General features: G+C 36.9%; 1 protein-coding gene and 1 long non-coding RNA gene across 2 annotated transcripts; one reads left to right on the forward strand and one right to left on the reverse strand.

Annotated features, from left to right (window-relative positions):
* Positions 1–4,302: 4,302 nt before the first annotated feature.
* On the reverse strand, positions 4,303–106,520 carry SLC30A9 (solute carrier family 30 member 9). The gene is made up of 18 exons (XM_070615038.1): positions 106,222–106,520; positions 87,483–87,650; positions 69,426–69,488; positions 66,616–66,715; positions 64,700–64,792; positions 64,245–64,327; positions 47,976–48,034; positions 40,287–40,354; positions 37,678–37,780; positions 28,461–28,516; positions 25,921–26,056; positions 23,209–23,248; positions 22,308–22,379; positions 21,749–21,856; positions 19,652–19,817; positions 14,526–14,655; positions 12,565–12,678; positions 4,303–5,788 (listed from the first exon to the last, which is right to left on the reverse strand). Exons 1-18 carry the CDS (start codon positions 106,331–106,333, stop codon positions 5,744–5,746), a joined length of 1,716 nt encoding a protein of 571 aa, XP_070471139.1. The 5' UTR covers positions 106,334–106,520; the 3' UTR covers positions 4,303–5,743.
* A 73-nt stretch (positions 106,521–106,593) lies between these two features.
* Positions 106,594–111,261, forward strand: LOC139082596 (uncharacterized). The gene is made up of 2 exons (XR_011538778.1): positions 106,594–109,805; positions 110,064–111,261. It is a non-coding gene; the product is annotated as an uncharacterized lncRNA (long non-coding RNA).
* Positions 111,262–123,206: the final 11,945 nt, after the last annotated feature.

Below are 123,206 nucleotides of genomic sequence, written 5' to 3' on the forward strand. Positions count from 1 at the left end.
TTGATTGTGTTCTTTGGAGAGATGAAGTCAAGTTCAAACTATTTTGAAGATGAGAAATTTTACTTGTCCAAAGCAATACTAACTAGTAGGTAGCCTAAAGTTATAGCCCAAGAGCTAACTATATAGCAATACATTTCTAAGAGCTAAGCTAGAATTTCTTGGCCCTGCTTCCAACAACAGAAACTACCATTTTGCTTTACACTTATAAGGATGCTCTCAACTATTAAACAAAGATTAGGATTAATTTAATCCACCATATTAGTGCTGTCCAAAAGTAGTTTCTGCGATAATGGAACTATTCTATATCTGCACTGTCCAACAGGGTAGCCACTAGCCACATATTTAGCACCTGAAAAAGTGGCTAATCCAACTGGGGAAATGAATTTTTAATTTTATTTATTTAAACGTAAACAGCCCAAGTCACAAGTGGCTATCATATGGTAAAGCACAGCCCTATATTGTGTTACACGTTCTTGATGTAATAATTTTCAGTGAACACAAATATATATTAGAGGAAATATACATTATACATGTATATACGTTACGTATGTATGTGTACATATATATATCAAGTATCTATAAGGATACATCACAAGCTTGTAATATCAGTTGCCTCTGGGAGAAGAAAATGAGTAGCTAGGGGTCAGACTTGGGAGAATGTTCCCTTTACATCTGTTTGAACATTCTTAATTTTGGATCATATGAATGTTTTTTCTATTCAAATACAATTTTAAAATATTTTTTAAAATTCTGATTAACACTAATTTTCATACCTTTCCCTAAATTTCTTTCCTATGTGGTTCAAATCAATGACTTGACAGTTGAACTAAATATCGTCTTCTGGATATGCCTTTAAGATGGCCTGTAAGTAATGCTTGAAAATCAATCTCAAAAGTGAGAGAAAATTCCTCAGCTTTCATAAAACATCAATGTCCCATCCACAACCCCACCCCACCATCCCCCTGTCCCAAGCAGTGCAAGTAAGATCCAGCTAGTTGTCTGACTACTGAATATTAATTTAGTTGCTTATTTTATAGCAAAATGAATACTTCATTTCCACTTTCTATACAGTGTTATGTTTCTTGGTCTCTTCTGCTCAGCTGTAGAGAGCCAGACTTGAGTTCAAATCCTGACCGCCTCTTACCAGCTGAGTGTCCTCAGGCACATTTTCTTATCTACTGTATCTCAGTTTCCTCATCTGTAAAAAAGTGAATAATAATCCCTACTGCACTGGCTCTTTGTAAGGATTAAATGGGTTAATACTTGTAAAACGGGCCTGGCATAAAGAGCTCAAATTATCCTGTTGATAGCTATCATAAAGCAAACAGGTATGTTTTTACTTTTAAGCCTATTTTTTTAATTGAGGTAAAATTGGTATACATTATATTGGCCCACCCCCCCTTGAAACCCCTTCCCTTCTGGTAACCACCAATCTATTCTCTGTAACTATGAATTTATGTCTATTTTAAGATTTTATTTTTTTTCCTTTTTCTCCCAACACCCCCCAGTACATAGTTGCATATTCTTCGTTGTGGGTCCTTCCAGTTGTGGCATGTGGGACACCGCCTCAGCGTGGTTTGATGAGCAGTGCCATGTCCGTGCCCAGGATTCGAACCAACGAAACACTGGGCCGCCTGCAGCAGAGCGTGCGAACTTAACCGCTCGGCCACGGGGCCAGCCCCCAATTTATGTCTATTTTAAAGCACAAGCCCTTAAAGACATAGATACAATTCTATATTTTGCTATGCAAATTCTAAACTATAGTGCTTCTATTTTCAATAAGTTTTGATTTTGGAGAGGGAACTATGCCCTCCAAAATATCAAATTTCTTTGAATAATTACTTTGCTTTAGTTTCTTGTGAAAAAGAAAATAAACTTGGCATTTCTACAGGATTAGTAAAGAATTCAACTTGGATACCAGTGCTGGCTGGCTCCAGGTTGTAGCATTGGTGTTTTTATGTTTTGCATTTTTTTCTCTAAATACACTATATAGATACATCTCAAAAGAAATAACCTAATTAACATGTTTAAATAACTCATTTTCTCAAAACATAATGTTAATATGTATCACTAAGGGATATAACTTTTTGGATTTGCACTTTACTAAACACATGATTTCCTAATGGTGTATTAATAACAGTTTTCTTTATACTAAAAACTGATTATAAAACGACTAAGTTGTTATATTTTGGTTTTGTAAAACCATGACACTTACAAACTAAGAAGCATACTCAATGAATAATAAATTCTGTTCAAAAACACAGACATGATTTTCAAGGTAAAATGTATCAGATTACAACAGTTTGTCTCAGCACATGAAGTAAACAAGGATTTATGTTTAACAAACATTTATTTATCAGGGGAAAAAAATCCCAAACTAGTAAGTGAACTGCTCTTATTTACATAAGACATTTATTAAGGAAAAAAGCATCCTGAGAGACCAGGACCATCTTAATCTGCCAGCAAAATCAGACAGATGAAATACAGTGTAATAGAAACAAAAGTTTTCTCTCTCCATAAAACCAAGTGTGGGGATGCTAGTAAACTTAATTCAAATATAAAGGCTGCCAGACCAATCTTCTAAATAAATGCCTTCCAAAGTTCCATTTCAGAGGCAGGGATGAGGGATTTAGGGGAGACAATCTTTGAATCAACAGTTTACCTTCAATTCTTTGCTTCACTGACTTCTGACAGTTTGGCAAATTGGGGGTCATCACATTTAAAAGAAATGCCAAAGCTTGACAAATGCAATCTAAGATAGAACAAATTCCAAATGACTGCAATTTTCTGTAGTTCCCAGCATTCTACCTCAAAAAAGATTTAAAATTTAAGGCATCTCCTTTACATGATATAATTTTAGCAAAAAGCATTATTTAAATTATGGGATAATTAAGGTAACACTAAAATCATAACCCAAAATACAAGTCATTTTATTTTGTTATTCTGAGTTATTTGCTATGTGTGTAGGTGTATGTATGCAGAGATTAACATTGTTTTTGAAAAAATTGAAAAATTTTCCAATCTGATCCTATCTCATCGTTTACTCAGTATGTTAAGGAATCTCCCTCTTTGGAAATGGATACTATTGACCACCAACATGGTCCACTTAAAAATAGGTCTCCATTCCTCATCCTTTCACTGCCAAGTCTAAAAAATGTGCCACCTTATGTAGTTTGGGACCTGATACTTACAGTTGATTAGAGATCCATTCTCAGCCAGAGCTGAAAACAAGTATACTTTACCTTTGATAGTTCCCAAATTTCAGCGTTGTACACATAGGCGTTATGGGTCCTTCACTGCCCTCTTCTCCGTGCAACATTAGTTTTGCAATTATTCAACTACAGAAGCTATTTTCCTTGAAAATATTAAAATTTATATGCTTAAATATTCAAATACTATGCATCAGGGCAAGACTTAAAGTAAGAAGTATTAATTTGGAAAAAAACAGAAACAAGAAACCTGGACAACTAGATTATGTATTATGTTAATTTGTAAAGAAAGAGACCCCAATCCTTGGTTTTATATTCAAATTTGTCTCTAGTTTAAAAGGAAAAAACAAAAGTACTAGTGATGTCATACATTGCCTGATTCCACAGAAATACTCAAAATTCCTAGATAGGCTGTAGCTCTTTATGTCAAATTTTGCTTAAACAAACTTTAAAATATCAGTGCAGGACAGAACTGGAAAGAAAAGTCAGAAACATAAGCCTTCAATTATTTAAGAAGAGGTATGACCTCAATCAAAATCAAATTAGAAAACTCAAAGAAATATCAGGAACGGCCCTCTTTCAGGAAGTTCTAAAACAATCTACCATTTGGAATCACTTCTACACATCAACTTTGATATTTTTTTCAATGAGTTAATTATTCTTGTCTAGCTATGTGAAATTTTTCAGAGTAATTTTACGAGGAGGGAATTGGATATAATTTGGTACCCTCCCACATGGCAGTGACATGAAATAACAAATGGTAGGTGGGAAAAGGGAGACAGGAAGACATAGAAAGTATACAGTGAATTATAATGGGTAAAAAATAGTTTTTTAAAAAGTAGGGGTGAAGAATTTGAAACCGTAAGAACAGAGAATCAAACTGTGTGTTTGTGTATATATATGTGTGTGTGTGTGTGTGTGTGTATATATATATTAAAAAAACAATTTTATATCTTAAAAAATAAAACTGGAATGTTATTTTGCTTAAAATGTACAGCACACAAAATGCTCTGTAACGGTAAAAAAAAAAAAAAAGGTACACCAATGTAAACTTTCACAATTTTCCAGTAAATGACATTTCTGGGTCAAAAAATTATCATTACAAACCCTTTAATCAAATGTTTATTTTTTGCTTCCAGCATTACAATTTGCTGAAGTTCATAAAGTTCAATCTAAGTAAGTTTTTAGACACTGACTTCACACTGGTAGTTAGGTCTAATGTCTAGCACTCACTTATCCAGCAAAGAGATCACCCAGCCACCACTCTTGCATGGACAATGCTCACTGAACTGGACAATGCTACCTGAACAACTTAAAGTGCGTATGAGTTGTTCTGATGAATGGAGACACAGCCGTAGTTTTGCACTGAATTTTCAATTACTGAATTACATGTTTTTTCATCTTGAAACTTTATGATCATTAGAAAGTTACTTACTTATATAAGTGTTATAGTCATATATTGTGTTAAATGCCCATTTGTAACTGCAAAAAACATGTTACAGACACACTATCGACTATGACATTATACAAAATCATGGCCACAAGTTTCCACGAGAGATTTGCTTTTCTTTCTCTTAAAGCAAGAAATATCCCACAGTCCAGATTTACATAAGTAGTGCCTCTTTTTAAATAAATTAAAAATAAAATGCTGTCCTGACTGTAAAATTATAAATATTTCTAGTCCATTTTACAGAATGTTAAAATGCTTATAAATGCATTATCTCCTAGTAAATACACATTATGGCACTGAAGCCACTTAAAAAACAAAAAGAAAAAACCAGTCATCACACTGGCCTATGGAAACATCTAGGGTTATTTTCTATCTTCTACCATTAGAAAAATTAAACTAAACAAGGAGAGAAAGCAAAGGAAAGGTAAGAAATTTTACAAAATGGCAACTACTATGACCAAAGAAGTGTACTGAAATGTCTTCCTTCAATTCAGTAACTAAGCCATTTCTGGAATGAACATTTACAGATAACTAGGTTAGAAGAGTGTTCCTCCATAGCACTCAGGGCAAAATTACAAGGTATTATAGAAATAATTTCTACACTCTATAAGGAAAGATAAACTTTGAAATGGAGTGACTGTTTAAAAAGCACAAATCAAGATTTAGCCAGAATGTTCAAGATTGGCAGGATGTGATGGAGTGAAATCTTCAGTGGCAACAAAATTAAAAGTCATAATCCTGTGGATGCCGCTTCTTTTTACCAACGTGAAGAAAGGAAACATGATTACAAGGTATAATACACTCTGACAGACTAAAGTGAGAAATTATGAACAATTTAAGTAACTAAAATGTTTCCTACTGAAACATGAGAACATGATTTCCAAATGGATTCCACTTGTAATACGTCTCTTAGAAGCAAGAAGTAGTTTTAGTTCTGTGGGCTACTGAATTGCCCTTTACATAAAATATTTCCTCCATCTTCAAAAAAATGGCTTCTGAATGGCGTTGACTCCTTCAGCGTGGGAAAGTAGGCTGGACAACCTTGTTTCCAAGGCTCCCTCCGAGGTGATTCATTCCAGCAAATCTATAATATCTCCAAATCTACATGTCGAACTTCAGGATTTCGTTTCTGGAAGGAAAAATCACCACCATATTATTCAGAGCAAAGCAAAATCTTCTGTTTCCATTACTCCTTTTGATCACTAAGGCCACTGAAAACATCTGGTGAAACTATTTCATTCTATCATACCAGCAAGAAAAATATTTGTATAAATAAAAAAATAAGATCAATACATAAATAGACCAATTCCACACTATAAACAGTACAGCAAGTAGTCCTACCTCCCCGAGTGTGTGCGTTCACTAACACAATAATGGATTAGGAATCTAGTACATGCCAAGCATTGCAAAGCACTGGAAATACGCTCTTGTTCGTAGTGAAGAGAAAACCACCGCAAAACAACAGTAATCAGAAAGAGTAAACTGATACTCACTTATTTTATATATTTTAGTAACAATCCATATAGTCTTGGGCCAGGCACTGTGCTAGAAAGTGGAGCTATGATTATTACGTAAGACTGTTCCTGACCCTGAGGGACTGAGTTTAGGCAGGGAGACAAGTGTATCAATAACCATCTAGGAGTTAAGACATTATAGCTGATAATAACAGTTAACATTTAAAGAGCAGTTACTCATGTCAAGTACTGTGATAAGAGGTTCTATATGCATGTGTGGGTTTTAAAATCCCTATAATAATCCAATTATTTCCACTTTACATATGAGAAACATGAAGTTTGAAGAAATTAACTAACCTGTCCTAAGTCATACAGCTAGTAAGTCTTGGAGCCAGGATAGATTCCAGGTCTGACTCCAGACCCCAAGCTCCTAAACTATTACAATGTACTAAATAATAACTCTGGGGACAAAAATGTGAGATTACTTTTGCTTATGAGATCCAGAAAGAGGTCACTGAGGATATAATATCTAAGTAAGGTTTGAACGTGGTGAGTTTTCCAGATAGATGATGAAGAGGATGTAGACAGAAGAAACAGCATGAGCAAAGTCAGAGCCTGGAAAGTATACACTGGCAGTACGGTATAGTCAGCACAGAACTGTGAAAAAGGCAGGCTTAGTAACGAGGCTGGAAAGGCAGGCAGAAGCCAGGTTGTGAAAACTCTTAAATGCTAGCTTAAGGAACTTCAATTCAGTAACAACAAAAAAATCTTCCTTACACGACTACTCTGTACCAGGCACTGAAGTATACACAACAACGCACAGGACACAAACAGCACTTGCCTTCAACGAACTCACTTCTAAGTGAGGAGATGAAGGCAAGTAAGCAGGCAATTATAATAGTCTGCTACTACAGAGCAAAGTAAAGATTTTGGGGGTTTTTCCTTAAGAGTACATAAACTAAGGACGCCTAACTCAATCTAGGAGTAATTAAAAGTGTAATAAAGTGCAATAGTGATATTATGAGAATGGAGAACAGAAAAGAGTGTATAAGTAAATCTACCCCTAACAAAGAGGAAATACACAGTGTTTAAATCAGGAGGAGCGATATAAGACTTTTCTGTAGAAATATGGCAGTAAATATAAAAGAAATAATAAAAGTATTAAAAATAGTTATCTCAGAAGTAGAACTAAGGATTGAGGAGAGTGAGGGAGGTGACACATTTCTGTTATAAGCTTTTCAGTTCTGTTTGGCTCTATAAACTTTATGTATTATTTGATAAAAATTGTAAAAGTAAATCAATAAGGAGAAAAAAGCTCTTTAGGTGCCCAGTCCTGTGGCCAAGTGGTTGAGTTTGCACGCTCCGCTTCGGCAGCCCAGGGTTTTGCTGGTTCAGATCCTGGGTGCAGACATGGCACCGCTCATCAGGCCACGCTGAGGCAGCGTCCCACATGCCACAACTAGAAGGACCTATAACTAGAATATACAACTATGTACCGGGGGGCTTGGGGACAAGAAGAACGAAAAAAAAAAAGCTCTTCTACGTGATTCTAATGATCAGTCAGGATTAATAATTCCAAGCTGAAAAAATAATGTCCCAAAACATTTGAATATTACTCATATTAAAGGAATTCAATTATAAAGACAAAGATCTGGTATAATACTGGAGTTTAGCTCCAGTTAAGGAATTCTATTGAATGTGCACTGGGATTTTTCTTAAAACCAGTGTTATTTGAGTGTACCTAGGGATACTTTCCCCTTGGATCCTGAGTGGTCAAGGACCACCAAACATAGGGAGTACACTTTTGTTCTCAATGTTTTCTTTATCTTAAACTATTCCCTGTGTCTAGAATTCTTTAAATTCAATATGGAATAAAAAAAGATTTCCTCATACAGAAACGAAACAGTTTTATTTTCCCATTCCAATCAACCCTTACCCATCCAACATGAGGTGAAAAATTTTATCTGTTCAAGGAAACTTTGAAATTACTCTATCTAAAAAGCACTATATAACAAATGTGTCCTAATAAAAATCTGATTTCAAGAAAAAGAAACTAAAAAGTTAATTTACTCTGCTTTTTTAAATCAAGTTTTCAGAGAGAATAGTAATCAAATTCCTAAATGTAATGTGCCCAATACAAAGCAGACACACATAATGTTTGCTGAATAAGTGAATAAAAGAAACAGGGTTAATATCCTTAAATTTGAATGCGTAGTGCCTAATAAAATATCACGTGCATAGTAGAAACTGAATATTTGTTAAATAGAATTGAAAATCAACCACTGTTATCCAACTTATAATTTTCATTCATTTATTCAACAAATACCTATAAATCTATTATGTCCCAGGCACTGTTCAACACGAATTGGAACATGCTACACACCACAGACAGATTTTATTCCAACACTCATATTATGGAGAGATGAAAACCAAATTACATAATTTATTTTGGAACGCTGCAGACTCAAGTTGAGAAAATACTATATAGGAGGATGCATTTAGAGAAGCAAAAGACAAAGTAAAGGGCAGAGCATTTAACTGGAACATTACTCATTAGGAATTTGCAAATGCTGTGGCATCTTCCCACTGAATTAATTTCCAACAGAATTATTTCCTCCCAAACACAAAATATTTCACAGAGGGATAGGAGAAGAGTCTATCCTCAGATTGAAATATAGACGCAGAACAAAAAAATTTAAGTTAACAGTTCAAAGAACTTCAAAATAAGAACAAGACAGTGACCGGCCCGGTGGCCGAGTGGTTAAGTTCTTGCACTCCGCTTCGGCGGCCCAGGGTTTCAACAGTTTGGATCCTGGGCGCGGACACGGCACCGCTCGTCAGACCACACTGAGGCGGCGTCACACATGCCACAAATAGAAGGACCTGCAACTAAGATATACAACTATGTACTGGGGGGCTTTGGGGAGATAAAGCAGAAGAAAAAAAAGACTGGCAACAGTTGTGAGCTCAGGTGCCAATCTTAGAAAAAAAAAGAACAAGATATATTTCACACTTACAATATGGGACTTCATAAATTAGCTTCTATTATTTTTAACATCCTTACATAGAACTATGCACATTATAGACTTCAAGCCAAACAAATCACCTATTCTAATATATAGATCAATGACATTACTCAAGAGAGATGTCTATACTGCTGCAGAATTTTATCACTGTCACCTTCCAAAGTAATTCAATAATTATTAAAATTTAAACTTAGAAGGCAACCATAACATGACACTAAAAAGGACGGAACAAGCTAATGTACAAAGTTTTAGTTTTCAAATGAAAATCGGCTTACTTTCTTGACAAGAAAAAAGAATTACATTCATGCATTCTCTTGGTTTGGTAGCACTATAAAGAACTTTTCCTTTGACTTTATATCAATTATGCCTTATTACCTTAGAGGTGTTTGCACCTGAACATGGGGGTTAAACTTGGCTTCCTGATTTGAAAGGCTTACATAATTCAAAAACACTTAAGAGAGAGTTCAATCTATTAAGGATTTAATAGCTTCTAATTAAAGCACAAAGTTAGCTAAACAAAAACAATAAGCTTATCTGATTGTGAAAATATAGTTAAAAATGACCAATTTGTTAATTATTCTTAATCTGGCTTCTGACTTACTGTTTCTATTAAAAAGTAAAGCTAAAATAAAAATTCAGTTTAAAAGTCCATTATTTTCCTTGCCAGGGAAATAAAAAGATAGAATGGAAAAGCAAAATTTATTCATTCTCAGGTCACCTTGCACAAAAATAATCACCTTGCATTTTATTTGTAACAGTGGTTTTCAAAGTGTAGTCCAAGGATCACTGGGGTCCTGAGATCTTTTCAGGGGGACTCCGAGGTCAAAACTATTTTTGCAAAACACTGCTGTTATCTGCCTTTTTTATTATGGTGACATTTCCTCTGATCGCAAAAAGGCAATGATGGATAAAACTCCTGGCACCTTTGCACAATTCAAGGCAAATGGCACCAAACTATACTGGTAGTCATTGTGTTCCTTTACTGCCAGGCACTCAATTAGAAAAAAAAAAAGCCAGTTTCATTTTAAAGTGTCCTGCATGAAGTAGTAAAAAGTACTGATTTATTAAACCTCAACCGTTAAGTACACTTTTAAAAATATTCTGTGACAAAATGGGAAGCATGTAGAAAGTCCTCTGCTTCATACTGAAGTCAAATGTTGTCACAAGGAAATGGCCCTCTGTGACTGCTTGAGTTATGAGCTGAATCACATATTTTTTTATCTGAACACCATTTTTACTTGAAAGAATAATTAACAAACTATGATTATTCAAATTTGGGTGGTATTCTTAAAATATGAACAACATGTGTCTGGTACTTCAAGGAAAACAACTAACAGTATTTGTTAATAATGATAAAATGCAAGCTTTCAAGTGAAAATTAGAGTGTTTGAAAACTATCCATCAGCATGAGCATGACAGTTTCCCAATACTTAGAAATGTATCAACATTTGAAAGATGTGCATAAATTCAGTGAATCAATATTTTCCAAAGGACCAATCCATAATGTTATGGATCATGCATGGGTTAAAAAATCTGTTCAGAGTACAAAAACAGACCAACAGATTTTAATATAATAGTTTTTAGGAGAGAATTAATCATACCCAAAGAGAGGTCTGACCTTTGCTGTTGGCTACTGGGAGGCAATCTCTAGGCCCTTGCAATGTCCTGTCTGAAAATTATGTCTCTGTTCATCTTCTGGCCACAGAGTACCTGCTTTACCTCCAGAAGGGGCTGAGACAAAAAGGCAGCCACTCAAGCAGTCAACTATGAAGTCCCAATAAAATCTCTGGACACCAAGGCTCAGCTGAGCTTCCCTGGCTGGCAATACTCTGTATAAATTGTCATACATTGTTGCCGGGACAGTAACACTGTCCATGACTCCATGGGGAGAGGACAACTGAAGCTCCATGTTTGGAACTCTGCCCCCTGCACCTCTTCCTTTGGCTAGTATCAATCTGTATCCTTTGATTGTAATAAACCACAGCCATGAGTATAACAGCATTCAGTGAGTTCTGTGAGTCCTTATAGTGGATTATCAAACCTAAGGGTGGTCTTGGGAACCCCTCAATCTTTGCACTTTGTGTAAGAAACCAGGGTAGTCTTGTGGACTGTGCCCCTAACTTCACAGTGTATGAAAAGTTCATTGATACGATTTCAGATTCCAAATTGCAACTCAGCTTTAAGAGGCTACCAGTTGTCAGGTGGTGGCATAATATCAAAAGAGAATATCATAATTATCTGAAAAGACTATGAGAATACTTAGGAAGGCTCCTCCCTTTTCTTCACATTCTTCAACCAAAATAATTATACGGCAACAGAACAAATCCAGAAGCAGATATGGGAATCTAGTTGTCAGATGTGAAACAATACCATTCTTCCCACTATTTTTTTGTTTTGGAAAATACAGTTATTTTCTGTTAAAATGTAATTTACATTAACATGTAATAGGTTTATTGTTTTTTCAAATGAATAAATATTTTTAAATTTCTCAGTTTTAATTTATAATTTAGTAAATATTGATAATAAAACTCAAATAAATAAAAGCTTCTTGGGTCCTCAATAATTTTTAAGAAAGTAAACAGTCTTAAAACCAAAATACTTGAGAACTGATAATCCAGAAACTTTGAAAGCCATGCCGGATAAAGCTCATGAACTATACTATTAACATTAAAATCAAAATCATTTTATTTGAAGTCTTTCTTCTAAAAGAAAAGACAGTAGTGCAGAAATATTTCCCTTCAATTTTGGGGGTTTTTCCCTTCAATTTTTAATAAAACTAAAAATGGTCAACATCAACTGAAGAAAGTGCATTGCTTTAAACAAGGTACATATGTTAAAGATCACTTATAAGTTTTATTCATTGCAAACAAATAGAACTCATATATCAATAAATGACAATTTCAGAGCACTGAGACACTTTTAAAGGCAGTCTGATCAGGTATATTTCAGTAAAAAATCAATAGGTTGTAATGATCTCCAACTGAACAGAAACAAACAGAAAACATAATGTCAGATGGACTAAAAGCAAGATGTATGTATATGTTTAAGGTCATACTCTATTTTTTCGACTTTTGAACAGAATCTAAACTTTCCTTTCTACCTTTCTCTAGAAACTTTTGAAGTGCTTCCTATTTAAAAACAAACCAAAAAACCCCTCTATTTTAGAAACTAAGCAAGCAGTATAGCATAGTGGTTAAACATACAGAGTTTGGAATTAAACAACAAAGGTTCAAATCCCAATTCCCCTACTTCCTTGAATAAATTATCCAATTTCTCTAACTCAATCATTTTCTCACCCATAACTACCAATACATCAGGAGGTTACTGAGAAGATAAAAGTATACATATGATGCAATTAGCATAGTGTCTGACATGGAGTCAAAACTAGTTGACATTATTAGATTATTATTATGAATGCATCTTACTTTCAGTTCCTTCTCAAGTCTATCCACTTCAGCTCCTAAAGTATCAATAATATTTTCTCCATGTTTAAGCATAAAGGTCTCCAGTTCTTCAGGAGTTTTCACTTGTTGAATTTCCTATAAAGAAAACGATAGCAGGAAAACAATATAAGTTTTTAAAAAATCATAGTGGTACACTGATATTTCTTTTATAAAAACTGTAACACACACCATTAAGTTTAATGAAAAATGAAAAACTTTCAAGCCATAAGCAATGGACCACCTATTTCTGAAAAGAATTCAATTCAAGAAAAAACTGTGTACAATGATCCAGAGGTAGTAATTACAAAATTACTGGGAAAAGAATAGACTATTCAATATTAGTGCCAGGGCAATTATCTTTCTTTAAGGAAAAAATATTAAATCTCTACCTCAGACCATTAAACAAACAAACATTTCTAACTGGATTAAAAACCTAAAAGTAAAAAACAAACCATAAAACTTTTAGAAGAAAAAAGGGAATATTTTTATGATAATGGGATGAGGAAGGATTTCTCAAGCAAGATAAGAAAAAGAATAAAGTAAAAGATTACAAATTTGACATAAAATTTAAAACCACATTAAATCTTCTGTACGACAAAGTGAAATGGTAAATCATAAATTGGAAAAAGACACTTGCATATATGCAACTGAGGAAGGATTAGTATCCAGTATCTAAAAAATAAAATGTTTAAAAATCTGTCAGAATAACAGAAATTAACTAAACAAATCAAGAAGCAAAGAGGAACTCCTAATGGTCAATAAATGTCAATGCTTATTAACCTCACTACTGCCACGGAAATATAAATTAAATCAGCTAGATAAGATTTCACATCTATCATAAAGACAAAAATTTTCAAAACGCTGTTAATACAATCTAGTGAGAATGCGAAGCAACAGAAACTTTGAAACACTGATGGTGGAAGTTAAACTGACACACTTTGGAGAACAGTTTGCCAATATCTAAGGCAGCTGAAGGTATGTTCATCCAATGGCTCACCTATTTTAAATTTAGCTCTATATTACCCTAAAGAAATTCTTGCACGTGAGAGCAAGGAAACATGTATGAGAATGCCATTGTGGCACTGTTCCTAATAGTTTAACATTGGAAACAATATACATGTCCGTTGACTGGAGACTGGATAAATAAACTGCAACATATTGACATGGAGGAATCTCAAAAACATGCCAGGAAGCAAATTGTAGAGGGGATCATACAGTATGATACCATTTCTATAAATTTTTAAACATCCAAATTGTTATTATATATTATGCTAAGAAAAAATATGTTGAAAAGTATAAAAACCTAAATGGAAATGATAGGTACTAAATCCAAGATAATTGTTAGTTTCAGGGATGGAGGAAGGAGAAAGGGATCTGCAAGAAAACAGGGCTTCAATTGTTTTCATAACAATTTATTTCTTTTTATAAGATCTTAAGCAAATATAGTACAGTGAAATGTTAAGATTTGACAAAAGCAAGTGATAACTTCTGCGCTGCTCATTATATTATCCTCTGTAAAGTCTCCTTTCAACTACTCAACAAAAAAACATGGGTTCTGCAGTCCCAGAGATCTAAATTCATATCTGACTCCATATTATGGCTCTGCAATTTTAGGCAAGTTACTTAATCTTTCTGTGTCTCAATTTGCCTATATATAAAAAGGAACATATTATTTTTTTACCTCACAGGGTTGTTGAGAGTAAATTAGATAACACATATAAAATGCCTGGCACATAACAAGCACTTTAATAAGGTTGCTCTTTTGCTGTCTTCTCTGACCCACTGTGTAGTAAATAAAAGGGTCTCTGTCAAATTTTAGAACCCTAAGCAGTTAACTGAAGTGACTTTAAGACTTGTAAAAGAAAAAGTTTTACTTTACTTACTTAAAAAGTAATTTTTCTAACCCTTGGCTATATAAGAAAACAATAAATACATAAACTTACTTGTAGCATTTGGTCAAAATCTTGTTTTTCCAAATAGGATCTTGTAACAACTCGTCCATCAAAATCTACTTCTGCCTTAAATCTTACTTTCCCTAATCCCAAATCTGTGGCTTTAACATCATGAATTGCCCTGCAATCAATAAGAATGCATACAAATTTATACACACACACACACACACACATTCTAATAGCACAAGGTCTAGAATTCTTTTTTTCCCACCAGTGATGAAAATGGACTAAGATGGCTTTCAGAGTGTTCACCATTAAGTGTCATCTATCATTTTCCAAACAAATGTCCATTTAGCTTCTTCTACATAATGCCAAAGGTACAAACTTAACAAATATTATTTTATGGCAATTCGTATATATATGAATTATATAGTTTGTGGATTAAAAACTCTAAATTGCTTTTCTACAATGTTGTTATTTTATCTCATAATCCTTTTTCCAATAGCTTCTTTAAAAGTCTTCAATACAAGTACTGCATTAGAATGAGGTTAATAATAAACCTAATGAGACTGATGTGGTAAATAATGAGCCAACGCATATACAAAATGTTTACTATGGTACCAAATAAATGGCAGACATTTAACAAATGGGGTTTATAAAGTAGGTAAGATGCCATCTTTACTCTACACATGATAAAATAACCCCAGAGGGGCATAAATGACTTGCCTAAGGTAATTCAGCCAGTCAACAGCAGAGCCAGGATTCATTCCCAGATCTTCAGATACCCAAACCCAGCAGTCTTTCCACTATACCATTATACCATTCTGCCTTCCAGAAAGGGGAAGCAGATGTTCAAGCATAACTGCTTTTCATCCCTCTTGCCCTAACCCTCAGGAATCAATCTTCCCCAGAAAACTGTGGAAAATTCTTTTCTTTCTTTACAGATATATAAAAAAATTAAAAACACTCTGAATCCTGGGGACATAGAAAGCTACTGGGAAAACAAGCCTAAATGAGGCTGCAAGTACTCTCAGAGCATTTGACCCTAATTTCTGAGTGATCTTGAGCCGAGTTACTAAATACCGAGCCTAAAATTCTTTATCCATATAAATAAAAAAGCATAAGTGAAAGTAAGAATTAATGATTTAATATTTAGAAAGTTCTATGTGCCCAAATTAAAACGAAACTTGCCCAGATTGGCAAGAGGCTATATAATTTATCCATTTAAAAAAAGTCTATCTTACCGCAGTCCTAACAAAATATTTTAGAATTTTATGGGGCTGGCCCCGTGGCCGAGTGGTTAAGTTCGCGCGCTCCGCTGCAGGCGGCCCAGTGTTTCGTTGGTTCGAATCCTGGGCGCGGACATGGCACTGCTCATCAGACCACACTGAGGCAGTGTCCCACATGCCACAACTAGAAGGACCCACAACGAAGACTACACAACTATGTACTGGGGGGCTTTGGGGAGAAAAAGGAAAAAAATAAAATCTTTAAAAAAAAAAAAATATTTTAGAATTTTATTATTTGACTAATACTTAAATAGCAACTAATGAAAATATTCTGATATACTTTTTCCTTATGTTCTTACACATAACTAACTGTAGACATAAAACTGTTTTTGATAGGCAGATTCTGTCACGGCTTCCAATGATCCCCGTCTCCTGCATTCAAGGCCTTGCGCAATCCTCTCTCCTTGGTGGGCGAGATCTAGTGACATCTCCTAGCCAACAGAATCTGGTAAAGTGATGAGTTGTCATTCCCAAGATTAGATGACTAATCGGTGACTTTTATCATGTTCACACTCAATATCTTTTGCCTTCTTAGGTTGCACACTTTGATTAAGCAAACTGCCATGTTGGAGAGGCCCACATGGCAAAGAACTAAATCCTGTCAACAATTATGGAGTAAGCTTAGAAGCAGATCCTTCCCCAGGAGCTGACTAGAGCCCCAGCTAACACCTCGACGGCAGTCTGTGAGAAACCCTGAAGCAGAGGACTCAGGTAAACTGTGCCCAGATTCCTGACCCACAGAAACTGTGAGGTAATAAATGTTGTTTTAAGTCACTAATTTGTCACACAGCAATAGATAACTAATATACTGTTTAAAAAGCTACTTACATGTATTTTTTCCAACAATTTAATCTACACTCTTCCAGAAAGTTTCAAATTTGCCACAGTGAGTCCTTCCCTTCACACTTTTTAAAACTTTAATTATAAACAATATATAAAACTTATAAACTCACATGTACCAAACAACAAGGCACCAAAATACATGAAGCAAAAACTGATAGAAATGAAATGAGAAACAGGCAATTCCACAATAATAGCAGGAGACTTCAATATTCTATTTTCAATAACGGATAGAACAAGCAGGCAAGAAGATCAACAGGGAAATAAAAGACTTGAACACAGAGTGACATCAGCATCATGGTGGCGTGAGTTTTTCCAGTAATGTTTCCCCTCCAACATACAATCAATAAACATCCATACTCCAACAGAGGACATCCAAACACAACACAAAAAACGTGGGAGAGACCCATGCAGCCATGCGATGGAGCGCAGAGAGCCTGGAGCCCCCCTCAGAGGAGGTGGGACAGGGTAAGAGACAACTTCGCTCTCTCCCCTAAAGACTGCAATCCAGGACCGTGGGAGGCCTCCAAAAGGGAAGGAATGGCGGGAGGACATGTTCATTTGCCAGAACATCAAGGACTCCCGACGGCCCTTGCAGCCTAGAGGGAAGACCTCTACCAGGGTGAGAGCTTTCACAGGGGTGACCTCATCAAGCCAACACCCCAGGAGAGCAGATAGCCAGAGCAGAGGGAGAAAACCTGAGAGCACGCAGGAGAAAGTGCCCCTCCCCCCACCCACTCAGTGCAGCTTCAGCCCTTGGATTTCAGCTGACGGCAGAGGGCTCAGAATACGTGGCTCTTAACCCCCACCCAGTGGCTATAGGTGGTAACTGCAACCAAATAACGCGAGGATGGGAAAAAACAGAGCCACTACCTCTAGCAAGACTTGAACACTATAAATCAACTAAACCTACTGGACATCTACACAACACTCCACATAACAGCAGAATATACATTCTTCTCAAGTACACACAGAACATTATCCAAGATAGATCATATGTTAAGCCATAAAACAAACCTCGGTAAATTTAAAAGGACAGAAATAATACAAAAAATGTTCTCCAACCATAACAGAATGAAATAAAAAACAATGAAATAAGAAATAACAGAAAGACATTTGGGCAACTCACAAATATGTGGAAACTGAGTAACACATTCCTTAAAAACCAACAGCCAAAGAAGAAATCCAAAGTGAAAGTAGCAAATACTTTGAAATGAACGAAAATGAAGACCCAACATACCAAAATTTATAGGATGCAGCAAAAGTAGTGCCTAAAGGGAAATTTATAACTATAAAAGCCTGTATTAAAAAAAGAATATAGATGTCAAATCAAAAATTTAACCTATCATCTTAAGACACTGGAAAAAGAGCAAGCTAAACCTAAAGCAAGCAGAAGGAAGGAAATACTATAGATTAGAGCAGAAATTCATGAAAAAGAGAAGAGAAAAACAACAGAAAATCAATCAAAACAAAAACTGGTTCCCTGAAAAGATCAATCTAACTGACAAACCTTTAGCTAGACTGACCATGAAAAAAAGGAGAGAAGACTCAAATTACTAGAATCAGAAATGAAAGAGACATTCTACTAACCCTAAAGAAATAAAAAGGATTACAAAGGAATCCTATCAACAGCTGTATGCCAATAAATGAGATAACTCAGAAGTAATGGACAAACTCCTAGAAAGACACAAATTACTGAAACTGACTAAAGAAGAAATAGACAATCTGAACAGGCCTATGGCAAGTAAAGAGATAGAATAATTAACCAAAAAACTACCCACACAGAAAAGCCCATGCCCAGATGGCATCACTGCTGAATTCTACCAAACATTTAAAGAAGAAATAATACCAATTCTTCACAATTCTTCTAAAAAACAGAAGAGGGGGGAACTGCCCAACTCATTCTATAAGGTCAGTATTACCTTAATAACAAAATCAGACAAAAGACATCACAAGGAAAGGATATGAACAGGGTTATCTCACATTAAGTTACTAAGGCTAATACTGATTCTAAGAATGCTCAACTTCTAATCTTGATCCAGCTAGGTAACTTTTTTTTTTCGTTTTGGAGAGGAAGATTGGCCCTGAGCTAACATCTGTGCCAATCTTCCTTTATTTTGTACACGGGACACTGACACAGCATGAGCATGAGCAGTGTGTAAGTCCATGTCCAGGATCTGAACCTGTGAACCCTGGGCCACCAAAGTGGAGCGTACAAACTTAACCACTATGCCACCAGGCCAGCTCCAGGTAACTACTTTTCAAGAGTAAGCATATAGGGCTTAGAACATAAATCTAGTAATCACTTAGTCATTTGTTTTACTCACTCAGATATTCAGGTCATTCTTAAAAGATTTAACTTAAAAGATTATAATTATAACACAAAAGAAAAAATATTTTTAGTTTAATATACATATGTAGGTAGAAAATTGGGATTTTAAAGGTTTGTTTCTTCCACCTTGCTCTGAAACCACACTGCTGCTGAATTTCACTAAAAAGTACCATAAGAACTCTATCTCTTCTGATTATCTCCTAAGTCTTCAGTTCTTTATTCTTATGTCATTTAAAAGATAAAAATTATAAGGAAAAACTTTTAAAACAAGCTAAAACAAGAAGTCTATTTTCAAAAGGAGTATAAATTATACTCAATTTGGTAATCACTTCCCCATAAATAAAAAAGTTCTTAAATTTAATACATTCAATTTGTAACTGTAATACAAATATAAGGCAAATATAAATATGAAGGTTACACATAAGTGGTTCCACATGAAAGAGGCAACTACTTTGCAAACTTCTGTTCCCATTACATCATCTAACGGTTCTTTATTCTAAAAATTAAAGATATAGAGAATTTAAAAGGTAACTTCACACGTTTCCTAAATGCTTTCACTTGCTTTCTTGTAAGGCTACAGTTCTGAAAAGCAATAGATTAAAAAGTTTTGAAGGCTAGGGATCCAAAACCTCTTCTTAAAAGTATTTACAAACCGAGCATTTCTATTTCTTAGTATGTTTTTGTAAACCTTAACAGCATCACTAGAATAAGCTGACCTTACTGATGGGTCGTTCTCCAGGAGTTCAGTAAGCCGCTGTACTTGTTCTGGCTGGATGGATCGCCCTAAGAGTGCTTCTGTGTTAGTGTAGATGAGGAATGCTGAGACCACGCCTAATAAGGTACCCACACCCAAAGAACCTAGGCTGTCGTACAGTGGATTGCCTAAATAAAGCACATAAGAAGTCAATAAATTAACATTTTCTGTTATTTCAATGAGCTTTAGCGAGCAAAGAACCAGAATCAGTAAATCAAGGGACCTGAAATTCATTCCTAATTTCTTTAATAACTTTCTCCGAATACTTTTACTGTACTACAAAATGGGGATGTTACAACTTGCTTTATACTACAAAGGAGCATTATACAGTTTAATTACTTAAGATCTGTTTTTTGCATCTGGTCATTACATGAGTGAGGGTCCAGAGCATTTTCAGATTAGAGACAATGATATACATATTAAGAATCTAATAAAGAATCCATTTATTTTTGATGTATCAATAGCACTTTTCCTATCTCAGGCTGACAAAATAATTGTGAGATAAAGCTGAGCGAAATAATCATTTTTTGTGTCTTATTCTTACCAAGGTTCTGTGAGAGAATTAAACCATACAAAAATGATGTGGGTCACTCTTTTCTCATTCAACCAAGGATGATACATAGCTAGTACCATTCTCCAAAAGAGAGAGATTAATTCATTGCATGCTACAGGTACCTTAGAGCAGTGGTTCTCAAAGTATGGTCCCTTGACTAGGAGCATCAGCATCACGCAAGTACTTGGTAGAAATGCAAATTCCCAGGGCTCACCCAAGTCCTTCGGAACCAGAAATTCTAGAGGTGGGGCCTGGCATTCTGTGTCTTCCCAAGCCCTCCAGCTGACTCTGATTCTATAGTCTGCCTTAGGTGGTTAGAGCTTAATTCTCTCTCGGAACCAACAAGAAAAACTGATTTATTATCTATGAATGTATAGGTTAATATTTATACAACAGACAACAATAAATATTATATTTTAAATCTCTATAATAAATTTTACACATAAGGATTTTATGATTAGAAGTCTTTTTATTCCAAAGATCAAATGTCAATATTAAATTTAACTCTCTTAATACTCGATAAGACATTCATTTTACTAAAAGAATCTCAATTTACATTCTAGTTTTACTAATATTTAGTCAAAATATAACACTAAAAAGTAAACTAACTTATCTATTAAGGTATTAGAAATGATCCAACTGTTTTGTAATTATAGAGTTTAAAATCAAACACTGCTCTTTAGAAAATTCAAATTTAACTAATTATTTTTATTTAAAATATACATGTATAAATAATCCTACAGAAATCAGAGGAATATTAACTAGAAAATATTTTATTTATTTCTTCGCATGTTATTTAATTTAAATGAATTAATTTAATTAAATAAAACAATGTGAAACGCTTAAGACAAAAATTTTGTAAGTTTGATTTGACTGGTTTATATTATTATGTAAAAGAAAAGAATCTATTAAAAGTTGACTTATTCATCAAGTCACACTGTTCTTAATATTTTTGTCTCCTCATTCACTTATACTGTACAGGCCTTCAAAACACTTAACTAACTACCAAAATGAGGATGGAAACAACTAGAGAGTCAAGGAAACAGGAAAGTAACAACAGTCATTACTGGCACTAACAGTGGAAAAAGACAGACAAACAAGAGCCAAAAACATACTTATTTAGAATTTTAGAGTTTATTAAAGGTCTCTGTCATATTATCTTAATAAACCTGTGAGGTCAGTAGGAAAAATATTATCAATACTCTTATAGTAAAGAACTTAAAGCTCAGAGTAGCTACATAATACATTAAGTCACAGCTAGAAAGGTTTACATTACAGAAATGCCCTACTAACAGCCTTCTTTAATTCTAACTAAAAGAAATTTCTAACTCAGAGAAACGTGAAAATTTTACTGTCTTGTCTTATACAAAGAAATGGTTAGTATGGAATTAGCATTTAACTATCTATTGGTTTAAAATTATTCAATGAACATAAAAGAAAATACCCACATATTAAAGAATTATTTAAGTAAAACAAATAAATCACCTGTAACGTAAGTATATTTACCTGTTATAGAAGTCAGGCCCATACAAGTGGCTGCTATTGTCACTCCCAGGACTGCTGCAGTATCCTCCAATAATATAACATTTGTACTAGGATCGCGACTTTCCATGACTTAATCATTGGGGTAAAGGCAAGAAAAGAAAACTTTCTGAAACCTTAACTTGATACTATCAGGTAACATTTTAGTAAGCATACATTTAAAATTAAGACAAAAAATGTATGAGACTGTGATTTCAAAAACCCTGTCCAATGTAAATATAAATTCTTGGTTTAAATGTTAACAATAACTGATATTTAAAGTCAAATTACTTTCTCAAGTTACATAAGCATAGACAGGAATATTGTAGTTCAGTTAAGTTAAATCCAAATATAAACTATTCATGGTCAAATTACACTACATTTCTCTTTTTTGAAAGAGCTGATGTATATGTAACAGCCACACAGGTAGGAAAGATACTGAGATATATTTTATACACATCTATAAGGAACAAAGTAATAGTTGTAGGCAATTTTAAGCAAATGAAGGAGATGAAATAATACACCTCATTTCTAAAATACGTACCATACTTGTAAAATGACATTCCTTTGGCCCGAGCACTCCTACGAAGTTCATTTACAGCAACAAGAAGTGTTGCTGAAAGAAAAGCATTCATATCAGCAAGGAAGAAACTTCATGCCTCCAAACTTTAGATGGCATCTCAAAAGATAAATAAATAGGTACAAGACTTTAATGCCAGGTTGTCAATAAAGACAAGTTCTATATCAACTAGTCATTGTAAAGATCCCAATTAATCATCATAATACAATGAATCCCATATTTCTAAACCATAATAATTTAAATATCGTTACCACAACAGCTGCCTTAACTTATTGGACAGCTACTATTTGGCAGGCATCACACTAAGCACAGTCACTTTGATCCTCCCAACCTTTTGAGGCAAGTGGTATTATCACCATTTTACAGACTGTGAAAGACGAAGGGAAAATTTTGCATAGAAAATAATGTTTGAGGAGAAAACATACTATGAGCAGAACAGTGAATTAGGCAGTTTCATACATGATATTAGCACTTCTCTGTCATAATACTGCTATAGCTGAAACTTCCAGAAACTTTGAGATATCTGAATTGCAAAAAGAAATATCCTTCTCTGATTAACATTACTAAACTTTGACTTTTAAAACTCAGTATATAGTTACGGTTTTAGACTCCATTTAAAATGTTCTGAGCACTATGATATGATGCTCAAGAACAAAAAACTAGTTTTTCCCTTGCCCCCATCCATTACAGGAACAACCATAGTACATCATTCAAAGAATTTCCTCCCTCAAAGTAGGCAAAACTTAAGATTCCAATTCCTTCAGTTTTCTTCAATCAATGGAACTTAGCAAAGCAATCTATAGAAACTGACTGCTGAATATATATTACAAAATTAAGAATAAAGAGATACTGTGACAGTACATACCTCCTTCTGATACCAATGATCCCGCTAAAATACAATATGCCTAGAAAATAAGTATTAAAATAAAGCATAAGCTAATATTTCACTAAAGAATAACAATGGTTCATGCACAAAGTTTGTAATGTTTAAAACAGGAATATAGATTCAAATCCTAGCCAGATAAGCATCTTGATGGGAAAAGCTCAAATGAAGACAATGAGATAGATGGTATCTTCATAAGAGGAAACAAATAAAAGTTAGAGTGATGACCATCTCATTTTTTAATACTTGGAAGAATAATCTATATATATATACTCCACAGAATGATATACCATGACCTAAGTTAAATTCATGATATAAAAGATGAAAGAATTACTTAATGAGAATAGAAATGTTTTTGAAGTTCAAAACGAAAAACATTTGAAATCTGGGGTGTGAATACCAGATACAGTGAGATCCACACCCATACCCAATAACTTCTGCATTTTGTTCAGGTGCCCAGCACCAAGAGAATCCTTTCTGAATCCTGATTCAGAAAGATAAGTAGTTACAAACAGTAATCAATTTTTTGGGGGGGAGGTAACACACTTTCCTTGCAGTTCTAGGACACTCTTGAATTAAATAAAGATACCAAGAAAAGCTTTAATCCAAGCTCTATAGAAAGAGTTAATCTAGCAACACAAATTTTTAAAAATTTTAAATGAAACCAAACCAAACATCTGTAGAATTTTCAACATTACCTTTTGGGAACCCTAGCGCTTCCCTGAAACAGAGGTTTGAAAATTTCTAACCTAGTCTAACACTCTTATAATTCTGTTAAGGCAAATGAGATTTCCCAAGGCTATGGGATTTGCCTGAGTGCACAGAAACGACACAAGAGTAAGAACTAGAATACTAGCTTTACAGTCTCAATTCTAGGCACTTTCCACTGAATCTTACTGCCAATCTGAAATTTAATTAAAATAAAAGGCAAACTTCCCAATAATTCTTTTTAATCTTTCTATCTCCTTCCAGAAACAATTTAAGATACACTTCTCACTCAATAAAGGAGACAGCATATATCAGCCAAGGAATCCAAGATAATATCAATCAAACATAAACTGGTCTATGGTGTGTTAAATCTATTTATTAATCAAGAGTCCATAGTCTGATGGGACCCCATTTAGTTACAAAAAGATAAAGGAACTTCTAGAAGCTTTAAAACTTAGACACAATTAAAAATTTAACTAATTAATCAATCCCTAACTCTAGAGTCTCTGGCCTCTTTGCCTCTGTAAAGTAATATTGTACAAATCAGATGAATGCTAGGAGGATGAGGTATCTATAAAATGGCCAAACTTGTTCAGAATGGAGGAAATATACTTGCTCTTTTTAATTATATGAAATGTATTATGGTAAGAAGTTATTCGATAAAAAATGTAGGAAAAACCTAGTTTAATAGGCTTGATATTGTGTAGGTCTAACAAGATGTTAAAATGAGACTCATTCTGGTTGAGAACAAAACAGGTTACAAGTTCCCCTACATTCCAAAATGAGGTTCTATACCATCGATTCAGGCCTTGCACAGAAAGGGGCCAAAGCCTGGTATTACAACTCCCAGCTCCACAGCCACTAGCCCATATAAGAGGAGCTGAGGTTAAGAAGGTCAAAAGTGAAGATTTCTTTGGAGAAAGCTGTTGAGCTGTTGAGATTGCTCAGAAAGCTTAATGTGTGTCCCTGGAGTTTAAGATCGCAGTGAACTGAATCTAACAAACACCTGAAAAATAAATCTATAGGCAAGTCTACTAATTGATATAGGCTGTGGAAGCAGAGTAGACGTTTGTGTTTGAGAAAAAAACTGCACTCTCACAGAGAGTGTGTTAAAGATGTCTGTTAAAGATGTCCATTCCCACTCAGACATGGAATTCTGAGTAGGAGTGTTCTGAAAAGAGATCAATTGCCCAAAAGGCCTTCATGCCAAATGCAAGAAAACATCAGCAGAAATAGTCTGGAAGTGCTAAGATGCAGAAGCTGACAGGGGGTGTCACGTGACCAATCTGTGCTTGTCAAGGAAGCTATAGTTAGAGAGGTCAAGGAGGGTAATCTCCAAGAAGTTCCCATGAGAGAAAAAGACAGCTTTAAGTACCTACCATGGCCAGGGGAAATCAGCACAAAATGACATAGGTACTAGTTAAGTACTACTTTTCTGTGCCCTATCCCTGCCTTCAATGCTGCCGGAGGCAACCTGGGAAGTAGGAGAGAAGGGTAGGGGCCCTAGGTGGGAAAATACAGAAGATGACCACGATCCCATCCTCTCACTCTCCCAGTGCACGCTTCCTACCAAGAGGAAAGCAGAAGCTTTAACTTTACGTACAATTCCAACATACAACACCTACATTGGACTGGATATTTTAATTACTGATAGGATTATTATTCTTGGGACTAAAAATGAAAAGAGGTCTTCTTGCTCTCCAATAATAACTAGAGAAATTAACAGAACTGCCCAAGATTTTAACCAAAAAGGCCGTGCTTAATGATTGTACCTACAGAGATACTCTTGTTCAACATCATTGAATTACATGGATTTAGAGGTCATGGGCAGTTGTGTTCTAAGAATCACAACTAGAGATACATAACCCTATATTACAATCAAAAGGTATATGTTAATCCCTTTAACATCAATATGGACAATGGCATTTTACTGTACTTAATCACTACTTCATAATACTTCAAAACTGAAGGAAATAAAAGGATTACCCATAGAAGAGATTCCATTGGTTGAGGATTAAGCAATCCCATGATCCCATGGTACCAAGATAATCCTGCACCCATCATGAAAATACCAACACCACTAATTAGCGAAACAATATAGCGCATATTTGAAAATCCATACCTGAAAAATAAAAGATAATACAGTTTACAAGAAATACAAATGGCTTCCTTTCAAAATGTATCTCTAATAGGTCAACGAAAAAGAAAACAAACTTCTTACAATATTAAGATGTTATAGTTTTATACTTAAGTAAAATCTAAGTGACAATCTCAAATCTAATCAAAAAATCAATATATAAAGTGGAAGAAACTGCACGATCTTTGAAAATACATAAAAATAGAGTGAATATGATTTAATTCAGGTATTTTCTAATCCCTTTTCCACACAGTCTGTTTTGATTTACTAGAGTTACTTTACTATTATGGATCAGAAATGCTGGTAAAATTAATCTTTCTTTGAATATATTCAGATGTTTAATAAGAAGAAGACAACACTTAAATTTCCTTGTAATGGAGCTTCTAATTGAATATTTTGGTCTTCTTGTACAGCCTATCAATGATTTATATTACCTATAATTTGAAGCTGGATACTTGTTGCTGGTTCTGAATAGTTTAGCACACAACAGCTAACTACTATTACTAGGACTAAGAGCTTCACTTTTTTGGGTATTTTTACAGCAATGCTTATTTTTAAATCTCAATTATTTTTCAAGAATCTTCAGTAAATATGTGCATTATTTTGTATTGTTATTTGCATCAATAAAGTACTGAGAATTGAGAAGTTCAAAAATATGACATACTGTAAGAGGGAAAGAATCTCTCATTAATAAAAATATTTCCTGAGAAATTTACTCCCAAATCCAAACTCTACGGCACCCTTCTGGCAGATGCAAATTTAAACAAGAGTTCTCAATTAAAATTATTTTTTGAATTCTTTTTCCAAATACATAACCTTGCCATTGTGAATTCTAGGTTTATAGATGTGACAATGTTCTACCAGTTCGATTTAGAAAAATTTACTTTCTTCTGAAGTCCCCCAAAGTAATACATGATACATATATTTATTTAAGTTACAGTAAATTAAGATCTAAATTAAATGGCATTACTTTTATTTTATATGTTTTCAAGGAATTTGTAGGTTCTTATTGAAACTTTTAATCATGTATATCTCCACTGTCCAATATAAGTCACTAGCCTCATAAGGCTATTTAAATTAATTAAAACTAAATAAAATTTTAAATGTAATTCTTCAATGCACCAGCCACATTTCAAGTGCTCAACAGTCACACTTAGTCATACTGGACAGATATGAAATCCTTCTGTCATTGCAGAAAATTCCATTGGGCAGCACCAAAGTAGACTTCAAAATACTTTAAGAAGAAATCTTCACAACCAAAAATTTTAAAATTTTACCCTGTTTTTACATTTTTGGTGTATAAAACTGGCCAGGAAAAAAACCTTTTTTCTTGAGATAGTAAAATATTCTAATATGTAATTAGCAGACTAGAAAGCTAGTTCTTTATACTAGCTGACTGATAGTTCTAGGATATTTAAATATGCTATTATTTATAAGAAAACAGTACTGTCTTCCTTTCAAGTAAAGTATTTATATAAAGCATAGAGGTAGATTCCTTTACAGAGATAAAAGTGCATTTTTTCTGCCTTAAGAATGATCAAGTTCTATTACTGAACTTTGCTAAAAAAACATGATACATGTGGAATTCAAAAACTTTATTTAGGGGCTGGCCCCGTGGCCGAGCGGTTAAGTTAGCGCGCTCCACTGCAGGCGGCCCAGTGTTTCGTTGGTTCGAATCCTGGGCGCGGACATGGCACTGCTCATCAAACCATGCTGAGGCAGCGTCCCACATGCCACAACTAGAAGGACCCACAACAAAGAATATACAACTATGTACTGGGGGGCTTTGGGGAGAAAAAGGAAAAAAATTTTTTAAAAATCTCAAAAAAAAATAAAAAACCTTAAAAAAAAAAACTTTAGCTGGTTATGTTAGTAGAAGCAGCAGAAAAAAATCTCTATCAAATAACTGATACAATTCAAAAATAACATTCTAAAAAGTATACTCATTTTACAAATAAGCAATTTTGAAATATTAACAGAATACAATTTCCAAATTACAACAGGCGGATTAAAATATATTAAGTATGCATTTAACAGAACGCATTACTAAAATGTTAGATTGAGTGGCCTATTAGTCTAAATGTGGAATATATGTTTCCTTTGACCAAATGAAACAGAACTCTAAGATCAAAATATGTGCTGTGTTAAGTTATCAAATATGAAGGGGACAACATCTCTATGCTATGTTACAAAGCATAAAAATGAACTCCATTTTCAAACTCTATCTTGAAGTTACTCTGACACAGCAGTGAGTCTTGCATTTTAGATACATACTACAGTGGAAGAAATGACCAAATTTTTAACACAAAACAGGTTTCTAAAATTCAGCTGCTTTTGTTTCAATCACTTGCTACGCAAACAAACAAAAGCAAAATAAAAATGTCCTTACGGATGAGTAGGATCTGGCGTCTGAACAGACTTACTGATGCCCAATGCTAGTAAACCCTATGGAGAAGGAAAAAGAAAAGGTAAATTATCATCAGCAAGTTGGGGAGTATAACGTGGTAAAGCCAATCTGGAGGGTGCAATCTGACAATGACAAAGAAACACTTAACATGCATATGTCTAACAGCCCGGTAATTCTGGTTTCCAGCACTTACCTTAGAGAAATAAAGACGACCCCAAAGGAGTTCAAAACACTACTGCTTATAAAGATGAAAAATGTGAAAGCAACCTAAAACTCCATCAAAAGGAGTGGTAAAATAAATGATGGTATAGCCAAATCATAAATTACTTCTACAACAGTTAAAAAAAATGGAGTTGGGATAGAGCTATCTATAGTGACATGGTAAAAGCTCCCAGAGATACCATTAAGTGGGAGGGGAAAAACCAAGTTTAGGAATAGTATGTACAGTACAGAAGAACTTATCTTTTTATCGTCTTTGTAAACTACATATAATGTAAAGAACAGGAAAAGGTCTGGAAGAACACACATTTACCTGTGTTTATACCTCTGAAGAAAGAAGTAGGAATAGGGTGGTCTGATTTTTTTTAGAGGAAGCCTAACTTGTTTAGCTGTACAAATAACAAATAGTAAAAATTTTAAACAGTATATATTGTATATGGACACATACATTTCTGGTAAAACTGCAAAACCACGCACAGGAAGTATACACATCAATGTATAGAGAGCAGAGATTATCTAGAGTATAGAAGGAGGAAATAAAGATGTAGGACTTGGGGCCGACCCCGTGGCCAAGTGGTTAAGTTCACACGCTCTGCTTTGGTGGCTCAGGGTTTCGCCGGTTCAGATTCTGGGCATGGACATGGCACCGCTCATTAGCCCATGCTGAGGCGGCATCCCATATAGCACAACTAGGACCCACAAGTGAAACAGACAACTATATACTGGGCGGGATTTAGGGAGAAAAAGAAGGAAAAAAAAAAAGAAGATTGGGAACAGTTGTTAGCTCAGGTGCCAATCTTTAAGGAAAAAAAAAAAAAGACGTAGGACTAGTTATAACTAAGATTTTATTTCCTTAAAAAAAAACTAAAGTAAATATGGCAAAAATGTAACATGTCTTTAATCCTGATTACCACTGTTCTCTCTTCCCTTCCTTCCTCCTGTGCCTTCATCTTTTCTTCCTTTCTTTGTTTCATTTCTATTTATTTGGTTTTTTGATTCTATCTTTTGTTAGAAAGTGTTATCCGCTGGAACCTCTCAATATTAGTACACTTGCCTGTAGTGTCCTTTCCATTCTAACTTGATATGAATTTAGAAATCTGAAAAAGATTACCTTGTTAGAATTATTTATTCAATAAAAATACAAAGGGCTCTGAGTGAGTACCCTATGTGATTTTATTTGACTAAGCTGGGGTTTTTCCATTTTTTCAGCATGGTATCAAATAATCATACAGGTAAAGCTTCAGGATAACCAAATTCTTCATGGATGTGGTTTCCCTGTAGATTACAAGACCTTTAATAGAAACATTCTCTGTAGTAAAATATATGGAGACTACATCACTTTGAAAATGGCTAAAACAAATACATATTGGATTTTAAATTTTGATATTGGAACTCATACCCTAAATACACAGAATATTACAAGATTTTTCTACTGGATTCCAAAGGAAAAGAGGGTTAAAACTAACTAAGACACAGATGATGGCTTTTCAGTGAATTAAACCACGAGAATGAGAGTAAATTAAGAACATATAATTTTTAAACCTGTACATTAAAACTGAAATATTCCTAATACTCTTTATCAATTCGCACTCTGTGTGTATACATATATGTGTGTGTTCATGTGTGTTTATAATGCTTATGAAATAGTCAATGAGTATTCAATCATTTTTTTTCCTCGAGGCATGATTGACATGTTATATTAGTTTCAGGCGTATGACATGATTCAATATTTGCATACATTTTGAAATGATCACCACAATAAGTTTAGTTAACATCCATCACTACACATGGTTACAGACTGTTTTTCTTGTGATGAGAACTTTTAAGATTTACTCTCTTAGCAACTTTCAAATATGTGATATAGTATTATTAACTACCGTCACCATGCTCTATGTAACATTCCCATGAGTTATTTACTTTATAACTCCAAGTTTGTACCTTCCGATTCCCTTCACTCACTTTGCCCACCTCCACCCCACAACTTCTGGCAATTACCAATCTGTTCTTTGATCTATGGGCTTTTTTTTTTTTTTTTAGATTCCACATATAAGTGAGATTAAACAGTATTTTGTTCTCTGTCTGACATTTCACTTAGCATAATGCCATCGAGTTCCATTCATGTTGTAGCAAATGGCAAGATTTCATTCGTTCCCATAGCTGAGTAATATTCCATCGTATGTTTTACACACCATATCTTCTTTATCCATTCATCCATCAATGGACACTTACACTGTATCCATGTCTTGGCTACTGTAAATTATGCTGCAATGAACATGGGAGTGCATATATATTTTTTGAGTTAGTGTTTTAATTTTCTTTGGATAAATACCCAGAAGTGGAATTGCTGGATCATATAGTAGTTCTATTTTTAATTGTTTGAGGAGCCTCCATACTGTTTTTCATAGTGGCTGCACCAATTTATATGCCCACCAACAGTGCACAAGGGTTCCCTTTTCTCCACATCCTTGCCAACACTTATTTCTTATTTTTTTGATAACAGCCATTCTAACAGGTGTGAGGTGAAAGCTCATGATGGTTTTGATTTGCATTTCCCTGATGATTAGTGATGTTGAGCATCTTTTCATGTACCTGTTAGCCATCTGCATGTCTTCTTTAGAAAAATATCTATTTGGATCCTCAGCCCATTTTTTAATCAGATTGCTTGGGTTTTTTTCCTATTAAGTATGAGTTCTTTATATATTTTGGATATTAACCCCTCATCACATATATAACTCGCAAATAATTTTTACCATTCAGTAGGTTGCCTTTTCATTTCGTTGGTTTCCTTTGCTATGCATAAGCCTTTTAGTTTGATGTAGTGCTATTTGCTTATTTTTTCTTTTGCTGTCTTTGCTTTTCTTGTCAAATCCAAAAAATCATTGCCAAAACCAATGTCAAGGAGCTTACAGCCTATATTTTCTTCTAGGAGTTTTATGGTTTCAGGTCTTACATTCAAGTCTTTAATCCATTTTGAGTTAATTTTTGTGTATGGTATAAGACAGTGGTCCAGTTACACTCTTTTGCATGTGGTTGTCCAGTTTCTCCAATACCATTTACTGCTCATTGTATACTCTTGGTTCCTTTGTTGTAAATTAATTGACCATATATGCATGAGTTTACTTCTAGGCTCTATTCTGTTTCATTGATCTATGTGTCTGTTTTTACACCAATACTGTACTATTTTGATTACTATAGCTTTGCAATATAGTTTGAAATCAGGAAGTGTGAAGCCTTCAGCTTTGTTTTCTTTCTCAAGATTACTTTGGCTATTCGGGGTATTTCGTGGTTCCATATAAATTTCAGAATTGTTTGTTCTATTTCTGTGAAAAATGCCAATGGAATTTTGATAGGGATTGCACTGAATTTGCAGATTGCTTTGGGTAGTATGGATATTTCAACAATATTAATCCTTCCAATGCATGAGCATGGAATATCTTTCCATTTATTTGTGTCTTCTTCAGTTTATTTCATCAATGTCTCATAGTTTTCAGTGTATAGGGCTTTCATTTCCTTGGTTAAATTTATTCCTAGGTATTTCACTCTTTTTGATGCAATTGTAAATGGGATTGTTTTCTTAATTTCTCTTTCTCTCTTCTTTTTTTTGTTTTGGAAGATTCGTCCTGAGCTAACATCTGTTGGCAGTCTTCTTTTTTCTTTTTTATACCCAAAGCCGCAGTACATAGTTGTATATCCTAATTGTAAGTCACTCCAGTTCTTCTATGTGGGATGCTTCCACAGCATGGCTTGATGAGCGGTGTGTAGGTCCGCACCCAGAATCTGAACCAGTGAACCCTGGGCCACCAAAGTGAAGTGCACGAACATAACCACTTGGACATGGGGCCAGCCCCTTAATTTCTCTTCCTGATGGTTCATTATTAGTGTATAGAAACACAACAGATTTCTATATATTGATTTTGTATCCTGCAACTTTACTGAATTTATTTATTAGTTCTAACAGATTTTTGGTGGAGTCTTTAAGGTTTTCTATATATAGTATCATGTCATCTACAAATAGTGACCTTTTGTACTTCCTCCTTTCCAATTTGGATGCCTTTTCTTTTTTCCTGCCTAACTACTCTGGTTAAGACTTCCCATACTATGTTAAATAAAAGTGGTGAATGTGGGCATCCTTGCCTTGTTCCTGATCTTAGAGGAAAAGCTTTCAGCTTTTAACTATTGTTTATGATGTTAGCTGTGGAGCTGTCATATATGGCCTTTATTATGTTGAGGTACAACCCCTCTATGCCAACTTTGTTGAGAATTTTTATCCTATCAATTTATTTTTAAAATCCTTAATATTCAGGTCGGCTGTGCCACGAAGTGTTGGATACAATCAAGTATTTTATAAATTGAATGTGGACCATATTTATTAGTTCTAACTATAAAAATAAGACATCACAGACCATCCCTAATGCTGTTACCCTTAGAGGTACAGTAGCATCAGTTATGTTTGATATGTGTCCTTCCAGACCTTTTTCTCCTCACTTACAACATATCTAGATGTGCATATATATATACCAATTATGTATATATAAGTGACATCTGTTTGGTTTACAGCATCATGAATATTAACATCTAATGGCCAAGAAGCATTATTAATGCTCCCCACTCCATGATCATCTTTCCCTTTTTTGGTTTTCTCCTTTGTTAGCTATATTATCACACAACTGCTTAAACGTTGCTTGGACTATCTTTCCAGTTTTTTGTGTGTATGACTTGCTTATAGAAGATAGAGCAAGAATTGTGTCTTCTTCTACACATTTACCACACTGCAACCTCAGGTGCTCAATAAATTCACAATTAATATTAAATGATGTGCTATGTATTATTTAGCAGAAAAGTTTTCTAAAATGAACTGTCAAAGAAACTTTAAAACTGGATATCATTAGAGACACAGGTCTAATTTAAAATTTGGAGGTGTTTTACTCTCTCAAAAGGTAAAGAAAAAAATACTATGGCATATAAATATTACAGCAAATTAAATTTTTTAAAATGTGACTATAGGTTTCAAAAGAAATAGTTTTCAAAAGGACATGAGAAATACAATTTCCATCGTTTCAGTAAGGCCCAGTTGAAATTTTTTTCATCAAAGCCTTTCTGATCACTCTAAACCATACAAACTCTTTACCAAGGAGTTCTTCAAGCACTTGCTATCACATGATCTCAGCTTTTATTTACCTCTATTGTTAATCTGTTACAAAAATTGTTATTGCAGTTACAAACCTAATACATGCTCATTGTAAAGAAATTCAAATAGTATAGGAGAACAGACCACTTAGGTGTGGAGTATATTTCAGACTAGGTTTATATACAAGGTTTATAAACTGTATACAGTTTTTAATGTTGCTTATGTGAATATGTTTGTGCCATATTGGGGGGGAGGGGTGTACACTTAAAAAGATGACCACAATCTACATATTGTCTTTCTGCACTTTACTTTATGGAAACATTCTAAAGTACAGATAGATAGATCGATAATACAATTCAAAAAACCCAACAGAACATTTCAATAAACGCAACTCATCCATTACTCAGCTTCAACAATTACAAATACATGACCCCACCTGTTCTATCTAATCCATATCCACTTCCCCATGAACATTTTAAGCAAATTCCAAGCACCATACCATTTCATCTTTAAATATTTTGGATAAATCTCTAAAAAAAAACCTAAGCCTTTTAGAAAATATAGTCACAAAACCATTGTCATAGTTTTAAAAATTAATACTAATTCCTTAATATTATCAAATATGTACTCAGTAATCACATTTCCACAAATGAAAATTTTAAATTTTGATGTAAAATTCACACACAATGAAATGTACAAATCCAGAATGTACAGTTCTTTGAGTTTTGACAAATTCACACCCTTGTAACACACATTCCTATCAAGACACAGAACCATTCAATCACCTCAAAAAGTTCTCCTGTGCCTCTTTCCAATCAATCCTCTCCCAACATTAGAGAGAACCATTTTTCTGAAATTTTTAAACCAAAGATTAAAGTTCCATTTTACAACTTCATATAAATGCAATCACTCTTTTATATTTGCCTTCTTTTATTCAGCATATTGTTGGAGATGCATATACACTGTTTACTAAGTATTTCATTTCTTTTTATTGCTAGATAATATTCCATTGTATGAGTATACCACAATTTGTTTATCTACTCCACTGTTGATAAGACACCTGGGTGGATTCTAGTCTTATGTCCATTATAAATAAAGGTGTTATAAACATTCTTATCAAGTCTTTGTGGACATTTTTCCCCATTTCTTTTTTTTTTTTTTTTTTTGAGGACGATTAGCCCTGAGCTAACATCTGCTGCCAACCCTCCTCTTTTTGCTGAGGAAGACTGGCCCTCAGCTAACATCTGTGCCCATCTTCCTCTACTTTATATGTAGGATGCCTGCCACAGCATAGCTTGACAAGCGGTGGGTAGGTCTGTGCCTGGGATCTGAACTGGCAAATCCTGGGCTGCCAAAGTGGAGCATGCAAACTTAACCACCATGCCACCAGGCTGGCCCCTCATTTGTTCTCATTTCTACTGGATAAATACTTGGGCGTTGAATTGCTGAGTCAAATAGTAGGCATATGTTTATAAGAAACTGAGAAAGGTTTTCAAGAGCGGTTGTAACATTTTACACTCCACCAGCAACGTCTGAGAAGTCTAGTTGCTCTACATCTTCCCCAACATTTGGTCGTCAGGCTTTTTAATTTTAGCCATTACAGTGGACGTGTAGAGATATCTTGCTGGGGTTTTAATGTACATTTCCTGATGACTAATGGTGTTAAGCATCTTTTCATGTATCCACTGACCACCATTCATGTATATTTATTTGTGAAGTACCTGTTCAGATCTTCAGTTGCTTAAAAAAGTTGAGTTGTCTTTTTAATACTAAGTTGTAGAAGTTCTTCATTTATCCTGGATACCAATCCTTTGTCAGATTATATGCGTTATGAATATTTTCTCCCTATCTGTGGCTTGCCTATTTATTTTCTTGAGAGTGTCCTTTAATACGTAAAAATTTTAATTTTGATGAAGTTTAATTTGTAAATTTTTTTCTTTTATGGTTCTGTTTCTATGCCCTGTTTAAGAAATTTCTGCCTACCCAAAGACCTAGAAGATATTCTCCTAGCTTTTCTTCTAGAATCTTCACAGTTTTAGCTCATACATTTGGGCCTGAAACCCACCTCAAATTTGTATACGGTATAAGGTGGGGGTCAAAGTCCTTTGGTTTTCTTTCCATATGAATATCCAATTTTTCCAGCACCATTTATTGAAAAAAGTTTCTTGGGGCCAGCCCCGTGACCAAGTGGTTAAGTTCACGCACTCTGCTTTGGCGGGCCAGGGTTTCACTCGTTTGGACTCTGGGCGTGGACGTGGCACTGCTCATCAGGCCAGGGTGAGGTAGCATCCCACATAGCACAATGAGGACCTACACCTAGAATATACAACTATATACTGGGGGGCTTTGGAGAGAAGAAGAAGAAGGAAAACAAAGATTGGCAACAGATGTTAGCTCAGGTGCCAATCTCAAAAAAAAAACAACAAAGTTTCTTTTCTTCATTGAATTGCTTTGACGCCTTTTACAAAAATCAACTGACCACATAACTATGGGTCTGTTGCTGGCCTCTCTGTTCTGTTCCATTGGTCTGTCAATCCTTATGCCAATTCCTCACTATCTTAATTATTGCAGCTTTATAATAAGTCTTGAAGTCTTCTAAATTTCTTTCTTTTTTTCCCAAGATTGCTTTGAATATTCCAGGTTCTCTGCACTTTCACATAAATTTTAGAATTCATCCAGTTTGCGAATTTCTACAAAAAAAAGTCTGCTGGGATTCTATTGAATCTATAGGTCAATTTAGGGAGATATGACATATTAAGACCATGTTATTCAATCCATGATCATGGTATATCTCTCCATTTCTTTAGATCATCTTTAATTTCCCTCAGTCACATTTTAAATTTTCAGTGTAAAAGTCTTACACACGTTTTGTTAAATTTACTTATGCATTTAATATTTTGTTATAGCACTGTAAATGGAATTTATTAAAAATTTCAATCTCCATTTGTTTGTTGATAGTAGAAATGCAACTGATTGTTGCAAACCAACCTTCTATAGCTACTGATTTTGAATGTTAAACTAATTTTGTATTCCTGGAATAATGCTCACTTGATTATGACAAATTATCATTTTTATTTATTGCTGGACTTAATTTGATTATATCTTAAGGATTTTTGCATCTAGGGTTAGATTTGTAGTATTCAAAACTTGGATTAAAGGGGGTCTAAGAAGGTATTTTAATTTTATAAAAATCCTTCTTCATTTGCAAATTTAAGCAAAAGAATTCAAAATACTAGTCTAATGGGGCCGGCCCAGTGGCGTAGTGGTTAAGCTCATGTTCTCCACTTCGGTGGCCTGGGGTTCACAGGTTTGGATCCTGGGTGTGGACCTAGCACCACTCATCAAGCCACAGTGTGGCGGCATCCCACATAAAATGGAGGAAGATTGGCACAGATGTTAGTTCAGGGTCAATCTTCCTCACAACAAACAAAAAAAACCCCCCCAAAATACTAGTATAATGTGAAAATCATTTTAATTCATCAATCATATGTAACTATTTTATATCTATATTCAGAACACTTAAATTCACTGGCTCTTACAGTTATAAGAGCTCATATTCAGAGACAAAATTTCAACCTAATAAAAGAATCCCTTCTACAATAGTCTTCGCCCAAACACTTAGTGACTGATAATCTTCTACTTCATATTCCATTGCTGGAAGCTCTTAAAGCATAATAACCTGCTTTAAAATACTATGATCATATTTCCATGTACTTCATCATTTAAAACAATTTTCATTTTCTTCCACAAACTAACTACAGGAATCATTTGGTTTTTAAATAGGTCAACTTTTAGACTAAAGCTTAAAAAAAATTACTTTAAAATTAATAAGACAGAAGCTTTACCACTCACCTGATTACAAGTATCAGATAAAGAGTGTATAGCTTCTGAGAACATACTTGCTGAACCAGTATAAATCCAGGCAAGAAATTTAAAGAAGCAGTTTAATCCATTGCTAGGAGAGAAAAAGACAATTATTTAGCACAGGTTTGGATAAAAATTTCCACCAGAAGCTTATTTAATTGATATTCATACCTCTATACTAGATTCTGTTCAAAGTAAATTAAAAAGAATCCCTAGCCTTCAAGACATATTATGTTTTAGGTAACGGATACAAATTTGAAAAATACAGATTATGGTATCATTAAATACTCAAATGAAGAGGCACAATATGTGTAAGCAAGTTACTTAAGTGCATCTGGAGAACTGATAAGAAAAGAAGGTGTTCTACATTTGGAAAGAAAGAAATTAGAGAAGAAATTATGTGTCTTAGGTAGGTAAAAGAGGATTTGCACTTGACACAGTCCAGTAGGCCAGTGTCAAAGGCAAGACTTCAGTGAAGGTCTGTTTACTTAATTAGACAGATGCCGGAGGTAAAGACAAAGCTAGACCAAGCAATCTCTGTATCACAGCAGACCACAGATGCTAAGAGAAACATGGTTAGCTCTGAGGAAGTTAGCTGTTCAGATTCCAATGATAATGACAGTACAATTTATCCCAGGCACTAGACTATAGTCACTTAACATGTTTTATTCTAACTCTATTATACAAACATTAAAAAATATTAATATCCGGGGCTGGCCCCGTGGCCGAGTGGTTAAGTTCGCGCGCTCTGCTGCAGGCGGCTCAGTGTTTCGTTAGTTCGAATCCTGGGTGCGGACATGGCACTGCTCATCAGACCACGCTGAGGCAGCGTCCCACATGCCGCAACTAGAAGGATCCACAAAGAAGAATATACAACTATGTACTGGGGGACTTTGGGGAGAAAAAGGAAAAAATAAAATCTTTAAAAAAAATAAATAAATACAAAAATAAAAAAAGGAGGAGAAATTTGCCCCTTCTTTAAAAAAAAAAAAAATTAATATCCTCATTTTATAAATGAGGAAACTGTACATCTCCTTACAGCTACCCTTTCCCCCTCTCCTCCACTTCAGGTAATTTCTTGAAAGAATCATATCTGTTCTTGCTGTCTCACTTTGCACTAAGTCTCCAATCCACTAAACAGTGGCTTCTGCCTCAAATACCTCATTAAATTGTTCTTATCAACACACCAACCATTTCTTGCTATTAAATTCCTGGAAACATTTTAATATTTTCCTTACTCTCACAGAAGCATCTGCCACTATTTTCTTAAAATACTGTCTTCCCTGGCTTCCATGATACTCCTGGTTTTCTCCCTACCACTCCCCTTCCTCTTCCTCGGTCTCCTCTACAGGGTTTTTTTCCTCAATTCATTTCTTAAATGTTAGCAATCTTCAAAGTTTTTTCCTGAGGGCTTTTTCTTCCTTATATTATATACACATTCTCCAGGTATTCTTAATTACTCCTATGGCTTTAATTATCATCTATATACTAATAACTCTCAACTCTAAATCACTAATCCAAATGTCCCTCCTGAGCTTCAGACCAATATATATTAACAGTAATAATAATCAAGTACATTTTATGTACCAGGTACTATGCTAAGCAGTTTAAACACATTACATACACTCCTCCAATGAAGAAAGCTTTAATTATTAACCACGTTTTAATGATAAAAAGAATTAATTCTGTTGATCAACTCTAGTGGGGTGCCCTACAGATAACTCAAGCTCAAAAATGAACTCACCATTTCCTTTGCTCTCACTCAGCCTCTCCTTCCAGTGTGCCTTCTCTCAGGGATGGTGTAATAACTATCTAATTATCCAAACCAAAAACCTGGGCCTCATCCTTAACCATACCTTCAAAATACTTTTTGAACCTAAGCATGTCTCTCCATCTCTACCACCACCACCCTCGTTTAGTAAATCATTCTCTCTTTTTTATATTATTGCAAATGAATTCCTCTGGTCTAGCGTCCCTCCAACTCTTGATGATAAGAATTATGTATTATATCTTTATATTTCAAGACCCTATGACAATTCCTGACACATGTAATATGCATATTTTAGAAATAAAAGAACTAATGAATCATGGAATTAATGCTTTTAGACATCCTAAAATAGATTAATCAGCAAAACGTATAAAAGGTAAAGAAAACAACAGAAATCAAGAAGAGGAAAAAAGAAAGGCGAAAACATCAAGTATGTTCTTCCAAGGTAAGTGGCAGAAAAATAAGAGTATAGATATTGTTCAGTAGCTATAACCCAGATTAGTTTAGTTACTGTAAAAACAACCTTGGGCAATTCAACTTTTTAAAAAAGACTTCTATCAATTCCAATGAAATAAGAGAGGATTTTCAGGTAGCAACTATTCTTAGATCTTACTACACCAAACATACACATGGCACAAGCATAGGCATCTATGTGGACTCTTCCTCCATCACTTTATTGACAAGAACAAAGACTTATTCACTTCCTCCTAAAACAATATAAACCTGTAACTCTTTATCTAGATATCAAATAATAAATTTATTTAATCAGAGATATACACATTAAAAACAATACATTTTTATTTTGAAAGGCTTATTTTTTAGTACTTACATGCAAATGGCAACCATCACCACTTTTCCTGGCCCCTTAAAAAAAACTGATGTAGTTCTGGAGCGTGGCTACAAAAAAAAAGGAAAATCTCTAAAATTTCCCAAAGCAGCACTATAATACTTATAAGCGACTCTAACACACCAGAAGGTATCTCCTCTTTCAAAGCCTCTAAACAACTAGGTTAACTTACTGTTTTTGTGCAAAATTTTCTCTTTAAAAAGTGGGAAGGGGCTGGCCGTGTGGTTAAGTTCACGCGCTCCGCTTCAGCAGCCAAGGGTTTCGCTGGTTTGGATCCTGGGCGCTGACCTAGCACTGCTCATCAAGCCATGCTGACCTGGCATCCCACGTGCCACAACTAGAAGGACCCACAACTAAAACATACAACTATGTACTGGGGGGGCTTTGGGGAGAAGAAGGAAAAGTAAAATCTTAAAAAAAAAAAAGTGGGAAGATGATAATTGAAAGTGCATCTGGGTCCTTTGCCAGAACCTTAATTGTTTTGTTTCTTGTCATTCATTTCCTGCCTACTTCCCGAAAGGATCTGAGCTGCTTATATAGCAACTAGTGGTAAAATGATAAAAATCTATTGAACTAAAATCAACATACTCTAAAATTTTTCCATTTCTTTAGCAACTTCTCAACTTTTAAACGAGCAACAGCCAAAGCCAACAAGTTTGCCGCTCTAATTTAACTCCTAAAGACCAAAGACCTCAAGTGATGATAATGTGTTTAACTCCAAAACAGACCAAAACAAAAGGAAATAAAACAAGTAGAAAAATATATTCAGAGAAAATATTTTTCTTGAGCTAAATGTCCTTTTACTGTCCCTTGAATATATATGCTCTGTGTTTTTTCTCCTTTCTGTGTTCTTCCTCTGCCTGGAATGCTATCATCTTCCACTGCAATCTGTTCAAATCTGTCATCCTCTTCCATTGCTAGCCAAGGGTCACCCTTCTACATAAATCCTTCCTTGGTACCCCACAGAGAATAAATGCTCACTGTACTACAAATTTATTATAACACTTTACATTTCCACTAAAGAACTTCATACATTTCTGCCTTATGTCATTTATTCAAGAAACATTTATTGTGCAACTACTACATGCCTGGCACAGTTCTAGATGGTGGGGCATGACAGTAAGCAAAACAGAATCCCTGCCTTCATAAATCTCAGTCTAATACAGAAAGAGAATAAAGCCACAGACAGATATGTAATATCAGATAGTGATGAATCTAATAAAGAAAATAAAACAGAGTACTGAGAGAATAATGTATGTTGGGAGGGTGGTTGTGGTGGGAAGGGTTATTTTAACTTCACTAGACAGGGAAAGAGGCTCGATGATGAAAAGGAGGCAACCATGAAAAAACCTGGAAGAAGAATGTTTCAGGCAGAATATACTGCATATTCAAACACTCTGGATCAGAAATAAGTTTGGTGTGTACAAAGGATAAAAATAAGGCCAGTATGGCTGAAGCACTGGGAAAATGGCAGGAGTTGAGGTGAGAGGAGGAAGCAGGGGCCACATCTCAAAGGACTTTGTAGACTATGGTAAGGAATGTGAATCTTACTACAATGGCAAAAAGAAGCCGTTGATGAGTATTTTAAGCAGATCCTTGATATAGCTTGATTTGTGTTTTAAAAAGATACAGTTTATGATGCAGAAAATGAGTTATGAGGGCAAAGCAAAAGTGGAGAGATCAGTTAGGAGGTTATTCCAGGTAAGAGATGGTGATGCCCTAGACTAAGGAACATGATGAGGAAGCAGTCATAACAGGTGTCTATTTTAGAGAAAATGCCAATGGGACTTGCTAATGGACTTAAATATAAAAGGCTCTATAATGAATCTCTAACGCTTGAAGTCTGGGTAAAAAAAGCAGAGTCTTTAGCACAGGAGACAGAGGAGGAAGAGGAATTAATGAAACTAGAGGAAAACCAAGAGAAAGACTTTTTTTTTTTTTGAGAAAGATTAGCCCTGAGCTAACATCTGCCGCCAATTCTCTTTTTGCTGAGGAAGACTGGCCCTGAGCTAACATCCGTGCCCATCTTCCTCTACTTTACACGTGGGACGCCTACCACAGCATGGCTTCATGAGCAGTGCCATGTCCGCACCCGGGATCCGAAAGGGTGAACCCTGCGCTGCCAAAGCGGAACGTGCGAACTTAACTGCTGCGCCACCGGGCCGGCCCCTTTATTCTTAATTTTTTGAGGAATTTCCCTACTGTTTTCCGTAGTGGCTGTACCAGTTTGCACTCCCACCAATAGTCTATGAGAGTTCCCTTTTCTCCACATCCTCTCCAATACTTATTTCTTGTCTTGTTAATTATACCCATTTTGACGGACTTGAGGTGATATCTCATTCTGGTTTTGATTTGCATGTCCCTAATAATTAGTGATGTTGAATATCTTTTCATGTGCCTGTTGGCCTTCTATATATCTTCTTTGGAAAAATGTCTGTTCAGATCCTTTGCCCATTTTTCACTTGGGTTGTTTTTATTATTGTTGTTGACTTGTATGAGTTCTTCATATATTGTGAATATTAACTGCATATCAGATATACGGCTTGCAAATATCTTCTCCTAATCATTAGCTTGTGTTTTCATTTTGTTAATGGTTTCCTTTGCTGTGCAGATTTTGCTTCTCTTGCTACTAGATTTCCTTGGACCTTGTCACTATTTCTGACTTAGTTATTACCAACACATTTTCACCTTTTCTACAGCCTTCTTTATCAGAACAATTTGAACTCAGTGAATCTCTTTTTCCTTATTATAAGATTCTAGTCTGGTTTTTTTTTTTTTTTAAAGATTGGCACCTGGGCTAATGACTGTTGCCAATCTTGCTTTTTTTTTTTTTTTTTTTAAGGATTGGCACCTGGGCTAACAACTGTTGCCAATCTTTTTTGTTTTTCTGCTTTATCTCCCCAAAGCCTCCCTGTACACAGTTGTGTATCTTAGTTGCAGGTCCTTCTAGTTGTGGGATGTGGGATGTCGCCTCAACGTGGCCTGACGAGCGGTGCCATGTCCGTGCCCAGGATCCGAACCCTGGGCCGCCACAGCGGAGCGCGTGAACTTAACCACTCGGCCACAGAGCTGGCCCCTCTATTCTGGTTTTAAAGATCTCATTTCATTTCCCTATCTGTCTTGTTCATCCCACAAGTTCTCAAACTTTTCTTCTAAAGAAATCTTTTTCCTCTGCCACTTTAAGCAGCATATTTTCATTTATTTGTGTTCATTTTCTACTTACTCTTCCTATAATAATTTCATTGAGTTTTTTCTCTATTCAACCAAAAGATTACAGCATACTCTCATTATAACAACATAATAAAACACACATACTCTGGTCTTTATTTATCAAGAATCAGTAGAACTCAGAAATCTAGAACTGTGGTTAGATTTTATAGTTTACAAATCTAAGTTCAAGTTGAAACCATATGGACAAGATTTGTCCCTGCCCAGTTCCTTGTTTTAGCCCTGAAAGCAGTTCAAAACAGAATTTGGGGCATCTCATTGCTCACTGTTTGTCAAGACCTGACCCTAATGTTTAAAGCTTGAAGCTTCCTCTTTTGCTTCTTGTGCACAGGGAACTTAGGAGGTGATCTTTAAAGTCCTGGCCTGCAGACTTGACTGCAAAATGCTATTAAAGTGCACCCCGCCCCCCCCAAAAAAAGCATTTTTCTCCCCTAATACCTGAAATGGAATCCTTTCTCAGCTTTTCTTGGCAAAATTGGCCCAGATGCATCTGTACAATTCAAGTTTAAGCTACAGTAGCCTGTTCTACAGAACGTGCACTTTCAAATGAGAGCTAATTTCTACTGATTCAAGATCATTGTGGCCTGCCTGCCAGGGGACAATACAGTACTGCCGTAAGCAGTGATGGTCTTACCAAAAACAAATTTTTACATGGCACAGCCCCACTATCAACCTGAAATTTCATTATTTATTTATTTTCCTCAGCTGTTTCTCAAAGTTCCAAGCCAGTGCATTAGATTTTAAAGACTCTTCTATTTAGACGTACCCAGTAAATTATAGCCAGCTTTATCCCTTTTCCCAGATACAGAATCATGGTCGAACAGAAGAGAATGTGTACCAAATCCCAAAGTAAAGGAGGTAGCTAAGTAGGCCCAGCATTCTCTCCCAAGCTTACCAGTTTACTTACCTCACTAAACTTAGTCAACCTGCAGGGGGCCAGTGGGGAGGAGGGGAGGTTAATATGCAAGAGACCAAGAGTATCAGGGGAAAAAAAATCTCTCTTCATGGAAATCAGAGAAGGAAGAAGTGTGTAAGTGCCCACCACCAGTAGCAGGTATTCCTTTTTCCTCTGAACACCTTATTCTCTAGAAACTCAAGACAGTCTAGGGCCGACCCGGTGGCGCAGTGGTTAAGTGTGCATGTTCCGCTTCGGCGGCCCAGGGTTTGCCAGTTCGGATCCCAGGTGCGGACATGGCACCGCTTGGCAAGCCATGCTGTGGTAGGCATCCCAAATATAGAGTAGAGGAAGATGGGCATGGATGTTAGCTCAGGGCCAGTCTTCCTCAGCAAAAAGAGGAGGATTGGCAGTAGTTAGCTCAGGGCTGATCTTCCTCAAAAAGATAAAGAACAGAAATACCATATGATCCAGCTATACCACTCCTGGGTATTTATCCAAAGAACATGAAAACATGAATGTGTAAAGATATATGCACCCCACTGTTCACTGCAGCATTATTCACAATAGCCAAGACTTGGAAACAACCTAGGTGCCCATCAAGGGACAAACAGATAATGAAGATGTGGTATATATACACAACGGAATACTGCTCAGCTATAAAAAGATGAAATCTTGCCATTTGAGACAATGTGGATGGACGTTGAGGGTATTATGCCAAGTGAAATAAGTCAGCCGGAGAAAGTAAACAGTGTATGACCTCACTCAAAAACAGAAGATAAAAACAACACTAACAACAACAAACAAACATATAGATACAGAGATTACACTGGTAGTTACCAGAGGGGAAGAGGGGAGGGAGAAGGGTGAAAGGAGTGACTGGACTCATGTGTGTGGTGATGGACGGTAATTAGTCTTTGGGTGGTGAATATGATGTAGTCTACACAGGGGTCAAAATATAATGATGTCAGCTGAAATTTATATAATGTTATAAGCCAATGTTATCTCAATTTAAAAAGAATGGGGAAAAAAAAAGAGAGAGAGAAGCAAAATCTGGAAAAGCAAGAGATCCACAAGGAGCCAGGATTCACAAGCCTCTTGGGAAGCATCCTGTTAAAGCCACTCATAAGTTCCATAATAAAAGCAATTGGAGAACTGCTCCTTAAAGAAGAGAATGGCCAAACTGTTGATAATTATTGAAACTGGATGAGGAGTAGATAAAACATCTATTTTTTCTATTTTTGTATATATTTGCAATTTTTCATAGTAAGTTTTTTAAAACATTAGAACAAAAATAGAAAATTTGGAAAGATTTCAGAGAAGACTACCCAGAAAATCAGCATAAAATACTCAAAGCACTACTGGTCACTTCAAGGTGATACTATCATTGCAAGTGGAGATGAAGATACTTCTAATGCTCTGAAAGGCTACCTCAAGAAATTCACAAAATTAGGATTCTAAGGGAGGCACAAAAAAGCAGAAACACAAGGCACAAGAAAGTAGAAACGTAATAAAGGGGAAATGTATTAAAGGATAATGAGAAATTATACATCAGAGGGCTAGATATAGATAGATTGCTTTAAAAACAGATGCATGGGTTGGTGGCGAGAGGTTAAGTTTGTGCACTCCACTACGGCAGCCCCAGGTTCGAAGGTCTGGATCCTGGGCACAGACTTAGCACGACTCATCAAGTCATGCTGTGGCAGCATCCCACATAAAATAGAGGAAAATTAGCACAGATGTTAGCTCAACGACAATCTTCCTCAAGAAAAAAAGAGGAAGATCAGCTACAGATATTAGCTCAGGGCCAATCTTTCTCACAAAAAAATTAAAAATAAAACCAGATGCAGAACATAGCAAATTCATATATCTCACTATTGGAATTCCCATAAGACAAAGAAGAATATAATAGAAAAACAAATGTCTGGGTCAGAAAGGAAAAAAGAAGTAAAAGAAGATATTTAACTCCGGCTAAAATTACTGGCGCCACATGTTTTAGAGAAGGAAAGCAACCATCTTCAGGAGGATAGCAAGTGTTCCTAACACGAATATGGGAACAGTAGAGGGAAATTAAATACTCAAGTTTTATACTATTACTACAAAAAAGAGTGTAATAGAAAGAAATCCTATTTAAAACATGGAAGCTTTCGAAGCTGAGGAGTACTAATCTTCAAAAGGCCTCTGGTGACACAGATTTCAGAAGTTGACAGCTACTATTCAAAAATCTGGTGAGTATGATCCTCCATGTGAAACTCACATAAGGGCTAGGAATAAATCTTCCCAGGAGGCAGGTCTCACCAGCCTAAGTTATTCCACAGCAAGAGGCAGTGGCAGGAGCCGTCACGGCACAGAAATAAAATGCTGCCTCGTAAGACATATGGAAGCTCTACCACTGAATAGAGTTCATACCTCCAGTGCAGCACTGGGGTGCCAGAAATACAGGGCTCAAAGGGGAAATGGAAATTAAAAGGTTCTGAATATAATGAATGGGAAATAAAATTAAATAAGATATGATTAGAGTTGTCATCATAGCCAATTTCTAAATTTTACAAGAAGGGAGCAATGTCTCAAATGTAACTCAGAAGAAAAGAGACAACTTGCATGAGAGCCTTTTCTCCAGACAGGAGATGCACTTCTTAATAGGAGATCCACCTCAGCTAAGTTTAAATGCAAAGCTGATTCTGGACACGACTACTTGGTGTCTTGGAAGTGTTGATGGCTCTGGTAAGAGCTATTTCAGTGGAGTGGTGGGGATGAAAGTTCAATTGGAGAAGATTCAGGGGAGAATAAGAGATGAGACGGTAAAGGCAAACTTTCTATTCTGGTCTCAATATTAATTTTTTTCTAGCAGGAAAAAAAAGAGTATTGTGGCACACATGTAAATAAGTTAGCAAATCTGGTAATGGAAAGATGAGGTACTTTTATCAGATTTTCATCTATTTTTTCAATGAAATGGAAACAAGGTCATCAGCTGCAGAGAGAAGAGAGGTTGTAGGAAATTTGGGAAGAGAGGAAAAGGTATGCGATATATATCTCTCAGATTGGGAGAGCGAATCTAGCATGGAAGTTTACTAAGACTGTCAAATAATATTGAATGTCCACTGATTTTGTATACTCATATAATAAAGAAAGAATAATCAAAATGGCTGTGTAATTGTCTCCTCCGAGGGCTGAGCTTCTCTGGTTCAAGCAGAGAAGTGGCAGTTTGAATGTTTAACCAGGGTCAGGAGTCGAAGGAAAGAGGATAAAGGAAATTAAGAGTATATATGAGAGAGCTAAATCTTAGAAACCTAAGAAAATATTTTCCTTCATCTAATCTATATGCTTATGATTTATAATAAAGTTATGAATTTAAAGAGAACTTATGCCCCAATTTTTAAAATTTCAATAAAATTAGAAGCAAATAGAACGTAATTCAGTAAATTACAATGTGTTCAAGAAAATTTTGGATTAGGATCACTGACATGCTAAAATTCCACAACAGACTGATACTAGGATTTCGCTGTGCAACACATACACACATAACATTATCAGAAAGATATCCTTACCTTGGTGTTTCCCAGAAAGTCTCTATATTCTCTTAATATTTTTTGGTTTCTAAATAGTCCTATAAGAAAAGAATTACAAAACACATTTAGCTCATATATATTCTTGTCATTCACATTTTAGATTAACATAATATATTCTCTTTAAGACTATGTTAAATATGCTAACTACCAGCAAAAAATCAGGTTATTATAAGAAATTTGGATTTGCAACCTGACTAAAAGATAGGCCAAGGACTTGAATAGATCTTTCTCTAAAGATGATATACATGAGCAACAAGCACATGAAAAGATGCTCAGATCACTAATGATCAGAGAGATGCAAACCAAAACCACAGGAGGTATCGCCTCATACCCATGAGAATGGCTACTATCAAAAAAACAAAAACAAAAACAAAAACAAACCCCCACTCTGCCCCAAAACCCATAAAATAACAAGTGCTAGGGAGGATGCAAAGAAATTGGAAACCTTGTGCTTGCTGGTGGGATTGTAAAATGGGGCAAACACTATGGAAAAACAATATGGAGATTCCTCAAAAATTAAACACTACCACATGACCTAGCAATCTCACTTCTGGGTATATATCCAAAAAGTTAAAAGCTGGGTCTCAAAAGAGATATTTACACATCGATGTTCATAGCAGCACTATTCACAATAGCCAAGAAGTGGAAGCAACCAAAATTTGTTCATAGATGGATGAATGGATAAACAAATCATGGAATATACATACAACGGAACATTATTCAGCCCTAAAAAGGAAATCCTCTCACATGGATGAACATTCAGGACATTATGCTAAGTGAAATATGTTGGTCAAAAAGACAAATATTGTATGATTCTGTTTATATGAGGTATCTACAGCAGTCAAATACACAGAAACAGAAGTAGAATGGTGGTTACCAGAGGTTAGAGAGCAGGAAAGGGGAGTCACTGTTTATGGGAATAGTTTCAATTTTTCAAGACAAAAAAGTTCTAGAGATCTGTTTTATAGCATTGTGAATATACTTAACACTTCTGAATTGTACACTTGAAATGTGTAAGATGATAAATTTTATGTTAGTTTTTTTACCACAATAAAAAAGGGAAGGGGGGAGAAATCTGCATTTGCAGTGAGATAAAAGCAGTTTAATAAGATTCTCTTTTCAATATTACCTAAAATATATGAGTTATTTAAGCTTCATATAGGAAGGAATTCTTCACTTTTAGCTCAAAGTAGAAAAAAACAGGAAAAGGGGCCAGCCCAGTGGCACAGTGTTTAAGTGCATGCTCCACTTTGGCGGCCTCGGGTTCAGATCCTGGGTGTGGACCTACACATGGCTTATGTGGCAGGTGTCCCACATATAAAATAGAGGAAGATGGGCACAGATGTTAGCTCAGGGCCAATCTTCTTCAGCAAAAAGAAGAGGATTGGGAGCGGATGTTAGCTCAGGACTAATCTTCCTCAAAAAAAAAAAGGGAAAAAATATTACTCTATTACTGTTTTCTCAAACTTTATACTTTAAATATTTCCTTTGACATATATATAAAGCTCTTCATGATATCTTAATAGCAAAAGACTGGAAATCACTATGGGGGAATGACTGAATAAACCATGTTGTATCCAAAAAATTGGAGTATAAGAAGGACAAGGAAATGTCTCCCTTTACTGTTATGGAATGCTCCCCAGGACACATTGTCAAGCAAAAAAAGCAAGGACGGAAAGTATGCATAGTATGCCTTATTTATGAAAAGGCAGGGGGTTAATACCAGTACATACGTTTTTTTTTTTTAATAGCTTTTCTTTTCTTTCTTTTTTTTTTTTTTTTTAAAGATTTTGTTTTTCCCCTTTCTCCCAAAGGCCCCCAGTACATAGTTGTGTATTTTCAGTTGTGGTTCTTCTATAGTTGTGGCTTGTGGGACGCCACTTCAGCATGGCTTGATGAGCGGTGCCATGTCCGAGCCCAGGATTTGAACCAGCAAAACCCTGAGCCACCAAGCGGAGCATGTGAACTTAACCAATCGACCATGGGGCCGGCCCATATTTTACTGTATTTTTTAATGGAAAAAAATAATTCCAAAATTAATTTTTAAAACGCTTACCTATGAGAGAGGGAAAGAATAGGGTGGAAAGGACAGAGATGGAAGCTAGATTTCTCTGAAGTATTTTGTGAAGTAGATTTGACTTTAGAATCACGTAAATGTTTTACAAATTATAAAATAAAAATTAATCAAAATTATTTCTAAAAATCGAAAGCAAAATGAAACAATGAACCTAATTTTATATCTGTTTGAGGGTCTATCCATACAGAGAGAAATTTCACGTGACTCTAAAACACAGGAATTTGACTATACCTACTGAGTGGGATATACACTAAAGATAAAAAGAAAAGCAAAGAAATCTTAAATCACCCTGAGAGCATTAATACTGATAACATTATTCTGAAATTGCACTACACTCTCTCTCTCTATATGTATACACACATAAGAATAAATGAAATATGTAATTATTTTAGTTATGTTAATGAATTAGGAATTAAGATTTTTCAGAGTGAAAAACAAAGATACAAAACCCAAAGAAAAAAACCAAGAGAGTTTATCAGAATAACTTATGTATTTTCTCTCTTAAGAAGAAAAAAAGAAGTTATTTCCTAGCTCCGCCCACTGAAAAGACCTTAAAAATACGTCAACCTATTAAAAATGAGTACCCCTAATGCCCAGAGTACAGTCCCTCAATTTTATTTCCCACTAAGGAAAAGGGGCTCCTTTTAGAAATGGCAGATTCTCCATCTGGGGCAGGAAATGTATAAGATAAACTGAAAATATCTTATTGTACCTAAAAGCAAGGATGTTACACTACTAGGGTATGACAAAAGGACTTAGAAGCCCACTCGAGGTACTTCCGCTGGCTGACCAACAATGGGACAACTTGAGCACCACCCACTCTTCTTTCCTTGCACCTCTTCTCCACCCTCTTCCCCTGCTCCTTCATCTCCTTCCTATCCCACTGCTCTCTCTCAATACCGAACTCCCATACTCTCAACAAACTCTCTACCCCTTTTGACCATAATTGTCTCACAATTTCCACTCAGAAATTTCACAAAATCATCAGGGGAAGGAAATATTGTCAACTTTAAGCCTCGGTCCCGTGCAGAATTTAGAAATACAGTTAAAGAATTCGGAATCCTCCTAAATATATGTACTCCAGGGCTTCCAGTTTTACATCCTCTTATTAGGTTACTGGCTACTCCTTCAAAACAAAATGGGCTGGAATCCTAATGAGACCATTAGATGGGGTTGGCAAACTTTCTATATTGGGCGAAGGAGCACATATCTTATGCTTTGGAGGCCAAGAGGCAATATAAAGGATATTATGAAGGTACTTATGTAACAAGAGAAAACAAATTTCCGATTTTTTTGACAAAACTTAAAATATAATAAAAATATGTGAGTACAATTCTTTATAGTACAGGTTTACTAATGAGAACAATGGAATTCTTTTTTGAAGGTGGAATAACATTTCACTTAACTGAAATTCAAAGTTAGTGTTCTCTATCATCAAAAATGATTGTGCTATAGAAAACAGTGTGAAGGTTCCTCAAAAAATTAAAAATAGAACTATCATATGATCCAGCAATTCCACTTATGGGTATATATCTAAGGAAAGGAAATCAGCATCTCAGAGAGATTATCTGCACTCCTATCTTCACGGTAGTACTATTCACAATAGTTAAGATGTGGAAACTGTCCATCAACTGATGAATGGGTAAATGTTATATATATACATATACACACACACAATGGAATATTATTCAGTCACAGAAAAGAAGGAAATTCTACCATCTGCAACAACACAGATGAACCTAGAAGACATTACGCTAAGTGAAATAAGCCAGACACAGAAAGATAAATATTGTATGATCTCATTTACATGTGGAATCTAAAAAAGTCAAACTCACAGAGCAGAGAGTAGAATGGTGGTTGCCAGGGACTGGGGGGGAGAGGGTGGGAGATGCTGCTCAAAGGGCACAAACTTAGTTATATGATGAATAAGTTCTTTGGATTTAATGTACAGCATAGTGACTATAGTCAATAATAATATATCGTATACCTGAAATTTGCTGAGAGTAGCTCTTAAGCATTTTCACCACACACACAAAAAGGTAACTATGTGAGGTGATGGATGTGTTAATTAGTTTGTGATAATCACTTCACAACTATATTTATATTGAACCATCACACTGTACACCTTAAATATACACAATGTTTATTGTCAACTGTACCATAATAAAGCTGGAAAAAAAAGTGATTCTAAAATGTGGCAGAATTCTATCATCTGCAACAACATGGATGAACTAGAAGACATTATGCTAAGAGTACACCTTAAATATATATGAGATTTACTGTCAAGTGTACATCAATAAAGCTGGAAAAAAAACTGATTGCAAAGGGAGGCAGAATATGCCACTCCCAAATTATTTTGGCACAAGGATTATTTTACGCTAAAGGCACTTAAAAAACAGCAGGTTTAAGAATGTTCTGACCTCCCTCCTTTCTTCCTAAAAGTTGGAGATAAAAATCTCATGTAAAAGATAGCCTCTATACCAGGGAGAAAGAAACATTCTTATCACCAGAGATGGGGAGTTGAGGTGGAGAAAATTCTGTACAGAGAGACCTTGTCAAAATAACTTATCTTCCTTCCCATATATTTTAGTTACTCTTCCACAGCTGTCCCTTTGTTCAACCTAGTATAAAAACATTTAGGTTTGCCACTTCTGTGAGTCTTCATTTCCTTATAAGAGCTACCATATCACGTAAAGCTTATATCAAATAAATCCGTATGTTTTTCTCACATTAATCTATTTTATGTCAATTCAATTCTCAGACCCAGCCAAAGACCCTAAGAAGGTAAAGGCACTATTTTGCCTCCCCTACAATTGCAGATGTTCATCTGTTAATGTTGATCTGTAATGAGATTTTACATATTTCCTAATTGAAAATTTCTTTTCTTACAGATAAGTACTGCCAAATACTGGTATCAATACAGAGCATATGCTTTTTTTTTTAAATTTTTTTTTGAGTTAATGATAGGTTACAATCTTGTGAAATTTCAGTTGTATATTATTGTCTGTCAGTCGTGTTGTAGGTGCACCCCTTCACGCTTTGTGCCCACCCCCTACCCCCCCGTTTCCCCTGGTAGCCACTAATCTGTTCTCTTTGTTCACAGATTTAAATTCCTCATATGAGTGGAGTCATACAGAGATTGTCCTTTTCTATCTGGCTTATTTCACTTAACATAATTCCCTCAAGGTCCATCCATGTTGTTGCAAATGGGACAATTTTGTTCTTTTTTATGGCTGAGAAGTATTCCATTGTATAAACATACCACATCTTCTTTATCCAATCATCTCTTGATGGGCACTTAGGTTGCTTCCACATCTTGGCGATTGTAAATAATGCTGCAATAAACATTGGGGTGCATAGGACTTTTAGAATTGCTGACTTCAAGCTCTTTGGATAGATACCCAGTAGTGAAATAGCTGGATCATATGGTAGTTCTATTTTTAATTTTTTGAGGAAGCTCCATACTGTTTTCCATAGCGGCTGCACCAGTTTGCATTCCCACCAGCAGTGTATGAGGGTTCCTCTTTTCCACAACCTCTCCAACATTTGTTACTATTTGTTTTAGTTATTTCTGTCACTCTAATGGGTGTAAGGTGATATCTTAGTGTAGTTTTGATTTGCATTTCCCTGATGATCAGCAATGATGAGCATCTTTTCATGTGCCTATTGGCCATCCGTATATTTTCTTTGGAGAAATGTCTGTTCATGTCTCCTGCCCATTTTTTGATTGGGTTGTTTAATTTTTTGTTGTTGAGTTGTGTGAGTTCCTTATATATTATGGCTATTAAGCCTTTGTCGGATGTATTACTTGCAAATATTTTTTCCCAGTTAGTGGGTTGTTTTTTTGTTTCAATCCTGTTTTCCCTTGCCTTGAAGAAGCTCTTTAGTCTGATGAAGTCCCATTTGTTTATTCTTTCTATTGTTTCCCTTGTCTGAGAAGACATGGTGTCCGAAAAGATCCTTTTAATACTGAGGTCAAAGAGTGTACTGCCTACATTTTCTTCTGGAAGCCTTACGGTTTCAGGTCTCAGCTTTAGGTCTTTGATTCATTTTGAGTTTATTTTGGTGAATGGTGAAAAAGAATGGTCAATTTTCATTCTTTTGCATATGGCTTTACAGTTTTCCCAGCACCATTTGTTGAAAAGACTTTCTTTTCTCCATTGTGTGCCCTCAGCTCCTTTGTCGAAGATTAGTTGTCCATAGATGTGTGGTTTTATTTCTGGGCTTTCAATTCTGTTCCATTGATCTGTGCACCTGTTTTTGTACCAGTACCATGCTGTTTTGATTACTATAGCTTTGCAGTATATTTTGAAGTCAGGAATAGTGATGCCTCCAGCTGTGTTCTTTTTTCTCAGGATTGCTTTAGCAATTCGGGGTCTTTTGTTGCCCCATATGAATTTTAGGATTCTTTGTTCTATTTCTGTAAAGAACGTCATTGGGATTCTGATTGGGATGGTGTTGAATCTGTAGATTGCTTTAGGTAGAATGGACATTCTAACTATGTTTATTCTTCCAATCCATGTGCATGGAATGTCTTTCCATCTCTTTATGTTGTCATCCATTTCTTTCAGAAAAGCCTTGTAATTTTCATTGTATAGGTCTTTCACTTCCTTAGTTAAATTCATGCCAAGGTATTTTATTCTTTTTGTTGTGATTGTGAATGGTATTGTGTTCTTGAGTTCTTTTTCTGTTAGTTTGTTATTAGAGTATAGAAATGCTACTGATTTATGTAAATTGATTTTGTACCCTGCAACTTTGCTGTAGTTGTTGATTACTTCTAAAAGTTTTCCAATGGATTCTTTGGGGTTTTCTATACAGAAGATCATGTCGTCTGCAAACAGCAAGAGTTTCACTTCTTCCCCCGCTATTTGGATTCCTTTTATTCCTTTTTCTTGCCTGATTGCTCCGGCCAGGACCTTCAGAACTATGTTAAATAAGAGTGGTGATAGAGGGCATCCTTGTCTCATTCCTGTTCTCAGGGGGATGGCACTCAGTTTTTGCCCATTGAGAATGATGTTGGCTGTGGGTTTGTCATATATGGCCTTTATTATCTTGAGGTAGTTCCCTTCTATCCCCATTCTGTTCAGAGTTTTTTTTTTTTATCATAAATGGCTGTTAGATCTTGTCAAATGTTTTCTCTGCATCTGTTGAGAGGATCATGTGGTTTTTATTCCTGAGTTTGTTGATGTGGTGTATCACGTTGATTGATTTGCGGATGTTGAACCATCCCTGTGTCCCTGGTATGAATCCCACTTGATCATGATGTATGATCCTTTTGATGAATTGCTGTATTCGGGTTGCCAAAATTTTGTTGAGAATTTTTGCATCTATGTTCATCAGTGATATTGGCCTGTAGTTCTCCTTTTTCGTGCTGTCCTTGTCAGGTTTTGGTATCAGCATGATGTTGCCCTCGTAGAATGTGTTAGGAAGTGTTCCATCTTCCCTAATTTTTTGTAATAGCTTGAAAAGGATGTGTATTAAATCCTCTCTGAAAGTTTGGTAGAATTCCCCAGGAAAGCCATCTGGTCCTGGGGTTTTATTCTTTGGGATGCTTTTGATGGCTGTTTCAATCTCTTTCCCTGTGATTGGTCTGTTCAAATTGTCTGCTTCTTCTTGAGTGAGCTTTGGGAGATTGTAGGAGTCCAAGAATTTATCCATTTCCTCTTGGTTATCCATTTTGCTGTCACATAGTTTTTCATAGTATTCTCTTATAATCCGTTGTATTTCTGCGGAGTCTGTTGTTATTTCTCCTCTTTCATTTCTGATTTTGTTTATTTGAGCTTTCTCTCTTTTTTTTCTTTGTAAGTCTGGCTAGGGGTTTGTCAATTTTATTTATCTTCTCAAAGAACCAGCTCTTTGTTTCATTGATCCTTTCTACTGCCTTTTTTGTTTCAATAGCATTTATTTCTGCTCTGATTTTTATTATTTCTCTCCTTCTGCTGACTTTGGGCTTTATTTGTTCTTCTTTCTCTAATTCAATTAGGTGTACTTTAAGATTGCTGATTTGGGATTTTTCTTGTTTGTCAAGATGTGCCTGAATTGCGATGAATTTTCCTCTTAATACAGCTTTTGCTGCATCCCATATGAGTTGGTATGGCATGTTATCATTTTCATTTGCCTCCAGGTATTTTTTGATTTCTTCCTTAATTTCTTCAATGATCCATTGCTTGTTCAATAGCGTATTGTTTAGTCTCCGCATCCTCGCGCCTTTCTCAGCTTTTTTCTTGTAATTATTTTCTAGCTTTACAGCATTATGATCGGAGAAGATGCTTGTTATTATTTCAATTTTTTTAAATTTGTAGGGGCTTGCCTTGTTTCCCAACATATGGTCTATCCTTGAGAATGTTCCATGCGCGCTTGAGAAGAACGTGTATTCTGCTGTTTTTGGATGAAGTGCTCTATATATGTCTATTAAGTCCAACTGTTCTAGCTTTTCGTTTAGCTCCACTGTTTCTTTGTTGATTTTCTGTCTGGATGATCTGTCCATCAATGTGAGTGGGGTGTTGAGGTCCCCTACTATTATTGTGTTATTTTTGATATCTTCTTTCAGGTTTGTTAATCGTTGCTTTATGAACTTTGGTGCTCCTGTGTTGGGTGCATAGATATTTATAAGTGTTATTTCTTCTTGATGAAGTGTTCCTTTGATCATTATATATTGTCCCTCTGTGTCTCTCTTTACCTGTCTTATCTTGAAGTCTGTTTTGTCTGATATAAGTATTGTGACACCTGCTTTCTTTTGTTTGCTATTAGCTTGGAGTATTGTCTCCCATCCTTTCACTCTTAGCCTATGTTTGTCCTTGGAGGTGAGGTGTGTTTCCTGGAGGCAACAAGTTGTTGGATCTTGTTCTTTAATCCATTTTGCCACTCTGTGTCTTTTTATTGGAGAGTTCAATCCGTTTACATTGAGGGTGAGGATTGATGCATGAGGGCTTAATGCTGTCATTCTGTTGCTCATTTTCCGGTTTTCCTGTGTTTCCTTTGTTTCTCGTCCTGTGTGTTTTAGCTACCCAGTGACTTCTGCAATTTCTTATGCTGTGTTTCTTAGATTTTTCCTTATTTATGTTTTGTGTCTCTGTTCTGTTTTTTAGTTTAGTGGCTACCCTGAAGTTTGTATTCAGAATCTCATGTATAACATAGTCCATTTTCTGGTGGTCTCTTACTTCCTTAACCTAGACTGTTTCAGTCCCTTTCTTCTTCCCCTCCTAAATTATTATCTTCATCTCTTATTCCAACTTGTGTTGTGAGTTTGTGGTTAGAGTGATAAGATTGTCTTTGCTTTTGTGATTTCCTTCCCTTTATCCTAATGCTATAATTGAAAATTTGCTATCCTATTCAGATTCTATCTGTCTGTCTCCCTACTCTGTGTTTTGTGACCCTTTATTCCCTTTTTTTCTTTTTTCAGGTATGAGAACCTTCTTGAGGATATCTTGTAGTGGAGTAGTGTGACTACGAAGTCCTCAGCTTTTGTTTGTCTGGAAAAGATTTAATTTCTCCCTCATATCTGAAGGATATTTTTGCTGGATAGAGTATTCTTGGCTGAAGATTTTTATCCTTTAAAGTTTTGAATATGTGACTCCAATCTCTCCTAGCTTGTAAGGTTTCTGTAGAGAGATCTGCTGAAAGTCTGATGTGGGTTCCTTTGTAGGTTATTTTCTTCTGCCTTGCTGCCCTGATTATTCTTTCTTTGTCCTTCATTTTTGCCATTTTTACTACTATGTGCCTTGCAGTAGGTCTTTTTACATTGACAAATCTAGGAGATCTGAAAACTTCCTCCACATACATTTCTCTCTCAAGCCCTAGATTTGGGAAGTTCTCTTCTATTATTTCGTTGAACACACTTTCTGCTTCATGTTCCTTTTCCACGCCCTCAGGAATTCCAATGATTCTTAAGTTGCATTTTCTCATTGAGTCAGCCATTTCTCTGAGATTTTCTTCAGTTTTTTTAATTCTTAGTTCTCTCTGTTCCTCTGTCTGGAGCCATTCAGCCTGTCTATCTTCGATTATGCTAATTTGCTCCTCTATGGTGTGCACACGGGCATTCAGGGAATCCGTATTCTGTTTTATCTGATCCATTGTATTTTTCATCTCTAGTATTTCTAATTGATTCTTCTTTATAATTTCAATCTCTTTTGTGAAGTAACTCCAGAACTCGTTGACTTCTCTATATTTCCCTTTACCTCATTGAATATTTTGAGGATAGCTATTCTGAACTCCTCTTCACTTAGTTTACCCATTTCCAAGCCCTCAGGACCTACTTCTGTATTTTTATTGTTTTCCTTTTGGACTGGAGCTTTTATAAATTGCTGGATGGTAGAGGAGCGGTTTTTGCACATGATGCTATTATTCGGCTGAAATTACAGCCTGTCGCCACTAGATGCGGGTCGAGAGGCTTGTTTTCTGAGCCCTGCGCCTTCAGCCAAGATGGCGGCGCCCAGCGTGGGTTGTGCGAGGAGGGGCACTTTCACTCACACCAAGGGGTATTGGATCAGCTCTCACATTCTGGTCTCCCAGGGCCCTGGTTTGCTGGGGCTCCCCCACGTGAAAGCTTTCCCCTGTCAGAGGATTTCCACAGGTGGTGGGAGTCCTGGACGATCCCCCGATGTGCGGCCCCTGCCCCGCTCCTTCCCACCCCCCCCACCCCCCCGGCAGTGATCCCAGTCTCTAGGGGAGGGAGTGAAGTTCTCTCCTACCCACTTCCAGCTCCTCCAAGGCCGGCCGCAGCCTCTCTGCCTTCCGTCGTTTGGCTGCTGTGGGTCTCCGAAGATTTCTGTTATTAGGATTGTTTTTTTGGTTGGAAAGCTGTTGCTCTTTTTGGTTGTACTTTGGAGGGGAGAGAGTCCCAGGTGAGCTCTCGCTGCCATGTAGCTGCCGTCACTCCCAGAGCATACGCTTTTAAATGAGCATACTCACTGCTTAGAAAGCATTTATAGAATTCTATTAAACTCTCTCATATTTGCCTTTCAGCACATCAACAGACTGTTTTTATCACTTCCAAGTGAAGGTTAGGTGGAAGCTCCTCAAATGCACAGCTCAATGGATTTTGGAATATGGGAATTTCCTCCGTACTTACATCAAGGTCTGAAAAACACTTCTGGAACTGAAGGTTGGGCCTAGAAAACATATTTGCTGCAAATTTCTTCTGTTTTAATTTTTAACAGCATGGGAAGTATATAAAAGTAGATTGACGTCACTTGTAATTCAAACAATGCTAGCTACTGTCAAAATTACTGTAGAGTAAGTTTTGTATTTAAGCACTGTTTTGCCTTGTAATCTTACACTGAAAGCACTAGGAAACATTATCTGGTGTGCAGGAAAAGCTAATTTCAAAACCATTCAGTGTTTGATAATAGTGGTTGAGGAGTATGTCTTCTTAATCAGAAAAATTTCAATCTTATCCCTGAGCTCAAAAAACTGCAGTAAAACTGCTAAGCCATTGAACTGCCATATAGTAGGGCAAATGAGGATAATCAGCTTTTATTTCTGACAAAAAATTCAGAGAACAGTGATAATGGTTAAGTCCACAAGAGTGAATGAAGTTCACTGTTGATGATACTGGTTCAATTACAAATGAGAGGTTAAGTATTTTCCCAAAGTACCTGCTGACGACAAGTATTTTACACCAAGTATCAACTGATGAATAGGCTTTAAACATCTTACATTTTCACAAGCTTTGTAAGTTTGTCCAACTAAGCTTTTTTCTGCACCACACATATTTTTACCACCAGCAGCTTAACACATCTTAGCGGATTCCACTTCATTCAGATTTACTGAATTAGTATTTTCACATATTCTTTGAAAATACTCTTTGCCTGTAATTGTTTCACACAGACTATTCATAAAGGGTAACTGTTCAGTTGCTTCAAATTCAGCATTGACTCCTCAAATAAACAATGATGGAGTAGTTTCAGTAGCATCTGTCAACTTATCAAGAGCCAAAGAAAACCTCTCAAAATCATCTGCAGTGTTTTTTAATTGAGTATCAATGTTGCTCCCAAAGTCCTCAACTCTTTGAGCAACTATTATTGCCTAAAGACTGCTAGACCTGGACACATTTCTCTAGCTGCTGTATTTAATTTAAGTTAAAAAGCTTTCCTTGCTTGGCTAACAAATGAGCAACTCAGAAACTGCAACTTTGGTTGCAACCTCCTTTTCATTTTTTCTATTTGTGAAAAATCCTGCTGTGATGATATTCCATTTTAAATTTTCTAGTTTTTCTGACCATTACTTTCAAGTCAGTAAGGAATACTGTGAAAAGTGATTTGTCTGATAATCTCAATGTTAATTGTATTCTTTTTTTGACTCTTACGCCACTGCATAATAATCACAGTGCTCCACTGTCTAATTCAGTAAGAAATAATCCACACTCAACAATGCCTTGAAAGCATGATACAAGACAACTACTTTTCTCTTATTTTGACAAGATAAGTATGCAGTGTTATTAAAAAACAAAATGTCATGTACAGTGATACCCACAGAACTCAAAACACTAATGAACCATAAATGTGTTACTGCAATTTGCAGTGCACTGATCAGTCGTGCGAAGCAAAAGGAGTGTCATATACGGTCACTGTTGGGACTACTCAACTCTGCTGTTGGTAGTGCAAAGGCAGCCACAGACAATATGTAAATAAATGAGCATTGTGGCGTTCCCATAAAATTCTATTTACGGGCTCAGAAATGTAAATTCCATGTAATTTTCATTTGTCATGAAATATTCTTCTTTTGATTTTTTTGTTAATCACTAAAAATATAAAAATCATTCTGGGCTCACAGACTATACAAAATCAGGCAGCAGGTCAGATTTGCTTCGCCGGCGATGGTTTGCCAATCCTGGCTATTGAAGATACATTCCACAGCACCAAGAAAAGTTTAAAAAAAGCCAAGGGTATAGGTTGTTATAAGCTATCCAGAAAGCCTCCTCCTATTAAAATTGATAAGACTATGCTCTAAAACTATAAACAAAAAAACATAGAATCGATAGGTAATTTTTGAATTAGACTTGCTAAAAATGAACAATATTTGAACATTGACCCTGAGGCACAATGCCAAAAGACCCTTTAAGCCCTCTTTGGCAAAGAGCCTTAAAACAAAAATAGTTACAATGACAAGAATTAGAATGGACTAGCAGTTAGTTCATTTTGGAAGAATTCAAACAAACTGCAGAGCACTGTCAGCAACCACAAGAGAAGATCAAAGGAAAGGAAGAAACTTATGCCATTAAAATTGGAAGAGAAGAAACTAAGGGTTTTCAACAGCCATACAAGCCAAAATTTATTAACTCCTCCAACACTAACCAAGTCTACCCCCTTTTTAATACTGATAAAAGTCAATGTCATTATTATAAGGAATATGGACACTAGGAAAAAGAAGGCCCTGTCAAACTGAAAAAGGGAATCAGAGCAATGACACACTTCTGGGAATCCTAAAGATGCTCAGTCATATATGTTAGTCAATTTACAGATAAAAATAAAGTAAGCCTGACTGTCAAAGAAAAATGTGTACTTTTTTTTTTTAAGATTTAAAAAATTTTTTTCTTTTTCTCCCTAAAGCCCCCCGGTACATAGTTGTGTATTTTTAGTTGTGGGTCCTTCTAACAATGGCATGTGGGATGCTGCCTCAGCGTGGCTTGATGAGCGGTGCCATGTCTGCGCCCAAGATTTGAACTGGCGAAACCCTGGGCCGCCGAAGCAGAGAGCGCAAACTTAACCACTCGGCCATGGGGCTAGCCCCAAAATATGTGTACGTTTTTTGTAGATACTAGCACTTCTATCTCTACTTTATCCTGACACATTACCATATCAGTTCCCTAAAGTAACAGAATACAACCAAGTGCAAGTATCTAATTCTCCAATGGAATATGCCCTATTGGGACACTATTTGATTGTTATCCTATATTAACACCTGTATAACCTATAAAGAAACCCAATGGAAGCCATTAACTGAATAGTGATACCAAAATTCCAGGGCTCCCTGACCACAATACATATTTCTTTCATTGAAAGTAAATATTCACTCTTGTGGATTTAAGTGCAGCTGTCTTCAGCGGATCAGCAGACATAAAGACAGTCAACAAGTGTTTGCTTCTTCTGAGGGGCCAAAACCCCTTAGATACTAGGATTCACTGACTCTCCCTCATACTTTTCAAAATGAAAAACCAATGAATTAAAGGACTTGGATTTTGCAAAGAAATCACTTATTCAATATGTAGATAACTTAATATTATATATTTCAGGCCTACAAGAATCTCAAATGTTCCTTATTCCTCCCGACTAGATTAGCTAAAGAACATAATGTTTTCAATTTTGTCAAGAAAAGGAATCCTCAGCAGAAGGTCACTCACTTTCTTTACCAGAATTAAAGCTATACAAGAACATCCTAGACCTTCACTCAAGGGGCAAATGAGAGGATATTAAGACTGACAGGCTACTGAAGGCAGTGGATAGCGAACTTTTCCAAAACAGTTCAACCATCACTATCACATGAACTAACAAAAACAAACTTCTGATCTATTAGAGATATATATGAAATATTTACAGATGAATGATATAATACTTGGGACTGGTTTCAAAGTAATTCATCAGAGTGAGTGTTAGTGATGGGGATACAGATGAAACAAAGTTGGCCATGTTGACAATTGCAAAGCTGGGAGATAGGTACTTAAGAGGTTATTATACTTTCCTCTGTATTTCTAAATGTTTGAAATTTCCCTAATAAAAGGAGGGAGGGGGTGAAACAAAATTTGAAGAAGGAATGTTAGAAAATATTTAGAACATACAAAACTAAGTATTAAAATCCACCAAAAACTCGTGAAAATCAATTTTAAAAGACAAACAATCTAACAGAAGAGTAAAGGATATAAAAATTATTATGAAAGAACAAAAACCAATAAACAAATCAAAAAATAACCAACCTCAGCAGTAATCAGAGAAACTCAAAATTAGATTAGAGGTACCATCTGTTGCCCATTAAATACACAAAAAAGCTAAAACATTGTTAATATCCAGCATTGTCAAGAATATGAAGAAACAGCCACCCTCATACATCTTGAGTGTAACTATAAATTGGTACCATATTCCCTTTGGAGAATAATTCTTCAGGATCTATCAATTTTTTAAATGCCCAAGTCTTTTCACCCTGAAATTCTATTATTAACATTTTATCCTCCATAAATGAGAATAACAATAGCATTACACGTTAAAGAAAAAGAAAAAGTATGAGGACATTCATTGATTATGCCTTAAAATGGTAAAAAATTGGAGAACATAAAGTTTGCTACATCCATACAATAGAATACTATGCAGCTGTTAAAAAAAAGAATGAGGTAGAGATAGATTTCTATATATAGACATTAAATTATTACACTGGCAAATGTAAAGAGCAAGACGCAAAACAATACGTATAGTATCATCCAATTTATGTTTAAGTGAAAAATGTGTGATATAAATTTGAAAATGCATTGGAAATATTCTGGAAGGATATACACTAAACTGTCAACAACAGTTACTTCTAGGAAAGAAAATGAGAGGGTATCAAAGGAAATGAAACTTTTTATTCTTTATATTTCTGTATTCCTTTTAAAATCACAAATGCGCATCACTTTTGTCATTAATAAATACATACATATATAAATAAAAGAATTATCTAAAACATACATCACATCAACCTAAATCCTAATTCTATAAAAGTAGTTTTGTCACTAAATCACTGGATTGTTAAATTCCCTGTGTTTTATATGCATCTGAATCTCAAGCACCAAGCACAGCTTCTGGTACGCTTGATAAATATATGCTGAATGAATTAATTAAAGTAGAAATGTGGTAGCTGAATTAAGAGACTTTTCTATAAAAAGCACTGTCTAGAGTCTATCATTTTTAGAACAAGTATAATCTTCAAATCAGACCATATGTTTTAATATTCATATGTCTTATAGAAACCACAAACTAGCTTTGCTTCCTCTCATCATTTTAAAAAGCTATAGAGGAGAAAACCAAAAAATAGATACTGTTTTTATAAAATAATTGAATCCCCAAATGGAAACTGATATTTGCTAGAACCAACAGAGCGAGAGCCAAGAGGTGTGCAACCACTAGGGAGTGCATAGTTATTACAGACACAGGTCCTACCTACAAGCTACTTTTCAATTGACTCAGCTTTAAGTTGAATATACTTACTTTCCCTGTATTCTAGTTCTGCTTCCTTCCGCAGCTTTTTCTCTCTGGCAAGAGCTTCAGGGCTTCCCCAAACTTCCAAAGACCTGTGCATACACACATGGCAACCAAAACAATGAGCAATTTTAATGACTTTATTGTAACCATATTTAAATGTAGATGAACTATATGAGAATTTTACAAGAAAGCATAAGGTCTTTTAAGAAAAATATAAAGCACTTAAGGAACTTTTCTAAATTAAATCTAAACAATCAGTAAATTCAATAGCAAATTTTCTTATAAATTATGACATATTTTTAATTAATTAGTATATACTAGTAACTCTCAGATAAATTTGCAAATATAAAAATGTTTTGCTTTTAAAATGTCATTTAAAGAATTCTGAATCTGTCTAAAATGTGTTTTTATTAATCCCAAATTTGACTTTTACTTTTATTCTAAAAGAACGATGTTCTTACTTTGCCTCCACATCTGATCTCAAGTATACAGTAAAGGACTCGGTATCTTCATGGGGACTTCGTCGTCTGATTTTTCGAAGTTGTTCTAGATCACTGAAGAAAGAAACATTGAATTTATTCAGACAAAGTTCATATAGTTTATGTACTTAAAAGAATTATTAAGGGCAGATGAAAGGAACTATATTGATCCTCATCTTAAAAGATTACAAATGGGTATAGTCTTTAAAGATCAGTTTAAAGATTGTATTTTGTACACAAAAATTAGTCTAGAGACAGTGAAGAAAACCGTATTCTTGATGCTCAGTATAGATACCATAACATGATATGTAGAGATTCAATTTGTTCATCAGTGCTTGTATTTTACCTGCTATGGACATACCACTGCAATGTGTAACGTAGGGAAAAAAAAAGAGAAAAGTAGAAAGAACATGGATCAGGAGTATCATTCCTCTATTTAGGAATTTAAATTTAAAAGTTTAAGTCATATTTGTTTACATCCAGATTAATAGTAAATGGTAATACCATTGAAAGGTATCAAGTCATAGAGTATACGTCAATTCCATGCTAATAATTTTTCTTCCTCTAAATTCTGAAAGGTTTATATATATTTATCAAGTCATTGCTAAACAGTCTTTCTATATCTGATCATTCATCTCCCTAAGGAAATTTTGTAACGGCAATAAAAAGACCTATAAATAAAAATCCGGAGTTAAAAAAAATCAACAACCAACTATCACATTAGTTAAAAAGTTTGGACATGGGGCTGGCCCAGTGGCCGAGTGGTTAAGTTTGCACGCTCCACTGCAGGCGGCCCAGTGTTTTGTCAGTGCGAATCCTGGGTGCGGACATGGCACTGTTTATCAAACCACGCTGAGGCGGCATCCCACATGGCACAACTAGAAGGACCCACAACGAAGAATATACAACTATGTACCGGGAGGCTTTGGGGAGAAAAAGGAAAAAAAATAAAATCTAAAAAAAAAAAAACTTTGGACACAGTATCAAAAGATATGTATTCTAGTTTATTGTCTGTCACTGACTCACTAAATGAGCTGTGTCATCACTAACTTCTTTATTATGTTTCCTGGCCTATAATGTGGAGACAGCAATACCTAACCCACTTAATTCACAAAATTTTTGTGAAAAACTAAACGAAATACTTTTTTGTGAAACAGAACATATTTTTACATCATTACAACTGATTGTTGTTTTAATAGTTACGTAAGTTATAAAACAGATTACAGGAATCCTTATTTCTTGATATTATACCATAGAGGATGTGACTATGAGGGAGAAGGAAAGGAATGCTAGATCATGTGATCTCTCTAAAAAGCCAACAAATCTTCCATATAATTAGGGCTTTTGTAGGTAAACATGTAAAGGAGGGGGAAAATTTTTAATTTGTGACAAACATAATCTCAATAAATCTCTACTATTACAAGAAAATTAGTAACAAAAAACAGAAGTAAAAATAATTTATACTCAACAGAAACCGCAGTTGGAACGTGAACATAAATACAACCAGCTAATTATGTGCTCAATTCTGTTAGCCGAAAAAGCAACAAAACTTTAAAAAGTCAAATACAACAAATATGAAAATAATTTTATTAATAAGTATGCCATATATTAACATAACAATAAAACACATAAGGTCTTCTGTGATACAGATTTTGAAGTACTTGCCTTTTTTAATTTAAGAAGCCCAGAAAGACTGAAATTGCTCGTGCTGGGGTAGAATTCAGTTTATTAAGTTAACATTTTTAACATTTTCTTAACTGAATAAAAATATTTCTTCAGTTTAGGAATGAGCCATGGGAAAGTTTCCACATGGATGGTAGCAGGTAACACATTCTAAGAAATAAATGGTTATTTAGGTTAAATAGAGGAACCTACCACATTTTTTTAAATCACTGTACCTGGATTTAAGGCAGAACTCATTTATTGCTCTGACTCCAGTAATGAAATTATTTTGAGTATACTTTGGTCCATACTCCCTCTTCTTAAGGACTGCTTTGACTAAAACCAAAAATATAGGGAAACATAATAAATATGTACATTGAAAGTCACATTTAAAAATGAACATATGCTGAGAGTCGCTAATGAGTTCCATAGAATATTGATCTTTTTCCTGACCCACTGAATGGCAACAGAAAAAAAATTCTTCAAGAGCAGAACAGGATGGAATTACATTTCCAGTCATCTAGGTTTTATCAACATAGTTCATCTGTATCTGATGCCAAAATGCCATTCCTTTGTCTAATGGACACCTTGTATAGTTATTACTGGTCAGTTTAAATTGTACTAATACAATCCAAATTGCTTAGGGTCTAAATGAAAAGGAACTGAGGTTTCAATTAAAAGTTACAGGCTAGTTCAGTGTTTTTCAGACTGTGGGGAAACCAACATTTTATAAAAAAATGAAAATAGAAAGCAATTAAAGAGTACCGCACAAATAATTAAGAATACAGTCATGTGCCACATAACAATGTTTCAGTGAATGAGGGACTGCATATACAATGATTGTCCCGTGAGATTAGCATCATATAGCCTAGATGTGTAGGCTTGTATACACAATCTAGGTTTGTGTAAGTACACTCTATGATGTTCGCACAATGACAAAACTGCCCAACAATGTGCATTTCTCATAACAAATCCCTGTCATTATGCGACACATAACTGTAGGTAATTTCTGTGAAAACTTCTGTTCCAGTTACATATAATAATTTATATATATACTAAGTCATTAAGTAATATTTTTTATGTGGGTTGTAATCAAAAAAGTTTGAAAGCCATTGGACTATTTCACATAATGTAACAAAGGTAAGGTAAACAAAAGGAATATTTTTAACAGTTAAAAATTATAGGAAGTTTATTACAGGTGATTATAGGTAAAATATCACCTTCTACTAAATTATTTGCCTATTATCAAGTATCAAACTGTTCATAAAAAGGCCAAAGACATCAATAACAAAATATCAAGTTGGCATTAATTATAGTCTATGAATTAAAAACTACACTCAACATGGGTCTATGTTTATAAATTATTATAAATTGAGACTTTTGGTTACATGATATAGATAAACAACATAAGTAAATATCTGAAGAGCAAGAGCAAAACAATAGAAACTCATGTGTTCTGTTTAAACCTGTCACCTAGTCACTTTCATATTCTATTCTCATATGTATTAATTTATGAATTTTCTGTTCTACTTTCAAGTTGAAAATTAAGCAAGTTCAAGTTGAAAATGAGCAAATTAAGACTAAAAATCCTTCAAAAACCAAAACAAGCTCATAGATACAGAGAACAGATTGGTGGTTGCCAGAGGCATGGGTGGGAGGGTGGACAAAATGTCTGAAGGAAGTCAAAAGGTACAAACTTGCAGTTATAAAATAAATAAGTCATGGGGATGTAACGTTATGGTGACTATCGTTAATGATACTGTATTGCATATTTCAGTTACTAAGAAAGTGATCTAAAAAGCTCTCATAAGAAAAAAATTTCTGTAACTATGTATGGTGACAGATGTTAATTAGACTCGTGGTGATCATTCTGAAATATATACAAATATCAAAGCATTATGTTGTACACCTGAACTAATATAAAGTTGTATGTCAGTTATACCTCAATTAAAAAAAAAACACTAAAACTATCCATCACTACAGTAGGTAAAACGACTCTTAAAATAACATTATTAAAATCAAATGCACAAATAATACTTAATTAGAACATTTCAAAAATAAAGTTCAATGTAAAAATCAAAAGCTTATTTGGAAAAAAGTAGACAGGAAGTTAAGGTTTCTTTTTGCATGAGTTTCAAATCTCTAAACTGCCTTACTCCAATAATACTAAAACTCAAAATCCAGATGAACTCCTCAGGAGCACAGAGGAAAATTACATCTCTCTTTTAAAAGATCAGTTTTTTTAATAAAGTACTTTTAAAAATTTCTTCAAAGTAGTTAGAAATCCCTGTTGGCCAGCCCTGGTCCAGATTATTGATGATGATGACTGCTATCACCGCACTAATTATGCTTCATTGTGACTGTACACCGACATGTACACCATGTATCATCTTCAAAGTTGTCCTAGAAAAGTCCCATTTTTAGCACCATCTTATAAGAAAGAAAATTATGGTTCAGAGAAGTTAAGTAAATAGCCCAAGGTCATAAAGGTAGTATCTGCTGGAGCCACAAATTGAACACAGTTTTATCTGACACCAAAGCCACAGTGCTTCTAATCATCGAGTTACTGCTTCCATGAAACATGCTGCTTCGGAGATGGGAGCCATAGTTCATTATAAACAGCAGAGCTGCAAACAAGAATTCCTTCATCACTCAGTTACTCCCAGAAAAGAAAGTCAAACAAGAATGGCCAAAATCTATCTGGATCTGAACAAGCTGTAGCTCAAAGATGTTGATTTCTTGTTCTTCAGTCATATTACTTTTCTTAAAATGATCAAGCAATTGATGATTTTTATTTGTCATTACTCCTTTCTTTGGGCTTTTGAAAAAACAATTATGACCAAAATGCAAAGTAAACTTCAGTATAGTATTTATCCTCCTTAAGAATAAATCGTAAGAATAAATCTTATGGTCAATATATTTAAAGAAAATTAAAGATGAACTATACCCTTAGAATAACATAACTATAAAGAGCTCTATATAAACTAATTTTATATATTTAATTCAAAACACCAATATAATAAAAAATAGCATAAAATATATTTACCTCTTACTTGGAGAGGTTCTTGCTTAATAAGTGGAGCTTTGAGTTCTGCACCTATATTTTCGGCTGTAAAATTTATTTTAAAAAAGTTACATTAAACAGTTGCTTTCATACAACCCCATAAACTTAATTAATATTAGCTAACAATCTGGCAATGTATAAAAAATACGATACAAAATAGACCAAGCTGGATTTACCCTAGGAATGTAAGAGTGGTTAAACATTAGAAAAGCTATTAATTCTCCTCTAACAAACTGAAGGAGAAAAACTATAGAATCATATGGGGAGCTAAAGGAAAAGCATTTAATAAAACTCAACACCCATGCAAGTTTCAACCTTTTTAGAAAATAAGGACAAAAACGAATTTCCTTAAGGGTAAAACAAACCTATAACAAATACTGTATTCAATGGTGAAAATTTAGATGCATTCCTTTAAAATAAGAAACAAAACAAGGACACACGCTGTTGATTCTTCTATCAAAACTATTCCAGAGATACTATTCAATGAAGAAAGGATGACTACTAAATGGTGAATGGAACAACTCCACAACTCCCCCTGCCTCAAAAAGAAATTAAATAAAAGGAAATTGGACTCTACCTCACACCATAAACAAAAAATTTCAGGTAGATTAATGACTTAAATGTTAAGGCATTTACATGTCTAACAGACAACAATACAGAACATTTTTATGGGAGAGACAGATTTCTTAAACAAGGAAAACCAGATATATTCTGCTCAATTAAAATTCAGAACATCTGTATATCAAAAGATCCTATAAAAGAAAGAAAAGAGAAGCCTCAAACTGGGAGAAAATATTTTCAACAAATAATCAACAAAAGAGAAGTATCAAGAATATTTAAGAATTCCTCCAGATCAATACGAAAAAGACAACCCATTAAAAGAAGGGCCGAAGAACAAACTTGTACAGGAAAGGAAATACAAATAGCCAACTAAAATATGAATAGATGATTACCTTATTATTAACAGAATCCAAATGAAACCACAAGATGCCATTTTACAACCATCAGATTAGGAAGAATGAAAAAGTATGACAATATCTAATGTTGGCAAGGGTATGGAGCAATGGGGACTCTCACAATGCTAGTGGAAATATAAACAGGCACAATTACCTTGGTAAACAAGTTGGGATTAACCAATAGAGTTGAACATAGGCATAACCTATGACCTAGCAATTCTACTTCCAGGTCAATATACTTGGCTTATAGAAACTTGCACAAGGGTACAATGAGAGAGCTACATGAATGTTCAGAGCAGCACCGTGTTCTGTTGTTTCAAATTGGAAACAAACCAAATATCCATAAGCATGAGAACAGATACATAAACCATGTTATATTCATACAACAACATTTAATACAGCAGTGAACAATAATAAACATGATAATGGCTATCTTTCTTTGAGCCCTTACTATGGGCCAAGCACTGGTCTAAGCACTTTACATGTATCAACGCATTTCACAAAACAGACCTAAAAACGATGTGCTATAATTATCTCCATGAAAATTAATGGACTAGACACATATACCATTAGGATAAATCTTAGCAACAAAATTTAATGAAAAAAGTAAATCACAAAAGAATACATACAATAAGTTATAACAATAAAATACAAAAACAAGCCAAACTAAACAATTAGGGATATATACAAATGTCTAAATCTATTCCTTTTTTTTTTTTACATTGAGAGACTGAAACACAAAATTCAGGCTAGTCAGAGAGATACACAGAATGAAAGGGGATGTAGAAGGAGAATGTGATCAAGAATGTAACGTTCTCAGGTTGGGTGCTAAATTCCCAGGTGTTGATTTTACTATGTTTTCTAACTTACATATATATGGTATGTATTCTCTTATATGTATCAACTATTTTGTAATAAAAATCTTACCCTTAAAACATTATCCATTTTATTTATATTCTCATTAAATAATAAAATAACATTTCAGAGTTTATTAATAACAGCTAACATTTACTAAGCACTTACCATGTGCCATGTACTGTACTATGTGCACTATTTCATTTAATGCTCATAAAACTGCTTTGAGGCAAGTACCATTATTACCTTCAACTTACAGATGAAGAAACTGAGGCACAGAGAAATTTTGTAACTTCCCCTCAAAGTCAGACAGTTAGTATTTTAAACATGGAGGCACAGTCAGAATTGTAACCCAAGTCATTTTGATTAGTCTATGCTCTTAACCACTTTCCTATATTGCCTTTATGTTTAAAAAAAATTTGATTTATGAGTAGATATTTGTGAGTTTTTCATGGAGGGGGAAAGGATAGCAGTGGAAAATGGAGATCCCTGGTAACCGTTTGACAATGGCAGTTTCAAAGGGAAGAGTGGGGATGGAGGCTATAGGTTGAGGTGAGAACGGGAGACAAGGAAGTGAAAGCAATATTTGGACTTTCAGCAGGAGCTAGAAAGGAGAATGGAATCAAAGAAAGATTGATTGTATCATAAGTAGAGATCAGAATGATGAAGAGGGAGAAACTTTTAGTATAGTAGATTAAGAGGATAATCACAAGAACAAAGTCCTTGAGCAGATGAGATAGTAGAGGATCCAGAACACATGTCTCTGAAAACATGTAATGAAATAGAAATTAACTGTTTCCACATATTTAGAATATGAGCGTATTTAAATGATATGCCACACCATGAAACCTGACTGACTACTTGATTAGTGGCACATTTGGACTTCTGCCATGTTATGGTCAGTTTTTGCTTTACCTTTCTTCTTTTCTTTCATTTTTACTTTACCTTTCCTGCCATCTGCTAGATTGATAGTTTTCTATATCCTTCTCCCGCCCCATCCCCCATGCTGGTCTGGAATTTCTTTTCTGTTTTTTTTTCTTCTTTTTCTCCCCAAAGCCCCCCAGTACATAGTTGTATATTCTAGTTGTGGGTCCTTCTGGTTGTGCTCTGTGGGGCACTGTCTCAGCGTGGCCTGGTGAGCGGTGCCACGTCCTTGCCCAGGATCTGAAACAGCAAAACCCTGGGCCGCCTAAATGGAGCACAGAAACTTAACTACTTGGCCACGGGGCCTGCCACCTGGTTTGGAATGTCTAAGATTACATTTCTGTTGTGTTCATGCTCACACTTAACAACACACATACTCTCCTGTAAATCTTCCTCACCATCTGTGAAGTTATTTAGTATCTCTACCTTCATCTGGACAAGGAAAACACCTTCAACCACTGAAAACTTCTTTCATCTTATTACTGTTGATTAAAATTCTGGCATTTAAAATTTTTTACTGAAGTTTGCTATTTTACCATCAATAGGTAATTTTATCAACACATTTTATCTTTTTCTTGCTCTTCATTGTCTCTTTTACATCCCAACCCTCCTTTCCCTCTGGGTTTACTCTGCATCTTACAGAAATACATACTTTAATAGTTGTTTTTTTCAATTTGGGGAGTCAGTAGTAAATGACATTTATCTTTATATATGTGAAATGTTTTTATTTTGCCTTCACTCTAGAATGATTATTTAGACCAGTGTAAAATTCTAGGGTAACACATTGAAATTTCCTCTTACCTTTTCATGGATATTACTCCAAATCCCTCCTGCTTTTGTTTTCTGCATATTGCTGCAAATAATCACTCCTGTTTTCTGTATATTGTTGCAGATAAAAAGTCTACTTCAAAAGAGTAACAATTGGACTGACAGCATTCTGACTTTTTTGGGGGACACTTTTAACTTTTGTTGTTCTTGGTTTTGGTTTTGGTTTTTAAATCTGTGGATTTCCTTTCACTTACCCAGCTTAGTACTCAAAGTGTATTTTGGATCTAAGATTCTTGTTTTTCTCAAATTCAGAAAAATTCTCATTCATCATCTCTTTACATTTTTCCACCATTTCTCTTCTCTCTGAAATGCCTATTAAATGTAGGCTAGGGCTTCACACTTCTTAAACACTTTTTCATTTTCTCTCGAAAATCTTTTTGCTTTCCTTATGCACATTCACGATTTCTAGTCGGCTCTTTGCCAGTTTCATTTGTTTTGGTTTTATTTCTGCCAGTTTGTGTTTCAAAATATATAAGTACTTCATTCATTCTTTTGAGGATACCAAACTTACTGTAAAGCAATTCAAGCTGTTATTATTATTATTTTTTTTTTTTTAAAGATTGGCACCTGAGCTAACAACTGTTGCCAATCTTCTTCTTTTATTCTTTTCTGCTTCTTCCCCAAACTCCCCACAGTACATAGTTGCATATTTTAGTTGTGGGTCCTTCTAGTTGTGGCATGTGGCACACTGCTTCAGCAAGGCCTGATGAGTGATGCCATGTCTGCACCCAGGATCTGAACCGGTGAAACCCTGGGCTACCAAAGAGGAGTGCGGGAAATTAACCACTTGGCCACGGGGCCAGCCCCTCAGGCTGTTCTTTTAATACCACCTCGAGTTGATTCATATTTGATTTTGTTGTCTTTCTTAGCATTAAAATTTTTCCTGTTTTTTAATTAAGATATAATTGAGATATAACATTTTATAAATTTAAAGTGTGCAACATGTTGATTTAACACATTTTATATACTGTAATACGACCCTTTGTGTACTTTTAAATTTTGGAATTTGCAATCTATTCTGATCCTATATATCCTTTCATGCTCTAGTGCTCAGAAATCAATCTGATCCTTCTGTCCTGAACCAGATCTCATACTACCAGTTTCAAATTCCTACATCTCAATCTACTCTCTAAGCCAGCAAAGAGCAGGCTTCAGCTGCTGTTCTTCCTCTGCCTCCCTACCCTACAGCCTCCAACAAGACATAGCCTCAGGTAACAAACGGAGCAGGCTACTCTCAGCCTCCGTATGGGGTGGGTGGGTAAGTTCAAACAGTCTGACTCTAGTACCTGGCTATGCCTGTAGCACTTGTAGATCCATTATTCCAAGCAAGCCAAACTCCTGGCTGCCAGGGCCTGCTTACAGACCCAGAGGCAAGCATTTTCTGTTCCACTTCTTGGACACAGTATATCTTTTTAAGAGCCCAGCTGTTTCTTCAGTTTTCTCTTTCTGTATTTTATTTATCATGGCAACTTATAAATGAGAAGCAGAGCGGGTACCTCAAAGCATCTATTCACAATGCCATCTATCAGAATTTCTGCCTATCCACTGATTTACCTTCTTTCAAGGTTTTTATTCATAAACTAAATGCCAACAGACTCAGCACTACCAAAGGTAAAACTCTTTGAAACAAAAGCAAAAAATCTTATATGTAGCTAGTATACTTCTTAATTATTTCCACTAAAAGCCACTGGGGAAATTACTTAATATGGTATACTATGTTTTGATAACTAAAACATGTACAGAAAATCCAAAAAGGCTCTATTTTAACTATTCATCAAATCCTAAGTAAGTTATGATGGCATAATGGTAAATTAAAGATAGGCTTAACAACAATTCTATTTAATTAGTAACTACAGCTTGTAACATTTGACATTGAACAGTTAAATGACTAATATGATTTTACTTTTGTCCAGCTACAAAGCAGAAAAATTCTAAAGCAACTTTATAGAATCTATATATCAATTTCTTAAAATTTTGTTTTAGGGAACAGGTGCAGGGCAGAGAAAAGTGAAGGGAAAGGAGTGGTAGAATAATAAGCTTTCAACACTCACCTAATGTCTGAACAACTGAAATCTACTGTCAAAAGTTTCAAAAAGAACCCTCCTTTCCACAATGATCAAAGTCATTCAACCAAATAACTCAAAATGAGTTGCTCTAAGAATGATATTTCTGTATATCCTTCTCACTACAAACTGTCTACATGGTACTAATTATATAGTGTTAAGAATTACAAACAAGAAATGCTAGTAAGAAGTGATGTCAGCAACATGGTGAAGTGAGTGGTTTTGTCTCTCCTCCTTCAAACTACAACTAAATGGACATTCACTGATCAATACTCAGCACCTCAGGATGCCTGAGAGACCCTCGCTACTATACATCAGAAGGTGGGCAGACGACCCTGAGGAGGAGGTGGAGATAGATGAAAACTCTCCAGCCCCCAAATGACCTAGTACCTGCGAGCAACTCTCTCCTGGCTGACATGCTCATAGCACCACTGTGGCCCCAAGGGTGGGCATGTGCATCAGTGTGACTGTGGAAACAGGTGACTACAACCTTAAGGCCCCCGTGATTGCCCTGTGGCCCAGTGGGAAAATCCATAGTCCCACAGTGGCTGCAGGGAGAGTCTCTGGTCGGCCCTAGTGAAGAGGCCCCACCCACCAAGCACAAAGGCTGGGCAACCTTGGGGCAGGAGTGACTCAGCTGGGTGAGCTACTCACTAGCTGCATTAAACACCCACAACTCTGCTGAGCCCCAAGGGGGCAAGTGAGATCCAGTAGGACCATGCAGGTGGGCGGTGACAATCCGGAGCCCCAGCGTGATTGCTCCTTGGTCCAGTGGGAAAATCCACGGTCCCACAGTGGCTGCAAGGAGAGTCTCTAGTTGGCCCTAGTGGAGAGGCCCCACCCACCAAGCAGAAAGGCTTGGCCGCCTTGGAGCAGAAGTGACACAGGTGGGTGAACTACCTACTGGCTGCATTAAACACCCACAACTCTGCTGCACCCTTGAGGGGGCAAGTGAGATCCAGCGGGACTAGACAGCGGCAGAGCTGTGAGTCTGGGTGAACCAGCTCCCAGCTGCCATGAAAGCCCATAACACCACTGCAATCCCTAAAAAGGGAGCGTGTCTAGGCGGGTCTGTGGGAGCAGGCACCAGTAACCCAAATTCCCCATGCGACTGTTCCCACAGTTTACAGGAGACCCCATAGAGCCACTGTGATCCCAAGGAACAGCCCAGGCTCAGTCAGGCAGCTGACAGGGATCCTGGTCGGTGCAGATTACACAGCTGCTGGCCCCTCTCCCCGAGTGGCACAAGTGGAAGCAGTAACCAAACTCTATCTCTGTGTGGAGGCACAAATCCACGCCATAAAGCAGTATGAAAAAATATATTAGATCTCCAGAAGAGAAGGAAAATGACAAGTACCCAGGAAACAATCCCGAAGACACAGAAATCTATAACCTAAATGACAAAGAATTCAAAATAGCTATCATTAAAAAACTCAATGAATTAAAAGAGAATACAGATAGACAACTCAACAAATTCAGGAGCTATGTCACTAAAGAGCTTGATACTATAAAGAAGAACCAATCAGAAATGTTGGAGATGAAAAACACAATGGAGGAGAGTAAGGAAAATCTGGACTCCCTGAAGTGTAGGGCTGATATATGGAGGACAGAATTAGCAGTCAGGAGGATAGGAATATAGAAATGCTTCAGATAGAGGAGAGAGAACTAAGACTAAAAAGAGATGAAGAAACTCTCCAAGAAATATCTGACTCAATTAGGAAATGAACATAAAGGTTACAGGTATCCCAGAGGGAGAAGAGAAGGAGAATGGAGCAGAAAGCTTGTTCAAAGAAATAATAGCTGAGAACTTTCCAAACCTGGGGAGAGAGCTGAAAATCCAAGTGACAGAAGCCAACAGATTTCCAAACTTTATCAATGGAAAAAGACCAACCCCAAGGCATATAGTAGTGAAGCTTAAAAAAGTCAATGACAAAGAGAAAACATTAAGGGTAGCAAGGCGGAAGAAAATAACCTACAAAGGTATCCCTATCAGGCTGTCAGCAGATTTCTCAGCAGATGCCTTGCAGACTAGGAGAGAGTGGAATGATATATTCAAAATTCTGAAAGACAAAAACTTTCAGCCAAGAATACTTTATCCAGTGAAAACATCCTTCAAATATGATGGAGAAATTAAAAACCTTCCCAGATAAACAAAATTTAAGGGAGTTCATTGCCAAAAGACGCACCCCCTCCCCCGACAAGAAATGCTCAGGAAGGCTCTCATACTTGAAAGAAAAAAAAGGAAAGGGGTTACAAAACCCTGACCAAAGGAGATATGTAGACAGACAAAATCAGGAAATTGCAGCTCTCCATCAGAACAGTTAGCAAATGCTTAAGTATAACATTAAATATAAAGGCAAGGGAAACACCAAGAATAAACATAATCTTGTCATTTTAACCACAAACTCACAACACAAGAAGAAAAAAAGATGTGACAATAACAACTTAGAAGGGGACGAGGAAAGGGATGGAACCAGCTTAGTCTAAGGAAATAAGAGGCTATCAGAAAATGGACTATCTCATCTATCAGGTGTTTTATACAAACCACATGGTAACCACTAAGCAAATAATTAGAACAGAGACACAAATTACAAATCAGGTGAAAACTAAGAATACCAACATAGAAAACTCACTAACTGAAGTGCTAGTCTGAAATTCATGGGACAAGAAACAAAGGAAATGCAGGGGAACTGAAAAACAAGTGATAAAATGGCAGCGTTAGGCCCCCACATTTCAATAATCACTCTAAATGTAAGTGGACTGAATTCTCCAATCAAAAGAGACAGAGTGGCAGGATAGATTAAAAAGCAAGATCCAACAATATGCTGCCTCCAGGAAAGCCACCTCAGCCCCAAAGACAAACAGAGATTCAGTGAAGGGATAAAACATGATACTCCAAGCTAATAGTGAACATAAGAAAGCAGGTATCACCATAATTATATCAGAAAAAAGAAGACTTCAAGGCAAAACAGATAAAGAGAGACAAAGAGGGAAAGTTTATAATGATAAAAGCAACATTCCACCAAGAAGACATAACACTTAGAAACATATATGCACTCAACAAAGGAGCACCAATGCACGTATAGCAACTATTAACAAAACTAAAAGGAGCCAGCAACAACAATAATAGTAGGGGACCTCAAAACCCCACTAACACCAACAGATAGACCATCCAGACAGAAAGTCAACAAGGAAATTGTAGAATTAAATGAAAAACTAGACCAGATGGACTTAATAGATATATATAGAACACTCCACCCAAAAACAGCAGGTTACACATTCTCCTCAAGTGTGCAGGGAACATTCTCAAAGATAGAGCATATGTTGGGAAACAAAGCAAGCCTCAACAAATTTAAGAGGACTGAAATAATATCAAGCATCTTTTCTGACCATAATGCTAGAAATCAATTACAAGAATAAACCTGGGAAAGGGACAAAGATGTGGAGATTAAACAACATGCGACTGAATGACCAATGGATCATTGAAGAAATCAAAGGAGAAATCAAATATTATCTGGAGAGAAATGAAACTGAAAACACACCATACCAACTCACTTGGGATGCAGCAAAAGTGGTCCTAAGAGGGAAATTCACTGCAAGGCTCACCTCAATAAACAAGAAAAATCTCAAATAAGCAATCTCAAATGACACTTAACAGAATTAGAAAAAGAAGAACAAAGCCCAAAGTCAGTAGTAGGATGGAAATAATAAAAATTAGAGCAGAAACAAATGAAATAGAAACAAAAGACAGTAGAAAGAATCAATGAAATCAAGAGCTGGTTCTTCAAGAAAATAAACAAAACTGACAAACCCGTAGCCAGGCTCACTAGGAAAAAGAGACAAGACTCAAACAACGAAAATCAGAAGTGAAAGAGGAGAAATCACAACGGATACCAAAGAAATACAAAAGATTATAAGAGAATACTATGAAAAACTACATGCCAACAGATTGGACAACCTAGAAGAAATGGATAAATTCCTAGACTCTTACAACATCCCAAAACTGAATCAGGAAGAAATAGAGAATCTGAATAGACCAACTGCAAGTAAAGAGATTGAAAAAGTAATCAAAAACCTCCCCCAAAATAAAAGTCCAGGACCAGACAGCTTCTCTGGAGAATTCTACCAAACATTCAAGAAGATTTAATACCTACCCTTTCTCAAACTATTCCAAAAAAATTGAGGAAGATGGAGCACTTCCTAACACATTCTACAAGGCCAACCTCACTCTATCCCAAAACCAGACAAGGACAAAACAAAGAAGGAAAACTACAGGCCAATATCACTGATGAACATAGACGCAAAAATCCTCAAAATATCATAAACTGAATATAGCAATACATTAAAAACATCATACACCATGATCAAGTGGGATTTATACAAGGGACACAGGGATGGTTAAATGCCCACAAGTCAATCAACGCGATACACCACACTTAACAAAATGAGGAACAAAAACCACATGATCATCTCAATAGACGCAGAGAAAGCATTTGACAAGATCCAACATCCATTTATGATAAAAACGCTCAATAAAATGGGTATAGAAAGAAAGTACCTCAACATAATAAAGCCCATATATGACAAACCCACAGCCAATATCATACTCAATGGGGAAAAACTGAAAGCCATCCCTCTGAGAATAGGAACAAGACAAGGGTGCACACTCTCACCACTCTTATTCAACACAGTACCGGAGGTTTTGGCCAGAGCAATTAGGCAGGAAAAAGAAATAAAAGGAATCCAAATAGGCAATGAAGAAGTGAAACTCTCGCTGTTTGCAGACGACATGATCTTATTTATACAAAACCCTAAAAAATCCATCAGAAAGCTCCTAGAAGTAACCAACAATGACAGCAAGGTTGCAAGGTACAAAATCAACTTACATAAATCACTAGCATTTCTATACTCTAATAACGAACTAATAGAAAGAGAACTTGAGAACATAATCCCATTCACAATCACAACAAAAAGAATAAAATATCTTGGAATAAATTTAACCAAGGAAGTGAAAGACCCATACGATGAAAACTACAAGACTTTCCTGAAAGAAACTGATGACGACAAAAAGAGATGGAAAGACACTCCATGCACATGGATTGGAAGAATAAACATAATTAAAATGTCCATTCTACCTAAAGCAATCTACAGATTCAATGCAATCCCAATCAGAATCCCAATGACATTCTTCACAGAAATAGAACAAAGAATCCTAAAATTCATATGGGGCAAAAAAAGACCACGACTTGCTAAAGCAAAAAAGAACAAGGCTGGAGGCATCACAATCCCTGACTTCAAAATATACTACAAAGCTATCATAGTCAAAACAGCATGGTACTGGTACAAAAAGAGGCACACGGACCAATGGAACAGAATTGAAAGCCCAGGAAAAAAAACACATCTAAGGACAGCTAATCTTTGACAAAGGAGCTGAGAATATACAATGGAGAAAACAAAGTCTCTTCAACAAATGGTGTTGGGAAAACTGGACAGCAAGATGTAAAAGAATGAAATTAGACCATTCTTTTACTCCATCCACAAAAATAAACTCAAAATGGATCAAAGACTTAAAGGTAAGATCTGAAACCATAAGATTTCTAGAAGAAAATATAGGAAGTATACCCTTTGACATCAGACTTAAAAGGATCTTTTTGGACACCATGTCTTCTCAGACAAGGGAAACAACAGAAAGAATAAACAAATCGGACTTCATCAGACTAAAGAGCTTCTACAAGGCAAGGGAAAACAGGATTGAAACAAAAACACAATCCTTCAACTGGGAAAAAATATTTGCAAATCATATATCCGAGAAACAGTTAATCTCCATAACATACGAAGAACACACACAACTCGACAACAAAAAATCAAACAACCCAATCAAAAAACGGGCAGAGGATATGAACAGACATTTCTCCAAAGAAGATACACAGATGGCCAACAGGCACATGAAAAGATGCTCATCATCACTGATCACCAGGGAAGTGCAAATCAAAACTACACTAAGATATCACCTTACACCAGTTAGAATGGCTAACATAACCAAAAACAATAACAAATGTTGGAGAGGTTGTGGAGAAAAAGGAACCCTCATACACTCCAGGTGGGAATGCAAACTGGTGCAGCCACTATGGAAAACAGTATGGAGATTTCTCAAAAAATTAAAAATAGAAATACCCTATGACTCAGCCATCCCACTACTGGGTATCTATCCAAAGAACCTGAAATCAGCAATTCAAAGAGACCCATGCACCCCTATGTTCATTGCAGCATTATTCACAATAGCCAAGACATGGAAGCAACACAAGTGCCCACTGACCAATAACTAGACAAAGAAGATATGGTATACATATACAACGGAATGCTACTCGGCCATAAAAAAGGATATAATCGTCCCATTCACAACAATATGGATGGACCTTGAGGGTATTATGTTAAGTGAAATAAGCCAGATAGTGAAAGACAAACTCTGTATGACACCACTAATATGTGGAAGATAAACACACGGACAAAGAGATTAGTGGTTACCAGGGGAAAGGGGCTTGGGGGTGGGCACAAAGGATGAAGTGGTGCACCTATAACATGACTGACAAATAATATACAACTGAAATTTCACAAGGTTGTAAACTATCATAACCTCAATTAAAAAAAAAAAGAAATGCTAGTAAATGGCACAAATACACGTATAAATACTTATTTGCCATCTTAATATACTGACACTGTTTCACTGGAGTAGAATCCTTATGATTTCAATAAGTAACTAGACATTCTATCCATGAATATCTCTAGACATTTTGTTTTAAGCTCAAGCCCTGGCTGTATGCCACACATCTGCTGTCATTAGCAAAATTAAAACTAATTTTACTAAAATTTAAAACATCTGAACGCTCCTTAAAAACTTAAGGATTCCTCAGCAGTCTCTGCCTCTTAATGAACTGTTCCAGACTTTATCATGTGATTTGAATTATTCAAAAGTCAATCTCAAACCCTTATATATACAAATTATCTTTCAATCAAGCAATTACTTGCTGTCTATTTGATGGCTAACAAGGTCTAATTTGGCCTAAGTAAATTCTGAAAATTGAGCCCAAAATAAAACCATCAATAAACACCATATTTCTAACATAAAAAAATAAACTAACATTTTTATTTCAGTCAACAGAGAAAAAGAAAACCTAGTCATGGATTTCTATTTCAAGCATTTTGTATAGTAGAACCAACATTAACTATTTTTGCCTGAGTCTACATTCACCTCAGAAGAGCACTATAACAGGTTTTACCCCTAATTATATTATTTCATCACTTGTTTCTTCTTCCATTTCTATGTTCTAATAAATATGCTAACTTCTGGAACTTAGGGACAAATCACACTCTCCATTTCTTCATCCTCCAATATCAAACTCTCAATCAATTATTTACCCCAGCAATTCTCCATCATCACAAGGAAAACAGAAGAAATTGGCTAAAACTGCACAGTAAGCCTAAAGGGACGATGGGGCTTAGAGATAAGGATGAAAAATAGACTCATAAGCATAAATATAGGTTTCTCAAGGAATCTGTAAAATCTTCCCCCGTGAAAGACATCCAACTAAAGGAAAGATAGTCTTGAAATGTTTATTATTCCTCACTCTCTTCTCCTGACACCATACACTCCTTGGTTTTTCTCCTACCTCTCTGAGCTGCTCCTCCTCAAGTATGCTTTGCAGGTTCCTCCTCTTCCACCTGTCCCTTACTCAGTGAGGATTTTGTACAAGAAAATCTCACCTCCTCATTCTAAACCCTCTTCCTATACTGTCTCAAATGCACTCATGACTTCAGTTACCACATTTGTATAGCTAGTAACTCCTAAATCTCTACCCCAGGATAGAACTCTATCATTCACTCATTTACAAATATTTATTAAACCCCACTATGTGCAAACCACTGCTCCAGGCACTGAGGTTCCTGCTGTCATGAGGCTTGAAAACAGGTGAGAGATGAAGACATAACTAAAACAAATACTGAAAATATCAGTCAGTAAAAGGTGTTACTTACACAGAGAATTAAAATTAGGGTAATATTAAAGACTGACTAAGTGGCTACCTTAGATTGAGTGATTAAAGAATGACTGTGCAGAGTTGACATTTCAACTAAAATGTAAATGCCCAGAAGGGGTCAGTCATGTGTAGAAGGGCACCTTGGAAAGAGAAAGCAGCTAAAGTAAAGGCCTTATTACGAGAACAAGCTTGATATTTTCTAAGAACCAAAGGAAACTGATTTGGCTGAAACATAAAGAGCAAGTAAGAGAGTGGAAGCAGGGAGCCCAGGGAGAAGGCTACTGTAGTAATCCAGCCAAGAGATGACGACGTCTCACAGCAGAATAGTAGTAGGCCTAACCACCTACTAGTCATCTGTTAAGATGTCCCAGAGGCACCTACAATTCAGATGTCCAAAACCGAATCATCATCATCTCATTAAAATATGTTTTTGCTTTGGTATTCCTAATTTTAGAAGTCAATGAAATCATCTACACAGTCACCTAATCCAGTAACCAGGCACTGTCCTTTCCTTGACCCTCTTCTTTATTTACCCAAATACAATCACCAAGTCCTAATCATTCAGCTACTAAATCTCTTGCATTTATCTACCTCCTAAAAAAATCACCGCCATTATCCTAGTCTAGACCCTCATCTGTATTACTGCTTTCAATTTCCCTCCTTTGCAGTCTGTTCTCCAGCCTGCACCTAGTTATCTTTCTAAAATCTTAAATCTAATCAAGTACTCCCTCTACTTAAAATATTCCAATAGACCCTCACTGCCTACAAAATAAAGTCCAAACTTCTGAACAGGACCTTGATCTCATTACCACTTACTCCTTCAGTTTCATCCCTTGTACTGTCAAAACTACCAACCAAAGGGCCTAGTGGCGCAGTGGTTAAGTTCGCACATTCTGCTTCAGCAGCCCGGGGTTCACTGGTTCGAACCTGCGTGAGGACCTACACGCTGCTTGTCAAGCCATGCTGTGGCAGGCATCCCACATATAAAGCAGAGGAAGGTGGGCACAGATGTTAGCTCAGGGCTCATTTAAAAAAAAGAACAAAAAAAACTACCAACCCCACCACCATGTCCTCTACTCACTAGTCTAGTCATACTAAATTACTTATAATTTTACCTTCTTTCTCCACCATTCATCACACTAATACTACTTTTTTTTCAGGTCCACAACTAGATATTTCCTTATGGAAACCTTTCTCAACCACTCAAGACTCAGTTAGGTGCCCCTCCTATGTGCTCCCGCAGCACACAGTATTTCCTTTATCACAGTACTTACTACACAGTATTATATTTGTTTGCTTAATTTTCTGTTTTAGTAATAAAGAGAACATAAACTCAGAGTCTTTCTCACTTGCTGTCATATAAAAAGTACTCAACAGGGCAGGCCCGGTGGCGCAGCGGTTAAGTTCACACGTTCCACTTCAGTGGCCCAGGGTTCGCCGGTTCAGATCCTGGGTGCAGACATGGCACCGCTTGGCAAGCCATGCTGTGGCAGGTGTACTCACATATAAAGTAGAGGAAGATGGGCACGGATGTTAGCTCAGGGCCAGTCTTCCTCAGCAAAAAGAGGAGGATTGGCAGCAGATGTTAGCTCAGGGCTAATCTTCCTCAAAAAAAAAAATTGCTCAACAAATACTTCTTGAATACATTAATGAATAAATAAATGAATAAGGGACTTCTTTTTAATGCTGCACAGCAGACTGGATATCCTGAACAAAAGCTTTTGAAATGCATTGCTAAGCTAGCAAAAAATGATCTGAAGAGGGCAAAAATGAAGGAAAAGCAGGACATCTATAGAGTAAGTGGACACACCAAAGCCAGCTTTTTCCCTGATGATTTCTTTGAGCTTTTGAGCTTCAGAACCTTTAACCTTCTGATGCTCTTTGAGCTTTAACTTCCACAGCTGCAAGGGGCATGGGAGACCAGAGAATAAGAATAGATTCTGCTCGAGATGGAAAGTCTAATAGGACACACCCAGAAAAAAAGCTATTCACATGGTATAAGTGGGAACGAGAAAAAATACACACAGAAGGGAATAGCAAGGAAGCACACCTGCCTTTATTTTGGTGTTAAGCAGCGCGGAAGGAAAACACTCCCCTGAAAATCCTAAGGATAAGCCAGCTATCACACAAGTTTGCAGTCTGAATTCATGCTACCAATGCGGTCTAAAAATCTAAAGCAGAGAATTTAATTTAATGTGGTTCCAAGTTGTCCACAGCAGCCAACAGAGACAAAAGCAAACTCTCTATGCAGGAATGCATCTTCAATACAGAGAGACATCAAATAGTTCCAAGATATAAACTTGTATGGAAAATGAAAATGAACAACTCTCAGTTAAAAAAACAGATCTGGCAGCATGAATGAGAGCAAGAAACAGAGGAAAAAAATGATCTAGTGAGAACCAAAAGATTTCAGACAGCAGAATTTTCAGTCACAAAATATAAAATAGCTATGTTTAATATGGCTATAACAAAAGAGAAATTTGAAAATTTCTCTTTTCAAAGAGAATTTGGTTGGAGACTAACCAAGCAAGGTGAAAAATAATCTCTAGAAATGAAAAATATCATCATTGAAATTAAAAGGTCAACATATGTACCAACCAGCAGATTAGAGGAAACTAAAGAAGGAATTCGTGAACTAGGTAGACCTAAGAAAATAATCCAGAATTCAGGACAGAAAGATAAAGAAATACAAAATATGACAGAGGGGTTTAGAGACACAGAAAATAAAGCAACAAGATGTAATATATGTCTAATTGGAGTTCCAAAAGGAGATAAGAAAGAAATGAGAATAAGTAATACTTGAAGGGATAGTGATAGAAAATTGTAAAATTCCAGAGTTGTAGAAAAATACCAATCCTCAGATCCAGGAAGCCCAACAAATCTAAAGCATGATAAACACAAATACCTACCTAGTCAATTCATAGTAAAACTGCACTTTACTCCACAGAAAAAGACTCTCAAAAATAAAGTTAATCAAATTTAAAAAGCAGTTAAATAGAAAAGAATGACGACAAAAGCATGATATCTGATTTCTCAACAGCAACAATGGAAGCCAAAGACACTGGAATAACATCTTAAATGTGCCTTTGCCATAACAATTTCCAGACCTAAAAGAACTTCTATAGGGATACACATGAAACAGAAACACAGAGAAATAAGAAAAGGTGGTTAACAAAGATTCCCAGATAAATTTAAACAAATAGCAATGTACATTTTATAGAAAGGAAAGAGCAGAACAGACACAAAATACTAGCCAACAAATAGCATTTAAGTTGGGAGGGGTGACCAGAGTAAGCATTCTAAGTTCTTTACATTTTTCAGAAGGAAAGTAAACATTCCAATTAGCTTTAGACTTTAAGTACAGACAGAGAATACACAACTCCTAAACAAGTGTGTGTATGTGGAGGGAAAAGGGGGGTAGGGGGAATAATGAAATGAGAAAAAATTTTAAAAGGCAAAAAAGGAATTAAAAAAATAGCCCAAGCAAGCTCATGATACAATGGGAGAAATACGTCCAAACATATCAGCAATTACAGCAAATGTAAACAGACTAAACTTCCAGTTGAAACACAAAGATAATCCAATTAGGAGGGAAAAAAGTTAAAGGATGGGAAAAATCATATCAGGCAAATACTAATGAAATCTGGTGGAGATGCCACTAAAAAAAGTCGTTACATAACAATAAATGGTGTAATTTTTCAGTGTTATGTAACAATTCTAAATGTGTATGCATCTAGTAACACAGCCTCAAAAACATATAAAACAAAATTTTAGGGAGAGCTATAAGGAAAGACTGTCAAATCTACCATCACAGCTATCATGGTTTGAATGCCTACTTTAGAAAAGAAGTGAGGTTCAAAACTAATGAGCAAAATAGCTAACTGATAGTTAAAAAATGAATGACAGAATAAACACAAAGTAGAAAGGAGGATATAATTAAGGTAGGAGTAGTAATTAATGAAATAGGAAACACATATTAAAAGATTCAAGGCAAAGACAAATTATTACTTGGAAAAAAATAAAATGGACAAAGTTCTGGCAAGATTAATCAAGAAAATAAGACAAACACCATTAAGAATGAAACAAAAGGAAATAACTACGTATGCTACTAAGGCTATACCGAGTATCATGAACTTTATGCCAATAAATCAAAAATTTAGTTTAAATGGATAAATTCCTAGAAAAAATAGAACTTACGAAAACAGCACCAAAAAGAAAGAAAAATTAAAAGAAATTAAATTAGCAGTTTAATAGCTCCCCACAAAGAAAATACTAGTCCAGATAGTTTTACAGGTAAGTTCTATCAAACATTAAAGGAACAAATCTCATACAAACTATTCCAGTATACAGAAAAAATTATTTTAAAAGATCTATACATACCTGTTTCATCAAATGATGGTACTTTTTCCACTCTGACAGTTTGTGACCCCTGTCCTTCTTTCTGAACATTTGCAGAGTACCACTTTACTTGATTCAGTGTACAAATGCATGGATGGCTATAGGGAACCATATTTGAAAAGCTTCCAAATGTCACTAAATTCTGCCATTCTACAATAAAAAAATTTTTTTTTAATTTCAACCTCACAATAAGAATTTTTCTACCCAATAAAACATACCTACTATAATTAGAAAGAGAATAAAGTTGCAGAATAAAAATAACAGTAAAACCTTCATTCTGTTAGATACTCGAATGCACAATGCCAAGCCATCCTCTCCATGGAGGTGTTTCACTGACCCCCTAAGTGTACAGAGACTACACTTCGTCAGGAAAAAATAAGGATAGTCTTCCTATTCTCTAATTTGTAAATTTATTTGTATGGACACTTTTTAAATACATAAAATCAAATAAAACATTCACATTATTCAGCCATTCTGAAAGGTCTCTGTCATGTAATAGATACTTTTTATTTTGTATGCTGGTTCCATGCTAAAAAAATGTTGGCATAACATCTAATAGAGAACTCTGAGAGAGGGGAGGTCAGGAGGGCTTCCTACCCAAAATCACCACGTGTCCTCCTTCCAATGGCTAGAGATTTAGTCTTCTTTCATTTCACAAGTAATAAGTTAATTACATTAATCAGCCTTTCGTACTATCATGGATTTTTTAAAATAAGATAATCAGATCAACATTTGGTGAGATTCCTCAGTATATGGGAATTCTAATTGAAGGAAGAATAGAAGACTAATTACGAAGCACTTCAGCTGCTGCATCTGGACTGACTGTAGGCTTTGGAGGGCTGAAACACAGAGGAAAAATATATTCCACACTTGCAACAGAGTGCTAGAAGAGTAAATCTGTCTGACTCTACTCTCATGTGACCCTCTTTCTGTTTTATTTTTTACTATAAGTACTTAGAACTCAAAAACCCTGTCTAGATATAATTTATGTATTTTCTAAAGTTTTAGGTAAAATAATGAAATTACATCATCAGAGAAAGCCAAGTTTTTCCAAGAGTGGAGGGTTAAGCATTTACGAGTTGAAACTTTTCTAGCTGCTTATAATAATCTTCCAAAGCTGTTAATTCATGTATGTGTATGTGCAGGTATATGCCTTCTGAAATCAAATAAATAAACCTTTTTTTAATGGCTCAGAGAATTCATCAGGATAAAAACATAAGTTATTGTGAATGTTGAAGATAATTTGAAAAGTATGAGGGACATAAAGCAGCATAAGTAATCACTCAAGTTTCAGGCTTGTTCTCTTGAAAAACTTCCTGAAGTCTACTTATTCTTTCATTTATTTGGCAAATAATTGTTGAAGGCCTAGCATGTGTTTTTTAGTCATTTGTCTCTATTTCTTAAAAGCTGAGTAAAGCAAATATAACAATGCATCTTCTTGCACATTAAAACATGTAGCCTACTAGTAAAAATTCATTAGAAAAGCAAAAGCTAAAGCAAATTCTCGTAAGACACCCACTCTCCAGGAAAGCCTGTTCTTCACCACGGCCGCTGGTGTTCTGACTTGTTGGCCCTATTCAAAATATCTTTTGTGATTATTACCTAACAAAGCAATATGCCACCAACACTTTTTTTTTTCCTCCCACTGATAAAATGCTTTTACAGAGATTATGCTAAGGTGTTTAAAGAGGGATTACTCCACAGTCTAAAAATCCTTTCTCAGAAGATGACAGTATTTCCCTGACTTGATCCTGGAGTTTTTTCAAGGTCCTTCTTAGTTTTTAAAACATTTTATTACAGAAAATTTCAAACATATGCAAAGGTAGAAAAAACAGTCCAATAAATGTCCATGTACTCATTGCCCACCATCAACAGTTATCAACTTATGGTCAGTCTTGTCTCATCTCTACTTGCACCAGTATCTCCTTATCTCCATAGTAATTTGATGCAAATCTCAGACATGAAATAATTTCATTCATAAATATTTCCATATGTAGTCTGAGATAAGAACTTGTTAAAATACAGAGACACCACCATTACAAGTAAAAAAAAGAAAGAATTCCTTATCCTTATTATCAAATATCCTCAATTTTCAATTTCCAATTGTTACAAGCATCAGAATTTTTTTGTGTGAACAGATCCTAATAAGGTCCACATATTGTGACTGAAATGTCTTTTGAGTCTCTTTTAAGCTACAGGCTGTCTTTTTTTTAGGGCAATTTTTATATTGAAGAAACCAAGTTGTTTGTCCTGAATTTTGTAGTTTTTCAGTCTGAATTTTCTTGACTTAATTTCCATGGTGTTGTTTAACCTGTTCTTCTATAAGTTCTATAAATCAATGGATATAAAGGCTGTATCCAAATTCAGGTTCTTTGTATTAGGACAACACTACTTGTTAAGTGACGATGAGCTCTTTCATCAGGAGCCACATAATATTTGTTTGTGATAGTGTCTGCTTTTGTTCAACGCCTGAACCATTTATTCATTATGATGAGGATTTTTAGGCTGCTTAATTTTAAAACAGTTTATGATGAGGATTTTTAGGCTGGTTACTTTTAAAACTACAGATAAGAAGCAGGCTCCAAGGAGTGGAATTTGTTTGCCCTTTTGATCAGAGACAATTGCAGTTGTAAAGGAAATCTCCATGCCTCCCTCTCTGGAATTTGTTTGCCCCTTGTTGGGAAAACATTTACATTTCTAAGTGAAACATCTACCTGTGAAGATGCTTCCCCCTTGTTGAGAAAACATTTACACTTCTAAGGGAAACATCTATCTGTGGAGATGACTCCCCCTCTGAGCCAGGAGGAAGGGGGGACGGCCTTATCTCTGGAAACTGCCTGGCAACCTCATGTAACTGACCCTCACCCCAAAATCCTCCTTTGTCTTTAGTTGAAGATAATATTTGAGCGGTGACTTCTGCCATTTACTCAATCCGGTTTGATTCTTATCTTAAAGTTATGGGACCGCCAAATGGCCAGACCAAACGGGCACTAATAAAGAGATAACTCACTTACTTATGCCTTAAATTTGGCCCTAACCCTCAGTTCGGGGCAGCAGGAGCAGCAGGAGCTCTGACTGCCCGTGGGTCCTGTCCCCACGCACCAGCTCTGCCTGCCCATGGGTCCTGTCCCCATGCCAGCGGGGGCAGCAGCAGCAGCTCTGCCTGCCCATGGGCTCTGTCCCCATGCCAGCGGGGGCACCAGCAGCAGCAGCAGCAGCAGCAGCAGCAGCAGCAGCAGCAGGAGCAGCAGAAGCTCTGACTGCCCATGGGTCCTGTCCCCATGCTACTCTATCTCTATTCTCTAAATAAAAGAGCACTACTGCCAGATCTTGAGAGTCTAAGAAATCTTTCTTTCGACTCCTCGGCTCACCGATCCCGCATCATTTCTGGTGGCCCGTACGGGGATTGCTTCATCGGCTTGTGAGCTCGAGTTCTGGTAAGTGCCCTTTTCTTCCTTGTGCCTTTCTCTTTTTCAAGGATGGATCTAAATTCACTTCTCCATCGGGAACTTTCTTGGATGGCTGTGTGAATCCACGTTTGCTGCCCATGGCTACTCTATGGGGCAAATTGTGGCATTCAGCTTGAAGAGATTCAGTACCTTAAGCCTCAGGGTGATGGAGAATGAATTAATCCATTCCTTCCTGCTCTTTTTCAAGGATGGATCTAAATTCACTGCTCCACCGGGAACTTTCTCGGACAGCTGTATGAATCCACGTTTGCTGCCCATGGCTACTCTATGGGGCAAATTGTGGCATTCAGCTTGAAGAGATTCAGTACCTTAAGCCTCAGGGTGATGGAGAATGAATTAATCCATTCCTTCCTGACTCTATCTCTAATAGACAAATTTTACGTGGGCGCGGGTCGGCCACTTAAGTCATTAGGACGGCCGCCAATCTCCAAGACTCCCGTGGAAGGTTTCTTTTCCTAAGGCTGGATTGGGATCCCTCCCTCTGGCACCTGACCACGCTCTGAACTGCGAGGAAAGTCCCACTCGGGACTCCAGTTCAAGGGAAGTACCAAACTCTAACCTTTGGTGGAGTATGGGAACCCCTTCTTGGGAGAATGGCTCCAGGATGCAATTGGGTAGAATGTCCCCCAGACTGGCGGAAAATTCCTCACTGTCTGTCTCTTTCTCACTGTCTTTGTCCTTTTCTCTCCTGGGGACCATACGCCAGGCACCTATTACTGTCAGGCAGAATAGGGAAGATGTTCAAGGGATGCCCCATCATCCCTTGCTACAGGAACTCCATTGGGGGGATTTTCAAGGTAATGGCTCCCTTTCTCTGGGACCATACGCCAGGCACCTATTCCTGCCAGGCAGAATAGGGAAGATGTTCAAGGGATGCCCCCATCATCCCTTGCTACAGGAACCCCAATGGGGGGATTTTCAAGGTAATGGCTCCCTTTCTCTGGGACCATACGCCAGGCACCTATTACTGTCAGGCATAATAGGGAAGATGTTCAAGGGATGCCCCCATCATCCCTTGCTACAGGAACTCCATTGGGGGGATTTTCAAGGTAATGGCTCCCTTTCTCTGGGACCATACGCCAGGCACCTATTCCTGCCAGGCAGAATAGGGAAGATGTTCAAGGGATGCCCCCATCATCCCTTGCTACAGGAACCCCAATGGGGGGATTTTCAAGGTAATGGCTCCTTTTCTTTCTCCTTTTCTCTCTGGGACCATACGCCAGGCACCTATTCCTGCCAGGCAGAATAGGGAAGATGTTCAAGGGATGCCCCATCATCCCTTGCTACAGGAACTCCATTGGGGGGATTTTCAAGGTAATGGCTCCCTTTCTCTGGGACCATACGCCAGGCACCTATTACTGTCAGGCAGAATAGGGAAGATGTTCAAGGGATGCCCCCATCATCCCTTGCTACAGGAACCCCAATGGGGGGATTTTCAAGGTAATGGCCCCTTTTCTTTCTCCTTTTCTCTCGGGAACCATTCACCAGGCCTATGCTGTCAGGCAGAATAGGCACCAGGCACCTGTTACTGCCAGGCATAACAGGGAAGGTATACAAGGGATGCAATGCCGGGGGACGCCCCCATCACCCCTTGCTATAGGAACCCCACAGTAGGAACGACGGGTAGGACGCTGCCCTAGGTTCAGGGGGGATTTTTCATGGTAATGGACCCGTTTCTTTCGTCTCTCTTAGAGTTACAATGGCCATTTTCGTCTCTGTTTGAGCTTTGCAACTGGGAAACAAAGAAATCTTTAAAGAGTAAAAGGCTCCACCCCTGGGAGCCCCAACTTTGGGTTTCTGGGCCTGATCACCCCAGCAACCCTAAGTGGGGGTGCCCTCTCTTGACAGTTGACTCATTGAGTATTTTAGTCACCTACTGAGTCGGTTATGAGGGTAGGAGACCTGTGATTTATTCTGTGAACTGTCGTGCTAGCGTAGTGTGCCCCAGTACGGCAACTGTTGTGTGACTCTTATCTTGATAACCCTCTGGAAGAGGCCATGAGGGTGAGGTCTGATCTCTTCTTTTCCTTTCTTTGTCTGTTTTGCTCATCATCTCTTCTGTTGTCACCAAGTCGAGGTTAAGTTCAGGCTAGACCTGAGCAGAACCTTGACCTTCTGTAAAATTGGAAAAATAAGCCCTTTGCCAGGGACTTAACTCTCAACCTTGGCACTGGGAGTGCCTCCAGCCAGTTCCAGGCCTTTGCCTCTTGCTTCCCTGCCTCAACCATGCTGGCTCGGAGACAAAGTGCCCAGGCTGAGCGGGACTTGACTAAATCTTATAACTATGTCAACACCCGCAATCGGCCTCTGCACACCCGCAATCGGCCTCTGCACCCTTTCTCCAGCTGCTGTCAGTCAGACACTGGCTTTACTGCCACAGGGAAGGCCCCTTAGCATCCCCGGAGGCCCACCCTGCGGATGCATTCTAACTCCATCTGGGAGAAAACTTGAGGGGTTTCTCTGTGCTTTTGTGATGCAGCTGGACAGGTAGATCAAACTGGAATGTAATTTGCGTTACGATCCAGTTTCTGGGAAACCAAGAGCAACTGTCTTTAGAAAATCCTTGCAAGACTGGAAATACAGCTCTAGAGGCAGTTCGGACTCCACCTAGTTCCTTTATCACGAAAAGGATTATCATCTCCCCTCTCCAGGAACTACTATCTAAGTCCATCACTAATCCCTAAGACTGAAGGAAAAAAAAAAAAAAGAAAGAAAGAAAGAAAGAGGAGGGGAGAGGCAAAACGGCCATAAGCGTGCCCTTGCAAAAAATCTAGCATCTTGAGTATCTTCTCCACAAATATTGGTAAAAAACAATAGCTGTGCAGTCTCTGTGTATGTGTGTCTATGTGTACGTTGTATGTGTGATATTTTACCTCCGGATGGTATGGCCAAAATTAAGAGCTCTGTTTAATTGACTTAAAGTAAGCGCTTACATAAATTCTAAATGTAGTAGAAATTAATCCAATGTCTTTCAAGTTAACGTGATGTGAATTAACCTTTGGTAAATGAAAGCTTGTTTAAGTTTGTTGGTTTGATTGAAAATAGTCTTCTTGTCAGAGTTGTCGGTATTTGCATATGATGCAGGCATGCAGCCTGGGTTTACTGGTCAAATAAGTTCACGTTGTCTGTTAAATTCGTCAGTAAAATAATAGCTTTAAATGATGACCAGTTTTGTCTAATGTCTCACAACGTTTTCGTAGGCAATCTGAACATAATTGTTGGAAACAAATGGTTTAAATAGATAAAAGTGGGTACAATAACTGTTTTATGGTCTGTATACTTGGGAAAAAACAGCTTTGAAATTCTTTTTGGTAACAATCTTGAGTTTTGCCAAGTCAAGTTAAATGATAAAAATCTGAGTATCTGGGTCGTTTTTGAATTGGATAGAACACTGAAACATTATTGCTAAAACGTATCTAAGTTATTTACTTTCGGCTTCTTATTGTAAAGAGGCTAAAAGCATTTGGGTCTATTAAAAAGCGTGCCTTGTGTTTTATTGTGAAGCGGCGTGTTTCTAGGAATTATGAAGTGTTTAGAATGCTGATATAAAAGATTGCTTACCTTTTCAGTGTTTACTAGGGTCTGTTAAGGGTTAAAAGTTATTAACTTATATAATTAAAGCTACTGGGAATTAATAAGGAAAACAGCTCTGTATTCAAGGAAAGTAAGGTGTAAGTTTTCAGTAAAGAAGGTAGAAAGAATGGAAGTATTTTTGTTTGATGGGTTAAGAATGATAAATTTGTCCTAATGTACTAGAAAGGAAAAAAGAAAGACTTTCGGACAAATTCTGAAGGCAAAAAGAAAGTTGTAGAAGGTTTGTGAAGGAGAAATTCTGAAAGGAGTTTTATGCCTGGTCAAGTAGACTAAGATTAAAGTAAATCCAATTAAGTGAATGAGTTTTAATGTTAAAAATAAGCTGGTACAGGAATTAAAATTTGGTTTTCTCTCAAAGGATAATTTTCTTGAACTTTTGGCTTGCTCTAACTCTACCTAAAAGACAGAAAATCTATGTTTTGTTAAAATAATTTCCTATATTCAGAAAGAAAGTGGTCTCTTCTAAAATTTTTTTTTTGATGGTGTTGTTTGCTCTTGACTGTCTCTGTTGTCACTTTGAATGGATGCCTGAGCATTGTTTAACAGTGAACGTTGTTTCCTATTTGAACAAGCATTTTAAAAACTTTTGATATTTTTGACAAGCTTCTCCCTCAAAAATATTCAAGTCCTGAATGAAGGCTTTCTTTTGACCTGGTAGATGGAAGAAGAATTTCTCTGAGGATTTTCAGAGGGCCCCTGAGACTTCTCGGAGAAATTTGCTCTCTTCCTATAAGGAGGAAAATACTAAATTAATTAGATTTATTTGGTTTATTAAATTACATGGGTAGCATTGTCAAATAAGCAATGATAAACTTTCTTATGTGGTATTACGTGGGTGAATGTTATTAATATACGTGTCTTAACATTATATAGCATTCCTAAAATTCTAATCTGTTCTGGTTATCAGTCATAATTCCAGTTATTATCTTAAAGTGTTATATGTCACAGAAATAGCCAAGTTTCTTTGTCAATTGCCCTTTTGAGTCTTTTGTCCATTTGCAGATAGTTGCTGTTTTACTGTGATGCTTTTTGCTTTTGCAAATATGTTTCATCTCCAGAGAAATTCCTGGAAAGGATTCTGACACAAGGGTTCTAAACTACAGGTTTCTGATAAACTTTCGGAGTGTAAAACTGAATTGGGTAAGAAATTACATAATTCTAACAGAAACCAAGCTCATAGATCTGCTAACAGAAGATTAAGTTCAAGAACTGATTATACAGGACTGTGTGAACTGATGAGAATGATTATAATTTTTTATGACTTCTGTTTGAAATATTGCTGAGTTTTGATGTTTTGTTTTCTTCTCTCATATTTAAGGAAATCTTTTTCTCTTTTCTCTTATGCTAACTATGACTTACAGCGATTTAATGAAGTTATACTATTATGAGTGAAACTGAAACATTTATTTTCTCCCTACCTGATCCCTCCAGAATTTGGAAACTCTTTGTGAGTGAGTGGTTATTTCATGGCAATATTTGCATAAGTTCAATAAGAATCTGGTCCCCTTATAACAGGACACATTGGTTATCTTACCAAGGCTTTGACTGGAATGTCATATTTGAGAGAAACATACAGGCTCAGATATGACAACACAGCTTTTCAGGAACAAAGATTGGACATTCTGGAATACAGCCACTTGGAAACATGGGCCTGGTACCTTGTTTACAGAGATTCTGGCAATCTTACCCGGTAAGTAAGGAAGCTTGCTTATCTGGCGGGTGCAAGGAACCTCAGAATATTTTGGGGGACCTCGAGAAGAGAGGAGTCCACCCAAACCTGTAGGTACTGCAGGCAAAATCTGATGGCAAGTCCTTGGCTTGACTTTTCTGGCCTCGAGAGGCCTGTACAGTTCAATCTGAGATTCCTCATAAAAATTCCAGCAAAGCAGATTTTAAAAGCCTGTATAATCAATTGGTATTCTTGCTGCACCTATGTAAATAATTGGCAGACCAGTTAATCTTAATTTGGCTATCTTTTATAAAAATGAGGGTGATTTTAGAGAGAAAAAATTATGTTTCAGTAGAAGGTATAGTACACATTCATGGATATTAGATTCTAGCTCTTCTCTTCTGCAAGATTCATCTGTTACTAATCATAATGTTTCCTTGTGGCCATCCATCTCTGATACCTGGGAGTTCCCTGGCCACAATCAAACCTTCTCCTTTAATACCACTGCTCAAATACTAACTAGAGTTGCCTTATCACAGGTGGATGATAAACAAAAAGTTCCAAAGATAAAGTCCCCAACTTATCAATACACACAGGATGGACTATATCAAATTTGGGACGAATATATTTGGCTCACTCCTACTAGTGGTCAACTCAGTCAAAAGGCCACTATATGTTGGGAACAAACCAATCACACCTATGACACATGGCCTAATAGCACCCGACCTATGGGAAAAATTCCCCGTTATATGTGTTCTCATATCTTAGTCTTAAGAAATACTGATTGGTTTGGGACTGACTGGGATAGACGGCCAAGCACACGTTGGCTAGCCCCTAATGGCACCCAGTGGCTATGTGGCTCCAACTTATGGCCTTGGCTGCCACCTGGATGGATTGGACGATGCACCCTAGGTTTCGTCTGGATGCAGGGTAGAACTACATTTAGTATATCTCCCCCTGCTAACCTACCCAACTTGCAACAGCGCTGGACCCGCGCTGTCTTCCGCTGGTATGACCATGTTGCCTCAATTTTCCTTCCCCAATTAGGAATCGAAAGCGTCATCTGGCACATGGAAGCTCTAAACAAATTTACTATGAAAGCTTTAAATGATACACAACATAGCCTTTCGCTGCTCGATTTAGAAGTGTCCCAAATGCGTAAGGCAGTCCTCCAAAACCGAATGGCACTGGATGTCTTGACAGCAGCGCAAGGGGGCACTTGTGCCATTATAAAAACTGAATGTTGTGTTTATATTCCTGACTACCATCAAAATATCTCTGGCTTCCTATCTGATATGAGCCACCAAGTTAAGTCCATGTCTGACCCTACCCTATCTCTAAATGATTGGTTGAACTCTTGGTCAGGTCCAAGTTTCTGGACTACTATCAAAACCTTATTCATTGGGTTAATCATCTTGCTTGTATTTTTTATTATAATTTGTTGTCTATTTCGTTGTTTGTCTTCCACATGTCAACAAAGTTTCACCTCCTGGACCACCTCTCATCAAATGATTCTCTCATCGCGAGAGGCTCTGGATGCCCTGTCAGCCTTGGACACCACGGGCGCAGCCTTCCGGTCCGCTGAGCCTCCTACCTGTACCCATGGCCCCATTTAGGGACAGCTCTACGACCTTGTACAGCCGGAAGTAGTTACAGAAGACTGACCATCGTCCATATCCCCAAAAGATTTCGGGGCCAAAATGGGTTCGGGGGGGTTTATGATGAGGATTTTTAGGCTGCTTAATTTTAAAACAGTTTATGATGAGGATTTTTAGGCTGGTTACTTTTAAAACTACAGATAAGAAGCAGGCTCCAAGGAGTGGAATTTGTTTGCCCTTTTGATCAGAGACAATTGCAGTTGTAAAGGAAATCTCCATGCCTCCCTCTCTGGAATTTGTTTGCCCCTTGTTGGGAAAACATTTACATTTCTAAGTGAAACATCTACCTGTGAAGATGCTTCCCCCTTGTTGAGAAAACATTTACACTTCTAAGGGAAACATCTATCTGTGGAGATGACTCCCCCTCTGAGCCAGGAGGAAGGGGGGACGGCCTTATCTCTGGAAACTGCCTGGCAACCTCATGTAACTGACCCTCACCCCAAAATCCTCCTTTGTCTTTAGTTGAAGATAATATTTGAGCGGTGACTTCTGCCATTTACTCAATCCGGTTTGATTCTTATCTTAAAGTTATGGGACCGCCAAATGGCCAGACCAAACGGGCACTAATAAAGAGATAACTCACTTACTTATGCCTTAAATTTGGCCCTAACCCTCAGTTCGGGGCAGCAGGAGCAGCAGGAGCTCTGACTGCCCGTGGGTCCTGTCCCCACGCACCAGCTCTGCCTGCCCATGGGTCCTGTCCCCATGCCAGCGGGGGCAGCAGCAGCAGCTCTGCCTGCCCATGGGCTCTGTCCCCATGCCAGCGGGGGCACCAGCAGCAGCAGCAGCAGCAGCAGCAGCAGCAGCAGCAGCAGCAGCAGCAGGAGCAGCAGAAGCTCTGACTGCCCATGGGTCCTGTCCCCATGCTACTCTATCTCTATTCTCTAAATAAAAGAGCACTACTGCCAGATCTTGAGAGTCTAAGAAATCTTTCTTTCGACTCCTCGGCTCACCGATCCCGCATCAATTCGGTGGTTACAAAATGGTGATATTTTATCACTTCTTTATTTATTAGTCAGGGTACTTCTACAAAGAGAAAATTCCCCTCATTAATGTGGTTATTCAGCAGTATAGTTCATACAGGAAAGTCAGGCTAAATGGTTCATTCTTTCCCTTTATTTACCACTTCCTCAAAATAATGAGTTCACTACCTACCATCCTGCAATAGTGACACATTAATTTGTATGTGTATATGTATCATTATGATTTCATAGATTTAAACATTATTTGATGTATTTCAATCCATTTTAGTCATTACCTTGATTAATGCTCAAATTGTCCCATTTCTCACCAGTATGGGTCTCTCCAAATTGACTCTTGTGTCCTTGCGACACTATTCTAGTTACCTTTGATAGCTTCCTAGCTAGCTGTTTCAAAAAGTCCTTTCTGTTTCAGGTATTAGCAACTTTAAAAGTACACATCTGGCATTAACACAAGATTGAAAATTGCACAGAATTTGCAGAATACACTACCACCTTTAACATTTTATATTCTAAAAATACATAGGACCACATTTGACTCAACAAAAAAACATAATATCTAACACATAGCAGTAAAAACACAACCATTTGTTAAATAAATTACTGAATTAATTAATTAATTCTAGGAGGCAGAAAGACAGTAAAAAAGTATTACCACTCTTAATAGCCTTTCTTCAAGGTAACTTCTAAAATAAGCTACACAGGGAAGATTAGTTTGGCGCTCGAAGTTCTATGGACCTGGACAAGGACGATCTCACTGCTGCATATGTATGGGCTGTTTCTTCATCTAGACCACAGAGCTACTAGTATCTTATCAGTCTAGGAACAACAATCACTCTTATCTGCTGTTATTTTACTGCTACTGCTTCTGCAGCTCCTAACGACCACTGCTACTGATCACTACTTGTCCTCTCTCTCCAATCTGGTCTGTCATCTACCATTTACTCTGGCTTTCAGAGGAAATTTGGCGGTCTTTTCAGACTCCAACAACAAACCACACAAGAAACTCTTTTCCTCCCATGCAAACAGACAATTCTGTCTACTGTGTATGTTGCTTCTGTACTAAAAACAAATGATTTCTTGCAGTTTGGAATATTTGCTTTCTGGCTAATTTCAGGACCAGAGTCAAATCTGTAGCCTAAGTCTTCCAGAGGTCAGTCTCTTTACTTAAGAGACTATTTCAGGAGTTTTTCCCAAAATTTCTAAAGCACCGATATATTAAAAACTAAATCTAAACTAAAATTTAAATTACATTATTAAATATATTAATAATAATTAATATTAATATATTATATATTAAAAACTAAATCTAAAACTAAAAACTAATTACATTTATTTTTAAAGAAGTTACTAAGTGTGAAATTAAAATACACAATAAGAAGCAGGGTAGCACCGCACAAGCTTGCTGGGCCCATAAAATACACAACATAAAATGGAAAAACTATTCTTCATGGTACTATTTATCACAGCAAAAAGAGAAAACCACTTAAATGTTCCTTAATAGAAGAATGATTAAGTTATGAAAGGTTCCTAGATTTTCTTTCTTTTTTTTTAAAGATTTATTCTTTTCCTTTTTCTCCCCAAAGCCCCCTGGGACATAGTTGCATATTCTTCATTGTGGGTTCTTCTAGTTGCGGCATGTGGGAGGCTGCCTCAGCATGGCTTGATGAGCAGTGCCATGTCTGCGCCCAGGATTCGAACCAATGAAACACTGGGCCGCCTGCAGCGGAGCACACAAGCTTAACCACTCGGCCACGGGGCCAGTCCCTTTACTTTTTTTTTTTTTTGAGGAAGATTAGCCTTGAGCTAACTGCTGCCAGTCTTCCTCTTTTTGCTGAGGAAGCCTGGCCCTGAGCTAACATCCGAGCCCATTTTCCTCTACTTTATATGTGGGACGCCTACGACAGCATGGTGTGCCAAGCAGTGCCATGTCCGCACCTGGGATCCAAACCAGCGAACCCCATGCTGCCGAGAAGCAGAACGTGCGAACTTAACCTCTGGGCCACCAGGCCGGCCCCCCTATATTTTCTTCACATATTCATTAAAGACTCTTAATAACATGGAAAAACACTCATGTTATAATGCTGCATTAAAAAAGGCAGGAGATAAAATAAAACACTATGATTTCAACCATTAAAAATGTGACTGGTTGGGGGCCAGCCCTCTGGCCTAGTGGTTAAGATCACACGCTGTGCTTCGGCGGCCCACGGTTTCGCGGTTCAGATCCTGGGCGCAGACATGGCACCGCTCATCAGGTCACGCTACCAGGCGGTGTCCTACAGAGCACAACCATAAGGACCTACAATTAGAATATAGAACTATGTACTGGGGGGCTTTGGAGAGAAGAAGAAGAAAGAAAGAAAATAAATAAAAAATTTGTTCACAACAGGTAGTTAAAAAAATGTGACTGGTGAAATATCTGGATTACACATACACTCAATACTTTCCCATATATTCAAAAAAATGTCTAAAATTTAAAAAAATGAAAAACATATCCACCGCTAAATGACTTTTAATATCATTACTGCTAATATTAATACACTATCTCTAGTTTACTTTTATGCTTTCAGCTAGCCAAAAATGCAGGAAAATCCCTTTTATGTCTAATCATCTAGCAAGCAAAAGTGTGACCTAGACCAGGTAGCTCAACCTAGAGGACTACTGCTGATGTGAATTTTCTCCAGAATAGAGTAAGCAACAGGGAATCCATTTTCGTGAGTATGAATATGAGATGCTGGCAACTTTCCGCACTGCCTCTTGGCATACATCTCTACTACCTTGCTTAATTCTTGTTAATAATTGCTTAGAAAAAGTAAAAACAATAACAGTATCTAATACATTAAGGATTTACCAAGTGCCCTTGTCCTAAATGCTTTACCTATAGTATCACATTTTATAATTTATATCCCAAAACATATTTCAAAGCCATCTACTTCTCTCCTTTTCCATTCCTAACTACCATGCCCAACCACAATCTTGTTCGCCTATATAACTTTAATAGCCCCCCAATCATCTCCTTATTCACTCTCTCCCCTTTCTGATCCATCCTCCACACAGTGGTCAGAGTGATATTTTAAAAACATTGCCTTTCTTTTTTTAACCTATGGCCTAAAAGGCTCTGATATCTCTCCAACCTCATTTCACACCACTCCACCTTACCCAAGCCACAGCAGGTTTCTTCCTGCTGAAACTAGTCTGGTTACTGGAGTTCCTATTTGTTCTGCCTGGATTGCTCTTTGCCCCAGATCTTCACCTGGCCTGCTCATTTTCATTCTTCATGCCTTGGCTCAGTCACCACCTCGTCAGAAAAGCTGGAGTCCCAGGCCAGAATATCTAATGAAATGGTCCCTGCTGGCTACTTTCTAGCCCATCACCTGCTTATTTCTTTTATAGCACTTAGATATGTTTTCTCATTCTTAGCATCTGCCCAGTACGGGTGGAAACTGTGCCTGTCTCGTTCAGCACTACACCACCAGCAACTACAAGGCCTGGCAGCTCCTTGCTGAATGATCCTCACTCGCAACAACCCCATGAGGCACATACTATGGTTAGCTTGATTTTACAGTTGAAAATTCTATCATTAACTTGAACTACCCCTGCCAAAATGGTCTTTTATAACTATCAATGTTCCTATTAGTCATTTAAGGTGGTAGAGGGGAGGGAGCTGGACACAAAAGTTAAATTCCCACTCTACTTTTCTTATGATAATAAACACTAGCAGATTAGAGATAGGAATAAAATACAAAGCTTTAATTTCTATATTATTTTAAAACTACACTTTTATTAATCTTAGATTTAAGGAAAAGCATGTATCTGTTAATTTGGTATGCAGTACTTAAAGGAGCATCCTCATCTCAAATTTTTGTCAGATGAGACAAGGCATAAGTACATGAAAAAATAACTGCTCTATGCAAAGCCAAAGGTACTTTAAAAACAAAAAGGAATATATTTACTATAGAAACTAAGTAACATTTTTATTATTTAAAAGTGTATGTTTGGGGCCGGCCCAGTGGCACAGCAGTTAAGGTTGCACGTTCTGCTTCTCGGGAGTCCGGGATTCACCAGTTCGGATCCTGGGCGTGGACACGGCACCGCTTGGCAAAAGCCATGCTGTGGTAGGGGTCCCACATATAAAGCAGAGGAAGATGGGCATGGATGTTAGCTCAGGGCCAGCCTTCCTCAGCAAAAACAGGTGGATTGGTAGTAATTAGCTCAAGGCTAATCTTCCTCAAAAAAAAAAAAAAAAAGAAAGTATACGTTTATTGTAGGTCATCTGAAAAACACAAAGTTAAAATTTTTCTGGGGCCGGCCCCGTGGCCAAGTGGTTAAGTTCACGTGTTCCGTTGCGGCAGCCCAGGGTTTTGCTGGTTCCGATCCCGGGTGCAGACAGGGCACAGCTCATCAAGCCATGCTGAGGCGGCATCCCACATGCCACAACTAGAAGGACCCACAACTAAAAATACACAATTATGTTCCAGAGGGCTTTGGGGAGAAAAAGGAAAAATAAAATCTTAAAAAAAAAATTTTCTAAAGAAACTCACTGTTAATATCACAGTATATATAATGAACTTACTGTATTTTTTCTAGTTTTATCTAATTGTTCAGCAAGAGCATTGTCCCATGTCACTAAATATTCTTCTAAATTATGATATTTTTAGAATTTGTTGCATATATCATCAGCCCATAATAAATGTATCATATTTCAGTTTCCAACTCTTCATAACTAGTAATGTTACCAACTTATTACCATGAATAATGAACTTGTGCACACATTTTAACACATATCTAATTATTTCTTTAAAGTAAATCCCTTTGAGTAGAACTGTCGGGTTAGAAGGCATAAGCCTTTAAAGTTCTTTTTGTACAAAGAATAACTGACCTCTAAAACAACTGCCCTAATCAGTAGTAAGAGAAGTTCCTGCTTTCCTGGACTCGAAATATGAGGTATCATTATGAGAAACTTAGCCAATATGAGACAGGCAAGTAGTAAAACCTTTAAACTTCTATTTCTATGCTTATTAGTTAGTATGGAACATTTTTGCATTTTTATTGGCCACTTGAACTCCTTTATGAACTCCTTATTCATCTCCTTTGTCTATTCTTCTACTGGAATGTGCAGTGGTTTGTAAAAATTCTCTATAAATTAGGGATACTAACTCTACACAGCAGTCACTGTTTATTGAGCATTTGAATTGTGGCTGGTCTGAATTAAGATGTGTTCAAAATGTAAAATACACACTAGACTTCAAAGATTTAGTAGAAAAAGATAACGTAAAATGTCTCCATAATTTTTATATTGCTTATATACTGAAACATTTTGAATATACCAGATAAATTACTAAAATTAGTTTCATCTGTTGTTATTTTTTTACTATGGCTATCAGACAACTCAAAATAACATGCGTGGCTCACATGGTATTTCTTTTGAACGGTGCTGCTCTAGACTACTGTTTTCCTTTTCACCTCCAAATGTTTTCAGTGCTGGTTTGCCATAACAGGCATTTTTTATTCCTAAGTATGCAAATAAAGCAATTGTATCTCTCTCTCCTTATTCTTTGTAAGTTTTTCCCAGCCACACAGGAATTTTCAAAGCATAAACTAAACTTCACTTCTTGATAAGAAAAACATCTGTTTTTAGAATTTCTTCCCAAAATATTTCGAGTATTCTTTTCTTCTTACATGCAACCAACTTAAATAGTCCTCTTTTTTTAAATGATTTTTAAAGTTTCCCATAATTATGATTGGTCTTTTTAAAACTGTTTCAGTATTACGGAAACTAAATTTTCACAAACAAGGTTACTTTTAAAACCTACTAAGTGTTTTTAAGTGTGAAAACATATTTTAATTTTTTGGTACTAAACATTCCGAAGAACTTTGCAAAGTCATTCTGACTGGTGAAATAGGTAATTATTATCTGTGGTTCACAGATGGTTGAACAAAGAGCATATAATTTTCGACATGATGACAGCTACAGAGAATAGAGATTACAAATTAGACTATTACAAATCCTTTTACCAACAACCAACACTTAAAGGGCAGTTTAAATTCAACAGCCACTACATCTAATTTAAGTGTAAAATGCTGAAATTGCTTGGTCAATAGAAGCAATTATGCCAGAAAATTTACTTGGGGATCTTGTAGTACAGTGTAACTAGATAATTCATTTTGTTCATAAGAGAACCAACTATATTGCCAATATAAGCAAACTCAACAATTATACTTTTCTATCACCATCAAAAAGCCCCAAGAACAGTGCTGATAAAATTAACCCTTCTGAAATTTTAAGACCCAGTATTTACATTTACTGCAAATAAAAGATACGGATATACTCTAATTTATTTGCACAGCATGGGCGTTACTATAGCTTATATTACTAACAAACTTGAATGACCGGACTACAACTTGCAACTTCCGCGAAGTCACAAACGTGCTACAAGTTTTTTCAAACATAAATTTTGGGGAAACGTTTCTACAAATACTCTTTGCATCCCCAAGAATCTGGGGGATTAGATTAGGGGCAGATTTGGTTCTGTCTTCTCCCTCATTGTTCCTATCAGTTCTCCGGTGTCAAGGTACAGCGTGCCAAGGTATGACAAAAACAGAGGTAAGCCTGATTAAAAACTTAAGAGTACAACGTTATTTTGGAAACTCTCAGACAACGTAAATTTCAGTCAGAAAAGAATGTTGAAGGAGAGAAATAAAAATTCTCATCAACCACCTTTTTCTAGGTTACAGCCTCCAGTAGACACTTTTTCAGCAAAAAGACTCTTCAACAGAACTGATCAGTTCTTTTGTTTTTCCGTCCCAAATCGGGCTCATTCAATAACTGTGAGTTGGTCAGACCTTCACACTCATGAATGAGTCATATGCTGAGTAGCATCCCTCGTCTCCTTTTGGGAAATTTAAAAAAACAAGTTGGGGGTACGAAAAAATAAGCAAGGCAAGAAAATCTACTCAGCCCAAAGTGCTCACTGAAGGTGAGTCAGTGAGCTCAAAAGACCCAGGAACTTTGGGGAGTCCGCATTTCTCACTGCCTAGGGGGTTTACCGAGGGACACTGCGGTGCGCACGTAATTTTTTATTTGGGACAATGTGGTCGGCTTCAAGGATGCGACCCGAGCGGAGAGCTGCCCATAAGTTCCCGCGGGGGCGAAACCAGGGTTAGAGAGGCCTGCCGGGAGGCCCCGCGCGCTGGGCAGGCTGAACTGCAAAGGCGAGACCCGAAAGAAAGGTTCTGGGGCTGCGGAAAAGCAAGCCGGCGTCCCGTCTGGGACGCGGCGCCGAGCGCCGAACCCGACCCCGTCCTCCAGGCCGGCTTCCGCAGAGTCAGTGACCGGGGCGGGACACTCACCCTGGCGCTCGCTGGAGCCGCGGGCCGCCGCCCTGCAGTGCAGACGGAGCCGGCACAGGGAGGACCAGCTACATCTGTGGGCCGCAGCGGCGGCGGCCAAGCCCGGTAACATTCTGGCGGGGCAAAGGCCCCCACTGGGACACCGCCTCCTGCCTCCGCGCCGCCACCAGCACCAACTGACTCCATAGGCCACACACCAGCTAAGACGGACGCCGGCGCCGCCGTGGGCGGCCTCAGCCACCCGGAAATGGCCACGTCATTTAGCGTCGCCGGCCATCTAGGCAGCGGAAGTGACGTATGTGCGGAGCGAGAATCGCGAGGCCTTGCCTGCGCCGACCCGTCTGGGCCGCGTGAGGAGGGCGTGGCTGCAGAGGAAGTTTGGTCTCCGCCCCGTCTTTTTTCGCACCTGTGTTTGGATATCGCTGCTTAAATTGTTTGCGTTTTAGCAGCTGGAGAAGCCTTGAGAGAAGTGACGGCTTTTGGGACCTCTGCTTGATTTTTATCTTCGGGGCTGCAAACCTGCGCCACGGTGTTGGAAATGAGAGGAAAGGTGGGAAGAAAGGACTGCAGCCTTCTGAGCCTCTCTCCAGAGCCTTCCTAGATAAGCCCAAGCGGCGGCTAAGTGTTCTCAGTACCCTCTGATCCTTTACCACGGTACATCGTCCCTTGTAACACCGTTTTGTACCCAGTACACGAAGGCAAGTACCCACTTCGGAATCAGTTACTTGCCCTACTAATCTCTGAACCTCAGATTCTCGAATGTAATATAATAAAATAAGACTTGTATATATTCAAGGTTTGTCTGGGTAAACGGAGATGTGCAGATACCGGTACAGGCGTTAGTCTGGTCCTAGAGAGAGAGAGACCGGAACAGTATTCACCACGGCGTTAACTGTATTTATCTGTGATATCTTCGTTCAGGTCTGACTTCAACTTGAGAGGTCTGCCTTGACCACCCTAGCCATAGTAGGCCTGCTTATTGTCTACCCCGTTGTCCTATATACTTTTCTTCAAAACATTTGTCACTGTTTGAAATTATCTATGTATTTATTTTTTTTATTTTCTGTTTCTCAGAATAGAAAATAAGCGTCATGCTGCTGGAATCTTGTGTTTTGTACATTGGTGCTTCCAAGGGACTAAAACAATGCCTGGCACAAATAAATTAATTGAATGGAATGCATGATAGTTTGTTTTAAAATTAATCTGAGTCGCTTTATGTTACTACAAAATAACTATTTCAAGGGGAAATAAATTAGCATGTTACTAATTTTGAGAGAATCAATAGTCTTTTATGCTGATTGAGATAAGTATAACCAGATTAGTGAGGTCATAGTGATTAAATTATCACAAGAATGGTAAGCAAATTTAATTCCTATGAAAAACATAGTTTAAAACATTAAGTGGTCAAACATTAAAAAATGCTGTTACATAAATATTCATAACCTCAAGATTACTCAAAAATCTGAATATTACTGGAAAGTTCTTATCCCTTCCCTGTAAATAGATTTTACAGATTGTAAAGAGATTGCAAACAGAAATTCAACTTTATAATATAAAATACATAAAGTCTTAACCCTAATTTTATGGTAGCTATATGTAAATATCCATTAACCTTTGCTATAATGCTAACCTAAAAGCTTCGTATTCTTAAACTAGCCCCTGGTTTCAGATATCGTATTAATCAAAATTGATCAAAGCTTCTTAGAGTTTATTTTTATTATGTATAATAGGATTTTAATTTTCTTTTTGTTTATATGTATTTTCTAATCATTCTTAGAGGACTATTCATTCCTTTTGTGATAAGAAACATTTTTTTAAATACTTTTTTGGAGGGTTATTAAAATAATTTTAATAACACAGCTGGGTGATGTATAGAATGTAATGCTGGTGCATAGTACATTTTGACTATATGTTTTTTCCTACCCTCCTTTCCCCTGATATAGCTGGGGTATAACTTGACTTAGACACTGTGTTAATTTTGATAAACCTCCAGAAGCCTTGACTGGCCCAATGAGTTTGAAGAACAGTGGCTCACGCTGTGTTATCTTGTTTAACTCTCACAATGCTGCATCACATAATAAGGCCTCTGTGGACTTGGATTAAAGTACTTCTGCAGTCTTGGTGTTTACACCTCTATTGTCATGATATACTTGTCCTATTGGATAGTCCTCAAAATTTTCCCAAGTGCTGAAAATTAAGGCAATGTCAGTTTTAGAGTTCCTTAGGGGAATTTCCTTTGACCCTAAATTCTTTGAGAAATTCCATCCTTACAAAGAGACTTGACTTTAATGTGCCACTTGTGACACATTCAGCAACTGCCTATGTGTACTACACAGGTAAGATTCCAGCACCATGGAGCTTATTTTCTATTGGAGGAGACAGAAAATTTAGAAATAAACACATAGATAATTTCAAATAGTTATATTATTAATAGTAATATTGATCATTTACTAATTGCCATACTCTCTGTGCGTTATCTCATTCATAACACCTAAGCAAGTTATAGGTGAGGAAACTAAGTCACAAACATCTTGCTCTTCACCACCACACGTTACTTTATAAGTCAGTGGGTTTGTCTTTTGGAAGACAATATGAGGTCTTTCAAAAGACTTAATGACAACGTGGTCTTTCATTGTTTTCTGAAATGTCAGTCAAGAGAGAGCATTTCTCCAGGTTTTTTTACACCATTTTATGTGTGATCAACATGATATTAAATTGTTTGAGTTTCACGAAGATTTGTCATATAAATAGATGCCTAAATATAGGTAACTATTAAGTCAGACAGATGGAAATAGAAGTAGAAAAGGGGTGAGGTGTCATTTGATTATTACTGTACACCACAACTCCTGCAAGATTTTCTGTCAATTCTGAAGAAGTTCCAACATCTTTCAGAAATTTCCTTCTCTAATTGAGCTGACTGTCCCTTAATTTCATCTTCTCTATAGCTTTGGGAAAATAATGATTTTCATCATAGGACAAACTTGGCTGTTTATCTGGGAAACTGACTTTGATAATCCATTACAAGATAAAATGAGTGGTTTACAAGATAAAGAGAGTGGTTGTATCATGAGGCTTACCAAAAACACAAATTTAATTTTGAACACAGATATATTTGTTGGCGTAATGTTTTTGCCTGAAACAGGGAGAAGGGAGATTGCCCACCTGAGCACTTCAAAAAGAAAATGGCTTACGTGTGGATAAAAGGGAGACTATCTGGCCACACCCAAGGGTGTCATTCCCTGCTGTCTAACCACAGTTAGGAGCAACGTGGGTCTGCACAAACACATTTTGTGTGTAGGCAAACTTCTCTTACATAAGCAAAGGAAGCAAAACTCAGAGTTGATAGGGTTTCTGACCAGGTTGCTAATCCTGATCTCCATTATTCAGAGAAGTCGTGGGATTTTCCCAAGATCACTCAGCAGGGATGGGCTAGAACATAAAAGCAGACTCAAGTCCTCTGACCCCAAATCTGTGTATGTGCTTGAGTGAGCATGGGGCTGGGCGAGGGGCGTGGCGGGGGCGGGGGGGGGGTGGTTGCTCTGATAGGTTTTCTCTCCATGTTATTCTGTGAAGTTACTTGTGAGGTTTTTTTTTTTTTTTTTTTTTTTTTATTTTTTTAAAGATTTTATTTTTCCCTTTTTCTCCCCAAAGTCCCCCGGTACATAGTTCTGTATTCTCCGTTGTGGGTTCTTCTAGTTGTGGCATGTGGGACGCTGCCTCAGCGTGGTCTGATGAGCAGTGCCATGTCCGCGCCCAGGATTCGAACTGACGAAACACTGGGCCGCCTGCAGCGGAGCGCGCGAACTTAACCACTCGGCCACGGGGCCAGCCCCACTTGTGAGGTTTTTTAAATCACAATTATTACGTGAAATAACCATATAGTACTCCACTACCAGTAAACAGGTTCACTCTGCTGCTTCCATCCAGGAATAAAAAGGAGTATGATTTCTCCAATGATGACCATATTTCTGGGTCCTAGCTCTCTTATTCAACTCTTCTTAGCTTCTCCAATAATACCTCCTTCTCAGAAAGTTGGGAAAAAAACTTATATACATATCTTCTACCATGCACCCCCCCCTCCCTTTCCTCAGAGATTAGTGAACAAGATTGGGATTACAGGTATTACAGATAGGAAAATCAAGTTACTAAATACTCCTGGGGGCAGAAGAGACTGAACTGCTTGATAACCTTCATCCTTGAGGAAATAAGGTGGGGACTGAGAGCATATAGATTTGGTACTTTGGGGGAGGGCAGCATTTGTGAAGAGTCAGTTTCTTCCCCAGAGTCACAGGTGGGGACACCAAGAAAAATTCTCATTAAGTTTTTCAAAATTTAACTTTTTATTGAAGTATACTACACAGAAGAAGGCACAAATCTTAATGGGTACAGCTGTAAGAATTTTAACTAGTGAACAAAACTGTAACCAGTGTATAGCATTGCCAGCTACCCAGAAGCCTCCCTTCCAGTCACTACCCTCCTACCCCTCAAGTGTACCACTAATTGTTGCTTCCAACAACATAGATTAATTTTGCCCGTGTGGGGACTTTATATGGATGAATTGTACACTTTGTGCTCTTTCAGAGTACATGTGAATGAGTCTGGCTTCTTTTTCTCAACATTATGTTACAATAAGGAATAAGGTAATTGAAGAATTTCACATTTGTCTTCATACTTAAACAGAAGTACATAAGGGATTTTCCAAACCCCTTTCCAAAGAATTGGGGTAAATGGAGAAATTTAATAAATAGAAAAGAACTAAACAAGCAAAAGGAAATAAGCAGCAAAAATGTTTTTAAAAGGCTAAAAGTATTTTAGAAAGTGTCAAAAGAATAATTACTAAACCTATATGGCTGTGACAAATGAATTGTAATCAGAGGCCAGAGTACAAAAAAATATTCATTAACTTGCACTGTAGCACCTGCTACATGTTATTTCAGCAACTGAACTGTACAGTAATGACACTGAATTCTAAACTTAAATATCTAATAATTTAGCAAAGTCATTCCTGTTCCACACTTGCAAAAAAAAAAAAAAAAGAAAGGTTATAGAAAAAGTGGCTAAATAGTATCAAGACTAGTCATAGAATCTAATATATCATTTAAACTGGCCAGCAGGCTGCTCCCTGACCTAGCTGTTGAATATAGCAGTTTTTCTGGTAACAGGTGAAAAGCTCTGAGACACCCCAATATTTTACACCCTTGCTGCTTTAAGTTCTGATAATGGGCTCACACTCATTCCTTTTCCAGGAGTAAAGCATCAGGTTGTTTACTCATTCCACCCCCCAGCCAAGGAGTACGTCTTCATGATGGAAACCATACTCCAGGCAATGGGTTTGGGCTGTTATTTACCAGATGTCAAGTCAGAAAATATGCAACTGATAAAGCTTAAAAATAAGGTCATGAATGAAGAAAAATAAATTTGAAAGCAAACAGATTGTTTAACAGTTGCTATCAGAAACAAATTCTGGATTAAACATAAAATTTTTAACAAAATTCAGGCCTCCTGACTTGGAATTTTTTTAAAAAATGATAGAATTCAGTGCCAGTGAAGGACATGTATCATATTTTCTGTCTGCCCAGCATATTTTGAACATACTTCCAATATCTGGTGAATTTTCCACCTTGTAGGTCCACCTCCCCAAGGTAGAAGGTTGGAACTTGCTTTCCCAGGCTCCTTTGCAGCTAGGGCCCACAGATATGACAAAGGCTGCAACCAACCATCAGAAATCCATGAGAGGCTTCAATTTGAAAGAAAGTAATGGGAAAAACAGAGCATCTCATGGAATATATTTTCATGAGGGGAGAGGTGTGAAGCAAAGATACATCCAGTTTTAAGAGGTGGTAGGGAGAAAAGTGCTGGAGAGTGTCCCAGCAATAGTGGTGGCTGTCTCCAATGGAAACTGCAATAAGAAGCTGCTTCATTCCTGGTTGTACTTTCCAAGCCTGATTGTCCACTCCTTCCAGATTTTCTTAGCTACACAATATTCTTTTAAAAAGGATCCTTGGAGCCGGCCCAGTGGCGCAGTGGTCAAGTACGCACATTCCGCATTGGTGGCCCAGGGTTCACCGGTTCAGATCCCAGGTGCGGCCATGGCACCGGTCATCAAGCCATGCTGTGGCAGGCATCCCACATATAAAAGTAGAGGAAGATGGGCACAGATGTTAGCTCAGGGCCAGTCTTCCTCAGCAAAAAGAGGAGGATCGGCAGATGTTGGCTCAGGGCTGATCTTCCTCAAAATAATTAATTAATTAAAAAGAAAAAAGGAACCTTTTCTGTTTCACTAACTAGGGTGGATTTTGTTTCAAGGATTCAGTGTGTATTTTTGGAGTGCCTACTATGTTCTAGGAACCTGCTTTTAGCAATGAAAAAACAGAAACAGATTCTTGTCCCAGTCAAGCTTACACTCTGGTAGGGGAGACAAATAATAAACAAAATAAATAAATATAATGCTATGTGCTATATGATAGCATTATAAGACAATAAGTACTATAGAGAAAAATAAAGGAGGAAAGGAGAAGAAAGGCCAGTGCAGAGATGGCATGTAGTGTATTTAAACAGGTGGTCAGGAAAGGTTTCACCAAGGTGGCATTTGAATAAAGATCTGAAGAGGGTAAAGGAATGAGTCAAATGGGTATCCAGGACAACATTCTAGGTAGAAGGGACACAGGGAGTACTTGTGTGCTTGGAGCAGGAGTGTGTTTGGCACATTCAAGGAAGAGCAAGGAAGCCAGTGTGGCCAGAACACAGTAAGCAAAGAGAAAAGTAGTAGGAGATGAGCACTAAGAGGAAAGTGGTGAAGTAGGCGCTGGTAGGTCACTGCAGTGACTGCTAGAGTGGAAGCCACTGAGGGTTTTGTACAGAGGAGACGTGTTTGGATATATGATTTAACAGGGTCATTGTGATTGCTGCATTGAAAACAGAAATGGGAAGGGGGCTGGCAAAAGCAGAAGAAAGAGAAAAGTGAGGAAGCTGTTGTAAGGGGTGAGAGATGAAGGTGGTTTGGTCCATGGTGGCAGCTGAGGCTAGTGAAGAGAAATAGTCTGGTTCTGGATATATCTTGAAGGTATAACTAATATGATTTATTGATGGATTGGTTTGGGGATATTCCAATGACTTAACACTTCTTGACAATAAGGATTAGCATATATGAGTTAATATGCTTTCTAAGAATCAAAAGGTAGAAATATATGCCCTCTCAACATTATTAGTAATAATTATTAGTAATAATCTTTTTACATTGATATAGAGCTTTAACATTAATACTATCTGATACATATAATGATGTATATTATCATTACTATGCTGTCATTTTAAAAATATTTATTTTCAGTGCTTACAATGTGCAAGACATGGTAATTTGACAACATCACCAAAAATTTAACTAGAGTTTACAAAGCACTTTAACATCCATTAGTAAACTTACACCCATTTTAAGAGATAGCTATTATCTTTTTTTTTTTTCGTTGGGAAAGATTCACCCTGAGCTAATGTCTATTGCCAGTCTTCCTCTCTCTTTTTTTTCTCCCCAAAGCCCCAGTACATAGTTGTATAGTCTAGTTGTAGGTCCTTCTAGTTCTTCTATGTGAGCCGCCACCACAGCATGGCTACTGACAGACGGATGGTGTGATTCTGCAATGGGGAAACAAACCCGGCCACAGAAGTGGAGCTTGCTGAACTTTAACCACAAGGCCATCAGGGCTGGCTCTTATGTATTTTAAATATAAGGAAACTGAGACCTAGAAATGTAAATGACTGGCCTCAGGTCACCTACTAGTAAGTGGCAAAGCCAGCCTTGAACATGGCCAGATCCTTTAACTCACAGATGAAAGTGCTATATCACAGCTATACTCTAAAGTGGCATTCCACCATCTCCTAAGTTTCAGTTTTATTTCTTAGTTATAAAATACTTTGTGCATTTGTATTTTGAACACTAAGCCCATAGACTATGGACAGAATTGTGCCCCTGCCACCAAATTGTTATGTTGAAGTCCTAACCCCCAGTGTGACTATATTTGGAGATAGGGCCTTTAGGAGGTAATCTAGGTTAAATGAGGTCATAAGGATATGGCCCTTAGTCAATAGGACTGATGGCCTTATAAGAGGAGGAGGAGAGTGGCATCTTTCTCTCTCTCTCTCTCTCCACGTACACATGCCAAGGAAAGGCTAGCTGAACATGGAGTGAGATGGTGGCTACCTACAAGCCAAGAAAAGAGGCCTCAGAATGAAATCTACCTTGCTGGCACCTTGACCTTGGACTCCCCAGACTCCAAAACTGTGAGAAAATAAATTTCTGATGTTTGTCACTCAGCCTATGATATTGTATGGCAGCCCAAGCAGACTGATACACCCTATTATGGAAGAGAAAGGTGGTTTAATCTATAACAAAAGTCTTAATGTTGGCCAATTCAGTGTACACATAAAATCCCAAAGAATGTTCAATCACAACTTCATTTTCAAGCCATGTAATGCAAACCCCACAAAGTCCACAAGTCCACAAGCCAGTCACGGTTTGTTTTTGTTTTTTCTTTTTCTTCCCAAAGCTCCCCAGCACATAGTTATATATTCTAGTTGTAGGTTCCTCTGGTTGTGCTGTGGGACGCCACTTCAGCATGGCTTGATGAGCGGTGCTAAGTCCACACCCAGAATCTGAACTGGTGAAGCCCTGGGCTGCTGGAGCAGAGCACACAAACAACCACTGGGCCAGCCCCTAGAGTCACTGTTTTAATCTATTCAACTTGCTGCTAAGCTCCCTTCACAGCCATGGAGTCTTAGTCCTAGACTCTTGGGGAGAAACATGTAGTAACACCAAGGTCTCTGACAATCTCCTTCATACCTTCAATATCTGCATTGTCCAATACATTAGCGACTAGTCATATGTGGAGACTGAGCATTTGATATGTAGCTAGTCTGAATTGAGATGTGTTATAAGAACAAAATACATACCGGATTTTGAAGACTTAATATGAAAAAAAGAATGTAAAATATATTATTAGAGACTGTTGAAATGATATTTTTGATATAGTGGGTTAAATAAAATATATTACAAAAATTAGTTTCACCTGTTTCTTTTTACTGTTTTTAATGTGCTACTGGAAAATTTAAAATGACTCATATGTGGCTCACATTTGTGCCTTGCATTGTATTTCTGTCGGACAGCGTGGCTCTATACACACACAGTCTCTTAGTCCTTCTAATATACTCATTCTTTGCTTAAAGTCTTCTTGGGTCTTGCCTCCAAAGGATGTTGTCAATCTTTCTCTGCTCCAACTGGTTCTGCTTTTGGTAGTGGGCAGGTTTCAGAACTTGAGTATGCACGAGGCAGTGGGGAGAAGTCCTCATGGGGGTCTGACCCCCAGATAAAGTATCTCTTGCAATTAAACCTTTCCTCACTGCACTGATACTTTTTCTCGTTCACTACTTTAGGTAACATCATTTTAAAAACACCCTTCTATTAATGTAGCCTTTAGAATTTAACATTCTAGAAAATAGAAGGGAGTGGCAGGGAAGAAAATCTCATCCCACCATACATGCACTAATGATTTTGATCCTATATCATTCTATTTTTCAAAAGAGAAAACGTATGAAGAGTGGTTAAATGCATTACCCAAGGTCACAGATCTGTATGAAGTACTTACTACTGAAACCTGGGTTCTGACCGTTATTCTGTGCTCTTATCATTATATCACAGTATCACATAATCTCCAAAATTTAAACTTTTTTTGACAATTGAAAATTTTACAGTACCTGGGTAGGGGAGAAAATGGGAAGTGGTCATGGTTACAAACATCAATTATTACTAAACATACCTGGAAAATAATTGTAGTTATTTTCTGACCGGGATATAGATAAGTGGCAAATTACATTAACAACTACTCAATTTATTCAATAAAGCTCTCCACAGACTTGTTCTAAATTACAGATGATGACAGCCAAAATGTTTTGAGCCCTTATATGTGAAGCACTACGCTAAACACTCTGTGCTTGAGCTCATTTTATCATCTCACAATGTATGGGGTATTATCCCCATTTTACAGGAGAAACGGAGATCACATTGCTAAGACCTGACTGGAACCAGATCTGTCAGGCTTCAGAGCCCTAGATCTTGGCCATGCTCTACTGTCTTCCAATGATAATGGTCTTACCTCCACAACTTCCTAGGTGTCTCACTTGGGATAAGAATCAAGTCACTCCCAATTTCTGGCAGATTCCCTAAAGAAGATAGGATTGTAATTCTGGGCCTCATTTTCTGCACATTAAGATAAATTTAGTTTCGAGCATTTCTTAGACTATTTTTTGCATCCTTCTTATGCTTTCATTTGGGATAATTCAGAAAGAGCATACTTTGGAAAGGACTTTTAATCATTTACTCATTTTGAAGATGTCCTTCTGGAGAGAGCTCTTACAGAGGTTGATCTGATTTTGCCAAGTAATAGCACTTTTGCTTTCTGTCCCTTGCATAAGCCTTTATGCCCCTGGAATTGTGAGAGTAAAAACAATCTGTCAACACAAGACTTTGCATTTTAATGAGGGAAAAAGAAAAAAAAATTCTTAACAGGTCCAAAGTTTCTTTTTTGCCCAGAAAGATATTGACTTAAAACTTGGTAACATAAGTTTTAACCAACACTGATTCATCAAGTAGGATCTTGAGGGAAGTTCTTTAAATTCCAAGAGTCCCAGAATCTCCTAAGGTAAAATGAGAAACATAATATTATATACAAGTAGCTATTTTTTTGTACAAACCTTTACAGTGTACAAATATGTCCCCCTCAAACAATCCTCAAAATAATTCTCTACTGGCCACATTCTACGAATGAGGAAATTGAGGCCCAGGGAAACTGAGAGAATGTCTAAAGATTGGAACCACCATTTATGGACTTTCTGACGTTACTCCTGATGTGAATATGTGTTTGTAACTCCTTGATCATATTTTAACATATGAGCTAGTATGTTGGTTGAATCCATCACCAGAAGGAAAACTGGAGACATCCTGAATAAAAAGGGAGCCCAGAGAATGTGGCAAAACATTTATTTACTTTTCCCATGGAGTATTTTATCAGATCATATCACAGAGTCCACCTCAGAAAGACCGTAGTCCCATTTCTTTCTTGGCTCCTTACCTCTCCACTGTCTCCACCCCTCTACCCATGCCTTCTCCCAGATCTTTTCCTGCCTCCTGCCTCCTGTTAGGTTCCCATTTCTACCTTGGACTGGCAATAAAGGATCATTCAGGTTTCATCTATCTTGGGAGGAGGCTTTGGGTCCTTCAGATTCTTCAGAATGAAACCCTACCAAACAAAACGTTCTCTTGTTAATGCTGACCAGCTTTCAAATCTCAAAGCCTAACTTTGGACTGATTTGTTTCTAGTAGTATGGCTGACTAGACACCCCAAATAATCTTTCAGCTAAAATCAACCTAAAAAAATCATGTTAAATAGGAAAAAAATACACCCTCCACACACACACACCTTAAAAGCAACCCCAAGATGGCAAAATGTAAAGAATTTTCAGAATGAGTGAATACACACAGGTAATCTATTCTAGCTCCTCATAAACTTGAGGTAAGGAGTGGGAGCCAGTACTGGACACTGAAGGCAGCAAGTAAAGAAGCAGGCCCACCCAATGTGGGGAATCTAATAGATGTTTGCATAACAAACCACTTCATTTAAAGTCTAAAGAGACACTAGGAAAGTTGCCTTTTTCTACCTTGGTGCCAGCGGAAGGGAAGAAAAATGTCCCCTAAGAATTCATAACCACAGGCCACTATTCATAACATTTGTACCCCGAATTTACACTTCCTATATAGGAAAAAAGAAATCTAGAGCTAAGAATTTAAAGTGGTCCCAGTTTGGTAGTGCCCCGAAGCATCTGGCAGAAGCAAATTTAAATTCTTTTAATTCAAAACTTTGTTAAGTAAGCATGTTCAAATTTCTAAAGTTTAATGGGAAAAAACAGTAGGAAGTATATAAATTCCAAAACGGTAGAGGGAGTAAAATGGGATGGGAAAAAATCCAGAAAAACAAAAACAAAAACAAACCACCAAGCAAGAAAGGAGGTAAAAAGGAACAGGAAAAGCAGGACAAACAGCACAAAAGAAGACACTACAAATAACCCAAATATATCTGTACTAACAGTAAGTATAAGTGGATGAAACTATCCAGTTAAAAAACAAAGTTATCAAACTACTAAAAAAAATTTAGCTATAACGTTATTGTCAGTCAGGGTTCAATCAGGGAAGCAGAGCCATTGTGTTATGGGATAAGGGATTTATATTGAAAGTAGACTTTATACAATTGTGGGAGGAGAGGAACATCTGGAATGGGGAGATGCTAGTGCTCCTAAGCACTGCTGTTGAGTGTTGAAGATTGTAGGGAAAAAGTGAGAAACCAGGCTCATCCCATCCAGTTGCGAAGTGGGAACACAACAGGAATTTGTGGAGAGTTCTATGGGAAGCTATTGCCGCTGTGCAGCTCCCACCTCTGTGGGTCCACAGCCAGGTATCTGGGGGCTGACCAGGCAGCATCAGGAGGAAGAGCTGAACGAAGCACAAAGAGCAAGAACACGCTGGACCCTGCTGGGCACCTCTTGCAGTTATTCATCACCCGGTCTTCAAACCTTCAAAGTAAAGGCCAGTCCTCCACTCCTGCCTGTCAATTCTCACACAGATTTGTCTTCGGGCCAACTCGAACCCAGAAAAGGAAATTCTGGGAAAATGTAGTTCTCAGTTTGACCAAGCTGACAATATAACAAACCAGAACAGCTGTTTATAAGAGACACACCTAAAGCATAAAGGACAAGAATGGGAAAAGATACATCAGGCAAAAACAAAGCAAAAGAATAATATACGTGTACCTATATTCAATATAGGTACCTATATTCAAATCAAACAAAATAGACTTTAATGAAAAATTATTTTCTAGAGTTAGAAGGTCATTATATAATGACAAAGTGTTCAACTGAAAGATAAAATTCTAAACTTGCATACACCTAATAATATAGCCTTAAAATACATAAGGCAAAAATTGAGAGGATTACAAGGAGAAATTGACAAATCTATTATCCCAGTGAGAGACTATGACATACCCTTCTGAGATTTAATAGTAGAAGCAGATGAGAAATAAAGAATATACAAGATTGGAACAACACTAATAACAAGTGTAAAGGAAAAATAGTGCTGTGAGAGAGAAGCAGGGGAGGTATGCTTTAGATTGAAGGTTGAGGTTTTGCCAGGTAAATGCAACAGGACAAGTTTTGAGGACACTGCCAAAAGAAAGGCTCAAGAGATGTCCTGAGGTACTTAGAGAAAAAAGGAAATAAAGACAGGACAAAGGTGAGGAAGAGGGAAAAAGTAGGACTCTCTTGGAATGATGGGTTCCCCCACAGGCCTTCCAAGCATGCTGGGGGGCCGCTTTTCAGCTAAGCTGAGCTCTAGACCTTAGGGAGTTCCTTCTCCTGTATTTGTCTTTCTGTACCTCAGAGAAGAGGGGAATGGTGCCTGGGAGCCATTCAGCTAAGCATTAGGTGACAGGGGCCTGAGGATCTCCCCCTACTTGAGAGGAGCCCATTCTCCTTTCTCTTCCCTCCTCTGGTCAAAATTGAGAATTGTTGGCAAGAGAGTATGAATAAAATTGAAGCACCGCAGGGCTCAAACTTAGGTATTTTCTCTCCGAAAAGGCATCTGGGTCAGGGACAAGGCCTGTGATAAGGATGGAGCACAGGGGAAAGAAATGGGGAAAAATCTTTACACCTGTATTAGTCAGCAAAGGAATGAGTTCTTGGAGTTAATTAAATGTCCAGCCCAATTTACCAGGACAGGAAGTCAAAGAGGGTCTGGGACAGAGCTCTTCACTATTAAACAGTGTGCACCGGCCCAAGGCAGGACCTCAAGCTGGTGGCTCATAGCTAAATTAGGTCCACAGTGTGAGACTGGCAGTGTTTAAAATTTTTTAAATTTGAACTTGAATGCCTTTAGGGGAACCATGTACTTTCCTGCTCAGTTCAGACTTCCCATTGCTCCTGACAGTCCTGTCCCTAGACAATTCATCTATTCTTGTTAGGGCCCCTAAATACTTTGGTGGGTGTGGCATTATCCTTTTAGTTTATTTTCTTTGAGTAATAGTAAATATCTAGTTGAAAACTTGGCCGTCTATTTCTTTTTAAGAGCCTTGATCAACATTCAATAGCAACAATAAAAAAAACAGAAACAAACAAAAAATCCTGAAAAGATTCTATGTGACTTTGCACATGATTTATAGACAGATTTACTGAGTAATTACAACCCAAATTTGTTTTGTATTTTTCAAAGGGCTTTTTGTATATTCCATTTAATAGTGAGAATAAAATGTGAAAATACAGGGGATGGGCTAAATAGTCTATAAAAAAAGATTATACAAAAGTGACACTAAGGTAATTAACCAAAGGTCTACTGATGTCTGTGAGTGATAATGTATAGTTTCAAGGAAAAAAATTGAATATTTGGTGTACATGGTTATGTAATATTTTTTTTTCTGGGCATGGTAGTTAGGAGATCCATTTATAAAAGAACCATTATTGATAACCAAAAAAATGTTCATTAACAGGAGAAGAATATCTCCTTTTATCCTTGCTCAAAACTTTGAAGACGTGTGTGTCTGAGATGACCTTCTGAGGCTGGGCAAACAGTAAATGTATAGAGGCATCTCCTAAGTATGGACTCATTTATTTTACAAATTTTTTTTTTTTTTTGAGGAAGACTAGCCCTGAGCTAACTGCTGCCAATCCTCCTCTTTTTGCTGAGGAAGACTGGCCCTGAGCTAACATCCGTGCCCATCTTCCTCTATTTCATACGTGGGACGCCTACCACAGCATGGCCTGCCAAGCAGTGCCATGTCCTCACCCAGGATCCGAACCGGTGAACCCTGGGCCACCAAAGTGGAAAGTGCGAACTTAACCACTCTGCCACCAGGCCGGCCCTTATTTTTATTTTTTATTTGAGTTCATAATAGTTTACACATTGTGAAACTTCAGTTGTACATTATTTCTTGTCTGTCACCACATAACTGCTCCCCTTCACCCCCGGTGCCCAGCCCCCACCCCCTTCCCCTGGTAACCACTGAACTGTTTTCTTTGTTCATGTGTTTGTTTATATTCCACATATGAGTGAAATAATCTGGTGTGATTCTTTCTCAGTCTGGCTTATTTCCTTTAGCATAATCCCCTCCAGGTCCATCCATGTTGTTGCAAATGGGATGATTGTCTTTTTATATGGCTGAGTAGTATTCCATTGTAGATAGACACATCTTTCTTATCCAGTCATCGGTCAATGAGCACTTGGATTGTTTGCATGTCTTGGCTTTTGTGAACAGTGCTGCAATGAACATAGGGGAACATGTGTTACTTTAGATTGTTGATTTCAAGTTGTTTGGGCAGATACCCAGTAGTGGGATACCAGGGTCATATGGTAGCTCTATTTTTAGTTTTTTGAGCAATCTCCATACTGTTTTCCATAGCGGCTGCACCAGTTTGCATTCCCACCAGCAGTGTATGAGGGTTCCCTTCTCTCCACACCCTCTCCAACATTTGTTATTTTTAGTGATTATAGCCATTCTAACAGGCATAAGGTGGTATCTTAGTATAGTTTTGATTTGCATTTCCCTGATGATTAGTGATGTTGAACATCTTTTCATGTGTTTATTGGCCATCTGTATATCTTCTTTGGAAAAATGTCTGTTCATATCCTCTGCCCATTTTTTGATCAGGCTGTTTGTTTTTTTGTTGTTCAGTTGTGTGAGTTCCTTATATATTATGGAGATTAACCCCTTGTTGGATATATGATTTACAAATATTTTCTCCCAATTGGTAGGTTGTCTTATTGTTTTGGTCCTAGTTTCTTTTGCTTTGCAGAAGCTCTTTAGTCTGATGAACTCCCACTTGTTTATTTTTTCTTTTGTTTCCCTTGTCTGAGAAGACATGGTATTCGAAAATATCCTTTTAAGTTCGACGTCAAAGAGTGTACTACCTATATTATCTTCCAGGAGTTTTATGGTTTCAGGACTTATCTTCAAGTCTTTGATCCATTTTGAGTTTATTTTTGTGTATGGCATGCGATAATGGTCTATTTTCATTCTTTTGCATGTGGCTGTCCACTTTTCCCAACACCATTTATTGAAGAAGCTATCTTTTCTCCATTGTATGTTCTTGGTACCTTTGTCAAAGATTAGCTGTCTGTATACGTGTGGTTTTATTTCTGGGCTTTCAATTCTGTTCCACTGATCTGGTGTCTGTTTTTGTACCAGTACCATGCTGTTTTGATCACTATGGCTTTTTTAGCACATTTTGAAGTCAGGGATTGTGATGCCTCCAGCTTTGTTCTTTTTTCTCAGGATTGCTTTAAAAAAGAACTAATCATATGAGTACCCAAATTATGATGGCATCTCAAAGAACATCCATGGGTTGCTATTTCCTCTGACTGTCACTTAGACTATAAAAATGTACATTGAGAGAACATGGTCTGAATGAGGGTTGTACTCTAATGATTTCCTTCACAAATGATCAGTCAGGAATTCTCTGCTGACTTGTCTGTGGAATTTTGGTTTCTCAGTCTTAAAACAGAGACAAAAGAATCTACTTGTCTCGTGAATATAATGAAAAAATTCATCAGCTCATTTAGGCATCTTGAAAGCTAAAAGTAATTATTAACCAATGATAATGGTCTAAAAACACCTTATAACATTAAAAGGTTGAAAAAGTAAGAAGCCCTTTACAACCTTGATTAGGAGTTTAATGTAAAAACCAAGTGGAAATAAAATCAAGAGTCAAGTTATGTTTCTCCCCACCATGGTTTTTCACTACATGCAAAATGAGAGCCACTAGAATTATTTTTCAGAAAACTTGCCACCAGGGGGCAGTTTGCTTGTAATTAAAATAAGATTCTAATGTTTTAAAATGTGAGAATCTGATAACTACCAGTGTATAGAAAATAAACTTAGAATGAGTTTATAAACCTACTT

This window comes from Equus przewalskii, chromosome 3 (assembly GCF_037783145.1).
Source record: "Equus przewalskii isolate Varuska chromosome 3, EquPr2, whole genome shotgun sequence".
Lineage (NCBI taxonomy): Eukaryota > Metazoa > Chordata > Mammalia > Perissodactyla > Equidae > Equus > Equus przewalskii.

Excerpts from the sequence above, each read along its gene's own strand:
- SLC30A9 (XM_070615038.1), bottom strand. The coding sequence starts at position 106,333 with ATGTTACCGGGCTTGGCCGCCGCCGCTGCGGCCCACAGATGTAGCTGG. Across the intron at positions 40,355-47,975 it reads ACTTTCTGGGAAACACCAAG|CCACGCTCCAGAACTACATC; the intron begins GTAAGGATATCT and ends TTTTTTTTGTAG. Across the intron at positions 5,789-12,564 it reads GACTTGAGAAGGAACTGAAA|AAACGAAATCCTGAAGTTCG; the intron begins GTAAGATGCATT and ends TTTTCCTTCCAG.